Source organism: Sceloporus occidentalis, unplaced genomic scaffold (assembly GCF_023333645.1).
Source record: "Sceloporus occidentalis isolate IW3139 unplaced genomic scaffold, rSceOcc1.0.p SCAF_13, whole genome shotgun sequence".
Lineage (NCBI taxonomy): Eukaryota > Metazoa > Chordata > Lepidosauria > Squamata > Phrynosomatidae > Sceloporus > Sceloporus occidentalis.
In genome coordinates this window covers 1,661,070-1,801,173 of record NW_028316993.1, presented here as the reverse complement: position 1 = coordinate 1,801,173, position 140,104 = coordinate 1,661,070, and the positions used below count along the sequence as shown (strand labels likewise).

The 140,104-nt window shown below is 44.4% G+C and overlaps 8 protein-coding genes and 1 long non-coding RNA gene across 21 annotated transcripts in view; 5 read left to right on the top strand and 4 right to left on the bottom strand.

Moving 5' to 3' along the window:
- Positions 1-19,162, bottom strand: part of LOC149304526 (putative lipid scramblase CLPTM1) — a 21,117-nt gene extending 1,955 nt beyond the window's left edge. Inside the window, exons 1-12 of the mRNA XM_089478556.1 lie at positions 19,078-19,162; positions 14,296-14,414; positions 9,679-9,802; positions 9,092-9,250; positions 8,418-8,535; positions 7,185-7,270; positions 3,881-4,001; positions 2,830-3,074; positions 1,734-1,827; positions 1,014-1,204; positions 383-478; positions 14-149 (exon numbers count right to left, since the gene is read on the bottom strand). Coding sequence (XP_089334682.1) covers positions 14-149; positions 383-478; positions 1,014-1,204; positions 1,734-1,827; positions 2,830-3,074; positions 3,881-4,001; positions 7,185-7,270; positions 8,418-8,535; positions 9,092-9,250; positions 9,679-9,802; positions 14,296-14,414; positions 19,078-19,122 — 1,534 coding nt within the window. The 5' untranslated portion in view covers positions 19,123-19,162. The remainder of the gene's footprint in view (positions 1-13; positions 150-382; positions 479-1,013; positions 1,205-1,733; positions 1,828-2,829; positions 3,075-3,880; positions 4,002-7,184; positions 7,271-8,417; positions 8,536-9,091; positions 9,251-9,678; positions 9,803-14,295; positions 14,415-19,077) is intronic.
- A 5,703-nt stretch (positions 19,163-24,865) lies between these two features.
- On the bottom strand, positions 24,866-26,316 carry LOC149304525 (uncharacterized). Its single transcript, XM_089479075.1, has 6 exons — positions 26,247-26,316; positions 25,837-25,916; positions 25,654-25,714; positions 25,497-25,531; positions 25,153-25,210; positions 24,866-25,003 (listed from the first exon to the last, which is right to left on the bottom strand). Exons 1-6 carry the CDS (start codon positions 26,271-26,273, stop codon positions 24,866-24,868), a joined length of 399 nt encoding a protein of 132 aa, XP_089335201.1. The 5' UTR covers positions 26,274-26,316.
- Positions 26,317-30,613: 4,297 nt separating this feature from the next.
- LOC149304524 (uncharacterized) lies at positions 30,614-33,734 on the top strand. Its single transcript, XR_016271821.1, has 3 exons — positions 30,614-30,711; positions 31,009-31,119; positions 33,678-33,734. It is a non-coding gene; the product is annotated as an uncharacterized LOC149304524 (long non-coding RNA).
- Positions 33,735-35,424: 1,690 nt separating this feature from the next.
- LOC149304523 (transcription factor RelB-like) lies at positions 35,425-42,722 on the top strand. Of its 2 annotated transcripts, XM_089478943.1 has the most exons (9): positions 35,425-35,950; positions 36,610-36,767; positions 37,177-37,268; positions 37,772-37,903; positions 38,535-38,639; positions 39,057-39,272; positions 40,359-40,427; positions 40,554-40,631; positions 41,085-42,722. In XM_089478943.1, the coding sequence occupies exons 1-9, from the start codon at positions 35,522-35,524 to the stop codon at positions 41,447-41,449; spliced, it is 1,644 nt and encodes a 547-aa protein (XP_089335069.1). In that variant the 5' UTR covers positions 35,425-35,521; the 3' UTR covers positions 41,450-42,722. The 2 variants fall into 2 exon arrangements, with proteins under 2 accessions (XP_089335069.1, XP_089335068.1); XM_089478942.1 differs by lacking the exon at positions 37,772-37,903 and having other exon boundaries at positions 35,434-35,950.
- Positions 42,723-43,536: 814 nt separating this feature from the next.
- CLASRP (CLK4 associating serine/arginine rich protein) lies at positions 43,537-67,828 on the top strand. 2 transcript variants are annotated; one of them, XM_089479458.1, is made up of 22 exons: positions 43,544-43,660; positions 46,789-46,895; positions 47,419-47,533; positions 48,429-48,526; positions 48,639-48,740; positions 49,649-49,728; positions 51,014-51,098; positions 51,523-51,668; positions 52,564-52,660; positions 53,953-54,031; positions 54,288-54,361; positions 55,241-55,282; positions 55,886-56,107; positions 57,359-57,613; positions 58,275-58,457; positions 59,591-59,630; positions 65,180-65,240; positions 65,355-65,413; positions 66,195-66,241; positions 66,357-66,439; positions 66,986-67,010; positions 67,643-67,828. In XM_089479458.1, exons 3-22 carry the CDS (start codon positions 47,435-47,437, stop codon positions 67,683-67,685), a joined length of 1,920 nt encoding a protein of 639 aa, XP_089335584.1. In that variant the 5' UTR covers positions 43,544-43,660; positions 46,789-46,895; positions 47,419-47,434; the 3' UTR covers positions 67,686-67,828. The 2 variants fall into 2 exon arrangements, 1 of the variants encoding a protein (XP_089335584.1); XR_016271913.1 differs by lacking the exons at positions 66,357-66,439; positions 66,986-67,010; positions 67,643-67,828 and having other exon boundaries at positions 43,537-43,660; positions 59,591-59,634; positions 66,195-66,225.
- Positions 67,829-68,610: 782 nt separating this feature from the next.
- Positions 68,611-80,044, bottom strand: LOC149304520 (gem-associated protein 7-like). Of its 7 annotated transcripts, none has more exons than XM_089478667.1 (4): positions 79,863-80,044; positions 78,717-78,886; positions 76,606-76,685; positions 68,611-69,069 (listed from the first exon to the last, which is right to left on the bottom strand). In XM_089478667.1, exons 3-4 carry the CDS (start codon positions 76,624-76,626, stop codon positions 68,683-68,685), a joined length of 408 nt encoding a protein of 135 aa, XP_089334793.1. In that variant the 5' UTR covers positions 76,627-76,685; positions 78,717-78,886; positions 79,863-80,044; the 3' UTR covers positions 68,611-68,682. The 7 variants fall into 7 exon arrangements, with proteins under 7 accessions (XP_089334793.1, XP_089334794.1, XP_089334796.1 ...); XM_089478668.1 differs by lacking the exon at positions 79,863-80,044 and adding an exon at positions 79,670-79,759; XM_089478670.1 differs by lacking the exon at positions 76,606-76,685.
- On the top strand, positions 73,224-78,676 carry LOC149304521 (bone morphogenetic protein 2-like). The gene is made up of 3 exons (XM_089478663.1): positions 73,224-73,493; positions 74,946-75,280; positions 76,864-78,676. The coding sequence occupies exons 1-3, from the start codon at positions 73,378-73,380 to the stop codon at positions 77,754-77,756; spliced, it is 1,344 nt and encodes a 447-aa protein (XP_089334789.1). The 5' UTR covers positions 73,224-73,377; the 3' UTR covers positions 77,757-78,676.
- A 448-nt stretch (positions 80,045-80,492) lies between the features above and the next one.
- Positions 80,493-131,662, top strand: LOC149304518 (protein phosphatase 1 regulatory subunit 37-like). Of its 5 annotated transcripts, XR_016271870.1 has the most exons (14): positions 80,493-82,837; positions 103,900-103,997; positions 105,071-105,116; positions 107,705-107,805; positions 110,234-110,353; positions 111,955-112,105; positions 113,525-113,680; positions 114,884-114,996; positions 115,699-115,840; positions 115,971-116,137; positions 117,859-118,819; positions 120,610-121,688; positions 125,657-128,065; positions 130,819-131,662. XR_016271870.1 is itself a non-coding variant. In XM_089479044.1 (13 exons), exons 1-12 carry the CDS (start codon positions 82,069-82,071, stop codon positions 119,973-119,975), a joined length of 2,907 nt encoding a protein of 968 aa, XP_089335170.1. In that variant the 5' UTR covers positions 80,493-82,068; the 3' UTR covers positions 119,976-119,983; positions 120,610-120,698. The 5 variants fall into 5 exon arrangements, 2 of the variants coding, with proteins under 2 accessions (XP_089335170.1, XP_089335169.1); XR_016271872.1 differs by lacking the exon at positions 125,657-128,065; XR_016271871.1 differs by lacking the exon at positions 130,819-131,662 and having other exon boundaries at positions 125,590-125,665.
- On the bottom strand, positions 124,883-130,979 carry NKPD1 (NTPase KAP family P-loop domain containing 1). Its single transcript, XM_089479045.1, has 3 exons — positions 130,859-130,979; positions 128,024-128,155; positions 124,883-127,277 (listed from the first exon to the last, which is right to left on the bottom strand). Exons 1-3 carry the CDS (start codon positions 130,977-130,979, stop codon positions 125,614-125,616), a joined length of 1,917 nt encoding a protein of 638 aa, XP_089335171.1. The 3' UTR covers positions 124,883-125,613.
- Positions 131,663-140,104: the final 8,442 nt, after the last annotated feature.

The window sequence follows — 140,104 nt, the reverse complement described above, 5'->3', positions numbered from 1 at the left end:
TCCTGTTACTCACCAAAGGTCAGAAGGAATCCATAGAGCATGCTGAGAACCCAGGAATACCAGCCCTTGTGTTCCATGTAGAGGAGGCTGTACACAGCGTAACAACCTAGTAGTGGGAAGAGGATCCAGGAAAGATACCGGAAAGCCATCTGTAGGGGCAAACAGGCAATGGAGACAGGCTTGGAACCGTAAAACTGATGCAGTAAACTAGGATCATCTGGCTAGCTATCCAACCACAAGGCAAAGACAGGCATTTGTTGGGACTTTGACAGAAATAGAAATTTCTGCAAGTTATGATGGTGGAAGAGAACTCTTCCTTCGCCTGGTAAGATCTGGAAGTGATCCCTACTCACCTCCTTCCCCAAGCAGGCCCTAAACTTACATCATCGTAGACTTTGGTAGATGATTCTATGTATGTCGATTTGTCTTTGAACGTTAAACGTGGGAAAATCCCGGCTATTTTGTTCTCTCGATCCAGCTGTTAGAAAGAAGGAGGGAAGAGAAAAGGAAGGGGTTGATTTAGTGAAACAACACAGCAGGCTTGAAACAAGTGAGCTGAGCCAAAGGCTGGAAAGAGAGATGATGAAAAGATAGACCACAGCACACACACACTCAACACTGCTGAGAGGCAGAAACATAGCTGAAGCATGAGCTAGCATGAGCCACAGCTCTGGCACTGTGGGAAATAAAAGTTAACTGCTCCTTCTAACATGGTCATATGACAACCCAAATCGCTAGCTTTCTCTAAAACACCAGGTATTTTCATCCCCACATTTTTGTTTCTGGAAAGTGGGCCCCCAGAACCTCTCTGAAACTGTAGTTTGCATTCAGGATGAAAGAGGTTCCCTACTATGGAGAAGCAGGATGATGGGAAGTAAAACATGCCATACTCAACTGTCTCTTTTCAGCTTGATGCAACATTATCAGTCTTCTCAGTAACATTTTTTGATGGCAAAACAATGAAATGCAAAGGGGACATGGATGGTCTCTAAATTCCATTCCTTCCAGCTTACCCTGACATCCATAACTTTTGTGATCTTCCATAAGTCAATGAGGAGCCCAATGAAGACACTGACTTGCACCACAAAGTTAGTTTCGTTGTCCAAGATGTAGAGGAGGACTACAAGTGACTGAAACACTCCAAAGAATACTGATCGGACTGAGAGTCCCTCTAGAGATTGCCTGCTGTTCCAGAACTGAATATCTAGAAAGGAGAATGAGAAATCAAGGTACAAATGAAGAGGCCCACTTGGTACAAGGAGATTTTCCTGAAATTTCGCCAGCATCTGCGGCTGGTATCTTCAGAGAATGCTGGCACAGAAGTGAGTGGAGTATACAGTATATAATGTGTGACCCTTGGTAAAGAGGAAGTGATTTACATTTCCTTCCATCCAAAGGTTACACAGTGTATACATACCCCACTCAATTCCAGCATTCTCTGAAGATGCCAGCCACAGATGCTGGTGAAACATCAGGAAAAAACTCTTCTCGAACACAGCCACATCGCCCGAAAAACCCACAAAAAACTATGGATGCCAGTTGTGAAAGCATTCAACTTTACAGTAAATGTCATATTCTGTGTTTATATTTCTTACAATATTCTACACACTTTTGAAATATCTAGATCTAACCAGTCTACAAATGTTTGTCAAGAAACAGACAAATAAATAACCTATGGTGGCAGGAAAAAAGGAAGAGGAGAGAAAAAGAATTTCAGGTATCTTGGAACTTACCATTTTTGAAAGCGAGGAATTCAAAAATACTGTGTACAATGGAAACAATAATGGTCAAAGCCAGCAGGTATGGATTGGTTTCTAACAAAGCAACCTAATGGGAGAGGAAAAGATATAAGAGTGTAAGTGATGAACACCTCCAGAAATCCACAAAGCATTTCCTACTTTCTGATACCAAATGACCAGAAAATGAGCTGACTAATAGTGAATTATTACTTTTGGCAAATTTGACACACAACACTTATACTGACACTAACAGAACCCCTGTAGTTTGGCACAATGCAAATAACATCTGCTTTGTGTGAGAAGCCCAGTTTCAAATCTCACTTCAGCTATAAAACGAATGGTTGGACTCAGACAGACATGCCCCATCTCACAGGGCTCTCACAAGGATAAAAACTAAAACCTTATGAGTAAGCTACTACCTTAAATAGTCTTTGGAGTTTCCCTTACCCAAAATGCTTGGGACCTGAAGTGTTTATGATTTCAGATTTTGAACCATTTGCACATACATAAGGAGATACATACATAAGGACACCTTGGAGATGGTTCCCAAGTCTAAACGTGAAATCCATTTATGTTTCATATACATCTTATAAACATAACCTGAAGGTAATTTTAAACTTAATATTTTAAATATTTATGTGCAAGAAATAGTTTTTGTACACTGAACCATCAGAAGGTAAAGGTGCCAATATCTCAGCCAGCCACCCATGTGGACAATTTTGGAACATTTCAGATTCTGGAATTCCAGATTAAGGGAGACTCAATTTGCAGTATCTTACTCTTTGGAGGAGCAGAATGTGTGCATGCTCATGCTTATACACATGCCCTTAAGCTACCTATCAAACTATGGCAAGCCTGTACATGATAGGGTTTTTTTTTAAAAGGTAAGGAATACTCAGAGGTAGTTTTCCCAGTTCCTTCGTTTGAATATAGCCTACAGTACCTTCCACGACAGTCTCCCTTCCAAGTACTAAGCAGGGCTGACCCAACTGCACTTCAATTGCACTTTTGATGTAATATTAACGTGAGTCACCTTGAGTTATAACTCTGGAAGAAGAAGCTTTAAGGGCACCATCATCTCCCCACTCACCTTCACTGAGTCTTGCTCCTCATCTGACTGTTCATACAAATCCTCCCCCAGGAAGTTCCAGGGGGACTTGGTACTCTGGGCGGCATACAGCTGCCATCGCCACAGTGAGAGAGGGCAGAAAGAGAGGCGGAAGGGCAACCGCTCCACCGTCTCATTGATAGGAAAGTAGTCTTTCTGCAAGTTCCAGTAATCATTGAAGTACAAGATGGGGTAGTAGTCACCGCTCACCGCATCAAACTTCACATCTGCAACAACAGGTCAAGGGATGTACACAGTGCCCCTGGACTACTGAGACACAGTGGAGACCAGGAGGAAAAAGAAACTGCAGTTCAACACCCTGATCTCACACAGGACATTTCATCCTCTACTTACTGGCCTCCTCCTCACTTCAAACATGTTGGAGTGGGGGGGCAACACATGGCCAAACTGGAACCTGTTGCTTTCTTAGGGTAGATCAGCATATCAAAATGTGAATCTGCAATGTGAATTTTCACATTCATCATACAGATTACACAATTTGAGAATTTTTGACTTCTGAAAAAATGTTCACACTTGGGACTGAAATTTCAGTGCACGTGAAAAAGGTTCTACACTTAGTACGATTTGTCTTCTACCTTCACCTCCCCACTGTCTCTGCTCTTAAAGTAATGACTATACAGAAATAAAGTACATTTCTTTGTAAACATTAAATAAGTAAGTTAATAATCTGGATACAACTTCATAGATAATACCTAGCACAGTATCAGGAATCCATGACAGTCTCCCTTCCAAGTTTAGTAGAGTGGTGCTACCGAAGCAGCTCAACAAGGTAATTACTGAATGCAAAGGAATCTTATAGCACCCTTTGAGACTAACTGTGTGAAAGAAATTGTAGTATAAATTTTTGTAGACTTGGTATACTTCCTCAGATGCTAAGTCTACAAATGCTTATGCTACAACGTCTTTTGTACAAATAATCTCAAAAGTGCTACAAAATTTGTGTATGATATTCCATACTAACTTGGCTATGTCTCTGAATTCTACCGCCAAGATAATTACTGGTTGTTCTTACATTGGTCCAGAGGTGGAGGAACGCTGCCCTTGACCCACGGTGTGTGGTCATCCACTATATTGATGGTGAGGTTTGGGTGCCAGTGAGAGATGACTTCCACAGGGCCATAATCTTCAGCTCTCTGCAACAAAACACAAGGCCTGAGTCCTCTTTCTATGGCAGAGAAGGAGAAGAAGGGTGCTCAATTCAAGATTATTCTGGGAACCAGGAAGAAGAGTGACATTTCACTGTGTTATAAGGGAAGTGGGAGGTGGAGAGAAATAGATAGCAAGGGGTAGCTTTTGCTTTGCTGTTCCAATTCTCTGAAAGAGGGAAAATAAGTTCTTTTCAAATAAAGGGGCAGAAGATTGTCTGCGTAGTCTCTATGCCACATAAAAAGTCTTGCAAGGCTAGGACTCAGCATGAGGCCCTAATTCAACCAGAAAGATTTGTGGTTGAGCAGAGATGAACTTCTATAGCAGGGTTTCTCAACCAGGATTTCACAAAAGATCACTAAGAGTTCTACAAGAGATCATGACTAGAAAAAAAGCTGTAAATATAGTCATTTTAATGTAGGGATTCCCTTGCACCAGAAAATTATTTCAAGGGTCCTTTCAGGGTATAAAATTGAGAATGGCTGCTCTAGGCACAATACACAGACTCTCCAAGTCAAGAGAGTGAATTCATGATCCAATTACAGTTGGTGCAAAAACCTTGCAGAATTATCCAGCCAGGCAGAGGATGACGGAAAAGATTCAAGGGCAAATCCATTCTTCATGTGGAGACACAGCAGGCAGTCTCCTCTGGAAGCAGGTACCTTATCATCACTGCACTGATTTACAACTTGTGGCAAAGGCTCAAGTACCTTAGTGCGGGAATTTCTGCTCTACTTGTGGCTCAGAAACATTCACTGATGGGCAATTTAATACAGGTTTCTAAAAAAAAAAATACTGTTGAGTCTTCAGAAGCTTGCCACTTGCCATGATCTCTTGTGTGTAGTGTGGTTTATAAGTCTGATCATTTCTTACAAAGCACACAGGCCATGATTGTGTAAAACTGAACTGCAGTTGCAAGAGGTTTCCACATCAGAACCAGCAGTACCACTGCTGAACACACTTTATAGGGGAAGGGAAATCTGACCATCTCATATCAAAAAGGAATGGTTCCATTCCTGATCACCAGAGTGGCCTGGAATACATTTGGAGATGCCAAGAAAAATGCTCTCTAATTATAGCTCAACCAGAAGTTGCAGGCTTCCAGAAGAAGCCATCATGCATAACAACAGCCTCTGGCTAACCTTATGCAATATGCACTCACAGCATGACTCTTAGAAACAGCACAGCTGTGACTGGAAGGTCCTGGTGTTTACTACATTTGAAATGGCACAAGTGTGACTAAATGAATGTCTAGTTGCAACCGACTGTAGGGGGCAATGCTCATCTCTGTTTCTAAGCCAAAGAGCCAGCGTTGTCCGAGGAGTGCTCTAGTGGTCATGTGGTCAGCATGACTGCACTGAACGCTACTCCTTCCCACTGAGAAGTGGTACCTATCTCTCTACTTGCATTGGCATGCTTTCGAACTGCTAGGTTAGCAAAAGCTGGGACTAGTAATAGGATCTCTCATCATGTAGCACTCAGGCCTAGAACTGCCAACCTTGTGATCTTCCGATCATCAGAATTGGCGTCTTAACCACTAAGCCACTGCACACGTGTCACTAGCAAAGCTGAATTTAAATGCCAGTGGTAGGGGATGAGTTAAAAGGGCTGCCAAAATTTACAGCGGCATCTCTATGGATGAGATGTGACTTGAATATAAAGATTGGTCTCTCTCAAGCACAGACACTTTCACACTCATTCAACCATCCCTAACAGCGTAGCAGGGAGCCAGAAACAGCTCAGACTTTCTCTTTTTCCTAATAGCAGTGAAGTGCTGCATGGAATGCATTACTCTGAAGGGCACCAATACCATAACAATGGTAATGCTTACTCATTATCTGGGGGCTAAGGGGAGCATTGCTACTTACTGTATTCAGGGTTCTCCCCCCTTTTTAAAATCTAATTTAACCACCCCAATGATGTGATATTCTGTCATGCTACACATTCTTCTCTTTTCTGTGCTAGAAGATGTGTGAAAACAGGAGAGCAGCAGTAGACAGAGTCCTGTGCCTTTAAGCAGGACCCACATGCAAAGTAAAAATAGTAATGGGGTGAGAACCACACAGCCTTCCAGATCTGCCAGAAGTTTGCAATTAGTCACCGCAGTCAATGGTGAGGAATGCTGGGAACTGTAGTCCAATGCTATTTGGAGGGTCACATGATCCCCAGCCCAGGCACAGAACTGTGGTTTAATCCCCTTTTAATTTTTATATTAACCATTCTTTAAATTGGTTGTGAGTTGCCTTGAATCCACTGATTCCTCATTTATGGATTCAACCATCCATAGTTTGAATATATATATATATATAATTCCAAAAAGCAAACCTTGCTTTTGTTATTTTATATAAGGGTCACCATTTCTATGCCACCTTATTTAATGGGACTTGAGAATCTGAGGACTTTGGCATCCTAGTGGATACCAAGAGCCCACTGTAATATGTATATATATTTACACACACACACGCCTTTAAAAAATAGACAATCACTTCCAGGCATGTGAACAATAATTAGGTGAACAATGTTCATGGCCTACCCAGAAATGTCTCCTGGTCACTGTTGGTAATACGATGCTAGGTTGGATGGATTCTATCTAATTCTTATGTTCTGGAGTGATGTTAGGTTTTTTTTAAAGAAGTAATTTGCTGTATTTTAAATCCCATCTTCACCCCACAAAACCTTCCACTCAGAAACTGCCATCTCCAGATGTAGCTTTAGAAACAACTCTAGCTTTTTTTTACTATAATAGCTGAATAGATTCCTGCTCCCACCCTTTTTAATATTACCAACCCTTCAAATAGAAACAGCTTGTGGAATTCCCCACTACCCTCAACCCTGTCCTCAGCAGCCGTCTAAAAAAAAGACAAGTGGAAGGTTTCAGCATATTACAACGCAAGAAACTCAAAAGGAAATGATGGAAATGGTTTCGCAACATTAAGTAGAGCAATTGCTTGCCAATGTCAATTTATCAGAGGCTCTACTCTACCAGAGAGCCCTGGGCTGCCAACATTATGGCTGAGGGCTGAATTATGGAGAGTGTAAAGTGGGATGCTGTGCAGCCCCAGAAGCCCCAAAGGCCATTACTACTGTGAAGGGCACAACTGCAACCTTGGAGGCTAAGGAAAAGGAGCAGGAAACATACAAGAGAATACCCCACAAGAAGCAATTGTTACTTTTATCATTTCAGGATCCGCTTCTGTCTCCCCCGTAAGCAGATTCTTGGTTTTCTGGAAGCGTCTGCGCTTGTATTTATTTATCACTGCAATAAAGAAATGAAGGGGGGGGGGGATGGTTGGGGGTAAAGAAAAGGTAAGTAGATGTAAAAACTCTCCTGCAATAGGCAAAGTAAGACGTAATGCAACACCTAAATGACAGAATTCTAGAACTGCAAGCACATTATTATAATTCAGGTTTCAAGAGAATCTTTGTGGATGAGATAGCAAACCACTCCCTAAAAGACTAAGAAACAAGGAGGTGATGGAAAGTCCAGACTTGTTAGGCTTTTCAGTTTCCCAAAAATGTGCTATGCCACTGCACTGCTTGGTTTTTCATCACTCTCCATACCCCACAACTTTTTCTGCAGGAAAGCCAGGATGCCAAGCCCCAATCCTTTTTATCTCCAGAAATAAAGTCAAAACAGGCAAATGTATTTTATCTACCTAATTCTAAGCACAGGGGAGAGGTTCCTAGAGCAGAAATTGGGGGTACAGAACACACAGTGGTGGTTGCACTCAGTGTTTGAATTTCCACAAAATCAGGAAACTTGCAGAAAGACCCAGTCCTGAAAATGTCCATTCTTTTTTTCCACTCCTACAGAAGAGAACATTTTGCCTGCTGATAGTGATACCACCCTCTTTTGAAGGTTGCAATCACACACTGATTTGTTGAAAACTGTTGGCTTAAATACAAAGGAATACATCACTGTACAGTTCCCCAAAACTGGGTACTAGGAGAAATACTCATCCAAAAATGCAGTGGAAATGTACTGGGGGAGCTGCAATTGGTTAAAGATTCCCAAATGATGACTACCCCACATGGTTTGTTGCAGGGAAACTGCTTGTCCCAATATCACAATGCTCAATGCATGGAAACAGAGCTACAAGACAACAAATGCTTTCTTACAGAACTCAAGCCCCTACTGCTATTCCCATGACTTCCACTGCAGTGAGGAGCAAGAGGAAGAAAGTAGTGCTTGGAAAAGTTTCTTTTTGAAGTACCATTTCTAGCAGATTCTGGGCAAGGTAGTCCAAAAAGGAACTTTTCCAAGCTTGGAGGTAAAGAAAAAGGAAGTGATCATGGTTGAACTGTGTCAGGTGCTGAAATCTTCCTTCATTTACATTGACTGCAGCCTTTCAGCAAAAGGAAAAGAAACAATCTGGGTAGCAGGGGGAGGTGAGGAGGCTTACTTCGTGATGTGTGGACTGTGGCAAGTCGCCTGTATAGAGTCTTCTGTTTTGGATCGGGATGGAACCCGCTCTTTGTGAAGTACACGTGGATGTAAATGGAACCATTGTGTTGAACACTCTGAAATCACATAGGCATGAACACATTTGTAAGTCACAATATGGTCACTGGCATCACCAAAATTGTTAATACAACATCATTGTTGCAACACGTTGAGGACACAGAGCAGTTGAGGAAGCCATACCAGACACCTTCTGCTACTAGAAGGACTGCTATGACCCATTCTCATTCAGCTGCCTTGAAGTAATGCACCAAAGCTTCTTTTTGTTTCCAACTCCTCATTTGCTGCATCCTCCCACAAGGTTTTGCCCACCCAGTTATTTTAAAGCCAAGGAAAGAATATTCCTCCCCAAACAATCTTGGCTCACTCTTTTATTTTGTAAGGTCATCACAGTCTCCATACTTTCCAGATTGGTATCAGTAGTATCAACTGTCTAAGGATGCAGAAACTAGGCAAACAAAGATAAACAGGTACTCTGAAGGCCCATCTCCATTCACAGCATCATGGCCAGAAGTAGATTTAGAATCAACATAAGACATTTAGGGTGGAAGTCACTATTCTTTGTCTCCTCCCTATTATGAGAAATCAGGCCAATGATACTAGTTGCCCACATACCTCAGGGATATCTAATTCTGCATAGTGTTCATAGCACCCATCGGAATTCTGGCCACTGGTCCAGTCTCCATAGACAAGATCGCGCTGTTCCCAAAACAACGCTGAGGTAGCGTTGAAATCTGTAAAGTGCTCATGCTCTGATATATAGACATGAAGATCCTGTAGTGAAAGAGAAGAGCTTTATTCAAGGGAAGAAATCATGGTAGGTTGCCAGGAGGGTGGGAACAACATGTTGTTGTTGTGTGCCTCCAAGTCATTTTAGATTTATGGTGACCTTATCATTGGGTTTTCTTGGAAAGTTTCTTCAGAGGGAGTTTGCTCTGACCATCCTCTGAGGCTGAGAGTATGTGACTTGCCCAAAGTCACTCAGTGGGTTTTTATGCTGGAGCAGGGAATCGAACCTTGATCTCCAGGTTATAAAATTCCAATTTATGCTGGTGATAAATTTGGATCACTCAGATGCAGCACATTACTTTCATAAACCAGACCATATATTTATTTATAAATCTCCCAGGTAAGAACAATGGCTTGTGATATGCCTTTCACAACCCCTGGGTCCTTCTGACCCATTTTTCTGCCACACGTACCATTAAAGTGTCCTTAGGAAAAAGATTGCGGCTTGGTGCCCTGGGGGCTCCACCAGCTGTGGTTTGATCCTGTGGTGCCGGCCCACGACGGAACCAACTGCTGATGGCCCAGATGATAAAGATCCTAAAGGGTGACGGTAAAGAAAAGTAGATAATTAATTCCAAACATAGTTATCAACCAGTCCTTTCTTCCAGGGAAATTCCAAACTAACTCTGATCAAACAGGGAAGTCTCCAGAGAAATATATTTTAATTGGACTACATACACCTGCAGGAGTTTTGTTTGGGAACTAGTTTTGAACTCTGGCTTACTAACACCCTGTTATCTCCAATGTGAAGAGCAAAGGAGGAGCTAGCAGGGAACACGTCCCTCACCCTGTTGCACGCTGGGACTTTCCCCCGAGTCACTGGTGAGCACAGTAGTGGGGCTTTGAATCAGAGCAGACCTTGGAACACTTTTTGGACTATAGCTCCCCAAATTCTTATGTTGACATGGTTGCTGTCTAGAGAATTCTGGAGCTGTAATCCAATCCACTATTTCATGGTCTGGTTCAGAGGTCCTAACTGGGGCCTTCTATTAGGTGGACATCCACACTCAGTTGTGTTAGACTTGCCTCTTGTCACAGTAGTGCTGACAGCCTTCCCCTCAGTCCAACATTTTCTATGCTTATTGAGATTCTTCTTCTATGCAAGCATTCGTGAAGTTTGCTTTAGTGGCATGAAAGAAAAGTGTCTTAAGAGAAGAGCCCCTTATAGTCACTGATACTTTCCATGCAAGCATGAAACCAGCTTTCTCCATATTCTTGTTTGCATGGAGAACCTTTTCAGACATGCCACTTTCATGCAAGCCAACTGAAAAAAGGGATGGGAGGGAGTGTCATGCTTCCTCTTAGTTCTGACACTCATCCTGAGTTAATACTGTCTTTGCAATATCCTTTTGGGAGAGAGGAGAAATACCCACCAGCGGAACTGAAGGTGGACAACATCACAATTCTTAGGGTTTATCTCTGATAACACCGTTTTCATTTAATATAGGCAAACAAGATGCTGAACTCAAGACTCAGTGTGTTTCAACAGCCTTTTTTCAGATTTGTTTCTAGTGTGCTATAATATGCTGGAGGACAGAAAGACGTAAAACACAGTCACCATTGGGTGACCATGTTTCTGGATTCCTGAAAATGTAACTGCTGTAAGTTTAATCAAATCTTAATTGCATTTGGAGAGAATCAAGGAAGATAAGCTAATTAGCTCAGCAAGTCTTCTGCACTGTGGGAGATGCCTGCTGCTGAAGTCTGCTTGCGTGGGGAAATATGGAGCCCAAAGTCTTTGCATCCCATCCTTGCCCTAGTGCCCTGTGCTGTGAATATCATCACTGCTGGTACTGTAAAGATGAGACACATATTCTCCTCCTACATTAGCAGGCCAGCAGGTTTGAAATTATGGTTGAAGATAATCTGCCAACTGGGAAGAATGAAGCAGGCACTGTCAGCTTCCTCTGCTTCATGATTCATTGGTGAAATTCACAGACCTACAAGAGCTTAACGGCGCTGCTCACACTACAAATCTGATGAAAAATGCACATGGCTCGCTCTCTTTAGACAGTGACTGGTATCTTTTAATTTACATTTCACACACAAGAGGCAATGTCACCTTGATTCAAGGACACACACACATACACAGGTACATATGTAGAGGTTTTGCAATGCATTCACGCACACATATACACTTACTTAACCAACAAAACAGTTTAAAGCCAGACAATTAAACCACCTGTCCTTCACATTCGGGAAGCACCATGTGGTCTTGATAAGCAAGAACTGGGTGATCAGACAGGGTAGCTTTAAAGAAATGTGGTTCTCTTGTATGATCTTTTAAGATGCTGATCACTGACTGAGTTATTGTAAGGAGAAGGGCTTGTGTTGCCCATGCATAGATCTCCAAGAATGGCTTTCTTTTGGTTATCAACAAGACTAGCAATGCTTCACAGTAAGTGGGTAGTTACACTATTGCTCTGGCCTCTGAAGGAGAGAAGAGCAGGCAGCACCACTGTGCCTTGGTCCAGCAGCTGGTGAGAGGCCTTCCCTCCATGTTTCAACAGCTATTACTCTGGAGAGAAAACAGTCAGGCATAGCTCCATTGTGCCTAACCCAGTGGTTGGTAAGCGGTCCTTCCTCCATTCCAACTGCCAATGCTCTGGTCTCAGAAAGAGAGGAGTTGCCAGCATCTGCTGGACTTAATATCCTCCCTCACTTTCATGTCCTTTTCCTTATGGGTCCATTAAGATTGTAAGCCTGGGGGCATGAACTGTCAAATTATTTTTACATCAGGAGGGCTCTTGACTGAAGGGCAAGGTACAAATATTTTAAATATATAAATCATGCATCCCTCCAGATGCTGATGGACTCAACACCCATCAACCTTTAGTCAGCCTAGCCAATAACAGGGAATGCTGGGAACTGCAGTTCAGCTCCCATTCCTCCTCTAAAAGAATATAACATTTCAATCTGTTTTATGACTTCTGCTAACCCTCCCTACTTAAAATAGGCAACAATTATCTGGAAAAATCCTCAACTCAATAAAAGATAAATTATTAGCTTAACTTCAAGGTAATGCTTTAGATCCATCTGAGCCATGAGAAGGGGGCTCTTGCCAAATAAAGATTACAATGGTTTCTGCATGCTCATGATTTCTGAAATGCTTCCTCGCGGTGCTTGCCCAGTTTTAGGGGGTAGGACACTTCAGCACTGACCTTGTTCCAATCTGATTTGCTTTAATAAATTGAAATATTTTAACCGTACTAATCATCCAGACGTTTTGCCGCTTGGCTGGCATTGCAGGGGTGCCAAAACATTTTTGCTGATGTAGCTCTGGGAACCAATGCAGCTTCCCAAGCAAAAGCCACCATAAAGACTTGGGAAGTAGAAGTGCTGGTCTCTCTTTGCAATTGGGTCACCTTGATCTGCAGAAGCCGTTCTGATGTGTGAAAATGTGCCGACTCCCTTTAATTTTCTCAGGTGGGCTTGTTTTGTTTCGCAAGCATCAGTGTGGTGACCATGTCTAATGATGTTGTGGCTTTGTGCCTTCAAGTCATTTCCAACTTATGGGGATCCTATCATGGGCTTTTTTGGGGCAACATTTGTTCAAGGGTTTGCCATTGCCTTCCCCTCAGGCTGCGAGTATGTGACTTGGCCAAGGCCACCCAGTGGGTTTCATGGCCAAGCTGGGAATCGAACCCTGGTCTCCAGAGCTGTAGTCCAACGCTCAAACAACTACACCATACTTGGCACTGATAATGTATTTATATCAGCCTTCTGTAGCATCTCCCATTGTTGTGATTCACACACAGCAGAGAACAGAGATTTCTCTCTAAATTCATCACTAGCAATCCATAAACCAAACTACCAAGATTCCAAGCAACATTTAAAGAGTTGGCATTAATGTACACCCCACTCTGTCCTGGAAGATACTGCCAAAACTCTGGCAAGGAGTGTAATGAACTCTATTCACCTGAAGCAGCAATCTGATCTTCAGTTGCCAGGTAGTAAATTATTAATATAACGTACTTTGTCATACAGGTGCCTCTGACACAGGCCTACATTGGTCCTATAAACTTTCTGCTTTCAGAAGTGAATCCAAGGAGAGACAAGAAGCACCCTGATGCTCCTTTTATAAGACTATGGGGATTAATTCTCACAAAGAGCAGCTGGGGTAGTAAAGGTTTACTGGAATGCACTATTTCAAACTGCAAGTAGGCAAAAGGGATGTGTGTCTGAATGTCCCCCATGCAGAAGAACTTACTGCCACTGAAAATTACATGAGAAGAAGGCACTGTTATAATATTGTATGGCCTTCTCCCAGAGTCAGCCTTGAATTCTATGCCATGAGAAATGTGGGATAAAGTAAATGAAATAAAAATGTAGGGAGTGTTTTGCATATAGAGGTTGTAAGTCCCAGGAAGCAGTAAGAGAAAATGTACATCCACAGGATTTTACCCAAAAGGCCTTTGGGGCAAGACAGGAAGATAAAGCTAAGCTTTTATGAAAAATGAAATGAAATGTTACAACAAAGGTACTGCTTCACTTTAAAAGGTACACTCTTTGTGTTAGCCAATTTAAAGATGCTTTTAGAAGACTCTTCTCTAATTTTTGGGACTACAAAATGGTGAAATACAGAAACAGGAGGGAGGTGCATTATACCTTCTCACCTATTTTGGGCCTGTGAAGGGTGACTAGGAGCAACCGGCATGCTTGGAAGGGAGGGGGAATCTTAGATACAGTGGACACATCTACCCCTGAAAGCAACACAATGGAAGTAGGACTGCTGCAAGAATTATTAGAATCAAGTTTGCAATGTATTACGAACATGCTGAAACTTTTCAAAAATGCCAGTTACTGTTATTATTACTATTTTCAGATGTCTGATACGGGAGAGGATTATTGCAGCTTTCATAAAAGTCTGACAGCGTGACTCATGACAGGTAAATCCAGAATGAGATTATCTAAAAACAAACGGAAGCAGAGACCCACAAAACACACACCCTTCCATCAAGTTTCATATATATACAAATATACAGACACGAAGTACAAACTGGCAGTTCCATAAACATCTGAGATCTCACCTGAACAAGACTCCTTTGATGACCTGCCAGGCATTTGGAGCTGGCTGCTGGGGCTGGTTCTGTTGCTGGGTGTCCACAACCCCTTCTCCTCCGCCTGCAGTTCCATTACTAGTCACTTGCTTTAAAAATGAGGAGAAAAACAGGACAGGTTATCAGTAAGAGCCCATTTCAGATAAAGCCAGACAAACCTTCTGGCTATTTTAAAGGCACTTCTGGGTACAGCTATGACCACAAGAACTATTCAAGAAACCCAGATTTCAAATTCCAAACCTTTCATGAATTCACAAGCCACTATCACTCAGCTTTCATTCCCCAGCCCCTTCTATAACACCGTGACAAAACCACAAACCATTATACACCAAGAAAAGGCCCCCATCTAATATCATTCTACAGTTGAAAAACTTAATCCATGTTCTCAGTCATTACCCCAAAACAGCTCAGGAAGGTAAGGTCAAAAGCCAATTGCTACTCCTGACAATGGCTTTTATATAAGCAAGTAATGGTGACCATGCAGCCCTTCAATACTGTTGGGCTGCAGCTGCCAACATTCCTCACCACTAGCTATGCTTTCCAAGGCTGCTGGGAGCTGCAGTCAAATAATATCTGGAGCCCACATGATTTCCACCTCTGGTGTGTCCCTTCAAATTACCTTACGCAAAGAATACTCAGAGGTGGTTTCACCAGTCTCCTCTGCTGAAATATAGCCTACAACACCTGGCATTTCTTTGGCAGCCATCCTTCCAAGTACTAACCAGAGCTGATCCTGCTTTGCTTCTATGATCAGACAGGATCTGATGCCTTTAGGGATTTAGACTGTGGGTCCACCTCTGAGCTAAAGAGATATTCAAACAAGCAAGTCTCCTATGTACCCTCACCTCACCTGAATACTACAATTCATCACAGTACTTTATTTTTACAGCAGCTAATTCTTTACTCTGTAAGCAATGGTTGGCAGGCAGGACATTTATCATCCCATCTGAAAGCTGTTTGGTGGGAAATTAAGGCTCTGAGACTGGATTAAAATTTATTAATTTGGAACTATATTGCTTTTAAATCTAACGGCAGAGAAGGCATTAGATTCAGCATGTGAAAATCTAGATGGTGGAGAACAATAAAGGGGAAGTAGAATGGAGCACTCAGGTAATGCCACTGGGGAATCCCAAAGCACGAAAAATGACCTAGACTGGCATGCAGTTATTTAAGATATGGATAGCAAACAAACAAAAGGATTAAGTGGGAAATACGTGGCCAGCTTCCCAGCAATGGGTAGGAAAACAGGTGCGGAAGGGTGATTTCCTCCACCCACCTCATTGCTTCTAGCAGTTAAAACAGGCAATTCTCCAAACACTGTTGCGCTAAAATTGATAGCTATGGCAAATTTCTCAGAACTGTAAATGGAGACTTAGCCCAACTAGTGTATTTTAGAGCATTAAAGAATACAAAATCTCCACCCTCACGAAGTCCTGTGTTTGAAAGAGTTATTTTTCTGGGAGGGCTCTGAGGGAGAGGCAAGTCACAAACTCTAATTCATCCAGAGATACAACAGACAGCCTCCTCTGGTGCATCTCTGCATCAGGAGCAAGGAAATGATCCATCCTCACACAGTACTGAGATAGGACAGATTTATCCTCCCCAGCAGAAGGCAAATGGAAGTAGATCAAGGCAGAGCAAGGAACCATGCAAGAGATACAGCGGGAAGCATCCTCTATGGGTGAGGTTTCTGGGCTGATAGTGGATTTTAATTATGCTTTTTCTGTGCACAGCTCAAGAATAACTGACTTTGGGATAGATAACTACCTGCAGAGATAAGACAGGCTATCTGATCTAGACTGTGTAGCCGAGAAAGCAATATTGCCCTTTAGTATAAGCCACAGTTGGTGAGGCAGGCTGTGCACAAGATCCCCAGCATCCAGAGACAACTGACAAAGAGAGACATTACAAAGCCAGGTAGAATATTTTCCCTATGGAAACCAGAGACAGAGAACATGCAAGCGTGTATTATGAATTGAAATAACCAAAGAGGCAGATATAAAAGATACTATCCAGAAGCATATTTTAAAAAGGCTATTAGAAAAGTGACAGAATGGAGAGGCCCAAAGGGGAAATTTCATGTGGAGAGGTGGAAATAAAGCCGTTCCTTAGGACAGGGAGGCCAAAGTCCGATTCTTCAGACGGAGAAGAAAAAGGATTAGCAATTCCACAAGAACAAGAGCCCTGAAGACGCTGCTGCTGAAGAAAAGACCAGGCGATCCCTTTAACCTAAGATAGCAAGGACACAGTATAAAATGAGGTCTGTTATTTTAGGGGACAAGTTGCTACAGTGGTAATGTGGGAGACGGGAGAAACAGCAAGGACTAAACTTGGAAGGGAAAAAGGAAAGGAAAAGAGAAAGAAAATAGAAATGGAGCAGAGGGAGAAATGGAGAGTGACATACAAGTCAGATGATAATCAGAAGAATTACCGTAACTCCTTCTTTCTTTATAAAAGAGAAAAGCAGAAGCAGTTTGCTTGGGAGGCTGTTGAGAAGCTGGAACAGTGAAATGGGAACAGGAGGATGACCCTTGAGCAGGCACCTAAGAGTCAAAGATGGGCAACCTATGGCCTTTCAAAGACTGCACTGCAACTCCTATCAACCCTAGTCAGCACAGCCAATGGTGGAAAGAGTCAGAATCCACTAACATCTGTTGTTAGAATCCACATGTTGATCACCCCAGCGCTGAATGAAGATAGAGACAGAATTGCTAAGGAGTCAAGAAAGCAAGGCAGAAGCCAGGGGCAGAAGGTGGAGGGAAAGGTGTACCTAAAAGGACTGGGAGGCCGGATCAAGACTGGGTGCCACTCTGGAGAAGAAAGTGTGTTAGCCAGTGGTGCATAATAATGCAGGCAGCATGAGACCCAGAGTAGAGAGAAATCTGAGTTGCATATCTTTACTGCAAAGCCCATTCGCCAAAGAGCAGCACCTGGCTAAGCACCAAGCACCTTGGAGCACCTGATGCAGGGAACTCGCAAAGAGGACAACACTATCCTGGGTTGAAGCAGACCGTTGAACAGTATAGATAGACTTTATAGCTGTGTAGCAGAGATATTGGTGTGTGTTATACAGTGGCTAAAGGATCACACCATGATGGAAGGAGACCCAGGTTCAAATCCTCCAGTCCGCTGTCAATCTCCCTAAGGACCCTTGGGCTCAGTCTCTATCTTTCTGCCTAACTCACTGTGCAGAATTACTACAAGGATTCAAATGGGCAGAGGAGACCCAAGTGGGCCATCTCAAGCTCTTTGTTACGTTAAAGTAGAGGCATGACTAAAATAAATGTGTTTGGGTCATTTTTTCCTGGGGCAGCACATCTTGCCTCTCAGGATGCTTCTTGTTGTTCTAAGCTACCTTTGAGTCGGCCCCGACTCATGGCAACCCTGTGGATGAGAAAACCTTCAGTGTTTAGCTGTGTTGGCCATTTGGCAAATTCAAACTAAAATCCACCAAGCAGGGATACCTTTATTGGCCAACCAAAGTGCACAATATAAACACTGCAAGCTTTCGAAGCTTCACTGGCTTCTTCGTCTGGCAAAGGTGTTACAAATTAAACAGGAGGGGGGAAATTGAAGATGTTATGATGTTTGCTGTTACAGAATCCCCATCTAGGCTATGAATCTCACTGGGCAACCTTGGCCAAGTCACACTCTCTCAGCCTCAGAAGGCAATGGTGCAAACCTCCTCTGAACAAACCTTGCCAAGAAAACCCCAGGATGTGGCGACCTTAGGATGAGCCGAAGTCGGAAACAACTTGAAGGCACCCGATGGAAGGGAGATTTAGGTCTGGGGAATCCTTGCTTGTAAGTTTCGCCTCTGGAATCCCTTCTGCCATCCCAAGCACTTTCTCTCACTTTGCTTAAGCTATACAACAAAGTGGTCCCAAACACACTGCAGAAATAATCCAGTTTGAGGCTGCTTTAGCTGCCCTGGCTCAGTGCTAGGGAACCATGGGAATTGTAGTTTAATGTGGCAACAGAGTTCTCTCTGGCAGAGAAGGCTCAATGTCCCTCAAAACTACAGCTCCCATAATTCCCCATCATTGAGTCAGGGCAGACTGGATTATTCCTGCAGTGTGCCTTGGACCTTAGTTAAGTCTGTAATTGTACTAGGAGCTAAACCCGATTGATAGGGTCACAGTAGGGCTGCCTTAAGGCACACAAAGAACAAGGGAAGGCTGAGGTTGTGCCTAAGTGTAACTATTTGTACCTGAATGTAACTAAGCTACCCTTAGTTACACTTGTAACTAAACCCCACAGTCCCTTATAACTAAGGCCCATGACCTACAATGCCCTTAGAGTTGCCATGAGTCGGAAGGAGAGGAGGCTGAGTTACGCTTGTAAGTAAATGTAACTAAACTACTCTTAGTTAGGCGTGTATTCTTGCACTGAACCCTACAAGAGGGTCGCCTCAGGGCCACCTTCAGTCAGAAACGCCTTGAAGGCACACAAGGAATGAGGGAAGAGTGACCTAAATGTGACTCAACTACCCTTAGTTGGACTTGTAACTAAACCCCATGACCCTTGAAAGTAACTAAACTACCATTGTAACTAGGAGTAACGACTCCACCGTTTCCACTTGCAAAGGCCAGCCAGGGAGGAGGGAGGGCGAGGTGGGGACTGGGAGCAGGGAAGGAGGGAGGGTGGCTTGGCGAGGGGCCCTGGGCCCAGCGGGGAAGAGAGGCCCCAGAAGGGCTCCCCTTCCCTTCCAGGGCAGAGCCAGGGGAAGGAGGACAACCTCGGGACCCTCACCTGCTCAGGGCCGGACCCGGGACCCGCCGTCTCCGGCGCCGCCATCTTGCTGCGCCGTTGCCTCCTGCTGCAACTCTCGCGAGACTTCCGCCCCCCACCCGCTCTCTATCTCTTGCTCCTCCCCTCAAGTCTCGCCTCGGCCAGCGGACACGTGACCTCCACTCGGGGCCACGTGACCTCTCCCTCATAATGGCCCAGAGACTCTGGCATCTACCGTAATGCTCCGAAAAGCCGCGCCTCTGTAGAAAGAAAACAGGGAGCCCTCTTTCCTGGGGGGCTTTATTTATTGAGTGTCGGTCCCCCACATTTCTATCTATCTCTCTATCTCTCTAGCTCATTCTTATGCCGCCTTTCTCCCTAAAAGCCACCCAGGGCGGCTCACAAAAACACACACATTAAAAGCAATCAAAAAAACAACAACCCAGCTACCTACCTATCATCTTTCTATCTACCATCTATCTGTCAATCATCTATCTACCTATCTATCATCCATCTCTCATCTGTCAATCATCTATCTATCTATCTATCTGTCATCTATCGAATATCTATCTATTCTGTCATCTATCATCTATCTGTCAATCATCTACCTATCATCCATCTATCTCTCATCTATCTGTCATCTATCATCTTTCTATCTGTCAATCATCTATCATCTATCTATCTACGTATCTATCTATCTATCTGTCATCTATCTATCATCTATCTATCTGTCAATCATCTATCATCTATCTACCTATCTATCATCCAGCTATCATCCATCTATCATCTATCTATCTGTCATCTATCTATCATCTATCTATCTATCTGTCAATCATCTATCATCTATCTATCTATCTATCTATCTATCTATCATCCATCCATCATATATCTATCTATCTATCTATCTGTCATCTATCATCTATCTATCATCTATCTGTCAATCATGTATCTATCTCTCTATCTCATTCTTATGCCACCTTTCCCCCAAAAGCGACCCAAGGCGATTGACACACACACACGCCTCTTTCAAAACAATTAAAACAACAACCCAATTAAAAACAGTATCAAATTCAGATTACCAACATACAAGAGTTGAAACCCCTCGTCCACCCCATAGAAAAAAGCCAACAGCCTTTCATGATTTTAAAATGGTTTTTTCTTTTCTCCCCCTCCCTCTTTTTTTTGGGGGGAGGAGGAATTATTACAGTTCTCTCTGGAGAGGCATTCCCTTGGGTTAAAGAATTGTATTTCCCTCTCTTTTCACGCTCTTGATTGACAGGTAGATAGATGATAGATAGATGATAACTGCCTTTTCTTCTCAGCACCTACTGAGAAGAAAAGGCACTTAAGGCCTACAGCTGCAGGAGCACTTGGGGCTCCCTATTGGAAATGCAACGTATGCTGTTGCTAGGTAGGTTTTCTGAGATGGCTATCAATGGTTAAGGTGTATCTTTGCTTTGGGGCCGGATTGCTCAAGGAGACACTGCATGCTCCATTAACACATCCTTCTGCAACATGAGTTGAGAGCCAAAGGTCTGCCTTCATAGAAAGGTCTTTGCTTGCTGGCTGAAAGAAAGCAGATGGTGGAGCAACCAATCCTTCCATGGGAGAGATCTCCAGAAACTGGGAGCAAGAGGGTGGTGGGACCAAGAGAAAGCCCAGCCCCATAGATCTTAAAACCTGGGCATGCTCATATAGGGAGACACAGGCTTTACAGTTCTACTAAAATGGTGAGACAACTGTGTGTCCTTCAACTGCTGCCTTCATTTCACTGATGGCTCTGTTCCTGAACCCCAAAGCTGGGCGCGCTTCCTCTTCAATCAGCTGGCAGCATGTATTTTTACCTTGCCAAGGACACCTGGCTGAATAAATGTCCGAATGCCCTGCACGAAGTGGAGCTCCTTGCAAACTCAATGCTAGGATAAGTGAGGAAGCGCAACACAGATACCTTTGCCGTTTCAGGACTGTTCTAAGCCCTGAGATATCTGGACCATAACCTGAGACTTACAGACAATCCCTGGGTGATGTCATTAACTGTTATGCATTACATGCTCAATTTTATGGGATTGGGGTGTGTGGGGGTTGGTGGTTTCAACACTTTGGTTAGCTCTTATAAAGTTCGGATGAAAACCCCGAGCAGATTTATCTCCCCAGACCCTGGCCCTGGCTGGAACCCTGGATTGATGGGGAGAAGGCCCATCTCAGAGGAAGTCATGGGGAACCATTGTGCGGATGGGGAACAGAGATGGGAAAGTTTGCTGCTGGTGGTTAAGTACTGCTAAGTAGACTCATCTGTCTGCAAGGGAGTGTGTTCCACTATCAAACAACATTTACTGTCATCAAGTTCTTCCTAAGCTGGAATCTCTTCTCCTTTGGTTTGCATCCATTGCTCTGCGTCCTTCTTCTGGAGCAGCAGAGAACAAGCTTGGTCCATCCTCAATATGACTCCCCTCCCAATATTTAAACAGGGCTCTCATGTCACCCCTTAACCATCTATTCTCCAGGCTAAATATACCCTGCTCCCTAGAGAGCTTCATGGGTTCCAGACCCTTCACCATTTTGGTGGCCCTCCTTTGGACACATGGCTCCCATCTCTCAAACGGAGATCAAAACATAGTGTGGTTTTTTTATTTGCAGTTTTTCAACATCCATGGGGGTCCTGTGCCCCTAACTCTAGCGAATGTGGAGAGAGGAGTGTAGACTTAACTCTACGAAAGTTCATGCTGCTGCTTCAGGTCTCTTTGGAGGTATGCTGTTTAAATGATGCATGCATCCTAAGAATCCAGAAGTTGCACCAAAGCTGCACTGAAGTGCTTAGGAATGGAGTGTGGCTTTGGCGCAACCTCTGGACTCTTAGGACCCATGCATCATTTAAACAGCATACCTCCAAAGAGACCCCAAGCAGCTTTATTTTGGCAGTCTGTAACAGGCCATAGTCTCAGAAGTGCTACAAGATCTTTTTGCATCCTGATTTTGCAGGCTAACATGGCTATATCTTTCAATTCTACTCATGAGAGCAGTGGTTCTCAACCTTTGCTCCTTCAGGTGCTTTAGGCCTCTGTTCTCATATTTCCTAGCCAAGCTGGCTGGGGCTTCTGGGATCTGAAGTCCAAAACAAACGGAAGACCAAAGGTTGAGAACCACTGCCTTAAAGGAACCCAAGCAGTACAGATGAGGGATGCATAGAGCTCCTCCAGATGCTGTGCCATTGGTACCCTCCTAGTGAAGCCACAGAACGCCATGAGATAAAAACATGAGATCCCTTTCAGATCTCAGCCCAACCCTGTTCCTTTTAGTTTTCCTTCAGACCCAGCTCTCCTTTTTCAGAAGAGAAACATGCCAGACCAAGAATATCACAGAACCTGGTGCCCACACAAACTACAATTTCCAGGATTTCCAGCAACACTTTCAATGATAAATATACAATGATGCCAGTATAATAATCATAAAAGATACATCAATGCAGTAATACAATAAAAAATACAGAAAAACAATATGAATAAAATAATAATTTAAAAATACAATAGTAATGTTGCCTCCAGCCTCTTTCTGGTCTTATTGCAAGTGCCACTTTTGGGGGGGGTTTAGGTTATGGGTGCCAACCTCTATACAAAAAACATTTGGGGAGCTTGTTCCTTTGCAGGCCATCCTGATGGTAAAGTTTTCCAGACTGTCCTTTGGAGAGGGGGACTCGTCTCCTTTAAATTCTCCCTTCCAACCCCTATACTCCTTGCCCTGTGTTGCGACCACTCTTGACACGGTGGCATCCATCCCCTTCCCTAGCCAGAGGTGACTGGTTCTCTTCCCCTCCTTGCGTCCCCAACGCAAAGGGTCCCCAGGGCAGGACAGAGGGGAATATCCAGACAGGCCGAGGGCCCCTGCCTCTGCATCCTCCACTCTCCAGCACCAGAAATGGTTCCTGCAATCCAACCTCATAGTAGAAGGGGTGAGGACATGCCCACTTCAGACTGAGCCTTAGTATTGTTTGCTCATCGCCTTGCTTGTTATGAACGCCTCTGTGTATTTTGGGTAGGAGGATATGCAAAGAAAAAACCCATCTCCTGGAGTCAGTGCACACTGCTCCAAAATACAGTTGTCCCTCCAAATACGCGGCTTTGGAACTCGCGGCTCTGGTTATCTGCGACATTGCTGCCTCTCCCCAGTCCTTTCCAACCCTTCCCTCCTTCTTTTGCCCCCCAAGGCCACTCCACCCCTCGCCCACTTCCCCATACCTGCTAACTGGCAGAATACTTGACTGGGAGGGCCAGAGCCCAGGTTATGACACTGTTGTCTCCCAGCCAGGTTTCTATAAAGCATCTCCCCCACCATCCTTCTCCCTCCAACACTTTCTCACCCCCCCTCCCTTGCTCCCTCTCACTGCCTTGGTTGGAAAGGTAGAAGGATTGGGGGAGAGATGTTTCCCATCTCTGTCCCATTCCCAGGGGGACGGGATGAAAGGGGAAGCAAGCAGGCAGCCAGTGGCTATGCTGGAGCAGGCATGGCGTGCGTCCGGTGGGAAGGGAAGGCAGCATGGTGGCCGGTTGATGGGGCGCAGACGACAGGCCCTGGCGGCCCCCGCACCTTGGCTCACTTCCCCCGAAATGAGGGAAGGCCCCATCCCAGCTCCTGAGGCTACGCCAGGCCCTTTGGGGGGCAAAAGGAGGAGGGAAGGAGGGGGGACTTGAATATCCATTAATTTTCAATGCGTGGGGAGGGGGTGTCCCGGAACGGTTACCCTGCAAATTTGGAGGGACGACTATACATCTTTGCATATGATGGCCTCTTTCTCCTCCCCCAAACCCAGCAGAGAGTCCTTAGGGACTTGCAAGTGTTCTGGTGACTTCTCCACTAGAGGTTCCTCCGGAAACCTGCAAACCTGGAACTTCCCTTTGGGAATTATGGCATTTCTGGAAGCGATGGCCTTTCTGTCCCGAAGGGGGATTGTTTGCCTGGAAAAGAAGAGAGGAAGCAGTTGTTGGTTGTTTTGACTTGGCTGCCTTCACTTTTGAAGGCTGTAATATGCCAAGTGGACATTCTCCCAACTAATGATTCTATAACTCACCTAAGCAGAGCCACAGTGATTTGCAAAGATGGAGGATAGCATGCCCCATCTACTTTCGATGATTTCAATGACAGCGACTGTATCACTGCAGAGAAGAGACAACAGTTGTCATGTCACCACATTCTTAGCTTGACAGAAAAGCTTGTAGGGTTTGTATTCCTACACCTAGCTGCACCAAGCGGAATGGAAACCACTGACCATTTCATCCCCAGAAAGAAGGAAGAAACGCATCTTACTCTTTTGTCATGAAGTTCCCAGTTAAAATGTCCCCAGGGTTTTTGATCTGTTCCACCAGGAAATTCATCAAGATTAAACTGAAGTCTGGGATCCATTTCTCCAGCCTTTCAGCTTCCGGGATGTATATTGTGATGGTCGCAATCAATCTTATTGCGAATACCTGAGGAATGAAGGACATCCTGGGCTCAATAAGAGGAAACCTCTTGAGTCTTGAAGCCCATTAGGACAGGCCTTGTGAGGAGGAGATCTCTTTACCTTCATTTCAAGCTGTTTTAACTCCTCAACAGGGAAAGAGAAAGGTCCCCCACCAATCGTGCGAATCAAGTGGTGTATCACACGGTCCAAATCACACTGGGATGAAGCTAGGACTAGAAACATTAAATAAAGACATTCCCTGCCAAGAGAAATGGGAAAAAAGAGACATCACATCCTTACTGAGCTTTCAAACCCAGAAAGGGGAAAATCAGGATCCCAGGGCTGTGTTTGAGAGGAGGAGAAGAGGCAATCCACCTACCTAGCCTGTGATTCCAAGACATGCTCTACAAATATGTCCAGATGCTTCTCGGCCACAGTGTCTGCAAGAGTCACAGCCCTTTCACAGGGCAAAGTGTGAAACACTTGGCACAAACTGTGTAGACCGAATTTTGCCTGTCAGGGAAGAAACAAAGATGGGGGGGGATTAGGTGGCTATTAGGTCTATGGAAGAGGTGCCCTGGGGTCTCTAAGCGCACTGAGGAAGAAGTGGAAATAGGCAAGCTAGTGAGGTTTGGTCTTTTTCTGGGGAACCTCGTCCTTACCAGTATAGAAGGTGGGAGTTTGCAAGAGCTTGGAGGAGGGTGCTCTTCGTTCAGGGAGCTGTGGGAGAAGCAAAAGAAGGTGAGATTTTGAGTGGCAGCCATCGGATGTTTTATTATTTATTAATTATCTAATGAAAGGGAAGGGCAAGAGGGAGCCGTGAGTTGGTAGGGGTGGTTCCTCAACAGTCAGAGGAGAAGCAAGACAAACGTCCCTCTTTGCCCAATATGCTGTTGAATATGGGCAAGCACAGGTCACCTTTATGTGCCACTCACTCAGGGCCAACGCCAGCAATAGCATCTGAAATAATTGTACTTTCAGCCCCTCCCAGTTGAAAACAAATTACCTCTCTGAACTGGACCAAAAATCATCGTCGAAATCCTATAAATAATGGGGAGAGAAGTGAAAGAGTGTCCATAGGGTGCAAGGGGATGTCCTTTGCCCTGATCCTAATGACCTTTCCCAAAGAAATGGGAGAAGAGAGAGAGACCCTGTTGAATTACCTCTAAGATGATGGGTGCATTGGGATCGTATGTCACGTTCTCTGAGGATTCTGTCTGGATTCTGTGAAGAGAAAAAAGACAACAGAATAGAAATTCAGCCGGGGAAAAGGTAGGCATTCTCCTCTGGCAGCCATTCTGTTGCGGTTTTAAGCATGCAAAAAGTTTTCCAATACATATAGGTACCTCTCTGAGTGATTCAGATTCGTATTGGGCTGGTCCCTGTCTCTGATGCCTGTGAAATTGTCTTCCAATGGAAAAGAACCCTAGGAAAGGAAACATAAAATGCATTTGGACACCACTAAACACGGAGGGGCTGTCAGGACTCTCATATTTACTTAGGAGTTTATCAGACAAGTGGAATTCAAAGTATAATCTGATGGCAATCTGAATGCAATCATGGGGTTCAACGTTATTGCGTGATAGACTGCCACATGCAAATTCGGGCACCGGCATGCTATTTTCGGGCGATGGGGAGCCAGTTCGAATGCAATGCGTATTGCATGAAACTAGTGACTTTAAGTGAATGCGTTCTGGCCCCACTTTCTTTTCATTTGAATTTAAGAGAAATTCCTCCCGTTTCATAAACTCCTTACTGGGTCAGAGGAAGGCTGCTCCTCCATCGAAGAAGTCTGATTGTTGGCCAGATCAGCAGCAGCTGCCTCTGAAAATCTGAAATGGAAGGATTTTGATTAATAAAGCTTTGCAAAGAAGTCATTAATATATGTTGTGCAGAAAGGTATGGGGGAGAAATCACTTATTCTAATGGGCACAGATTTTCCCATTGCAGAAGAAGAAAAAAAGGAAGGAAGGAAGGAAGGAAGGAAGGAAGCTATATCATCCATGAATTAAACCAAACTTTCACTCTTCCAACCTTTTTGGTCTCTTATCACTGGCAAATCCCCCAGTTTCATCATCTGGGGCACAATTCTTAGGCTAAGTGTAATGCGCTTACACTTTGTAAACTGCTTAGTACATTGGTAAGATATTGTTATTACACTTCTCTTCTTTTTCCTTCATGCCAACCTCTGGAATGGCTGTGAAGACTTTGGGGGTAACATTTAGGCTTGCTTTTCTAAGAATAATATATTGATGCCTCAATAAAGATGTCGCCGGACCAGGCTTAAAACCTGGGCCCTTCTGTGCAAGGAGAAATCCCGCTCAGTCATTGGGCCCCAAACTTGGCTTCATCAGGTGGTTTGGACTTCAACTCCCAGAAGCCCTTTCCCTTGGGATCAAGAGCCAAGAACTCCAGGGAGCTAAAGTCCAAGCCATTTGGAGGAGCAAACTTTTAGGAATCACTGCACTCCATCCATCAATTTAGTTCCCGAAGATGGAAACCTCTCCAGCAGTAGCATCCCAGACTGAGAGCGACAAGTTGGCTGAGGCTTCTGCCAGTTGAAGTCCAAACACCCAGAGTTTGGGAGACACTGGCACAGAACAACAACAACAACATATTTTAAGGGCAACCAATGTGGCGTAGTGGTTTGAGCAATGGGCTAGGACCTTGGGGACTAGAGTCTGCATTTTAGGGCAAGTCACACTCTCTCAGCCATAAGTCAGAAAGGACGTGAAGGCACAAAACCACAACAACTAAAGAGGGAGGGAGGAAATGGAGACTTACGAGTTATAAGACCCTTGTTCCTGCTTGCTTTTTGGAGAAGGCCCTGGTTGCTCCTTGTTTGTAGGAGCAGGCCCTAAATCGAGACTTTCGTGTTTTCTGGTGTGCTTCCTTCTGCTAAAGAGCTTTTGCCACCATTTCCTCTTCTTCTAGAACAAGGAAAGAGAAATTAGTCCCCCAGAGACCTTGGGGTGGCAAGGCACACAACCCCCATTCCCAGTTCTGGGTGCCACAATTTAAAAAGGATGTTGAGAAACTGGAGCCATGTGTCCAAAGGAGGGCGAATGGTGAAAGGTTTGGAAACCATGAAGCCCTATGAGGCACGCCTTAGGGAGCTGGGGATGTTTAGCCTGGAGATGAGAAGGTTAAGAGGGGATATGATAGCCCTGTTTAAATACTTGAAGGGATGTCATACTGAGGAGGGAGCAAGCTTGTTTTCTGCTGATCCAGAGAACAGGACCTGGAGCAATGGATGCAAGCTCCAGGAAAAGAGATTCCAGCTCAACATTCAGAGGAACCTCCTGACAGTCAGGGCTGTTTGACAGTGGAACACACTCCTTCCTCAGAGTGGAGTCTCCTTCCTTAGAGGTATTCAAAGAGAGGCTGGATGGCCATCTGTCAATGGAGATGCTTTGATTGAGAGTTCCTGCATGGCAGAATGGGGTTGGACTGGATAGCCCTTGGGGTCTCTTCCAACTCTATGAACCTATGATTCTATGCTCTGGGATGCATTGTCCACCTAAAAGGCCTGGAGGTCGGCAGGCTAGTGGCCTTTCCACAAAAGAAAACTGGTGCCTTACTTCTAGTCATGCAAAGGGGGAACATTGGCCCGGCAGGAGAGCAGGGCTGTTGACCTTCAAGGTTGCCATATTACTTACTGGCTCAGAAGGAGGGTGCTCTTCTGCAATGGGCTCAGAAGAGCCATGTTCATCTCCTCCTCTCTCTGGGTGGCTAAAATTGGGGGAAGAAGAGAGGAAGTGAGACTATGAAAAGAAGGAAAGAAGAAAGGGAGGGATGGAGGGAGGAAGGAAGGAAAGAAGAAAGGAAGGAAATGGAGCTTACATTTTAGGAGACCCTGGGGAGTCTCTGGAGTGGCTCTTGTCCTTCTTCCTGAACCGCTGCCAAGGAGAGCGAAAAATGAGACCCAAAGAACAAAAACACCCCCAGCTTGACCGCTTCTCCTCCTCCTCCTCCTGAGCCTCACTCACTTTGGGACAACCCCAAGTAGTGTGAGGCATGGTGCCAGCAAGAAGCAAGGTGAGTGATGATGAGAAGGACCCCTTCCAAACCGCCTGACCTCTGACCTCTGGACTCTGGCCTAGGTCCTGTAAGCCAGGCCAGACAGTTATGGAACTACCTGGGGTCTCTAGGGAGAAGATGTAAACATCCAGATGGAATCCAGAGCAAGAAATGGAACCTTCTGGAAGTAAAATTCTCAGGCAGGCAGGTTCTGTTTTGGCAGGAAAAACACAGAGTTCAGTGGATGAGGATGATGGAGGTGATGGTGGTGATGGTAATGATGCTGAGGAGGAGGAAGAGGAGAGTGTTGATGGTGACGATGATGAAGATGGTGATGATGATGATGGTAGAGATGATGGTGTGAATCCTGTTGGTTAGCTCCAACAACAGCAAATCTACTGAGTCAGTGGGATGTCCATAGGTGTCGACTCACCACCCAACCATGGATTTCATAGGGCTCCTCGGGAGTGACCAAAGGGATTCAGACTTGGACGTTGAAGTGGTTGTATCCCCACACACTGGCTAAAGTCTTTCTGCAAACCCAAAAGTTGGAAATAAAAGATTTTTGACCCTAAAAGAAGACTTTTTCTAGAGACCCGAATTATGGCCATGTTTGGTGGCCACTGTGGAGTGTCTGGGCTTTCCCCTTGTGTGGCATCCCCTGGAAAGCCCAGGGGATGCACCCCCTCCCAGGATAGCAATGTCTACCGAGAATAGGATGTGATGGCCTCACTGGCAAACCACGAGGTCATGACTCACCTTCTGGTTGACAATGCTTTATCCATAATTGGATAAGCCCATGTTGATTCGGCTGAGACAGTGTACACATCCTGTTCCCTTTGCTAATTAGAATTCTCCTGAACACACATTGGTCCCTAATTCCGCAAATTGCCTTCTGATGTACTATGAGATAATAAAACCTAATGTAACCCTGATGTGAATAAAGAGGGCTGGCCAAGACCTGGCCAGCGGAAGAAGTTTTGCACCCCCATTCCTGTCTATGCGTCTCTCTGCCGCGACACCCTTGAACTGGTGCTTGCTTGAAGTGATGGCCCTTCTCTCTTTTTCTCGCACTGCAGCCTCCATCCTGAGTTGTTGCTTCCTGTTGACTGGAGGGACCAAAAGAGGGACTGTCCGTGCCACATTGGACCCATCACAGCCAATAGATAGAAGGACAGAATGTCACCCTCAGAGGGGTCCCAAATGCCACCGTTTTCTGCTGCTGGTTCTGAGACAAATCCGCACCTCATCCTTATCTATTACCTCCCTCCGTTCAAAGGCCACATGGAGGGAGAGGGCTACACCGAGAGATACAGGAAAAGAGATTAAAGTTAAACATTAGGATGAACTTTACGGTTAAAGCTGTTCAACAGTGGAATACACTCTCTCAATGAAGAGTGTTGGAGTCTCTTTCTTTGGAGGCTTTTAAACAGAGGCGGGATGGCCATCTGCAGGGAGTGCTTTGATTGTGAGTTCCTGCATGGCAGAATAGGGTTGGACTGGATAACCCTTGTAGTCCTTTCCAATTCCATGGCTCTATAAAACAAACCAGAAAGGTAAATCAGCATTATTATCCCCATATTGCAGAGCAAGAGAACATGGCTTTGCTTTGGGGTTCATGGCTGGACTCGCAGCTTGTGGTCTCTTCCAACTCTATGAGTCTATGGTTCCTGGTTATATGAGAAATGCAAAGGAGAAATGCATAATTGTTTTCCTTTCTGGATTTGATCACTCTTCTCTCTGTTGCCCTCACCCCATGCGCTCTCTTTGGCCCACTAAAGTGTTGGTGATCTGTTGATCGAAACCACATGTCCGATCCCCTTGGCAGATAATGTTTTCCCCCCCCCTCCCAATGCCAAAAGCAGCAAGTGGGTTGTGCTTTCCGGTCTCTCTCCCTCTCTCTCTCTTTCTTTCTTTCTTTCTCCCTCCCTCTCTCCTGATTCTTTTCCTAGAACTGGGCATCGTTCCCACCCAGTCTCCCCATCTCTTTCCTCTTCCAAGAAGTCAGCCAGGAAATGTGAAAGCCGAAAGCTGAACCGACTGGAGGGGGGGAAAAATCAAATCAAATATAGCAACAGCTGCAGCAGGAACAGAAGGTGAAGGATGATGCAAAAGGAAGAAATCGTGCAACTTGACTCTTGCTTTTAGTGTGGGCAAGTTGGAGAAGAAGGCACAAAGCAAGATGGAAGGGAAAAATCTGGGTGAGCTAACAAAACTTTTTGTGGATTTGCCCACACACCTTTAAGCTTCTTTGGTCCAAAACACACTGCAGAAATAATCCACTTTGAGGCCTGAATCATGGGAAATGCAGTTTATTGTGGCACCAGACAGAGAAGCCTCAATGTCTCACAAAACACTTGCCAGGATTCCCCAGCATTGAGCCACAGCAGTTAAAGTAATCTCAAACTGGATTATTACTGCAGTGTGCTTTGAACCCTTACTATACATAATCAGGTGGCACTAAAGCAAAGGAACTGATCTGCTTTCTCCTCTTGCAGGATCCAGGCAGCAGCACCACAAGGCTTTCTCCTCCTCCTGTGTGACTCATTAAAAGCAGCCTTTCACAAGTGATGCCTGTTTAGTGGACCAGGCCTCCAACATCCATCCAGGTATGATATGATGGGAGATGTGGTCCAACGCAGTGTATGTACTGGGTGCCTTCAAGTGATTTCCGATTTACGGTGACTCTACTGTGGGGTTTTCTTGGGAATATTTGTTCAGTGGAGTTGTTTGTGGGTTTTGGGGGCTATGTGGCCATGTTCTGGAAGCATTTATTCCTGACGTTTCGCATGCGTCTGTGGCTGCATGTCAGGAATAAATGCTTCCAGAACACGGCCACATAGCCCCCAAACCCCACAAACAACTATAGATGCTGGCCATGAAATCCTTCAACTTCACATTGTTCAGAGAAGGGTTGTCATTGCCTTCCCCTGAGGCTGAGAGTATGTGACTTGCAACCGCAGTGGGTTTCATGGCCAACTTGGGAATCGAACCCTGGTCTCTAGTGTCATCATAGGTGCAAAACGCACTGCAGAAATAATCCAGTTTGAGACTGCTTTAACTGCCTTGGCTCAGTGCTAGGCAATCCTAGCAGTTTATTGTGACTCTCTGTCACAGAAAGCTAAATCTCTCGCAGCACTACAGTTCCCAGAATTCCCTAGTACTGAGCCTTGGCAGTTAAAGCAGCCTCAAACTGGATTGTTTCTGCAGTGTGTCTTGGGCCATATAGTCCAATGTAGGACGTTCAAGGAAAATATAGGACATGGCCAAATAAAAGCTGGGGGGAAAACCCCACTCCTATAAATACAAATCCCTGCTTCTAAGTCATGGTCAACATTGGAGGCCATTAAAATATAGGACATGGCTAGATAAAAGCTGGGGGAATTAAAACCCCATTCATCTAAGTGCAAATCCCTGCTTCTAAGTCATGCTCAAAATTAGAGGACTTTTTGGAAACCTTCCTGGATCAGAAGGCTGAAATGGAGGGCGTGTCCGGGAAAAGGAGGACAGGCCAATCAGGGGTTGTGTGTATTGAACCCTGAAGCCACGCCCCTTTGCTGCCAGCCCGGGGGGGTTTCCCGTTCCATTCAGGATGACCTCATCACCAGCTTCAGCCAATCAGGGCGTGAGGGCGGGCAGAATAGGGGAATTCCAAAGCAGAGGAGGGCTCCTCCTGGAGATCAAGGGAGGAGGGGAAGAAAGCTGGGCTTTAGGGCTGGCCCAGGGGGCGAGGGGGGCCTGGCCAGCCGGCCATGAGTAGCCCTTGCCTCCAGCCACCATCATCACCACCACCACCACCATCATCATCATCAGCCCAGCTGGAGAGAGGGATGCTGGCTCCCCCTCTAGGTAGGAGGCAGCTGGGCGGGGAGAGGGAGGGGCTACTGGCCCAGCAGGGCTAATGGTTGCCTCTTTGGGCTCAGTTGGGGGGGGGTCAGAAGAAGGCCCACTCAGGCCTTGGGGCATACTGGGACAGAGCCTGAGTTGAAGGCAAAGAAGAAGTCCTGTGTCACTTTGCAGGGCTGGGTTGAGAGAGTGTGGCTTGCCCCAGGTCACTTGGTGGGTTTTTATGCTCAATGGGGGGGCGGTGGGATAGGTCTTGGTCTCCAGAGCCCCCCCTCCCGGCCCAGCGTTCAAACCACTGAGCCACCAGGGCTCTTGAAAGCTGAGAGAGTGTGACTTGCCCAGGGTCATCTAGTTGAGCATCAAAGCCCACCGGGTGACCGTGGGCAAGTCACACTCTCTCAGCCTTAGAGAGAGCTGGCATGGCATAGTGGTTTGAGAAGTAAACTAGGACTCTCTGCAGACTAGGGTCTGATTCCACCACCATGCCGGTCCAGAGCTCTAGTCCAATGCTCAAATCTATGCCACTGAGGCTGAGAGAGTGTGACTTGCCCCAGGTCACTTGGTGGGTTTGTATGTTCAGTGGGGGTATATGTCCTGGTTTCCAGATCCCTTTGTCCAACGCTCAAACTGCTATGCCACATTGGCTCTCTCTAAGGCTCGAGAGAATGGGACTTGCCCCAGGTCACCTGGTGGGTTTTTATGCTCAGTGGTGTGTGTGTGTGAGGCCCCTGTCTCCAGAGCCCCCTAGGCCAACGCTCTCAAACCACTATGCCACACTGGCTCTCTGAGAGAGTGTGACTTGCCCAAAGTCACCCAGTCGAGCATCAAAACCCGTTGGGTGGCCATGGACAAGTCACATTCTCTCAGCCTTAGAGGAAGCCAGTGAGCATTGGACTAGGCGACTCTGGACTGGGTTGGTGGAGGAATCAGACCCTACTCTCCAGAGACTCCTATGTTTAACACTCATACCACTATGCCACACTGGCTCTCTCTCTTTCTCAGAGAGTTTGACTTGCCCCAGGTCACCTGGTGGGTTTGTATGCTCAACTGGGTGACTTTGGGCAAGTCACACTCTCTCAGCCTCAGGGGAAGGCAATGGCAGACCTCCTCTGAACAAATCTTTCCAAGAAAACCCCATGAGAGGCTCACCTTACGGTCGCCATAAACTGGAAATGACTTAACAACACACACACTCCACAGACAAAATCCAATGCTCAAACCACTACACCTCATCCTTTCCATATCTGTTGTTTCCCCCTCTTTTTAAATGTTTGGTGGTAGAGTACAGAGTCTCAGCATCTGTGCGTTTATCCCTTCCCAGGTGCTGCCTTTCCAGCTTCAAGTTTGTCCGTGATGCAGCCAAATGGAAACACTTCTGGTAAGGCTGGTTAGCACTCCATTCACAAGTAACCTTCCAAACTCTTCTTACCGAAAATGTTAAAACAAAACAAAACAGTGAAAGTTATCAGTTATCGGTAGTTACTTTTGCAGAGATTAGTTTTTCTGCAGTTATCGGTGAAAGAGAAAATAAAAGGGAAAGGCTAGGAGGTAATCTTGACGGAGATTCAGGGGTTGTGTGTTTGCTGTGAATAGAATGGCTTCTTTCTGTCTAGGAAGGAATTAGCTGGAACACATACTTTGAGAATGCAAACAAAGACCAGCTTATAAAGGCTTGTAAGGAACAGGAGGGGACTACTGTCCATTAATACCAACCAACATAAAAAGTGTGTGTGTGTATAGAGAGTGCTAGTGTGGTGTAGTGGTTTGAGTGTAGGACTAGAGCTGCATCCACACTGTAAAAATAATCCATCTTGACATCACTTTTAACTGCCATGGTTCAATGCTATGGAATACTAGGATTTGTAGTTTGGTGCAATAGGTCAGAGAGCGCTGGGATCACAACAAACTACAAACTCCAGAAATCCATACCATTGAGCCACAGTTGTCAAAGAGGTGTCAAACTGGATTATTTTTGCACTGTGGATTCAGCCTAGGACTCTGGAGATCAAGATTTGATCCCCACCATGGAAGCCCACTGGGTGACTTTGGGTAAGTCACACCCTTTCAACCCCAGAAAATCCCATGATATGTGCACCTTAGGGTCACCATAAGTTGGAAATGGCTCGAAGGTCACAGCAAATGGTCATAGCAAATGTAAAATGATATGCTGTTTTATGTAAAAATGTAGAATATGCTGTGTCTTGGTTTTAAAGAACTTTTCTTTCTTTTTCTTTTGCAGAAGAACTAGGTAAGCAATCCGGGGCTTGGGGTACGCTGTCAGCATCGGGTAAGGAGTAACTCTTGACATAGATGAGGGTGGTACATGTGTCTGGCTTGGTCCACATGTAACAACCAGACCTTGGTTTGCTAATGGGACTCTGAGACCTTCATATAAATGGGGCATGCATGAAGTCACTCAAGCAAGCAGGCGTGGAATAAAGGAAGTTGGTGAAGTTCTGTCTATGCAAATCAACTTGAAAAACGATTCTTGTGTGGTGCTTGGAAAAAAAGATTGTAAAAAATTAAAGAAGTAGCATACATTTTTGACTCGGAGGAGGGTCAAACCAGCTTTTTCTGACTGGGGGGGGGGGGGGGTTTCCAGTTTGATTTTGGACTCCACATCCCATCGTAAGGAGGATGGGAGTTGAAGTCCAAAACATCTAGCGGTTTACCGGTGTAAGGCCAGCTGGTTCACATTCTCTCCGGTGGGTTAGTCGAACATACTTATGCTCAGTGTTCTCAATGATAATTGTCAGATCTTCTTGGTTTTCTTATTTTACAAAGGCTTTGGGAAAGGTTTTTAACTTGAGAAAGCACAGAAATTGTTAAAGATATTGCCTTCTTGGTGGTAGACCTCTTTTTAATTGTGTTTTAAACAGTCCTGTCTTGCTGTAGTTATTTTTAAGCATCTTCTGTGAGCTACCTTAAGTCCAATTTGGGAGAAAGGCATCATATCAATAAAAGAAATTAATAAAATAAAACCCAAACCCCAACAGATACCAAGGGTCCATTGTACCAGTACCTGAAGTATCACCTGAAGACTCACCTCTCTTTTGCTTTCCAGAAATTATTGAAGAACTGATCAAGGAAGATGGCTTCGCTGTGCCACGTCCTGCCAGGGGCTGTCTTCCCGAAGCAGCCAGGCTGATCTCCAGAGGCCCCAACATGGTCTCACCAACTGGGATGCAGAGACTGGTTGAACCTGCAGGAATGAACTTATTGCACCTCAGCCCGGAGTCTTTTGCCTCTTCTTGCCCGCCCTCTTCTTGCTTTCCTCAAGATCGTTCAGCATCCCAGCTCTCCCAGAACCTCAATAACTTGACACTGAGGTCTGAGCTGATTCCAAGAGGACCGTCTCTCACTTTACAGCTTGGGAGCGGATGCTTGGATAGCCCTTGGCCTCCTGCTGCCAGGCATCCGGTGATGCCCCAAGACCAGCTGGACAAAAACTTTCTGGAGCCACTCAAGCTTGTGATCACAGAGCAGCCCAAGCAGAGAGGGATGCGCTTCCGTTACCAGTGTGAAGGCAGGTCAGCGGGAAGCATCTTGGGCGAATGCAGCACTGAAACAAACAAAACCCTCCCGACTATTGAGGTGAGTGGTAACTTTCAAGGGAAGGGAATCATTTCTGGCCCTCCCCACATACCCTCCAGCTCCAGAAAAGAGATTCCAGTCAGAGCTGTTTGACAGTGGAACACACTCCCTTGGAGCATGGTGGCATCTCCTTCTTGAGGTTTTTAAACCAAGGCTGGATGACCATCTGTCGGGGATGCTTTGTGTTCCTGCATGGCAGAGGGGTTGGATTGGATGGCCCTTGAAGTCTTTTCCAAGTCTATGATTCTGTTATTCTAGGAAATGTACCCATTTGGCAGGGAGACTCCCATTTAAATGGGACTGTCACCCCACTTTTTAAGCTGCTTTTTAAGTCCGTGTCCCCCTCTCCACTTTCCCCCTTTGTCCTTGGTTTACTTCAGTTGCTTCAAACCAAATTCAAAGTGCAAAAGCAGCGTAGGCTCCATTTACTCAGCAGGGAGGAGAAGAGGAACTGTAGTCCTGCCCTTCCCAGTAGACTCAGGCAGAAGCAAACTCCTGCATCCTCTTTTAGTTTGTATGTTCTTCATTATTTATAACTTTTGTCCTCTTGATCACACTCTGATGTTGCTTGGGCACAGTGTCTGACTTTTTGTCTGTGAAATGTTGGGAGGAATGGCAACAGCTGCATGAATGCCTCTCACTTTTCCTTGTTCTTCCAGCTCCAGAACTTTGCAGGGATCTCAGAAGTGAAAGTGACAGCATGCTTGGTATGGAAAGATTGGCCTTACCGAATCCACCCGCACAGCCTGGTGGGGAAAGACTGCCAGAACGGTCTCTGCGAAGTGACCCTAAAGCCTTGTGTCAACCCCAAACACAGGTAATGTTTTACCTTCCTTGGATTCTGTGCCAAGAGATTATGACTTCCTTTGCAGGTGCCTTTTCTTGGGAGAGTAGAAAGGGCCTTTCCCTCCCAGCTTCAATAGAATCCTGGGATTTGTAGTTTCACAAGGTATTTAGAATTATGGAGCACTAAGTTCTAGTGCCTCCCCAACTACAACCCCAGGATTCCATAGGATTCAGTCATGGTAGTTAAAGTGGTATCCTAATGTTATAATTGTATTGTGTGAAAGGGCCCTGGGTTGGCAAGGATAGCCAGAAACTCTGATTGTTAGATGGATGAATTATCTGTTTTGGTGTAAAGCAGTTTTGTTTGTTCCTGTGGAGCCAAAAGGTTTCCTTCTCTGGCATTCCCTGAAACCTTGAACTGTCCTCTGATTCCTTATTAGTTTTAACAACCTTGGAATCCAGTGTGTGAAGAAGAAGGACATAGAAGAATCCATAGAGAAAAAGCTGCAGCTTGGAATTGACCCATTCAAAGGTGAGTGGGGAGAGGCCTCCAAGGGTCCATGGCCAGGTTTTGAGAGCCTAGGCTGGGTGTAAGGGATGTGGGTTCTGGTAGTCACCATTTACTCTTGATAGGATGGGCCACTACAGCGGGAGTGGGGCCATTTCCCATCCTGTACAACCCTCTGCCCTGGTAGATTACATAGCTGTTTCTGGTTCTGGGCATCAGCTAAAATATGGCTGTTTTTGCCATGGTTTTTTTTTTTTTTTTAATTTTGAGGGAGTTATAGTTTTGCGTGATAACGTGGAGCAAGGGCAGCCAAACTGCCATATGTTTGTAGCAGTTTGGCTTTTGCCTCATCTTAGGGTGCCTCTGCACTGTAGAAATAAAGCAGTTTGACACCATTTTAACTGCCATGACTCTACCCTATAGATTGTGTGTGTGTCTGCAAGGATGGAAGCATTGTTCTTTTCTGTGAGTCAAAAGCGTTTACGTTTGTACTTCATTTCCAAATTCTTTTTCTGCTCTTGCTATAGCCGGCTCATTAAAAAACCACCAGGAGGTTGACATGAACGTGGTCAGGATTTGCTTCCAAGCTTCCTACCAGGATGGCACAGGAAAGACATGCCAGCTCAACCCTGTCCTCTCAGAGCCCATCTTTGACAAGAGTAGGTAATAGGGAAATCTAGAAGGAAAGGACGAGTGATTTCTGGTAGTGGAATCCCAGATCAGAGGAGGATGCCAAGGGGACACCCAGGAAAGGAAACAAAGAAAGACCTGAAAAGATCAGAGATCTAGTGCTGGGAATTGGGTCTATCTAGTCCTCCTTTTTAAGGGCGAGGCTCTGAGGACTTACTCACTGCACAATTATAGCACTATGATTCTGCTTTAACCACTATGGCTGCATCCTGTGAAATCTTGGGATTTATAGTTTGGCATAAGAGAGCCATTGTGGTGTAGTGGTTTGAGGGTTGGCCAGGACTCTGTGGGACCAGTTTTAGGCGAGTTGAATCGTCTTTCCTCCACTGGAAGCCATGAGAAGCTCCCTTTGAACAAGCCTTGCCAAGAAAACCCCATAATAGGGTTGCCTTAGGGTCACCATAGATCAGAAATGATTTGAAGGCACACAACAACAATGGGCCACTAGAGCTTTCCTATTGTGCACTTAGAGCCCTATGATTCTACTTTAACTGCCATGACTGCATCCGTTGGAGTCCTAAGATTTGTAGTTTGGTGAGGCATGAAAACTCTCTGCCTGAAAGAGGTCCAGATTCTAACACTGGGTTTTGGTGCCCACAGAATCCACAAACACTTCAGAGCTGAAAATCTACCGGATGAATAAAGAGTATGGGACCTGCACGGGTGGAGAGGAGCTTTATTTGTTATGTGACAAGGTCCAGAAAGGTAACTGCTGATCTATAAGGCCCTACGTGCCTTGGGCTTGAGAGACTTCCAGAAGTGTCAGTTGTAGAGAAAGAAATACTTCAGACATAACAACCTTCAGATTGTGATGGGTGCCTTGATGCCACTAATGCTGGCACAACTCCCTCCCTTTGAGGTGACAATGAGATGCCCAGCCATGTGACTGATGCTGGGTGCTTAATTTTGACCTCAGAGAGAATGACTTGCACCAGAGGTGGCAATTGGTACAGTGGGCTACCTGTGTAGAGATTGCCCTGGAGTGCCCAGGTTATGGGGAAATTCAGGGCAGCTTCAAGGCCAAAATACTCTGGGGGCATCTTGGAGTATTCTGGCCAGTGTGGAACAGCCCTTAGCTTTCCATGCACTTTCCTCACTGTCACTTCCCTGCTACTCTCACAGAAGATATCTCCATCATCTTCCGGAAGGACACATGGGAGGGCAAAGCAGACTTTTCACAAGCCGACGTTCACCGGCAGATTGCCATTGTCTTCAAGACACCGCCGTATCAGCACTTGGACATCACAGAACCTGTGGAGGTGGAAGTGTACTTGCGGCGCCTGACAGACAGTGTCTCCAGCGAGCCTTTTAGTTTCACCTACCAGCCCAGAGACAACGGTATGTGAGGAACACTGGAAGCTGCTTCATACTAACTCTCTCTGCTTGCCCACCTAGACCTGTATTGTCTACTCTGACTGGTAGTGGTTTAAGACAGGACAGAAAGAAATGGACACTGCCCATAGGTTCACAATAAAATTATATTACGTGTTGAATCTCCGTTATCTAGAATATTGAAATTGAAATATTCCAGGACTTTTTTTTTCATGGGCGGCTGAGAGAGTGACACCTTTGCTTTCTCATGGATCAATGTACACACACTTTGGCCTGTTACAGACTGCCAAAATAAAGCTGCTTTGGGTCTCTTTGGAGGTATGCTGTTTAAATGATGCATGCATCCTAAGAATCCGGAAGCTGCACCAAAGCTGCACTCGGGTGCTTAGGAATGGAGTGTGGCTTTGGTGCGACCTCCGGACTCTTTGGACCCATGCATCATTAAAATAGCATACCTCCAAAGAGACCCAAAGCAGCTTTATTTTGGCAGTCTGTAACAGGCCTTTGTTTCATGCACAAAATTATTTTAAATATTGTATACAATTACCTTCAGGCCATGTATGTGAGATGTATAGGAAACATCAATGAAATTTCTGTTCAGACTTTGGTCTCATCTCCAAGCTATCTCTTTATGTGCATATATGCAAATACAGGTATTCTGAAATTCCAAATACTTCTGGTCCCAAGCATTTCTGATAAGGGAGACTCACGCTGTATAGAGAACAAGGGGATAATGAGCCAACATTATTTAGTGGTTTGAGTTTTGGATTAAGATTCTGGGAGGCCAGTGCTCAAATCCCTGCCTGGCCATGAAAACCCACTGGGTGACTTTGGGCCAGTCACAAATCCAGCTTCAGATGAAAGCAATAGCAAAATCCCCTCTGAAGAAATCTTGCCAAGAAAATCTTGTGATAAGTTTGCCTTAGAGTCGCCGTAAGTAAAAAAATGACTTGAAGGCACACAACAGCAATAACAGGTTACAAATAGCATTTTGAATTGTGCCCAGAAACAGACTGGCAGCCAGTTGCTCTAAAGGGCTGTGTGTTCCTAGTAATACAACAACAATAATAAGATGTCTCCATCTTTCTACAGATACATACCGGGTCAACAAAAAGAGGAAGCAAGGCATGCCTGATGTCCTGGAGGAGCTGTCTGGCCCAGGTTTTTGTACATTTGAATGAAAGTGCAACCCATTTGGTTTGCGCCAATAGTCATGGATTACAGATTCAGTTTATATAACCTTCTCCTTGTATCCAAGGGCTGATAAAATTCTCTTTACTTTGCCAGATCCTCATGGAATTGAAGCCAAGAGGAAAAAAAAGAAGCCTGCATACATGGACCACTTCAACTTGACTCCATCTGCAGGTCAGTGAGTCACAAAAGCCTATATTTTTCAGGTGACCAAGGCCAGCCTAACTGTTAGGCAGAGTGAGATGGACATCTCAGGATGCAGATTTTGAAGTGTCACAAAAAGGGTGACAAGTTTCTTGTTATTTAGTTCCAAGATGTGGAGGTGATGGTGGGACCCCATGTTCTAAAATAAGTTGGCTAGCTTTGGGTACTGTGCACTTTGGTGTGTGTATGTATGTGTTTTTCTGTTTGTGTGCCATTTGCTATTTCTACAGTGTAGATGCACCCTTTGTGTTCTTTGTTATGAGGTGTGGGCTTTCCTACTGTTCTGAGAACCATTTTCAAAATGGAACCGCAGGAGGGCAAAGAAGGGATGCCAACAGGGAAAACAGCTTTGTGGCATATGCAGGGCTCTGTGGCTGTTCCCAGCAGCCCTGAGTCAAGGCAGTTTCTTTCCTCTTGCTGCAGCTGGCTCCATGCCCAACCCCGAAGACCAGAATTTCTTGACCAGCTTGGAACGCATCTCTGTGCCGGACCTGTTTGAGGACTACAGCCTGGTCCAAGACTTCTCCTACAGTGGGCCCAGCCTGAGTGACGTTGTGCTACCGTCAACCATGGACTTCCCCGAAGGGCCGGAGCACGAGTTCCTGTTGGATGCTTATTCCGTCCATTCAGGTGTGTCTGCCCTCTTCCCGCTCTCTGGAGAATGTGAGCCGGAGGGCACTGCCAGCCTGGTGGGCAGCAGCATGTTTCCCAGCCAGTACAAAGAGGCTGAGGCACAGCTGGAAATGGAAACCAAGCTCAAGGCGGCAGACAGTGCAGAAACGTTGTGAAGGAAGCGTGCATCCCAGGCTCTGAGGGTCTATCTCTCAGTCGTGAAGAATACCTGTGAACCCCACGATAACACAGATAGGGGCATCCTCCCTGCTTGAAATGGGGGGAAATATGTTCTTTGGCATGAAGAATGCTTAAAGGATGGATTTCCTTCTGGGAGGCAGCTGAGATGGGAAAATGGAAGGGAAAAAATGCACTAATAGCTAATGGCAGCTGAGGCAGCAGTCTCAGGATTTGGCCCAAGGCATCCGCATTTCCTCCCAGTGTTATTTGCTCAGTTTTCAGGCTGGGAAAGGACTGATTTGTTCTAATGTGTGCATAATGCAGACATCAGTGTCCGGGGAAATATCTTCTGGTGGCATCATGGCAGAACCACCAGCCACTTTCCTCACATGTGATGGTTTAGGCCAAACTTTGAATGTTTAGTCTCTGCTCATGAATGTCTTTGCAAGGTGAGCTAGTGGGTAGAGATCTGTGTTTGCAGAGCAACTCAGATACCCATCATCCCAATACAGACAGGTGGCTCTGTATTGACAATGAATTGAATTTATGAAGGCAAAAGGTAAATGAAGCTGCCTTATACTGAGTCTCGGCTCTGAGGCGGAGTGTTATCTTGCCTCGAAAGAGTCATATTTTTTAAAGTGCTGCTACTACAACATCCCTTTTTAAAGAAGTTGCCAAGGGAAGGAATCAGGGGCTATCTCACACTAAACATTTAGAGCGCTACGATTCCACTTTAATTGCTGTGGTTCCATACTATGGAATCGTGGGGTTTGTAGTTCGGTGAAATACTAGAGCCATCTGGCTGGGAATTCTCAGTACTCTTTTCTACACTGCAAATAGGCCAAAATAAAGCTGCTTCGGGTCACTTTGGAGGTATGCTGTTTAAATGATGCATGTGTCCTAAGAGTACGGAAGCCATGCCAAAGCCATGCTCCGGTCCTAAGGACTGGACCCTGGGATGGAGAGAATATCTGCACTTGGAAAAGAAGTGCACCTTCTGGCCTCTTAAGATGTTTGTGTCATTTAAACAGCATGCCTCCAAAGTGACCCAAAGCAGCTTTATTTTGGCCTGTCTGTACAGACCCATAGGCTGTTGTTATGGCACTTGAAATGGAATCATAGCCCCATAACTATGTACAGGTTCAGTCTCTTTTATCTGGGGGCTGAAATGCAAACTATTCCAAAAGACTAAAACATTTCTCATGGGTGGCTGAGATAATAATGACACTTTCTTGATGGTTCAGTGTACCCAAACTTTTGTTTCATGCACAAGATTAATAAATATATATATATTGTATACAATTGCCTCCAGTCTATGTGTATAAATGAAACATGTGTTTTAGACTTGAGTCCCATTTCTACACACTGCAGAAATAACCCGGTTTGGCACCGCTTTACGTATCATGGCTCAAGGCTATGGAATTCTGGGAGTAGGAGTTTGTTGTGGGGTCCACTGGGCCCCACAACAAACTCCAACTCCCAGAATTCCATAGCCTTGAGCCATGATACGTAAAGCGGTGCCAAACCGGGTTATTTCTGCAGTGTGGATGCAGCCTTCTTAGACCAGGAATACTCAGAGGTCGTTTTGCCTCTGGAATGCATAGCCTCCAGGGCCTGGTGTTGGTTGGCGGTCTCCCATCCAATTGCTAACCAGGGCTGACCCTGCTTAGCTTCCAAGATCAGACTGGATCCGGTGCCTTTAGGGGAGTGGGTTGGAAAGAACTATCATCCCTGTTTCCATTCTGCCCCATTCCATTGCAAATGAATGGTCCCTGATCCTGATACACACTGGAACTAGCTAAGCATCTGTCAATTGGGATTGGCTGGGTCTCCTCTGCGCATGCGCCAAAAGTTTTTGCTGCGCTGCGTTGCGCTTCCACAACTCACCGCTAGAGGCCCCCTCGCTGCTCAGACAATTACAGGTGACAGATTCCTTGGATTAAAGGAGGAGGCCGGTAGTGATTGGTTGGTGCGCGGGCGGTCACGTGGACACCTCGGACCAATAGGATCACACGCACACGTCAGCCCGGGCCTGGCGGTCTCTCTCTCTCTCTCCGCCTCGCGTTCCTAAACTCTATGCTCTGTCCGTCGCTTCCGCTTCCGGTCCAGGGGGCTGCGGCTTGAAGGGAGGAGGGCGAGGCTTGAGCGTCCTCTCAGGCTGCATAGAGGCGGGTCGGTCGCCGAAGGAAGCGGAGGAGGAGAGGAAGGTGAATGGAGGGCGGCAGGAGAGCCGGGGAGGGTGGATCGCCTGAGGATGGCTGGGCATCTGCGTTGAGAGAGAGAGTGTGTGTGTGTCTATCTCTGTGTGTATATATGTATATGTATATGTACGTATATATATATATATATATGTATTAATAGCTCTGTGTATGTTTGTGTATAAAGCTATATTAATACCTCTGTGTGTAAGTATAACTATGTATATAGCTCTGTGGATGTATATGTGTGTGTGTGCGTGTGTGTATATATATATATATATATATATATATATAAAAACACTGTATTAATAGCTCTATGCATGTGTGTGTATATGTCTATATATATATATATGTACATATAATGTATAAATATGTATATAGCTCTGTGTATGTGTGTATATGTATATAAAATATATGTGTGTGTATGTGTATAAATATGTGTATATATATATATATATATATATATATATAATAAACTGTATTAATAGCTCTATGTGTGTGTGTGTGTATATGTAGCTCTATGTGTGTGTATACAGTGTGCCTGTGTCATACGCAGGCGCCTTTGACGCAGCTTTCAGCTTATGCTGAAAGACGCACAACGGGAAAACAGTGGCATGCACCCCATGCACAAGCCCCATTGCTTTTCAATGGGGTTCGAGCATATGTGCGATTTGCCTTACGCAGAGGGGTCCAGAATGGATCCCCACATAAGGCAAGGATGCATTGTATGTGTATATATACTGTATTAATAACCTCTCTCTTTGTGTGTGTGTGTGTGTATATATGATAGTGTATGTATATGTCAGGGTTGGTTGGTTAGTTTAAACCAGGTTGCTACAAACCATGATCGAAATGGTTTCTACAAACCATGATTTAAGTCAAATGACTACAAAAAAGCTACTCTTAAACATTGATTTTTATACACACAGAGAGAGTGATACATAGCTGTGCATATATCAGGGTTGGGTGGTTTAAACCAGGTTGCTGCAAACCATGATTCTAACCTGTTTGGGTTAAACCATGGTTTAAGCCAAGTGGGGATGGGAGAGAAGGAGAGGCGATTCAGACCATGAAGGAGCAGCCGTTCTTAGTTCATTAGAGGAAAAGAAATGAAGGTACGATGGTGGATGGCAGGCAGCCTCCTTTTCCTTCACCTGGGAGCCCAGAGAGGCCATATATATGCTAATGGTTTCAGTTGCCATTTTCCCCTTCCCTTCCATAGTCTGCAGCCATTGCTTGGATTTGACAGCTGCCAAGGATGAGAAAAGACCCCAGAAAGGGACATGCATAATCCACACTTACATGCAGACGTGTCTCTAGCAGGATGATGACTGTTACATGTAATAATCCCACTAATTGTATGTTTCCCTGGTTAACACTGCCATAGTTATTTCTATGCAGTATTACAGTACTCAAAATGTTGTGTTTAACAATGACAGCATTAACTGGCTCTGTTCTGCAAACTCTTTCAAGAGCATTGTTTTGTGGGAAGTGATTTCATTCCCTCCTCTTCCTTCGCTGCTTCTCCAATTCTAGTTCCAGAGTCAATGGTTTACTTTTTTGGACTTCCTTGCGTGGGATGTGATATTTCTGTTCTTATTTCTTCCTCCCTTTCATTAGATACGGCCAAAACACACTGCAGAAGTAATCCAGTTTGAGTCTGAGGCCGCTTTAATTGCCCTGGCTCAGTGCTAGGGAATTCTGGGAACTGTAGTTTTGTGAGACATTGAGCCTTCTCCGTTAGAAAGCTCTAGTACCACAACACACTACAGTTCCCAAAATCCCCTAACACTGAGCCAGGTCAGTTAAAATGGTCTCAAGACAGAATGTTAATGCAGTTTGTTTTGGCCCTTACTCACCCTTTGCTAGGGCCTTTCCATGGCAGCCTGTGGTCCACCTTCTAGTGGGATAGCCATGGTAGTTAATAGCAAAAACCCCTAAAGAGTTCTGTTGCATTTTGGAGGATTTACAAACCTGTAAATAAACCTGGGACAAAGACAATTTCCTTACTTTAAAAGGAGTCTGAACTGGTGATAAGGAAGCCGCGTTCCTTCAGACCTGCAGTTTCATTTTGTCAGCAAAAACCAGAAGGTACCCATGACTCTGTTAATGCTGACTGTGTGTTTCCATGCTCATTTTGCTTGCAGATAGCAAGACGGTTTTTGCAAGCATTCTGGTTCACCTACTGAGCTTACTTAGACAATCCAGTCTAAGCAAAGCTCTAATACAGTAACCTCCCTGTCCCTCCTTGCAGTTTGAGATGAGAAATTCAGCAAGATGGAGACCGAGTACAGATTCTCTCCTGGTAAAAATCCCAGGCAGCCTCATATTTTATGGTGTGAACGTTGGAGATTGTACAGTGCCTTCTTCCGCTGCAGTGGTTCGTTGGTGGAGGACGTTAAGCACATGAATCATCCAGATTAAAAAGAAATGGCTTAAGAATAATCTAAAAATAAAAGATGTGTGATTTCCATGTTGAAAGCTTGCTTGGATAAAAAGGGGCTTGTAGTGCTTTTGAAATAAGGATTTCAAAAAACGAAACGGGGCTCTTCTATGTTTTTGCCATGCTATGCCTCCCTATGGCTTAGATGTGAAAAATGTGGTAGCGGCAGCAATGGACTGGGTTGGCAGTGGTCCGCTTTCTCGGAGAGGGTAGTTGGGGCTCCCCTTTCCCGTTATAGGGAAAGCTAATTGCTGCCTAGCCTATGGCAAATATTTTGAAGGAGGGAGTTCATAGAATAACTCTGCAAAGGTAAGGATTCCTTGTCGTTTTTCCTCCTCTTGGATGAATTAGGTAGGCTAATTTTTTTTAATAAGAGAAGAGCATTCCTTAATTACGTTGGCATATAGAAGCTCCAAAATGATGTTTTTGGATTAATGGGGCATCTGCTTCCATAACAACGCTGATGCTTTCGGATAGGAAAGGATTTTTTGAAACCTAAATGTTGTCCCTCCCTAATTTACAAATACATCTGCACCCAAACATCTGCTTTTACCTTTATAAAAATGTGGTATTATATATATGGTGGCAGAATATTGCCATGTCCAGATCAGGAGGAAGGAGATGCCAGTTGGCCTCCTCACCTTTCAGATTAAAGGTTGTATGCTTAACCCATCCTCATTTCACTTCTTTTTAGGGTACAGCTTTCATGACAAAGCAGAGAAGGTCTTCGATGTCTTCATGGGCTGTGCTTGGTGAAAACAAGATCATTCTTTTTTGAAACCTCCTACGTTTCTGCTCTCAGTGAGTATTGGTTACATGTGCCTGGACTTGCAACTGCTGTTTTGTGTCAAACAGTCATTGGCTTCTCAATGAGTGTCCTTCCCTCCCCAACCATTTTATTTCTGCATGGGTCTCATAATCTTGTTGGAAGAGGGCAAGCACAAAATGCCTTGCACAAGTAGCATCCTCTTAAAACAGTTGATTCTGCTATATCTTTAACTTTGCATGTTTTAAAATTTATATTTGTAATTTGGCTTTCCTGCTGATTTGAGGAAATTATATAGAAACTCATGCAGTAGCCTAGTAGGGTAATGAGGGTACACAAGGGTCTATTAGTTCCTGTGACACAACAGTGTATCCTGGGCACAAGCTTTGATAATGGTTGGTCTCTTTGCTACTCCTTCAGGTAAGTGCTTAGTGAAGTCCCTAACATTGCCAGTAACCAGAGTTCTGTGGGAATGCATTCTCTCTGTGTGGGAGAGAAGTCAGTTTTGACTTTTTCCTCTTGTGCCTATGCGTGTGTTTCTCTTCTGCTCCTGAACAGCTTGGAGAAGGGCAGGATGTGGCACGAAGCCAGAAAGCATGAGCGGAAGCTCCGTGGGATGATGGTGGATTACAAGAAGCGAGCCGAACGTCGACGAGAATATTATGAAAAGATAGTGAGTGCTTTCCTTGTGAACTGTGATCTGGAGAAGAGCTGACAATGTCTTATGCCTGTCTTATGCTAATTGAGGCTTTTTGCTTCAGTGTTTTAACTTTGGTTTCACCCTTGACTCCCCACACAGCCGCAACCAACAGGATGGGAGAGGACTCTGTTTCTTTAACATCAATCAGTCACCCAGAACTCTTTCTGCTTGTCCTAAGAGAAAAAGAAACGTATCTCCCCACCTCATGGGGAAATCTGAAAATGCTATTATCACATTACCATACTGACTTGTAAATAAGGCGACCTGGGATTTTGGGGTCAACGTTTGGACATAAACTTGTAGACTTCAAGTATATATGGTTGCTTAATCTTATCCCATGTCTGGAAAGACTCCTACAGTTTGGCTACCACTACAAGAAAAGTCTTGCCTGGTAGCTCCTATCTACCTCCAGTTGTGGGACTCATAGAAGGGCCATTGCAGATCTTAATTCAGAGGCTGGGTTCTTTGGATAAAAGTGGCATTGTGTATTGGGGATGGCTGTAACGTAAAAGAAAAGAGTGTCAGTGGAAGTCCTTCCATGTAGATGAGCTCATTCCATTGAGGGTGTGACTTTGTAGTTCTCTTCCTTTTTATCTGCCTCTGCCCCCCAATTCTGAGAATGTGGGAGATACTCAGAAGGAGTAGCTTTTGCAATAAACCACTTTACTGGGGCTTAACAGGGGATCGGCGTTGCTATGAATTTGTAGGTTTGTATACAAAAAGGTTCCAAGCATTTCTAGGTAGTGTTGGTGAGGATGTTCTGATACTCTTGAGCGTCACTGCCAAAAAGTGTGGATAATACTGCCTTAGAGAGATCTGTTGTCTGACTTGATATAAAACAGCTGCATCTGTCATACTTCACTTCCAGAAAAAGGATCCAGCCCAATTCTTGCAGGTCCATGGCCGTGCGTGCAAGGTCCATCTAGATTCTGCTGTGGCTCTTGCGGCTGAAAGCCCTGTGAATATGTAAGTAGTTTTCTGCTCTGTGCTGGCAAATTGAAAAACAAGCCTGATAGAAGTGAGGAGGAATTGCATATGTGTGGTATATTCTCACCTCGCTCCTCACTGTTTCTTGCAGGATGCCATGGCAGGGGGATACCAACAACATGATTGACCGCTTTGATGTACGAGCTCACCTGGACTACATCCCCATGTATACTCCTCCACTGCTGAACCCAATGTAAGGTTTTCTTTTATATTTCGATCTTGAGATGTTCAATTTCTGATTTCTTTTGCAAAGTAAAATGATTAACTGGAGGCTGAAAACCAGGAAGTGAGCTTTAACAACTAGGCTTGACTAATGACAAACTCTCCCCCAATATGTATTTTGCCTGGGAGTGATACACTGCTGTGTATTAAATGAAATTGTAGGGTCCATTTTCTTGGGTTAGGTGAGGTCCAAGGTGCCCTGCAGATTTGCACAATCAGTGTCGCTGTCATTAAATTACTGTGCAGGATTACTAGTGTACTTCTGGTGAAATTAGGCTAGTATAATATTGTATAGAGAACCAATGTGGTATAGTGGTTAGAGTCTCAGACTATGACTCTGGAGACCTGGGTTAAATTCCCTGCTTGGCCATGGAAACCCACTGGATGACATTGGGCAAGTCGCACTCTCTCAGCCTCCACTTCGCATAGAGAAATTTCGCCATTGGCGTAGTGAGCACTGTAGTAGATGGACTTGAATCTTTCTTGGCCTGCTTTCTGTGTTCCTTTACATTATGCTTTGGAAAGTAAGGGAAGACTCAGAACAGCTTGTTGAATGAAGAACAACTTTTCACATCTGAAAGGTTTTAAAACTCCCCACAAAAAACTGGGTAAGCAGGTAGACCTAGTCTTAGAAGCTTAGAATTAGAGTTTTTCTGTAAGAGAAAACAGTGGAAAGAATCATGGGTTTGTGGTTGAGGAAGAAGTGGTGGAAAACATGATCACAGAGAAAGAAGAGATGGAAAGACATTTATCTCCTGAATGCTGGAGCTTTGTTTTTGGTAACTTTGTGCATGCTTTTTGGAGAACATTTCATGCCCATGAGTACTAAAAATAAAAACAGGGAGTTTTAAAACTAATTGTCACCCCTTACATTCACAGCTCCCCAGAACAGGAATCTGATGAAAGGAAGTGCAACTATGAAAGGTATAGAGGTTTGGTGCAAAACGACTTTGCTGGCAGTAAGTTCCCATTCATTTTTCTTGTGCTGGTGTAGAGTGCAGAGAGCCTGCTCAGGGAAGAGTGGATCTTCTGGGTTTAGCATGGAAGTTATCTGTCAGGAGTTGCATATGCTTTTGTCCTGCCACAATGTAGTAATAGTGGTTGTAATAATGTAATAGTGATTGTATGTTTTAGGAATGTTTTAAAACTGAGCTGAGGTGCTGAGATAAGTCAGGAAAGAAAGCAAATGCATTCATGGTCATTTGTAAGAAAGCATCTGGCTGTAATGAGAAAGATAAAGGGGTGGTGTGGGAAAGGAAAGAGAAATATATTTATTAATTTTAACAAATAAGAATTAAGCCCACCTGAAGTTTGAATTTTGTGTAATTTAATTATGTGGTTATAACGTTCTGACAATGAACATCACCAGACTGGATCCATCGTTTCTTAATAAAGGCTTCTGAATTTTTACTATTGAGACTGAGTTTCTGAACTTTGATGTCCTGCTGGACTTGACATCATCACTGCACCTTTGGTCAAGCAGGCAAAATTTTTACATCCAAGTCCCCAACTCCCAACCCCACTTTCTTTACCTGTTAACCAGAGGTTAACAGTTCAACTGAATTTGCTCTCTTGTCAGCTTCACAGAGGCAAGCTTGAGGGTAGGAATGTAAGGAGACAGACAGTGTCAGACTGTTCCTGTGATTGGGAGATCATTGCCCTGTGCCTTTTCCCCGGATTAAAAAAATCAAGGAAGGGCTTAGAATTTAATGCCCTCAAATGCTGAAGCAATCGACCCCTTTGGCGGGAATAGGGAATAACCCATGGAAGCAAGACCATATTCAATCCATTTCAAGGTGGGTGGACAAACCAGACAAAATACCATCGAGAGCAACAGTTCCCCAAAAACAGAGTCAGTGTCTGAACTCAGAATTTTCTTTTTTTAAAAAATCTCCCACAATCCTGTGCCAGCATGGCAATTGGCCATGCTGGTTGGAAGAGGTTAGGGTTATGGGAGTAACAGTCAAAAGAAGGTTTTCCCCCAGGATCTGGTCATTATATCAGTAGGAATTGGAATGAAGGTTGGTAAAATGAGTACGCATCTTGTTGGGGGTAATTGGCTTACAGATTGTAAACCACTTAGAGAATGCTGAGTTTACCATGAAGCAGTATAGAAATGTAAATGCTATTGAAGACAACAGTGAGGAGTGGGAGATGTTGCTGTATTTTTCCTTGTAGTTGCTTATATTATGCTAAAACAAGCTTTCAAAGTTCTGACGACTTTTGTCTCCACCTGTTTCATAGTCTCAGAAGAGCAGTGCCTCTATCAGATCTACATCGATGAGCTGTATGGGGGCCTCCAAAAACCAAATGAGGATGAAAAAAAGAAGTGAGTGTTCTGAATGGGGCAGACTTTGGGATCAGTCAAGCAGGACTGAGTGGCCTTGGAAACAGAATGCATGGTCCAAATGGCCAGGGGGACCCATGTTTTTAAAAGAGGAGGAATAGTGGCCATGTCACCTTTGGCTGATGGAAGTTGTATTCGAACCCATCTGGGGGATGAGATTAAAACAATGTGAAAACTGTCCCTAGAACCAATGATCTTTCCTTCTAGATGTTTAGATAGGGCTACAAGAGATGGAAATTTTAAAATCAGTTTCAGTTTGTTTTACCTGGTGGTGGAGATGAAAACCTCAGAAGAGTGAGTCTCTGTCATTTATACAAGCAACTATCCGTCAGATAGGATAGTCTCCTGAAGATACCAACCAGCATGTCATTAATGATTAGTTGTTGTTGTTGTTTTTCTCCACCAGGCTAGCAGAGAAAAAAGCCTCGATTGGTTACACATATGAGGACAGCACAGTGGCTGAGCTTGAGAACCCATCTGAGAAACGACCTGAGGAGGAAGACTCTGAGGAAGATAGCAACACAGATGAGGATGAAGTCATTCCTGATATTGGTACGCCTTCAAGAAACCACTGCTGTCTGGCATTGGGCTTTTATGAAGTCATGGGTGTGACAGCAGATCTTAGTTTGGTGTACCATTTCTGGCTCTATAGTCTGCTGAGTGCAATGCAAAGGATAGGAATGGTGGGCCCTGGAAATGTTCAGGGGGTGGGGAAAGGACATGGCCAGCTTCCTTGGGTTGTGAGCCCTTTCCACCAAGTAAGGAATTACCTGCTGCTCTTGCTGCTGTTTTTTTCTCCCCAGTCATTTTTTTGCCATTCTGATCTGTGATAGCTGTTCTTTTGTCACTGAAGATGCAATTCTGAAGTACACTCCTCTTGAATCCAGTATGGTTTACCTCTGAATAAATACATATAGGATTGCTTGTGAATCTCCTTGGCTAATGGCTCTTCTGTCACTACCACCTTCCTGCTTCCATTTTGTACCTTATTTATACCCATGGTTGCCCTATACTGGCTAGGGTTGATAGAAATCTTATTCTGTCACTCCTGGGAGGCACCAAGTTGCATAATGTTGGTTGATTGGGTGAAATGTGCTGAAAAAATATGGAATAGGAACTTAAATCACACTGCTCCCACAAAGTTGGGTTGTTGGGGGTTTTTTTGCCACTATATTTGCACAGAATGGGAGAATTGCACTTTTATGAGGTGTGATTCTCTTCTAAACCAACCTCCTCTATACCTTTAAGCAGTTTTGCCTTGTACTTCTCAGGAAAAAGTGGAATTGGTTTTGAAATCTGGAAGCGACCTAGAAATACTGATTTTTGCTAGGATGAGTCAATGTGGCAAGTATGTGGTGGTGAAAGAAGATGTTGCCTTGGACCCTCCAGATTTGTTCATCCCTGTTTAGGGATGCTGATCAATTGGTGCCTCTTGTATTACTGGCAGATGTTGAGGTCGACGTAGATGAGTTGAACCAGGAACAAGTAGCTGACCTGAACAAGCAGGCAACCACCTATGGAATGGCCGAGGGAGACTTTGTCCGGTAAGGTGTCTGTGTTGTCAGGGTTGTCAAGCTACTTAAGCTCAGCCTTCTCTTCTGCACCTTGGCACATTTTTGTGGTGAGCAGCTTGGGTGGTAGATTATGTTTCCTAGCATGCAGGCAGGTATTTTTGTGGTTATCAGTTTAACAAAACATGCCTGCAGCTGTCCAAGATAAGAGTGGAAACGCTTGAAAGGTTGACCCACTTTGCCTGCAATAGGAGCTGATCAAAATTATGAACACTTCTATAGAGAAGTGGGTAGTGGAGAGATTTTTTTCCCACCCTCCCTGTTTCAGAATAGTAGATTTTGGGAGTCATCCAATGAAGCTGAATGGTAGGAGATTAGGAAAGACCAAAGAAAGTACTTCACATGGCACATAGTTAGACTGTGGAATTTGCTGGCACAAGATAGAGCAATGGTCACCAATTTAGATGGCTTTGAAAGGGGATTAGTGAAATGCACAGAGGATAAGACTGTCAATGGGTACTAGTCAGGAGGGTTATGTATTATCTCGAGTATCAAGCCGATATGTCTCCGAATACCAGTTACTTGGAAACGCAAATGGGAGTGTGTTGTGGCCATCATAGTCCTGCTTGTAGGCTTCCCAGGCTGATCTAATTGGTCAGTGTGTAGGAACAGCATGCTCAATTAGAGGCTTGCTTTGGTTCGTAATGGCACTTATGCCTTTGTGGTGTCAGTCAAGATGACTAAACAGAACCTCTGTGATGGATAGAATTAGACTGGATATAGGTATGCTTTCTGTATAGGTGTCCCACTGGATTTTTGGATTACAACTCCCATCGGCATGTCCATTGTTCAGTAATGATGGGGAGCTTTTGACCTAGGGCATCTTAGGCAGGGGGCATAGTCTTCCTAGAAGAATTTGGTTGGGGAATCTGGGTACTATTGTAGTGCAAACAAATGCAGCTTTCTAAACTCTACATTTGGCTGGCACAAGAGGTGGACTTGGATGAGTAAGGTGTTTAAGTGAGCAAGCCTTTTTGCACAGAGTTGAAATATTACCACCAGGCAGCCAAGGTAAATATTCTGTGATTGAGACTTTTACATTTGCTCATTCACATGTTAGTTTTGTCTTGCATTGCTACTAACAGCATGGCTAATAGTAAAATTGAAATTATAACTTCAAAAAAATTAAAGACACAACTAAAACTACACCAGTAGAAAGAAACAGCCCCCTTCAACTATGATGAAACTTAAATACCAGAGACCTGTCCTAATAACATTTTACCTGTACCCCTTCCCTTAACCCTTGCTTTCCTTTCCTCTAAAAGGATGTTGCGGAAGGACAAAGAGGAGGCAGAAGCTATTAAACATGCCAAAGCCTTGGAGGAAGAAAAAGCCATGTACTCGGTAAGAAATGTTTGGGGGCTGTGCCATACTCTTTTTCATTTTCGAAGGGTTTATCTCATTTACTCAGTGCATTTATGACTAGCTGTACCAAGAGGCTCCAGTTAGCTTATAGGATTTGGGGAGTGGAGAGATGAGTCTCAGGATCTAGGTGGAATAGTCTCTCTTAGGACTAGGAAGACTCAGGTGAGGAAACTTCTAGGGCCTCTGTGTTAAAATTGTGATCTCTCTTATATCCTTGGTTTGCTTTCTTTTCCAGGGTCGCCGCTCTCGGCGACAGAGGAGGGAATTCCGAGAAAAACGCTTAAAAGGAAGGAAAATCAGTCCTCCGAGGTAAGCCCTTTCATGATATTGGACTCACCTGGCTGTTATTAGGCCAGACGTTTTTTTATTTTCCCTGCTGCAAGAGGAGTTGGGGTGCATCTGAGACTAATCCTTCTCTACTGATGGAGGAGGAGGACATCTTGGAGGACCCCCACTTCCTGGTGGAGCTGCTGGAGACATCTTCCCTTTGTTCTTAGTTATCTTTTCATTAAGAGCTAATAAATTCTGCATGTGCAAAGAAATTGCAATGCCTTGGATTTTCTGGATCAGCTATCTTCAGCAAGTGACCTGCAAGCTGACTTGATTCACCTTCTGCTCTTCTTCATCTCTCTTTTGTGTTTATAGTTCCACACCATCCTCTTCTCACAGTGGATGCCTTGTCTTCCACTGCTGGGTTCTTCATATCCTTATAAGTGCCTGCAGGAACACACAAATAAGGAGTTGTGATGGTTAGGGTTGTGGTATACCAGCCCACCAATACATAGCATTGGTGACTGTGGCTCCTGGCATGATAGAGAAGGCTAAATAGCTAAATCCCATAATCATTTTACTCTTCAATTTCGGTGCCTTAGATGTCAACCTGGTTGTATTTTGCTCAGTATGCCATCAGCTTCTTTATGTGCAATGAGAGGCAGAAGAGTTCAGTAGGATTTTGGAGTGCTTAAGTGGGATTTACATGGTGGTTTCACCTCCCATTCCTTGAAAATCTTGGGGGATTAATGCCTAGAGATGTTTGACTAGAGGCAGTTAGATTAAGAGCACTTAGTACTCCTTGAATTGTACTTATAAGATTGTGTTCACTCATAAGCTTTTGCAATGCTTCCTTGGGATGTCATTCTAGAATTACAGTAATGCCAATTTTGTCCTCATTACCTTCTGTCATTACAGCTATGCTCGGAGAGACAGTCCCACCTACGATCCCTACAAACGGTGAGTGAATATAGCTGTTACTCCTTTGTGTTTCTTTAGACCAATCCTGTGGGGTGGTACAGATTTTCATTGGTATTCAATGAAATATAGGTGCTTGTCAAATGCATATATATGTGTATGTATGCGTTTATGCCCAGGCAAACACCTTTAAAAAAAACACACACACACAAGGACTTCTGATCACTTCCTGTTGCAGAAAAAGTCCTCTTCTGGCCCTAAAAAGGGCCAAGGGAGACAAAAAATTGTGGCAATATGGCCCTTGCATGGCATTTGGGTGCAAAAAATGACTTTTCTTTTTGGGGGGGGCTGCAAGGGGAGTTTAATGTAGCCCCCTAGCCTTCCACAATTTCCTACCTGCTACCTATTCCGATTGTTGCAAAGAATATGCACCGAGGCAGGTATTGGTCTGATCTAGAAAAATACTTATATTCATAAGCAATTAGGTCTTCCCTTCTAGATCACTTAACAACGAAGTTGTAACAGTTGCCAGCTGTTCAGCCTTGCTTTGTAAATTGCAAACATGTCACTGTTTTTTTAATAACCATTAATAGCCATGCTACACTGAAGGCTGACAAGTAGTGATGCTCTTCCTTTGTCCCTCAGCTCACCCTCTGAATCCACGTCGGAGTCCCGTTCTCGCTCTCGCTCGCCTTCCCCGGGTCACGAGGAGAAGATCACTTTCATCACCAGTTTTGGGGGCAGTGATGAGGAAGCAGCAGCCTCTCAAGCTGGAGGAGCCCCCAGGAAGGCCGCCTCCCTTGGCAAGGCACGCTCCGGCCAAGTGCAGCAGGGCAGCGCTGCGGCAGGTCATAGCGCCTCCTCCCGGTCGGTAATTTTCGCGCCTGCCTCGCTTTCCCAAACCTTAAAGCAGAGACCATCCGGGGGTCAAAAGGTTGATTTCTTACTTTTCCGCCATCCTCCCTGAATGCTCAGACCTGACTGTATTGGGGAACTGCACATCCATTGGCCACTGTTGTTGGCCAATCCCCAGCCAACTGGAACTTCCATTGCTGAGTCCGGTTAGGAAAAACCAGGGAAACATGAATTTCCCTTTTCCTGTGGAATTCTGGGAAAGTGAGGGTCTGTGCAGTGTCAAGGTGGGTGGGGTCAACCAGGGAATGGACTGTGCCAATGGAGCCGGCCTGTCTTGCTCATTATCCAATGAAAGCAGCTAGTGTGTAGCTTCATTGTGAAGGAAGCTAGAAGGTCAGAGGACCTGTAAAACTATGTTGAATTTAATGGGCCCTTTCCCCCCATGGCCTGGGATGCTGGTTTACTGCAAGTTGAAATATAAAACTATGTACTGGTCTAATACAAATCCTGCATAGGACAATTGTTATGATATTATTTTGGCTGCCTTTTTAAGACCAAATTGTCACATGGTGTGCTTATGTTGTATAAACCCAAAATATAAAATCACTGATACTGTGGTAAAGCAGACACCACAGCTGTCAAAACGAATAGTGATAAAACAGTCTTTTAAAGATGTCTTCTCTTGTTCTGTTCAAGAGCTTGGAGCAAATAACAGATGCCCTCACAGTTTAGCCATTGTGTAGCTTTTTGGGTGAACCTGTTCCTGTGCTCAGGTTTTTTTTTACTTCTTTAGAACAGGCAACCCTTTTACTTTGGAATAAGCTTTCCTTGGTAATTGAGCAGATTTTTTTTAAATGTGCATTCTCCTAAAGGAATTTGGTCTGCTCAAGTATTGAATAAATGTGATTCACTTGGTCCTGGACTGAAGCAATTAGCAGTGAGATCTTGCCATAAACCAGTGCCCCTCTTGCCTTCTGCGCTGGACTGTGTCTGACATTGGCCTTCCTGCCTCCACTTTGGGGCTTGATGAAGACTGAAGATGGAGGGGGGGATGTGAATGGGACTTATCTGAGTTCCCTGAAACTCCACAGCTGTGGCTGCTAACTTAGAAACCCTTCCCTACCTACGGAACCATCAGTTGGGCTGGGTCTTGGCCACCTTGGGATATCCTTATGTGTGTTCTCAGCCCCCTTTCCCCTGTACTTTCTAGACATTGTGGCCTCTGTGTGAATAGCCAACATTGTGTCTTTCCTCTTTTTGCAGACGACGCTCCACCTCGTCTTCATCCTCCACGTCATCGACCTCTTCGTCTTCTAGCTCACGGTCCAGTTCACGGTCCCACCGGGCCAGTGGGTACCACAGAGCCAGCCGTTATGGCCACTCACGCAGCCACAGGTACTCCCGTTCCCGTAGCAGGACCAGGCGGTACTCAGCAGGAGGCTCGCGGGATGGCCACCGTCACTCCAGGTCACATTCAACAGAAAGGGGCTGGCGATATGGCTCCCGCCGGAGGTCTAGGTAAGTGGACTGGATGGAATTAATACTCATTATTTGTTGCCTGACTGAAAAATTGGTTACTCAATATCTTGGAGACCTGGATAGAAGGAATAACAGAGTTGAGAATTTTTATGCCTAGTTTTGCCCAGTAATCATACATCCTGATCTGTTTTGGATTATTATTTTGAGTAGGAATGCACATGAATTTTTTGTATGAAAACCGCATTTTTCTGGATAACTCCACATTTTTGTGTAATATTCGCTCCAGTTTCCAGGAAAACACTTTTTTTTTAACCAATTGGCATTTTTTGCACAAATACCATTTTTTTTTTAAAAAACATGGTTTCTGCAAAAGAGCACATTTGCAAAAGTAACATCAATGTTGCACAAAAAGTGTTTTTGGAAACACTGAGTTTCTTTGTGCAAAAAACACCCACATATATTTTCTGCACAGAATGATTGTCTGAAACACTTTTGAGGCTACAAGTACAAGGCAAAAACTGAGCAGACCTGCTGTTTCTTCCCATAGCAGGGAGAAAATGGCAAAATTATTGCTCCTTGCATATAAGAGCTAAATAGTTGAAGATGACAGTGGAGGTTTTAGTTGTAAAGCAGTCATCCTGATTCTTGCTATGGGGGCATCAGTGGAAGTAAATTGACATAAAAAGGCACTCTTTCTCAGGAGCCATTCCCGGTCTGGAGAACGTTATCGGTGGAGCAGTGGCAGAGGAGGGAGGCACTGGAGCAGCAGCCGCAGCAGTCGGAGCGATAGCGAATTGCGAAGCCGTAGTCGGTCAGCATCTCCAGCGAGAGAGAAACAGCTGAGGCCTGCGGCTTCCCCTGCTGTAGGGGAAAAACTGAAAAAGTGAGCTTGTGATGGATACCTCCTCTGTTGTTCCACTGCTTTTATAATGAAGTGGACCCCTCTTCCATTCCAGAGTGGTAGAGAATTGTGGATTGTAGAGAGCTGGACCTCTACCACCAGTTTTTGGAGTATTTGGCTGTGTCCACAGTGGCAAGAATACTCTTATGAGCAGCCTGGAGTATTCTTACCCAGGAGCATCCTCCTGTTACTTGAACCAGTGGTGGTACATCTGCTTGTAAGGTTTCTCCTTTCTGAGGCTGAACACAAGGTGTCCACCCTTGGACACATGGCTGGTCATCTTGTTCTGACCTCAGAGGGTTTGACTTAAAGCATTGATGAGCGATACAGTGGGATATTTATTATAAACAATCCCCTACTATCCCTCTGGAAGAATTGGAGGAAAAGGTATTTTAAAAAAAACTACTTCAAGAGGGTATACAGCGGCTTTGGTGCTGATTTGGTGCTGGACAAACTGCATTGGAACTTGGGAATGGGCCCTGCGTTATCAGGACTCCTTGATGTGAGGAAAGGAGGAGGCTGTAGTATTTGGCTTGTGTGAACACCTCCCTTGTCATGGCCAAACACTGACAGTTGTCCAGTGATGGGAAGAAGTTAACCTGCATTGGCTAACTTGTATATTTTTTGCATCCACTTTGCACTTTGAGGTTGGAAAAAGAGAGGAGGGGGTGGGTTTGACTCTTTCTCTGTCACAGTTCTCATTGCTATTTAGTGGGTAGATGGGTCATGATGGGGCACTTTGGTTTTCTTTGTTTGCTTCTGCACTATATAACCCTTGGGAGCCTGTCTTCTGTCGGCCTTGGCAGGCAGTACAGCTTTCTCAGTATGTCCAGTAAAAGGGATTTGATTTGATTGCCAGCTGAGGGATAAGTCTGGATAGAAATTATCTGGGGACTCATTTCTGCCATTGGCTGTAAGCGGTGCTGGACTCTGAGTGAAAGGACTGGGGTACTTCTCTGCTCTAGACCATTGCTTCATCATTTACCATTGCAGTCAATGTGTGTCAGTGTCTGCTTCTTGGAGAGGCCTGGAACTATACCCAGTTCTGTCATTAGGCAGGCATCTGCTTTGCTGTTAGTGTTTTATTGTGACTTTTCTTCCCTCTTTCTTTCCAGGGCTGAAACTCCTGGTGGTAAAGAGACAGGAGCTGCCAAAGTCAGTAAGAATTTAAACCTCACCTTTTAATTCCCATCTGTGCAGAAAAAGACTCGGGGGAGCAATAGTGATGCATAAAAGAGTGTTTTTGTTTTTAGAGTTTGGATGACTGTACTTGCTTACTTCAGATGAAGGATGGAAATATAGTCAGGCTGCTGATGGAACCACCTGCTGATGGTTCTTCTAAACTTGAAAACCACCTTTAAATCTGGTCTTTACATGGTATTGGGGGATTGGATTTCAAGAGAAAACAGTGTTAATGTTGGGCTGTAACTGCAGGATTGCTAAAGGGTGGTGGCGTTTTGTACATTGGAAGAAATTTCTCTTAAGCAAGCCTAAAACCCAAGGCAAAAGTTGCTCATTTAGATCTTTTCTGATATAATTCTTTACTAATTTTCTCCTTAGGAATTAATTTTAACAAAGTTCTTGCTGCTGTGAAAATTTTGCCCCCAGATGGCTGAAAGTGCCCTCTGGGAGTTTGAGGAGATGTTTTCACCTCCCCTTTCAAGACCATATTAAGCCCAGGAAAGACCTTTTTGAACAATAGGGGGGTTTTCTGGTCACTTCCTTTTGTTAAGAGGGCCCTGAAAGCATAGTGAAATTGCCTCTAAAAATATTGGGAGGCATTTGACTACAAAAAAATGGAGTTTAAAAAAACAATTGGCATGGGATGTAGCACTCCAAGGACTCATGGAGGTATCACACAGCCCTCTCTCTCGCAGACTCCCACTCTTGCTTTGATCAGAGGTGGTGAGCATTTGAATGTGGGATTTTCCACATGAAAACCATGGGCTTTGCCACACTTGTGGCCTTACTCAGGAGTGAACTGTTGTGAAAAAGCCTCTAAAGCATTCTTGTGGAAGAGATGAGTGGTGTCATTTTCTGCTCTTGATACCAACCTGTGCTGTTGTAAGGGCTTGCCCATCAGTGAATTCATCTCTATCACTTCATTCAGTAGTTATCAAGAAGATTTCTTCTAAAAACAATTCACTACTTCCAGCAAATCCAATAAGAACCACTGTGCCTGACTAAAAACCATCCTTGAAAAGGAAGATTTTAGCCATCTTCCAGACAGGCCGTCCAGAGGCAGGGGGAGATTCCAAACCATGGGTGCAGTCTGTGAAAAGGCTCACTGCCTAAACATATTTTGAGAGATACTGAGACACGTAGGAGGGTTCATATAGAAGAAAGTAGTTATTTGGCTCTGCTTGTGCCCAGGCTTAAAAGGCAATCGCCAGAAGTTTAAATCAAGTCAGTTGGAAAAGTATTAGAAGCCCTTGGAATTATCTGAATAAGAATGTATGGTGTTTTCACTATTTGCAGCCTCCTGAACAGTTTGGCTGCTATGTTCTAGCCCAGTAGTAGTTTCTGACCACTTTCCCAAGACTCCCCTATGTAGAGTGCGTTGCTCCACTCTGACTCTTTGCATGTGCCCTCATGGCTCTAGGACCAGGTTAAACTGACAAGTTAAACTGTGCAGTTCTGAGCCATAGTCAACTCCTGGTTAGCCAGTGTCAAAGCCATGTCCTGGAAATAGCATGCCTGTTTTCTCATGGGGAGTTTGATCCTGTTTTGTACTTAATGAGCTTTTATTCCCAATTCAGCTCTACTGACCATGGGTTCATCTCTCTTGCCTGGATAAAGGTTCCTATTGGTTTACTCACACCCCCAGACCATTGCTGCCTTGGAACTGCACGGCTTTTCTGGAATGAAGCAATAGTTGGGGGATTTTCTTATATTAATGACATGGACTGCAAATCCCCAAATATCTTCTCCGAGTGAATTGCTTGGGAGAAAGAGAGAACTTGGTGGGATATCATAGGCCAGTGGCCATGTTGCTGGACAAAAAGCTTCAATGCCACCTTCTTGAAGCTTATCTGGGAAAGGACATCATGCCTCTAAGTCTCAGTCTAGCAAGCTGTTCCATAGGAATAGTATGTACCAACAGCCACTGAGAAGTCCTGCAGAACCAACAGGGACATGTTGTCCCTGCCATGAGTCATCCACTAAGTCTGTTCAGTCCTACACAGTATCTATATGGAGAACACTTGGCTGTTCTAATGCAGTGGCTTTGATTTTCCATAAGTTGTCCTGGAGTAATGATTCCCTTACCTCTTATTTCAGTATCCAAGGGAGGGATTGAAAGAGATAAGATCAAGAGATTGTAACAAAACATTCTGTAAGCAGGACTGTTTCCTTACTTTAAATCTTTGGGTGGGAATTGTCTGTAGGAGAGAAGTGAAACACCATGGAATTCCTTGACTGAATTCTGATGAGAGTTGCAATGTCAGAACCACAACTCTTAAATATCATTTTTGGGATTTTGGATTACTAACAGTTCTCTTTTTGTGAACAAGGGAACCCTCACAGGTCTTAGCTATAGTTCAAACCATGACACAGCTGCAGGGTGTTTGGAGTTGTGCTGTGTTTCTGGTTACCTGCATTTGCTACAAATGTAGAGTTGGCCTGCTTGCTTCTGTGAAGTCTAGCAGAACTTTTCTTTTTTGTATTTGTTCAAGTCTAAAAACCATAACAGGCTCATGTAAGGTTAAAAAAATAATCAGCAAACAGTAAACAGGAACAGTGAGTGCAATCAAAACCACAGATTCATGATCTACAGCGATCACTTTATCCAAGTAAACGCTGTGCACGGAGGTGTTTCCAAAACACTGACTTGCTTTGGCCAGGGCTAATGCAGAAGTAGCCAATTTCCAGCGGATCTTGTCAGATTGCCAGTAAAAGCGAGCAGCTTTTTTGGTGAGTTGGGCTGAAAGCGTTCAGTTCTTCAACGACTCAGGGTGGAAAAATATTACACCTCGCCATTTTAGGACATCAGAACAAACAGTCCAACAAATCCACACTTCTCTCGTTCTCTCTACAAATATATCACAACCCACTCTGAGACAATCTTCTCCAGATTGGTGCCTTGCAGATCCATTGGACCATAGCTCCCATCATCCTAGCAGCATTGCCAGTGGACATGCTGGATAAACTGGTGGCAGCTGTTACCCAACAGACCTGGAGGGCACTGAGTTTAGGAGGGTTGTTTCAAGGCAGATCACTTAACTTACTAACTCATTTCATTTACATTACACTTTTCTCCCAGGTCTGGGAGTCAAGTGGTTCATGATATGAGTAAAAAAAGATATAACTGAAAGCACGTTATTATATCATGGCCATGATCCTGTATGGCTTATTTTAGTGTCGAAGTGCTGCATGCAGAGCATCTGTTGACTCACAACCTCCCTTGACTGTCTGTTGAGCCACTGCAGCCCTCTGGCCAGCTATTTTGTGGCTGATGGAAAGGAGGAATTGAAGTGTCTGGCTATGTCTCTGTAGACAGATGCAAAATTATTGCATCATCTACTGAGACCTCCAGAAGACTCTGGCTCTTCTGGATGATGTAAGCATTCTGTGTCTGCCTATGAGGACATAGCTATATGAGTCTCTGATGCACTCCCCGTTCTTCCTCAGCCACAGATTGGCTGTAGTGGGACTGCAGTGGCTAAATGGTAAGTCTAGGGAACAGTTGGATAATTGCAAAAGGTGGAAGGAATCATAGAGTTGGAAGAGACCACAAGGGCCATCCAGTCCAATCCCCTGCCGTGCAGGAAATCCAAATCAAAGCATCCCCGACAGATGGCCATCCAGCCTCTGCTTAAAGATCTCCAGGGAGGGAGACTCCACTACACTCCGAGGGAGTTTGTTCCACTGTGGAACAGCCCTTACTGTCAGGAAGTTCCTCCTAATGTTGAGGTGGAATCTCTTTTCCTGCAGCTTACATCCATTGCTCCGGTCCTGTTCTCTGGAGCAGCAGAAAACAAGCTTGCTCCCTCCTCAATATGACATCCCTTCAAATATTTAAACAGGGCTATCATATCACCTCTTAAGTACCAACTTCTGCAGAAACCAAAAGGAAAAAAAAAAAGACATACACAGGCATAATGTGAACTTACGCCTGTGTGTACTGCTATCAGGATGTCTGCCTTTTTCTCTTAACTTTCCTTCTTCAGATCCTGTTCATTTAAATTGGGATTGCCCAGACACTTAGGCCTCTTAATGGTTAGATATATTTTGAGGTACTTTGCTACATGCCCCAGCTTTACTCTAGAAAAATAGGGGCAGTTGGACAGAAGGATTTCCATCATTTGAAAGCCCACATCCCGGAAAGTGTTAGCAGAAAGAGCCTGGAAAAGTTCCTTTTAAAAGAAAATAAGGCTTCCAGACTCCCACAGCCAGCAAGGCTTGTGGTTTGAAAAAGGAACTTTTCCAAGTTATAGGTTCATTCTAAGGCCATCTTTGCAGCTGTTTATCTTGACATGGGCTCTTGGTCAGGAGCGGATATCTCATTTGACACTGAGCAAAGGCAGAAAATGTATGGTGAGTCAGAGGGCTGGAGAAATATTCCAAGTTTCTAAGGTTAAAGCATCAAGAGTTTTGGAATCCTGCCCTGATTGAGTCTGAAAATGCCTCGAATTCTTCAGTGAAGCACAGATGTTTAGAAGCTGATGAAACCAAGCGCCTGAGATGTTTCCAGACCTCGCTTAGGCCTGTTTTAAGTGCATCTTTGGTACATGTTTTCACAAGCATATTTTGTGTTCCCTGTGGAGGTTTTCATTTCAGGCGTTCAGAAGAGAGTCTGACCTGATAATGTCTGACATTCTCTTAATTTCTTTTGTATCTGGTTTTTTTAGCTCCATTTCAGCAATCATGACTACCAGAACCTTAAAATAAAATATTGAGATTCCCAATGGAATCAGCACTTGTGTGTACAAAAAACCTTCATGAGGATTAATCCAGCTCCATAGCTAAACTGAAGAGTTACTAGTTGGAGATTTTTATTGGTCACCTTGCTTGCAATATGATCATTTTTGGAACTGGGGGAAGGAGACATCGTGGCTTGACAGAGGGAAAGTGAACTTTATAAAAAATGGTTGTCTGGTGGAGATGATTTTATTCTAGGCAAGAAGCTACTTATCAAACTGGTTCCATATGGAAGGCTGGAGTGGTCTTCAGATGTTTGGGTTATTTGCCTCTCCTTCATACCAAGGCTGCTCAATGCTCAACCTGGTTTGACACTGCTTGGCTTTGCTGCCAAGTTCTTGTTCTCTCATCAGCCTTCCATGCAAGCCTCCTTTAGAAAACAAAACAAAACACCTGCCACTGAAATAAGGGCTTGGTTGTGATTATTACAGGCAAAAGAACCATAGACCCCAATGGATTCCTCATTAATTGTAGGCATCAAGAAGGTAGACTTCATGACTGAAGGGGTGACTGACCCCTTTGAGGAAAGATGTGGCTCCTGAGCCTTCTGGAACTTGAAACCTTCTGGATTCCTTCTGGCATGGGGAGGCTTGTTTAGGTGGTAGCAACCTTGCTGTCCTCCCTTCCAGTGTTGGATCAATATGTATATGAGTCATCTCATTTGTGTGTTTTGTCTTTCTCAAGGCCTGATTTCCTTCACACGCACCTGGCCACATCCCAGTTTGATGAGATCCAGCCAAGAGGCAGAATTTCTTAACATTGTTCTGTTTCCCTTCTGCTTATAGCCAAAACTGACCCCACAAGAGAAACTGAAGCTGCGCATGCAAAAGGCACTTAACAGGCAGTGTAAGCATCCTTGGGGTGGTGGGGAAAGAGGGATTCAGAGCAAGGGTCTCCTTTTTCCTTCTCCCTTTCTGTGTTCTGTCACACTTGGTTCATCTCACCGCTCTGCCTCTTCAGTTAAAGCAGATAAAAAAGCCGCCCAGGAGAAGATGATGCAGCAGGAACATGAGAGACAGGTAACTGGCAGGGATGGAATTCTGCAGTTGGAAAGGTGTATTCTGCAAGTACAGTGAGCTCTTAGTATCCGTTGAGGTTTGGCGAATATCCTATATGGATATGAAAATCCATGAAATGCTAAAGTCCTATTATGTAACATGAGGCAGTAAAATGGTGTCTCTTACATAAAATGGCAAAATCAAATTAAACTTGAATCTGTGGATATGGAGAGCCGACTTTATAATAAACTGGCATGCAGCTGGAATGCAAATTGCAGTGGCTAGTAATGGGAGACCAAGGGAGTGAGCGGTTGGGCAACTGAAGCAAGAATTAGACAGTCTGGTCTGGTTGTGTTTGTACTTTCTTCTCTCTTGGTGACCTATTGGAGACGTTATGTCTCATTATGATGAAAATACAATGTGAAGTAGGCACATGAAGCATATGTGGGGCTGTGCTTGGATCGTGATCATGTTTCCTGCAGTGATCAATCAGATACCTTTGAGAAGCCCACAAGCAGGATATGAGTGCAAGTGTCCACTGAGGACCAGGAACTGAAAGATCTTCTAGCCTCTGCTGTTTTATTGATGAAAATATATTATTACCAAGCAATCTGCAGTCCAGGAATTCAGATCTGCGTAATTTTATTTGCAGAACTGCTACATTCTCACTGCAGAATGTACTCTTGCTGCAGAATGCTAAGCTTTTTGCTTCAAACTGGGAATAACTGGTCATTGTTGGTATTTCCTGTCATGTTTGGCAGTTGTCCTTCTGCTGACCAGTGCACCTTTTCCTCTCTTCCAGGAGCGAGAAGATGAGTTGCGTGCCATGGCTCGGAAGATCCGGATGAAGTAATGCCTCTTGTGGTTTTCTTCTACCCTCGACGTCGAGTGGTGGGAAATGCAGCGAGGGGGGGAATGAGCCAGTGGTCATCTTTTGCTGACCTGCAATCTTTTCTCTTTACAGAGAGCGCGAGCGTCGGGAGAAGGAGCGGGAGGAATGGGAACGACAGTACAGCCGCCAGAGCCGCTCTCCTTCCCCACGTTACAGTGAGTGCCTAGTGCCGAGAAAGGGTATTGTGTGGTGTACAGAGCATAGGAGAAATAGTGGTGGCAGCAATCCCGCACAGGCAGAACTGTGATAATCTCACCCTTTCCCTCTTGCAGGACTCACTGTCCTTCTGGAGGGGCCTCTCTTCCAGTAGAGATGGAGTTCAGAAAACCTTCTCGCTGTGTCTTTGTAGGGAGAGGGTTGCATGCAGGCTTCAGGCCAAATAATTCCATGATCTCTAACCTCCCCACCAGCCAGCCCAAATACTGTACCTCCAGTTCCCTCTGCAACCCCTCTCAAAATGGCATCAGGAAGTGATAATGGCTCACTTACTGTTGCTATTTGGAGAGAAATTGCAGAGAGAAATAAAGGTATTTGGGATAGTACAGATCAAGTGAGGGGAGTCTTTTTGCATAGTGTTCAGCATGAGTGTGGGGGATGTCTGTGTGTTTTGGGTGCAAAATAGGCAGATATGAATTGGATGGGATGTACTCTGGAGATGGATTTTAAAGTTTTTAAAATACGTTCCCCCATTTGTCTTGCAGGTCGAGAATATAGCTCTTCAAGGAGGTAAAAATGCTTTTTAAAAATCCATTCAATTTGTCTGAAGCAGGTAGGCCTAGCAGACCTGTTACCAAATAACTGTTCTGCATCAGAGAAGTGTGGATGGATGTTCTCAGTTGACTTTCTTTTGAGTCAGTTGAGGTATTAAGCCAGCCTATTCTTTCTGGGAGTTACGGGAATTGCACCTCTACAGCACATTTGAGAAGGATAAGGTTGGCGAAGTTTCCATTAAGCACTGTTTCCCAGTGCAGATGCTGCTAAAGAAACCTCTAGTGAGATAGAAGAGGAAGAGGAAATGGGCAGGCTGGGTGAGATAGATGAGGAAAGGGTTTTTGGGTGGGCAGGCTTAAAAAGTTCTCTAAATTGTTCTTTTCAAAAGCTTATTTGTCAGAGGTTTCAATAACTGAGATACACCTGTAGTAGGGGTATTCCCCATTTTTATCCTAACAACCTTACAAGTTACTGTAGATGCAAAAGAAGACATTGCCTGTGGCTACACTTGAGGCATGGTCACTCAGTAGTGTCTTGCTACATTGCAGGGCTTTTCTAAGTGCTTATTAACTAAGGAACTGCTTAAGTGTGATAGAAAAATGCAGCCATTTCTCTTGTAATTTGACCTGTCCTTCCGCCCTTTCTAGGCATTCACGGTCCCGATCTCGGAGCCCTCACTATCGTCACTAGGGGTCATTCCTGGTGCATTGTTGTGTTGGCAACCCTCTTCCCATTTCATCTGGCCCCTTGTAACCATGCTGTGTAATAATGCTGTATATTGCTGGTTTTGATTTTAGGTTGTCAAAAAAATAAAATAAAAAAACCTTAAAAAAAGCACCCCCAAAGTGGCCTTCTGACTGTGTGTACTCACAATATTATCTTTCCAAAAACCCATTAGCATGGACTTTTAAGCGCAAATGTGTCTTCCTGTTCTCTCAAGGCTGTGTGGAATTATTTTGGGGGGAAAGGTAAGGTGGAGAGAGACTTTTGCAATGACTTACGATGTGCAAGTGAAGACAGAACGCTTTCTTCTTCACTTGTACTGTGAGAAGTCTGTGTTTCATGCCTCTTGCTATTGATGGTTTTTACTGTGTAGTGGAAGATTTTTCTGTCACATTTTGTGTGTGTGACAGAAGATTGCTATGAAAGTATAAAAGAATAAATGTCATGGTCATCCCTATAAAACCGATAGAAGGCAGATCAAAGAATGAAAAACGCCCCATGGCCCATCTTTAACATAAATAATTTGCTGCCATAAAACAACCAGTACTTTGGATAGTTTCTTGAGAAATTTATGGGAGAGTAGCTTGAAAGTGATCATTGACAACTGGATACAGTCTTTCTGGCCAGGGAGATTTCCTTGCATGGAATTATAAGACTTGTGGTCATACCTGGTGGCCCACGCATTCAGTGGTGACAGAATGGAAACTGTTGGGGATGATGGATGAGCAAAGTGGCTGAAATCCTAAACTGTACACCGTGACATGACTCCACTTGTTACCATCTCCTCCCTTGTAATTGACAGGAGGGAGGCAAGTGAATCATACAGAGATGCAGCAGGCAGCCTTGAAAAGGGTTATTTCCACATACCACACTCGAGCCTGCTTTCTGCAGCTCTCAAAGGACCAAATGCATGTTTATTACAAATGCTTTTAATATTAAAAAGGAAGCTGGGATGGGGTAGCTTTCAAAGCTCAAAAGAGTACGCTATGATGTCTGAGCAGCGGAGAAGGGCTTCCCTCTGTGTCCCCAGTGGCGTTTGTAGTTCTGAAACTTGGAAGTTCAGGATGTCAATGTCTGATGCTCCAAACAAGGCAGTGACGCTCACCCTCTCATACATGGTGAAGCTGACAGGCCGTCCAGTCATAGCCAAGAGGCTGCGCAGGTAGCGTTCCCGCAAAGCCACTCGGCTTTGCTGCTCCAGTTCCAGGTCTGCCTTGTTCCCACAGCCCATGGAGGAGAGGCTGGCAGGACCAAGTGCTTGGAAACGAAGAGAGTTTGGATCGAAGCCACGGCTTCCATCAGGTCCTCGGGGCAGGCGAGTAACGGCAACTGGGATCTTCATTTTGCAGCTCTGGTGATAAAAAGAGACAGATGTCGCTTTACTTTTCATCAAATCTCAGATGTTTTAAGGTACTGTTCAGAAAAGATGCCACCTTCTGATGCTACATAAAGTAAAATTCGCAGCAGGATAAAAAGTACTAAACCAGCTTCATCGAATTTTTTTAAAAATCCCATCGACTTCAGCAATCCGTTATCTTTTAACAGTTGTGTTACAGCTCAGACCACCAAGAGTCCACAAGTTTCCTACACAAGCAGCTTGATTTGGGAGGATGAAGCAAAAGCAGCAACATATGAGCCAATATGGCAACATTTTGGACTTCTGTTCTTTACTGAGGATTTGAACCATGTAAAGCAGTACTCTTGCCTGCTACCAAGGCAAAGGTCTAGGGACAAGAGAAGGGTTAACACAGGCTTGTAGGACCTGTAAACAGGAAGTGTTGCTGTGCGAGGACAGCCTATTTTCCCCTTCGGACAGTGGCGGCACCAACTTGACGCTCCCTCGCTGTGCCAACATCCCCTATGGCCGGCAGCCAAGTCGAGGGTCAGCGGCAAAGAGGATGTTTTCCACAGTGAGCTGAAGAAATTGCTGGCCGTAGCCAAGGGTAACTCCAGCACAGAAAAGAAAGCAAGTGGGGCTGGCTCATGGCAGGAATGGGACACAAACTTAGTAGCTTTGCCTATACTGTATACTTATGAACGTGTTTCAGTTAATACTGATCTAATGGTCAAGGGTAGGAATTTTAATTTGCAGACCGTGCAGCTAGAGAAGCCTAATACTTTCTCAAAACTGGAACGCTCCGACATGTTTCCAGAAGGGAAAACCATGACAGACAGAATACATTTGTGTCTTAAAGTGCAAACTTCAATATAAGCCCAGTTAGCGGGCCAGGATGTACTAATGTGAGAAATAAATTCAAATAAGCGTGTTGGCAAACCCAGCCATGCAGGAGACTGTCGGCTATATCCCTGTATGATTCATGCCTCCAGTTCTGGTCTTTTCCCCAAGTATAGTTCTCCCTTACCTCTGCAATAGTTGTGGCTGGAACAGTCATTCCAAGTGGGAAAAAATCAGTAGAATGATTCTTCTTAAGATGAAGTTGCCTACTATACATCTATGTTAACTAGTGGTCTGGGCTTGCATCCTTTCAACCAGGAAGCAGCCCAACAGACACTTGCAGAGATGGAACATGTTACTAACTTTGCTTGGGTGCAAGTTTAAAAAATAACACTCATAGCTGTGTGCAAGAGCCAGCTTTGCTTCATGCTGCCTTCTAGTTGTGGTTGTACTGCATTCCTGAGCATGGCTATCCTTGCTGAGGGTCTGCTTTGAACTGCAGTCCAAGCACACCTGATTCTTCTTGACTTGGTCTAGCGGCAAGTTCGATCATGCCAGTCCAGCACCCTACAATTATAATAGATTTGGTCTATTCATTGAAGTACCAACATACTTCACACTGAGTTTTCATTCTGAATACCACAAGGTTCTCCCTGTAGTACAAAAGGCACAATAGATGCTCTGGAAGCAAGTGTTAGTAAGGTTCCTGTGTACAGTTTCTTGGCCAAGTAGGTGTACTCCCAGGCCTTTCCCAGTTGGGAAGTTTGGAAAGGGCACAATCCTACTCAGAGATTCTGGCAGCTTGATTGGTAACAAAAACACAGTTATTCCATTTTTTTTACACCAAATGGGCAAAAGGCACTACAGTGCCTTCCAGCTGAAGAGATGTAATGGGCCTATGAAGCCGGGGTGTGACTTGTTTTGCCCTTGAGTAGTTTGTGATTTATGGTGACCCTACCGCCGTATCACCAAATCTTTGTAAGATTTCTTCAGAGGGGGGCTTTGCCATTGCTTTCCTCTGAGATAGTTATGACTTGTTTAATCTCACCCAGTGGGTTTTCCAGATTCTTAGTGTAGCACTTAACCCACAATACCACACTGGCTCTTGCTGTGTTGGGGGTGGACAGCAAAATGGGGCTACTGCCTCTCCTTCAGGAATTCTAGCCCCCAATGGAAATTTCCCTTCAGTCCCCCAATTTCTAGCATTGCAGTGAGAGACACACTGGAAATCATTTACACCTAGAACTCATATTTGATGTGTTCACATTCCTTTTGTAACTTTGCCTGCCCCCTTTCCTTTAGATGCCTAAGCTGTACAAGCATCCCTCCATATTTGCGGTTTTGATTTTTGTGGATTTGACTATTTGCAGTTGTGATTAATATGTTCCCTCTAGGAATCTCTAGCTCCTCCAGCACAACTCTGCCGGAAGTTGACCATAGAGTTGTGCTGGAGAACCTAGACGTTCTTAGAGAAAACACTTCTCTAGTCATTTGTAGGTCCTCCAGCATGATTCTATGACCAACTTCTGACAGATGTTGACCACAGAGTTGCTCTGGAGGACTTGGAGATTCCTAGAGAGGTGTTCTCTTAGGTAAAAAGAATAATTTTATTTAATTGTGGTTTTTCCACATTCACGGAAGTTCTTTGCTCATAATCCCAGCGAATGTGGAGGGATCGCTGTATTTCTAAATGCTCAATGGAAGCTTTAAGAGTGCTAGAAATTTGGAGAATGAAGGAAAACTTCAGTAGGGGGGAAATTATTATTTTTGGGGGGGTATTTTGTCCCTTCTCCCCCAGTCACATCGCTGCCTGGGAGGAACAAGTGAATTTTTAGCCTTGGCAGCCAGAGTTAACATAACCTGCTAGTTGCCTGGGAGTAAACTGTTTTTCAGCTCCTGTTTTGCCACCAACTCAGCTTCTGGGCGGAAATGCCACAGGTTTAAGCCTCAGTGGAGATTACCTTCTCCCCGCCGCCCTGCCTTCCATCCCGCTGATCGGGCCACATTCCTGCGCGGTGTGTTTGTTCCTAAAGCCTGGACGATGACCACAAAGTTTCCTCTGCAGCCCTGTTTATTATGTGCTCTTTCCATAGACGGCTCATTCCCGACGCGTGCTGTCTGGCGCTGGAGGAAGCACCGGCCCCCAGAAGGCTGCTCCAGCTGGGCTGATAAGGACTTGGCCCAGACCTGGTGCCCTCTTGGACATGACACCAGCGGGGAGGGAGGAACTGTTTTTTCCGGAAAGACTTGCCTTTGCTAAGGCATAAGATTCTGTATGAATGTGGCCTGGGAGGAGTCACACACAGTGCTGTGGAGATGGAAGGAGTAAAGGCTTTACACATAAAAGCCAGCTTTGACTTTGCAGGCACATAAATATTCCCAGCAGACAGATTTGTGCCAACAAAAGTTCTGTTAAACAAGCCCCATGCTGAGGACTTAAGCCAATCTATTGAGAAGTATTTTTGGTCAATGGGATCTTCTTTTTGGGGTGGGTGGGTGCCTTTAAGGTTAGACGTTGATCAATAGGTTATAAGCGATAGAGTCAGAAGGGGATGTTATGGGGGGAGGGGAAAATTAGGGTATTCCCCCCCCCCCTAAATAAACATTCTGCCCTCCCAAATGCAATTTTACTTCCAACCCCAAATGTCTAAAACCGCACTAATTTAAAACTGCAGTCCAATATTTTCAAAGACAGTTTAGGCATCCAAAGAAAAGCGGCAGGCAAAGCGATCCAAGGGAATGTGAACCTACAAAAAGCTCTGGGTGTGGACAGTTTTCGGTGTCTCTAGAAATTTAGGGACTAAATGAAATTTTCATTTATTGGGGCAGTGTTCCTATTTGAGATTCAATGCATTCATCTTGGGGTTGCGGGGGGAGGAAGGTGAATCCTTATTTGGGTGGGCAATAGCCTCATTTTTCTCTTTTGCCTTTTGGTAGGGCAGAATTTTCATTTGGGAGGGAGCACTGCATATGTTTGAGGATTGTTGAGAGGGCACCAGAACAGAGTCACATCTAGGTATGACTGCCTACAAGAGCTGAGCCTTCTGGGTAGATCAAGGGCCTTGTGGCTGACCAAGTGAAGACTGTGGGAAGACGTATCCACCGCATACACTTTGCCCTGTGCCCCATAGTTAATGGGGTGGCATTTCTAGTGGCTCCCATTCTCCACCTGGGGACCCTGTCCTCTTGCTTTCCTGGCAGGACCTAAGCCCCAAAGGGCCACTGTGCTGCTCTAGTGAGTGAAGAGGCAACAACTCACAACAACTTGTTTGTTCTGGCTCAGTCCCCTTGCCTGGTTGACATCACATCCTGAAAGCAGCGAGAACGGCATCTCCACAGGCAGGGCGGGCTGAGCCCGGACACTCTGGCGAAGAGCTAGGAGCCGGTGTCTCTCATTTGCTAAGCGAGGAAGGAAAGAGGACAGAGAGTGCCAAGGTGAACTGGGTATGCCCATAAGGCAGCGAGGGCTCTCGCTTGGCATGGATGACCCAGAAAACACAGCCCAGCTGGGAGAGGCTTGAAGGTGAAGGCGGCAAGGAAAGGCCACTGGATCTGAAGGGAAAAACATGGATTCTCGCCAACAACCTCTACTTTTGCAAGTAAGTACCTCTATGAGGGAGCAAGGGAAATACACACATGTGCGGGCAGCGCCACGCTGTCAACGACAGCACAAAGGGCGACACTTTGCTTTTGCAAGGTGCTTTTTGCAAGGTGTTTTCCTAAGATTACAGGAGCATCCTTATCACTGGGTGGACCCCTTTTCAGCTGCCTTGCCTACCCTGTGTATGTATACACACGTTAATCATTACTTACTATCCAGGGGAGGACTTGTAGTTTGCAGAATGTGCAGGAACCAGAGGTGGCATCTGGGGCTTGGAGAATGGGGTGGTTCAATCGCCTCCAGCACTGAAGGATCAGCATGGTGGCCCCTTGTATTAAACTTGGCCTACCAGAGAAGCTCCACCCAGTTCAGTCCAAACCAGTTCACAACGCCACGTTGCAGGCGAGGCTACAGGAACTATGCTAAAATCCTATTCTTACTGTGGTTTGTCTCTTCCCCCTTTCCCAACACCACTCAGATACCAGTAGTTATTTCATGGGTGTGAGTGAAAAACAAGGAATATAGATTATTGACAAGGCTATGAAAGCCATACCCCTGCCCCTCAAGATGGAACTAGAAACAGCATCCTCCTCCCATTCTGCTTGCTTTTTTGGAAGGCCTCAGGATGCATTGTACTTATGTGCAGGATTGAGGAAGTCCTCTGTGCCTCCATTTGTCCACCTGCAAAACAGGGTTGATATCATAAAGGTACTGGGAGGGTGAATAACACAGGAGATGAAAAGTTTAGGTGTGAAATCTTGATATATGAACAAAGATCCAGGGAAAATAGGGATGTCAAAGTGTCAACAGAAACTATGCAATCTCACTGTATACCAGGTACATGTTTGCAAAGAATCCCCTCACAGAGAGAAATCCAGCTTAAAAATGACAGGGATGGAAATGCTCCCGCCGCAACGCAACACTCCACATAAAAGATGGGATGTCTAACTTGTCACAACACATTTTCAACACTGAAACCACTTTGCAAAGCTAGAGAAGTACTGTGGTGAAGCAAATTTCTTGGGATCCCCTGGGGTTTCACCCCTGTCTTTCCAAAGTAACCTTTGAGGTGAATGAAATGCTCAGTAATAACCTCTGCCAGCAACTTCTTTTGGCTGGATCTTTAACAGGTCTGGAAGGGATGTTTTAAAAGGCACTCAGCCTGAGGTGAAAGGCGAGTGCAACATGGTTAAATGAACAGCTCTGAGTGAAACTGACATTAAGTGTAACTGCTTTGACTGTCTACAGGGGGTGCTATCTTTCTGCTGAGTGTTAAAAAAGACAACCTGGCTCCTCACCTGTAACAGATGTATTTGTATGGTTATATATTCTTGTATGTTTTGTTTATGGGTGGGTAACTGGGGAACTAACAAGGGGAAGAGTTGAACAATTTTAGCCATATGCCTCAGTAACCAACTTTGCTTTCCCCCTCTTTTTCTAACTTCCCCAGTTCCACAATGGTTTCTGGTAACTTGACGGTTCTGTCGACGCTACTTATATCTCTTGCCTTCTGGGGAACCGAAGCCCCCCAGGGGCCGTCGCCTGGAACCGACAAGCATGACTCTAAGCAGGTGCCAATCCAGGCCCTCCACACCATCCTCTTAAGACGCCTGGGCTTGCAAAGGCGCCCAGAACCAAAGCCAGGCCTCATGGTTCCCCAGTACCTGCTGGATTTGTACCAGTTCTACTTGGGAAAGGCTCCTCCCTCCCTGCAAGAAACGGAGCTTCTGTTCCTGGAGGAACAGGCAGGAAGAGCCAACACTGTGCGCACGTTTCATCATGTCGGTGAGGCCATCCCTTTGAACACCATGCTTGGGACCTCAGGGTTTTGCAGACGGGGTGTGGGTCTGTTTGAAAAGGGCAGCAGAACTCGGAGGGGCAGAGTGGGGTCAACAATGGGGAAAGAACACCTGAACACAAGTATGGGCACAAAAAGCAGACAAAGAACCACGTTTGGTTCAAGCTGTCTGCATTGCCTAAAGTAGAAGAACCACAGTGCAGCAGCGGGAGGAGAATATAATTTGCATGCAGACGGTCTAGGGACAGTACCTAGGCGTGTGTGTTTTCCTTCAAGTCACCTATCGCTTTATGGCAACCTCATGAATTTCATAGTTTTCTTAGGCAAGGAATATGCAGAGGTGGTTTTGCCCATTCTGAGATATAGCCTACAGCATCTGGTATTTGCTGGCGATGTCCCATCCAACTGCTAAACAAGGCAGGCTGTGTTTAGTTTCCAAGATTAAACAGGATCTAGTGCCTTTAGGGTATTTACCTTTAGGGTAAAACAATACAACCTAGGATTCCATAGGACAAAACCATGCCAGTTAAAGTAGTATCAACCTGTTATAACTCTGCAGTGTGGACACACAGCTGCTTCGCCTGTTCCAAGACAGACCTATCCAACGTCAGAAAGTTAATCACATTTCATTTCAGGAGGAAAGACCTCGGCTGCACTGCCACCTACAGAGCATGGAAGATAACTGTGCATCGCTTAGACTGGCATCCCCCAACCTAGTGCCCTCCAGATGTTTTGGACCACAGTTCCCAAGATCCCAAGTAGCTGGCCACACTTGTTGAGGGTCATGGGCATTTAGGTTCAGAGCATGTGGATGGCACTATGTTGGGGAAGGGTAGGACAGGAGGCGTTTGTTGAAAGCAGTCAGCTAAGATTATTACCCCTACAATGTGTCAGCAATGAAGCCACTTCAGAGAACACAGCATAGTAGTTAAGTTTATGTTTTAAATAAAGTCTAAGAATAAAATTATAAATGCAAGCTCCATACTAGTAAAATAAATTAACACACATTTTAAAAATACTATGATGTTGCTCTGTGGTTTGTCTACTTAATGAATTAGTGCAGAACCTCTGCAGACCTCCATAACTAATTCAAATGACCAAAGAGATGGGGAATGGGGTTTGGAACCAGCCTTAGTTGTGCTTATAGTATGTTCACTGAAGCCTACTGCCATATTACTCAATTCCTTTCATCTAATACATTTATGGAAGTTCTGGCCTTGTTAGTATTTGGATGGAAGAGCAGATCCACTGAAACCCACAGGTCTTAAAATTATTCATGACTATTCAAAGTATGACTAAGATTGGATCTAACCTTGAATGCTGAAGTTGGCATTCTTCAATAGAAGTCAAAAAGGTTAAATTTCCATTTCAAGGCAAACAGAAGTTCCATTGCTGGGGGAGAAACACAAGCAAAGGTTACTGCCTTCATGGCAACCTCACAAATTTCAGACTCATCTGGGAAACAGGAACTAGACTAGAGGGGTCCTTGGTTGGATCCGGCCAGTTAGTTCTGAAATACTGACACTCAGACTCCAATTCCCTTTTAACTTCTATTCTGCTCCATTTCTAGAGGATCTGGATTACAACCCTGAAGTTGTAGGAAATTCATTTTACTTCTTATTCAACCTCACCTTGCTGCCTGCAGAGGAGGAGCTGACTGCCCTGGAGCTGCGTCTCTACCACACGGAGAAGGGAAGCAAGGGCTTCCACATCAACATCTACCACGCAATGGATGCCTCATTCACTTCCAGAAACAAAAGCAGACTCTTGGCCCACAAATTCTTGGCTCCCACGCAGTCCAAGTGGGAGAGCTTTGATGTTACTGCTGCCTTCAAGAGGGTCAAGGGCCAGAAGCTTCGCCTTGGGTTTCTTGTTGAGGTGCAGCATCCAAACAACAGCCATAACCTCCGACAGCAAGACATCCCCCTTCGCACACGACGGTCTCCTGGACAGAAGAAAGCTCAGTGGGCTCTGGAGAGGCCTTTGCTAGTCACCTATAGCCATGACCAAAGAGGACAGCCTCTGACACATGGAAAAAGACACCGAAGAAGCCAGCCAAATGGACTAACCCAGAAAGGGGGCAGAAAACCTTTAAAGGTTCCAGCCTCCAGGAGCAAACACAAGAGCCTGAAGCCAAAGACCAAAACCAGCACCAAGTGCAGAAGGCACCGCCTCTTTGTAGATTTCAAGGAGGTTGGATGGAACGACTGGATAGTTGCCCCAAGCGGCTACCATGCATTCTACTGCTCCGGGGAATGCCGCTTCCCACTGGCCGATCATATGAATTCCTCCAGCCACGCTGTGGTGCAGACCATGTTGAATTCGGTGAACTCCAAAGTACCCAAGCCATGCTGTGTCCCCACAGACCTCAGCCCCATTGCCATGCTCTACCTAGATCAACATGACATGGTGGTCCTTAAGACCTACCAGGATATGGTGGTGGAAGGCTGCGGGTGCCGGTAGGAAGGATGGCGCAGGGACACTCCTTCTGCCAGTATTAAAAACATGAGGGCACTCAGTGAAAGGTAGGGACAGCAGACTCAGGACTGTCACAAGTACTTCTTTCACACAATGCATAATGAATATTAGGAAGTCACCTCAAGAGGTGGGGACCACCGAAACATTAGCTAGCTTAGCTGTGAGACACACTGGGGGAGGGGGGTCCTCATTGTACACAGGCAATATGCCTCTCAGTATAAGATATGACACCGAGTAATAAGCGAATATTTCTATGATGCCCTTCCAAAGAGTATCCAAAGGCATCCAAAGGTATCCTATGATGCTCTTCCAAAGAGTATCCAAAGGTATCCTAGCTGGCTGCAACTGGAAGTAGATGGACCTTGGTGTGATCCAGCGACCAATTCTTTCATTTTTACGAAGCCATATGAACAAATGTTAGCCTTCCCTGCAAACCCTGTATTGACAAATAATTTCATTTGTGACGAACTTTAGTTGAACAATAAACAAACAACTCATCCAGCCTATTAAAGCAAGCATATATCAGTCCGGATTCAAACTAGGGAAGAGAACTGTTGTCACCAACGGATTTCTGACAGCAATAAAAATCATTCCTGTGTAGAGATGGGCAAAATGCAGCCACCTGGATGTTGTTGTGCCACAACCCACATTATTATTATACTTTATTTATATAGTGCTGTAGATTTACACAGCAAAGTCATACCATCAATGTCCACTCCCCAATGACAACTGGAGGGCTGCACTTTCCCTGGCTTTGCTTCAAAGGTTATTTAAAACAACTTTACCCTTCCTTCTGTAATATCCACACATGGGAGGAACACACCTGCAGACAGCTCTTTATCATTCCCTTCTCTCTTGAAAATTATAGTCATGGAAGAACCCAGAGTTGCCTTCTGCTCTATTTCCTGAACGCTATGCTCCATTTGTATGGCAAAATGTACTTACTTGGTCATGTAAAGTGAAAATATGCGCCACAAAGTTGCCTGTCTGCTTATGGTGACCCCTTGAATGCCGAGGTTTTCTCTCAGACAAGAAAGGCTCAGAGGCGATTTGTGATCCAGTCCTGCCTCTGAATATAGCCTACAGCACTTGCTACTCCTTGGCAGCCTCCCTTCCTGGAAAATAAGACACTGTCTTATATTTAGTTTTCATCGCTATGGCTTATTTTCATAGAATCCTAGAGTTGGAAGAGACCCCCAAAAGGGCCCTGATCCATTCCAACCCCATCCTGCCATGCAGGAAATCCCAATCAAAGCATCCTCTCTGACAGATGTCCATCCAGCCTCTGTTTAAAGACCTCCAAGGAAGGAGACTCCATTACACTCCGAGGAAGGAGTTTCTTTCAGGGCATGGCTTATTTTCGGGGCATGGCTTATATGGCGCGGACGCTTAGAAACCCCGCTATGGCTTATTTCATGGGTATGTCTTGTTTTGGGGAAACGGGGCAATACTAACCAGGCCGGCTTCCAAGACCGGATGGGTTTGGTGCGATGAGGAAAACGTGCCTTTAGTGACCCTGTGAAACAGGATGCATTGGGCGCAAGAAAGCAGACTGCAATCTGTTGTTGTGGTTTGCGAAGTCCAAGGCTTTCATGGCCGGTATCTATAGTTTTGTGTGGGCTTTTTGGGGTGTCGTGCGGCCATCAAAGATGCCGGCGAAACGTCAGAAACAAACTCTTCTAGAACATGGCCGCATGACACCCCAAAAAGCCCACACAAAACAATTGTTGTGGTTGTAATGTCAGCTGTAATTGACTTTGCTGGCATAGGCCACCAGGTATTCACTATCAAGTGTTAGGATGGGAAAGGGAGAGACTAACACAAAAGAGCCCCACCATAAACTACAACTCCCAGAATTCCATAGCCTTGAGCCAGGATGCTGAAAAGTGGTGCCAAACCTGGGTTATTCCTCCATCCTTAGCCTCCTCCCTTAGAAACAACAGCATTTGCCTTCTCTGTCATGGAAGTTTCCTCTCGCTCCCATGGAACCCTGGGATTGTAGTTTTAGGACCGGTGGTGCCTCGCCGAACTACAAATCCCAGGATTCCACGGGGACTTTAAAGTGGTTGATTCAAAAAGAAGACACAATACCCTTTTCTCTTTCCCCTCCTCCTCGTCGTCGTTTTGCCTCGAATCTGCGTAGGCCTAGCTGCTGGAGCCAACTCCGGTCGCCATGGCAACCTCTGCACCCTTCGGGTCAAAAGCCGGGGCTTCCATGTGCGCAAACAAAATGGTGGCCCTTCCAACCCGGAAGCAAAGCCTGCGTCTCATTGGTATTTTTTATTATCCTCTCTAGGAATTGATACTCTATGACCACCCGCTCAGCCCTGAAGCGGAGGCAGCGCATGCGCAGACGGATCGCTCCCCCCCTCCTCGTCGGAGAGGGATGAAAGGGAACCGCGTGAGTCTTACGTCAGGATCAGGCGGCTCTCTTGCGTTCCTGTAGCACTTTCTTCCAATCAGCACATTCGATACCAAAAAGTATAACAAGAATTTATTTATTTCTTCGTTTCCCCTTAAAAAACCCCATGTTTCCCACTGCTAACTCCTTCGCTCTGGTTGTGAGCCGGCAACTGATTTTTTTTTACCTCGTTCTTTCTCCCAGCGGTGTCGAAAGTGCGGAACTGAAACAAGAATTGCGTGTAGAGAGGCAGAGAGAGAAAAAAAGCCTTGGATGGAAGCGAGAGGGAGGGCTAGAGCGGAGGAGGAGGAGGAGGAGGAGGAGGAGAGAGCCATCTAGTCTGTCCCCTCCATCCGCCGATTCGCCAATCCAGCGGGGCCACGTGACCGCCTTGGCGGGGGACCGCGAGGGGCGGGTGTTTATTCACCGAAGCGGAAAGGCCTCTGAGGGAATTAAGGAGGCGGGGTCCGTAGCGGAGGCGCTGAGGAAAGTGCGGAAAGTGCCGACGCGGATCGCAAGGCCGCTGGCGCACTCTGAGGCGAAAGAAGAAGACGGCGAGCAAGAAGGAAAAGGAGGAGGAGGAGGAGAGGCGGCGGCGGCGGCGGCTCCGTCTGAAGGGACCTTGGCTGGAGGCGGGCCTCGTCCCGCAACGGCCGCTGCCCGAGTCTGCGGCCCTTCCTTCCCTCCCTTCCTCCCCTCTCATAGTCCTTCCCTTCCTTCCCTTCTGTGGCGCCTGAGGGAAGAAGGTCCCTGGTTCCCTCGGACTGGCCTCTCCGGCCCCAGATCGCCTTTCGTGCCCCCTCCCCTCCCCTCCCCAAAAGGGCCCCTAATTCCCCTCTTAACTGCCCTTTCCATCCATCCCCAAATGGCCTTGATCTCTCTTTTCTGACACCTCCCAAATAAGGGTTCCTGGTTCCCTTCTAGCAGCCCTTTCCGTCTCCAAATCGTCTTCCATCCGCCTTCCACCTCCAAAGAAGGGGTTCCTAGTTCCCTTCTAGCTGCCCTTTCCACCCCCCCTTTTCCCCCTCCTCCAAAAAGCCATGACAGGCCCCTTCCCTTTGGCATCCGTGGGTGCATCCATTTAACCATCCCTTCCTCCTCTCCCACAGAGAAGAAAGACCCTTCATTTCAGGACAGCTTCGTTTTGCCCGCCTGCTTCCATCCCTCTATCCCTTCCCTCCCTCCAAAGACACAAACAGGGAGCGCTTAGGGGTTTGTCCCTCTCCTCCGACCCATCTTTCCTGGCCAAGAGCCAGCCCCACCTGCCTTGCAGGTATTACTTCCACCCCATTTCCCTCCCTGTCGACTCAGATGTGTGCATCCAGCCTTGAAAAGGGACCATCGGAGGAGTTGTTGTCTCCAGTACGTTTTTATTCCCTTCCTCTGCCGGCCGTTGCTTTTTAAAACGGTCCCTGGGCCATGATCTCCCCTTGTCCAAACTGGGCTGCTTCTCATCAAGATGGTCCCGGCTTTTAAAAGGAGGTTTTTATTTCCCCTCCCTTTCCCATAAGCAGCTATAAACCCCCCATTTTACTTCCCTGCCCATAAATCTTCCTTTATACTTTCTATCTTATGCTTGGAGTACTCCTTATTCTCCAAACTGAGGAACTGACCCCATTGGAAGTCCCCTCACTCCTCTGTTTCGCTCACCTAGCCATATATATCCTCCGATCCCAAACAAGTTGTGACCCTTCCTTCCGCTGCCTCCATCCTTCTTCCTTCATGGTCCATACAGGAACCTTCATTGGACCACCAAGAGCCTGTTCTCCTTTCATTTTTGCCGGGGGAGGACAGGCCTGGGACGTTGGGAAGCCTTTTCTTTCCAGGTGAGGGGAGCCAGAGAAGGACTGGAGTGAGGGGTGTGTCCCACCCCCAAATAATGTCTCTGGAGGGCGCATGAGAAGGGAAGAAGGAGCTGCACCCCTGACAGACACCAGCCCTACTCGCCTAGCCATGGAGTGTGTGCAGGTTACTCCTGTGCAACAACAACAACAACAAGGGAAAGCTGCTGAGGGGGACCATCTTTTGTTGTTACTTCCGCCGCCTCCTGTGCAAAAGAAAGAGGAGGCCACGCTGCAGGGCTCTGAGTCCTGGGCTGCCTCCCGAGGGGACAGTGGCCAAGCTGACATGCAGCTTCCAGATGCTTCAGACTCTTTGGGACATCCTAAAAATGCAGACAGCCTTCCCTCCCAGCACAGCCCTGCCACCCTGAGGATTCCTCCTGGCAGCGAGACGGCGGACTGTTGTACTAAATGTTCGTTGAAAGCGGATTTGAAAGAGACCGTGAGCTGCGATGGAGCGCAAGAGCTGTTGAAGGAGACTTTGAGCCACCCGCTACAGAAAGAGCCACTGGAGAGCGAGGGGTCTTGTAGTAACCCTCCTTCGGTGGCAGAGTCCATTGCGACTGTCCAAGAATGCCTTAGGGACGGGGAAAAGCCTTCTCAGCAGAACAACCATTTGCCGGAAAAATCGGATCCCCTTTCTCAGAACTGTTGTATAAGTTTAGAAGGAACAAGTGCAGACAGTCCAGAGGATGACCAAGCCAGCCAAGGTTCTCCGCCGGCTGAAGATGGGAAACTCAAACCTGGGGCAAAACATGTCACGTTTCCTTCTGACGAAGACATTGTCTCTGGTGCCGTGGAGCCCAAAGATCCGTGGCGGCATGGTAAGCAAGCATCAACTCCAGTGAAGGCGCCTCTCCTTTCTGTGGGTTTGGATTACACTAGTTTAGGGCTGCTGACCTTCGCCACAGGCTTGGTTCTTTCTTTGTAGTGTGAGACCTGAATTTGCATTTGACTTTCTTAGTCACTTATCCTCTTAAACTCTGTTAGAGCTTGCTACTATCAAGCGATAAAAACACAGAGTGACCAGATCCTGTTAGATAAACACACAGAGGCTTTTTTTAACCCCCAAAGCAAACATAAGTGTAGGCAATAAAGAAACAACCAATTAATAGGCAAGGAAATCGCTTATGAACAGTGTAGTCCTTTAATTGTCAGTGTAATTTCTATAATGAGGTAACTTTGTGGATCTCCCGTTGCAAAATATTGCACAGTATAGGTAACCTCAATAGAGAAGACTCTGCTTGGTATATCATTGAATCATACAGTTGGAAGAGACCCCAGGCACCATCAAGTCCAACCCCCTTCCATGCTGGAACACATATTCAAAGCACGGCTAAGTGGAGATTTCCACTCAAGTCTCCCAAAGCCCTTTTAAACAAAACAAAATCCTTTACAACTTCCATGGGCTCTACAAACCTAGTTCTGGGATTTCTTACACTTATCATGTGAGTCCTTGGGAAAGTAGATGCTCTCTGTTTTGCAAGTGTTATGTTCTGAAGTATGGTGAACAATTTTAGGCTGCATCAATAGAAGTATAGTGTCTAGATCAAGGGAAGTCATAGTGCCCCTCTATTCTGCTCTGGTCAGGCCCCACCTGGAATATTGCATCCAGTTCTGGGCGCCACAATTCAAAAAGGATGTGGAGAAACTGGAGCCATGTGTCCAAAGGAGGGCAACTAAAATGGTGAAGGGTCTGGAAACCATGAAGCCTTATGAGGAAAGACTTAGGGAGCTGGGGATGTTTGGCCTGGAGAAGAGAAGGTTAAGAGGTGATATGATAGCCCTGTTTAAATATTTGAAGGGATGTCATATTGAGGAGGAAGAAAGCTTGTTTTCTGCTGCTCCAGAGAACAGGACACAATGGAGCAATGGATGCAAGTTCCAGGAAAAGAGATTCCAGCTCAACATTAGGAGGAACTTCCTGACAGTGAGGGCTGTTCGACAGTGGAACACACTCCCTCGAAGTGTAGTGGAGTCTCCTTCCTTGGAGGTCTTTAAGCAGAGGCTGGATGGCCATCTGTCAGTGGGGATGCTTTGACTGAGAGTTCCTGCATGGCAGAAGGGGGTTGGACTGGATCAGGGCCCTTGGAGTCTCTGACTCTATGATTCTATTAACTGTTTTGCAGAGGGACATGGTGTTCAAAAGTTTTCAAAACTTGTTTTTCGTTTGGGTGTTTTGTATCAGCTTTTAGGGGTGGTGTTTTTGGTCTGCGTAGTCATCCTTGAGGCAGGAACACTTAATCCCTCTTACACTCAGGCTTGACTTTTCTTTTCAGTTGCAAAACTAGCTCAGGTAATATAGTCTGCACATATATGCCCAATATTTTAGAGACTTTCCGTGCTGGGAGCCGGGCTGATCTCCAGAGAAGAAAAATAAAACTGGTATGCCTAGCAATGCTTTGAACTTGTGCAATGTATTTTTTTCCAGTTTGATTGAGTCTTTTGTCTTGGTGTTTGGAAGATCGCTTTGAATGTACTGATGCGTGTTCAGCATCAAGGAATATATCAAGGACTTGTGTACACATATTTTGTTTCAGAACTCCAGGATCGAGTGGTTGCAGAACATGTGTTGAATTGAAATTGAATCATTAGTCATAGACCCATAGAAGTCAACAAGTTTAATGTTGCAATTGCATGACTTCAGTGGATCTGTTTAAAGTATCATTACATCTGAATCCAGCTCTACAGTTATAGTGCCAGTGTTAAGTTCCACTACAGTTACCTACGTCTACAAGACCAACATATTTTGGTTATATGAGCTCATGAGAAGATGGAAGTTCATTTTGGAAAATGTTGTGATTGTGTCAGAAATAACATCAATTGAGAAATGGCTTATTTGGGCTTATTTCTTGCTGTATAGATTGTCATTCTTTCAAATTATGACGTAATTGGTTTTCAAGCCCATTTTTGAAACAGGCGAGGCTTGAACATTCCTGTCTATGAGGAAAAGCCGCTTGTCTCCCTAAATAAGCTTGTCTGCTGGCAGTGATGGGTACATCATTGAGAAAGGAATGTGTTGTTGCGCTGGTTCAAAGTCCTGGTGTAACAGGTGAGGCCACAGATTTGAGTGCTGTCACAAACCACTTGCATCCCGCACAAGTCAGTGGTGGCAGCTAGTGTCTGTGGCCTTGTATGAGAAACTCTATATTAGACTGTATCCTGGTTTCTTTGAGGTTGTTGACGAAATCCACTCATTTCTACTGTGTCTTCATGCATATGTAATATCTTTATGTGCATTTCACAACTCCTGCAGAAGTGTGTTGTGCAGTAATTTGTTGGGCATGTTCTGTTACATCCGTCAGTTATACTCTGGAAATACAGTGAGAAAGCCTTCTTGTGCACAAAGACTGTTGATGTAACAAGTCCGAAGGCTGAATATCAGGGAAAGTGTGTGTGTTTATTGCCTAGTGTGGGTAACACACAGCATTACTTCTGTAGAAGAGCAATAAAAAGCCAACATGGTTTACTGGCTTGAGTTTTGGACTAGGACTGTGGGAGACCAGGGTTCAAATCTCTTCTCAGCCATGGAAACCGACTGGGTGGCCTGAGGCTGATCAGACTGTCCAGGTTTCCATAAATGAGAGTCAGCTTGAAGGCACATAATAGCAATAAGACCCACAGATAAGAAAACCAGCAGACAGTGCACTAGAATTTGTTTGTAAGAGCCGCTGCAGGATCCAAGTGACACCCACTAATTTTCTTACAATGACTGGTACAAAGGGCAACCTTTTATTGGGGGACTATTTCATTATGGTGGTAGAAAATTTACTCCACGATACCATTATTTAGTGCTAGATCTTGCTCTAAAAACAAATTAAAGCAGATGTCTTCCTTTGAAGCCTATGCCCATTTCCCAATTTTGGGGGTTCACGATATGTTATTTCCAGTTGGCAATAAAAGCAGTTGTATTTTTGGGACATAGAAATTACGTTGATTTCATTTATTGCAATAATGGTAGTCTGCCAGCTATAAACGATAAGTGTTGTGACTCAATTGAACATGTGTTTTCTGACACGGGGTGTTTGGATACTATGCAATACCCTCCATTCTGCACCCAGTCCTGGGACTTTTTACTTCTAAGATACATTGGCATTTCCATGGGGTCAGAAGATCCTTAGAAGTCCCTCAGTACAAGTTCTTTTTTTTTAATCCATGTGAATAAGGTTCAGTTCCTCTTTCAAGTTCATAAATGCCCTTGCCAGTCACATGATTCTAGGCTCCATACATGCAGCATTTGTGTTCAGCCTTCTCTCAGCCTGATGGCATTTCAGAATACCATGTGAAAAATACTTTGCCCATTTTGTTCAGTGTGGGAATTGGGTACTAAGCTCTCCAAAGGATTCTGCATTGCCTTGCTGAAAGCCAGAATAGTATTCTTTTTGGGAGGATGAACACAATGTGCATAATCTGTTACTGTAAAAAGCTTTTTATTCCACACTTCCCTTAACACTGTGAAGGTGGCCATACTAGTTTCAGGTAGCTTTAACTGACCTGACTTTTGTATGGTTTGTGTTGATTTGATTTTACTTCAAAATAGCCAATGCAGGAGTGAAAGGAGAAAAGATCATTAAGATACAGGTTTATCATTTGTTACCTAATAAATCCAGAGTTTCTTCCTCAGGGGCCAACTATTAAAACAAGAATCATGCACATACCATTAGTAACTCAGTGTGAAGGCAAGTGCAAAACCCCATAGCAGATGTGTGACTTCAGATCGTCTGTCAACTTATGCTGACCCCATTAATTTCCTAGGGTTTTCTTGGGCAAGGAAGTCTCAGAGGTGGTTTTGCCCATTCCTTCCTCTGAAATGTAGCCTGCAGCACCCAGTATTCCTTGGTTGGCTCCTATCCAAGTACTGACCAGGACTGACTCTGCTTAGCTTCCAAGATCAGATGGAAACTGCTCAATTTAGATGTTTAGGGGCCTTCAAAATAACCTGGGGAATGGCGTCAGAGTTGGAGGGAGTAGACCACATCCTTTGTGTGTAATGGTTCCCACCTTCAGTCTCTGAAACCTCCAGGTGAGAGTGGATCTTTGGAGTTTCAGGGAGGAGTCCACCGATTTGTACAGACCAGAGTTTCTCAAGCAGGGTTCCACGAAAGCCTAGGGTTCTGCGAGAGGTTGCCAGGGGTTGCCTGAGAGATGGTGGCTGAAGACAAACAAACATTACTTTTTAAAGCTGTACACAAAATCTCTTATACAAGTAAACCGCTCGGATTCCCAGTGATTGGGCGGTATATAAATAAATCCTATTATTATTATTATTATTATTATTATCATCATCATCATCATCATCTTGAGACCTGAACATTATTTCAAGGGTTCTCTCCAGAGCAACAAGTTTGAGAAAGGCTGGTATATACAATACTATGGTAGATGAACCCATTGTTGGACTTAGTGTAGGGCAGCTTCCAGTGTTGCTGTGCTAAATATGAAGCAGTCGCCCGTATATTCAGTTAGCAAATTTGAGAAAGACATCAATAAAGTAAAATCCTATTTATGCAAAAACCCATGATGTTGTGAGGATGAAATACATAATAAAATTACAACTTCCATCAAACAAAACCCATCTTAGATACGTTAATAACTTGTCAGCCACACTACTTAGCTAACCAAAAATACTCATAGACAGGCATAGTCTTGACACTGACATACAACAGATGGAAAATTAATATTGTTGAATACCTGTGAAACTGAAATTCTAAGGATTGCAAATAACAGTACAAAAGTTATTAGTCCACAAGCCTCTTCCTAGCCTTCCTTCCTGCAGATAGCAATGTTAATTGTATGTGTTACATCTACATCCTCAAAAATGAAATGTACATTAGAGTGGGGAAGAACCTGCTCTTTCCAGCCTGGAGAGCAGAGCAGTGAGGGGCATGGGCTCTTGGAGATGTCTCATCTACAGGTTTGCAATGAGTCAAGGTTGACTTGAGGGCAGTTAACAACAAGGACAGTAGTAAAAGATTAGTAAGGGTAGCATAGACCAGAGTGGAAGAAGCCAGAGAGCCAGGTCATGTCCCCAAAAGTAAATATCAGTGTACTGTGGACCCAAATGGCCCCAGTTCCAAGTGCTGACTCAACAAGGAGTTCAGGTCAACCTTCCCCACTTTGGTGCTTTCTGGGTGTTTTGGACTCCAGCTCTCCTCAATCTCAGCTGGTATGATAGGTAGTCAAGAGTCCTGGGAGCTGAAGTCCAAAGCATCAGTAAGACACCAAGATGGAAGGATGCACGAGGTAGATTTAATCAAACTTCTCTCAACCTCAGAGATCCCCTTGCCACAGCTGCATGCAGGTGTTGCATATCTGACTGGGTTGTTGTCAGTTTATTAGATACTGAAATACTTTGAACATCTTAATGCACTAGTACTGTATTCATTACCAGTATTTCTGTGGCCTTGGTATTTCTTTTGGGACATGACCTGGCTCTCTGGCTTCTTCCACTCTGGTCCATGCTACCCTTTCTTCTTGTGACACTGAGGAATGAGAGAAAGGAGCGAAACAGGAGCAGGACTAGTCAGCTGTCCCTGGCAAACTGACTTGCAAAGATGAGCTGTGGCACTAAGTCATATGCATGTAAAACGATTTGAGGAAAAAGCCAACCTGTCTTCAAGATGCGTTCTCACCATTTCCTATTATAAGACAAACCTTCTGCTCACACTCCCACACCATCTAGCTTCTTCCAGCGTAATGGCAGAGAGGGATTGTGTTTTATGGGAGTGATGGGTGACATGAAGAAGGAGGAAGAAGGAGTCATTGTGTTTTCAGCTTGCCTTTCTTGGCCAAGGCAAAGTGTATCCAGAAGAAGTTCATGAGTCATTTTCAGCTTGGCTCGCCAGTGGTGCATGCTACCCATGCAGACTGCTTTGTGCCCTGAGACACCTGCAGTAACACCAAGGTATTCCCCTCTCCTTGTGGTTCTGTCACTGTCCAGTGTACATGCAGGAATAGAGGCTGAGTTTTCCTATACTACTCTTTTGTTCAGCCTGTGTTTTTACTTGGAGAGTTTTAGAATGTGGCTAGCAGAAGCACATTATAAATTCCCTATAGGCAATCGCTAAATAAGACTCTTTCCTCTTTCTTCCTTGGACAAGTATCATCAGTTTAAAGTTCTCAGATTTCTTGGATGTTTCAGAGGCTGATTTCTTTACCCAGGCATTCTCATAGATATCTCCATAAACAATGTACTTTTCTTCTGCTTCTTCCACTTGTATCTGCGGTGTGTCTTGCCCACATTGTTCTGGTTCCTGTTTTTCTTGACACCTGTCAGGCCCTGTTATCAAGATAATCCTGACATGTCTGAGCTGAGAAATGTCTTTTTTGCACCACAGCTGCCTAAAAGGAATCTTAAGTCTGAAACATAGCTTGTTGTATATGAGAGAGAGAGCGGGAGGGAGAGGACAGATACAGTTTTTCCCCCTCAGTATTAATGCTTTACTGTGTCAGTTGCTGATTTTTGTTACTGGTGCATACATGGCACCATATTGTAGTCAAGTTATTCTACAAATCACTAGGCTGTACAGCTTGGGACCCGCCAAACCAAAATGCTCACATAGACTGTGTGGCCTTCTAGGTTGTTTAATAGTCTCCAGCCCTCCTGTACAGCCCTCCTCAGGGAGCAGAAGGAGACTGTCCCAGGAGGTACTCACTGTGTGCATGGTGGATTGTGTCAAGGCAGGTCAGTTGGGTCACATGCTGCGCAGGTCTGGACAAATAAAGCATTAATTCACCAGCATTACTTGCTGTATGACTGCTTTGGTGACAGGGTCTGAATCAGACTGCTAAGGGCAAGAAAGGATAGGTGATGATGATTCCACCATTGGTGATACATCCATCTGTCTGCTAGTGGGCTTCAAGCCTTATAGACAAATGACCTCTGTTGTAACTCCAGACTATTATATGAACACTTCCTGCTCAAATTTTGCTGCTGTGTGCCTTCAAGTTTTTCTAACTTATGGCAACCCTAAGGCAAACCTATCATGGGATTTTCTTGGCAAGATTTGTCCACCCCCTGAGGCTGAAAGCATGTGACTTGCCCTTCCCCTGAGGCTGAGAACATGTGACTTGTCAAAGGTCACCCGGTGGGTTTCATAACTCAGTAGGGATCCTCCGGAGTCATAGCCCAACACTGAAACCACTATGCCATGTTGGCTCATTCCAATTTTATTATGATACATCTTTCTCCTTGCCTTTTGGGATGACCAGCTGTCAAGTGAGAGCCATTGTGGCATAGTGGGTTTGAGTGTTGCACTGAGACTGTGGAAACCAGGATTCAAATTCCTTTTTGGCCATGGAAACCCATTGGGTGACCTTGGGCAAGTCACACTCTCTTAGCCTCACATAGAGGCAAAGGCAACCCCTCTCTGAACAAATCCTGCTAAGAAAACCCATGATAAGTTCACCTTAGGGATAGTACTTTTACATAGATGGAGAAAAGATCAGTCATTCCTACAGATGCACTGTCTAAAACTCCCCAAGTTTGTTAATGTTTCTTCCATCTGAACTTGTTAAATTCACTTAATAGAAAAGTATCCTTTTATTCTATAGCACAGAACCATTACTTGATAATAGCACTGGGGTAAGGGGCATAGCTACCTGTATGTACTGATAATATTACAACAACTTTGGCATGGTATGTTAAGGATTGATTTTTGTAGACAAATTCTTCTTTTTATTCCCATGTCTTCCACCATGAAATTGTCATTGTGTCACTGACACCAACCTCTTTTAGGCTCTTCACAGCCAATAGTTTGTGAGCAAAGAGATCTTGCAGCATCTCTGAGACTAACTGAAAGAGACAAGTTGGCAGCATGAGCTTTCATGGACTTGAGCCTACTTTTTCAGATGCACCTGGTAGCAGTACTGGATCCAGTCGATTGTAAGTGACTGCTTGTTCTACAGCACCTCTTTTTGCTCCTGCAAGGATCTAGTGCTCTGTTTCCTGAAAGTGAATGCCTTTTTCTCCTTCTGCACCTGACCCTGCAGGTCCTTGTTGTTCTCCAGGCACTTTGCCCAAAGCAAGAATGTTTGCTTATCTGTCAGGTGCTGTCTCTAGCATTGGCCTGCTGGGGAAACTGCTTACCTTTGATAAGCAGAGTCTGTAAAAGGACATGATTTTTTGGTCAAATGGGAGATGGTTATTTGGATGACGGTTTGTTTCTTCCTGTTGAGACTAAGCTCGCGTAGTTTGCCTAGCCTTTAAGCAAGGGAAAGAGAAGAAAGTGGGCCTTTTTGCAAAAGCGATTTGGTAGTCCAAACTGGTCCAACTGGTTAGGAAGCATTTGGGGCTGGGCTAGCTGGCATCATGGCAGCACCAGGATTTCCTTGTCTGCCTCTCACAATTGCTGTAACTGTTTTCTTTGCCGAACAAGCAGGATTTAAATTATTCTCCCCCAAAGTGGGAGTCATGCTGCCCTTCAGATGTTGTTTGGCTGAAACTCACAGCATTTTCCCCATTGCGTATGTTGGCTAGGGCTCTTGGGACTTCCCCCAATGTCTGGAGGGCCATGCGATTCCTGTTGCTGTTTGAATCCCTACCCACAACATGGGAACCAGTTTTACCTTGTTTTTATAGTGGGCTGTTCCTCTTCTCCCATCTTTGTCTCTTGTCTCAACCTATTTTTTTTAAAAAAGGTTCCTCAACCCAAGTAAATATGACACACCTTCGGTTAAGACACTATAACCTTCTTGGAGCTACCAATCCATTGGTTGTATTTCAGTGACTCCAGGATGTTTCCAGTGCAGTGGAGATATTTGGACAAGCCAGGGCCTAAAAGCCATGTCACTGGATAAGACATGGGCCTGGGGGTTTTCCAGAAGAGGTGGGAAGATGAGATAGAGGTGAATTGGAAGAAGGTGAGTAAGGCAGATCTACCCAGCATATTGGCTGTAGTGCCAAAAGCAACTGTATTCAAGGACTCAACAATCTCCTTCCTTCCAACGTTGGGAGCCTGAGGCGAATAGAAGGATTGTTTTAGGTTGCAGTTGGTTTGCAAGTCACAGGTTCTAGCACTAGCTAAGATAAAGCATGATTCATACCATTCCCTTTCAACCTCAAGAATCAAAATGTGGCCTTCAGGATTTGCTACCAAGCAGCTAGTTTTGCTTGTGCATAATGAGGCCTAATTTGAAGCCTGGCTTTGGAATATGGAAACCTACACCCCCAAATGCACACTCTCCCAATTAGTCCCTTCCTCTGCTTGGTGGCTATGTGAGAGTCTTCTCTGTTTTGGTGCGCATAACAGTGGTTTTGTTCACTGTCTTGGCGCGAGTTGAAGCCTTCTGCCTTCCAAACCTCAGCTGAGTCATGTCTGGTCATGACGGTTAATGCTTTCCCTGGGATGCCTTGTGTAAGCAAGCAGTTCCCAACTTGCTCTCCTCCGAGGAGCTGCGGAGTCTGTGCAGAACCAACTCTGTAAAAGTTTTTGCTGTTTTGTTTTTGTTCTTTCTGGGGGGAAAAAGTTTTGGAAAGCCCTGTTCATTGTTGATTAGATCCAGAACTTGGCAGGTTATAAACTTGCTGGAGCTCCCTGCTCTCCCATTAATCTTAATGGTTGAACAGTTGTGACTTTCAGAGTTTGATTTTTTTAAAAATGTTGTTTTTAAAGTTTTGTTACAGCAATTCTGCAGTCTGTCTGACTCAAAGGCGTGGGATGCCTGCAGCATTTATTTGGATAGATAAATTATCTAATCAGACTCTTAATCAATTAAGAGCATGTTCATAGTGGTTGAGGATGATGGAGGTTGTAGTCCAACACATCAGGGGAGCACCATGTTGTGGCAAGCAGAATTAGAAGTCTTCCCTGAATTAGCAGAGCAGCAGATTTAAAGTGCATGTTTAAAATACTGTGATGACACTTGAAGAGAAGTCCAAATCCTAGAGAAAGCAACCACCATCTTAGCATTTTCTAAAATGATGTTTGTTGTTTATGTACATGTGCATCGCCTAAAAATGTGAAAAAATATGGGCAGCTATGTTAGATCAGACCAAAGGCTTATCTAGTCCAGCATTCTGTTCACATAGTGGCCTGCCAGTTGCCCAGGGAATACCTGCCAGCAGGTCATGAGGACAGCAACACAGTCCCCCCATCTTGCATTCCCCAGTAATTGATCTATTATGTGCCTTTGAGCTGAGTTATGGTGACCTTATCCTAGAGTTTTCTTAGCAAGATTTGTTCAGAGGAGGTTTAATATTGCTTTCATCTCATAGGAGTGGGACTGGCCCAAGACCACCAATTCTGTGGCTAAACAGGGGGTTTGAACTCTGGTCTTATGGTGTCCCAGTCCAACACTCATACCTTGTCTGATACTGGAGGTGGCATACATCCATCCTGCCTAGAAGACATGGATAGCCACATTTAAAGCCCAGGATTTCCTCTACCCCATCTAGGATTCGCCCCTTTTCACTCGCTGCCCCTCATTCCTGGAACTTTCTTCCTCCGCGAGCAAGAGCCATCACTTCTTTAACCAGCTTCAAAATGGAGTTGAAGACCATTCTGTTCAGGGCAGCGTTCCCAGGCATTGCATAATTGTCACTTGCTATTTGATGTTCTTTTCTTGCCTTTTTTATTGAATCATTTCCTGTATTGCTATGTATTTTATATGTATTACCCTACTAGAGAGGCCCCTTCCCCACCACCTCTCCTTTCCCCTTTTGTGTCGTGTCTTTTTAGATTAGAGGGCAGGGAACCGTCCAATTAAAAAGATTGTATGTACAGCGCTGTGTAAATTTACAGCGCTTTATAAATAAAGGTTAATAATAATAATAATAATAATAATAATAATAATAATAATAATAATAAATCCATCCAGGTAGGCAGCTGTCACTACACTTTGTGGCAGTGAATTCCACAAGTGTAACAACATGCTGGGTGAAGAAGTACCTGTACTTCCTTTTGCCTGTCTCTGCTCTTGCTTCGAAACTACTGGTTTTTCCTGTATGCATAGTCAATAAATTAGTTGACTAAGGTTTCTGCCATTGACTGACAGCCTGAAATTATTTATTTGTTATGTTTGTAACCCACCCTTCCTCTCAGGAGCTGAATATGGCAGTTGAGCTTTGTTATAACCCTGTCAGCGAAGTGGACGGTGAAGTGACTTGCCCAGGGGCTGCACTCTCCCTGGGCCCTTGGGCACTAAATACTGAAAGTGCCCAACTCCAGCTGCCAAGCACAACCTGATTGCTGGCAAGCAGTGCTTGCTTGCCAAACACACTCCTTGGCTTTCTTTCCAGTTTTGTACAGAAATTAGACATGTACATTCCTAAGTCAATTCCATATTTCATCTATCGTACGACTCCTGTATCCATGAGGGATGTGATCCAAGACCTATAGTGGAAAGCCAAAATTGTGGATAATGGCGAACCTTATATTTCCAGTGGAAATTGACCATAGAACCACTCTGAAGGACCTCCACCGCAACTCTGTGCTAATCTTCCACCATAAATTGACCATAGAATAATGGTGGAATATCACCAGATGTCTAGAAAGACCTTTTTTGCTGGATGTGCACAAGTGAAACCGTGGTTACTGGTCCTGCAGATATGGAGAGGGTTGTACAGTTGTTCTGTTACTTTTTGAAACCACAGTTATTTCCATCAAGCACTATTAGCTTACTAGCAAATGGTAGAAAGGTTCTTATTGCGTACCTTCCAGTTGTTGCTGGCCCGTGGCAACCCTATCATAGGGTTTTCTTCATGGGATTTGTTTAGAGAGGGTTTGCTTTTGCCTCCCTCTGAGACCGAGAGTGTAATATGCCCAAGGCCACCCACTGGCTGGATCAACTTACACTCTTACGAATGCTTTTTTCGGGCAGCAGCCCTGTGCTTCTCATAGTGTGGAGTTCTTTGTTGAGATCACATTTGACCAATTGACAGAGCATAAAACTTCGCTAATGTATTTATTCTGGTGGTCTAGGTGGGATGAAAGCTGCTTTTTCTTTCCTGGCTGCACACTTGTAGTTGGACAGCTCCCTGTACAACCTCACCTCCCTGCCTTAGATTGGCCATGGGGATGTACCTTAGTGGAGCCTATGTGGTTTAATGGTTTGAATGTTGGACCGAGACTTTGAAGAAGCAAGGTTCAAAGCCCCACTCCCTGAATGACATTGGGCAAGTCACACTCTCTCACCCTCAGAAGAAACCAGTGGTGAATCGCTTCTGAACAAATCTTCCCAAGAAAACCCCATGACGGACTTGCCTTAGGGTTGCCATAAGTCAGGAACAACAACAATGATGTACTCAAGTGCCATCGATCTGTCACTTTGCTGTTGGGAAAGAAGGAAAGCCTTCCCTTCTCCTGTGCAAAAGCTGTTCCTTCTTCTCCAGCTATACAGGGCAAATGTTTTACATAAAGAGACACGTGGATAGCTCCTTGCACAATTCCTGAAAAAGTACTGGAGGTTACACCAATATAATTTACCAACAGGATTTTGGTCTTTGAGTATAGAGTTCTTCCTGGGATTGACTTTCCTTCTCCCATTTTCCCATCAGTACTCAGAAGATGGGATCCTTCCTCTCACTCTTGGTGTAAGTGCTTCCATTTTCTCTCATTCTCTCAAGCGCTCTTCAACATTTTGGGTCAGACCTGTGGGCCTTCTCAGTGGCTGGTGCTTTTGTTTGCTCTCATGGTTTTGTTTGCTTGTGAAAGGCAAATCTTGGCAGACTCTTCATAGCAGAGAACTCAGAAGGAGTTAATGTCTGGGTCGTGACTCTTGGCTGAAATCCCAGATGGAAAATCAGTTGGCTTTGTACAGGAACAAACAATATTTTTTACCCAAGCGGGAGAGCTGAAAATGGTAAAGAGCCAAGTTTGTGGGTTAGGGCCCAGGGGCTGTAAGTCGCAAAGCTCTGTAGATCAAGCGGGACTGCAGACAAAGGCAGTGGCTGGTTTTGCTTGCAGCTTTTCTTTGTTGCCTGGCCCTTCAGCATTTGTAGTGTCATCAGCTTTTGTGGAAAGGGCTACCTAATGAACAGCACTTCTCACAGATTCTGGTATAAACTGCCTTTCATTCTTCCTTCTGTTATGCAGTTGCTGCTAAAGGCTGGCATGTACTCACATGATCAAGATTAAATTCTGCTACCCTAGTTCCATCCTGAATGCAGCCGATCTCTTCTGATTTTGGAAGCTATGCAAGATTGTGCCTGTTTGCTATTCACACGGGATACCAGCATACGGTGCCAGAGTGGGAACCAGGAAAGAATCCTACCTGAAATGCTGGAATGCCATTGTTGCCAGTCCAAGCTGACAGGTCCTGGGCAAGATACACCAATGGTCTAGCTCAGTATAAGGCACCTTCCTACCCCCCCCCCCCCCCAAATAAATGTGTGTTTCTGCTGACTGGTGTTGTTAAAACTGGATTTTTTTCTTCTTCTACAGAGAATCCTGTTTGGGAGTATGTGACTTGCCCATTGTCACTCAAGGGGTTTCTATAGCCAAGCGGGGATTTGAACCCTAGTTTCTAGAGTCCTAGTCCAATACTCAAAACTACTACACCATGCTGACAGTCATTGTTCTTAATTCTCTAGTGACCTTATATTGCAGCAATAATGTTACCTATATGAGTTTTATCTTAACTGTTTTAATTTTGCAAACCTGCTTGAGCTATCCCCTTTTAGGGAAAAAGTAAGATGAATATATCATCATCATCATCATCCATCATCCATCATCGTTGTCGTCATATTCACAGACCACAATGTAGTTAACACATCGGCTTTAACAGTCAAACTTCTTATTTTTACAAAACACACTAAACATCTGATGCTTAGATTCAAAACAAGAAGAAACCATCTGTTGCCACTGCATGGCTGTCCTAATGACAGTTGGAAGCCTTTCTCTTCTAACAAAATTAGGGTAGCTAATAGTTTGAGGAACAGGCTGGAAGTGTACAGCTGATGGAGCCAATGTGTGTGAATATTGGTTGGCAGTGGCTGAGCCTATTCAGCACGAGGAGGAGAAAATAGTATGGGATTTTTGCAATGGGATTCTCCATATGGAAACTGTGGAGAAAACAGTCAGGCGTATCAGAAAAGCTTTCTTGTGCCAGTAGTTCAGAAAAAAACAACGCTGTGCTGTTCCTAATCTTTAACAAGTCTTCACTGTCACCATTGGTCTGAGGTGGGTTTGCAGTAGACCTTCACAGAGATCTTCACAAATCTCACAGTGGCAGGGGTTGAAGTTCGCACTACAACTGCCTGTTTGCTAAATTATTCTTTCCACCGATAAATAATAAAGGTGGATTTCCTAGTCCTTTTGAAGTATTTGCTTTCTGTGGGATTGTGGTTGCAGCATCCTGGACATGATTCCCCCCCCCCCCCCTCAAACACACATCCCATATTTTAAACCTGACTACCTCTTTTGGATATTTTGTACATTTTCTAATGGTGCCTGCTAAAAAAAAAAGCCCTGTTCCCAAACCCTGCCCCTTTTCAGACATAAAAGGAAATATTGCACAGGTTTACACAGGAGAGGGGGAGAGAAATATCCCCTTTTGCTCTCAACCTCAGTGCAAGCTTTGTGTGCTGAGCTGCTCTGGGCTTGCTGCCAGGTGCAGACGGCTACAGTAAGCGGATCTATCCTCTTCCGCCTCCCCCTCCTTTTTGCAGCCATCCCATCGGCTACTGGATGTTACTGGAACCAAATGGAAGTGAGCCTGGCCTCTCCATAACTGTGGAGCCAGTATACTGAATGGTTCCCTCCTCTGTTTGAATATTCTTTAAGGCCTTCAGAAATGTGTAGTTAGTTAAGAGCTTTTTCCTTTTCTTTTTAGCATTTATTAGCTATCTTTCCAAACGTACATTGCAATTGTCATGGGGACATTTGTGGCTTTCCTTCAGGTTTTTTACAAACTTTACCTATTAGCACTTGTTCCCAATGCAGGACTACAAACTTTAACTGGAAGAATGGTCAAATAATGTTTTGCTTTGTTGGCAATGGCACATATTAATAAGTAGGGCTTGTGTCCTTTAAAAGAAAAGTTTGGTTATAGGGTCTTAACTGTTCAGTAATGAGTGAATGAAGAAGAAATAAAAAGTGCTCTGTCCTCCCAGCACTGAGAATATATGTATTGTATCATGTGCCTTCAGTGACACTAAGACAAACCTATCATAGGGGTTTCTTGGCAAGATGTATTCAGAGGAGGTTTGTCACTGCCTTTCTCTGAGACAGAGAGAGTCTGGCTTGACCAGTATCACGGCTGAGCAGGAATTTGAACTTAGGCCCTTCACAGTCTAACACTAAAACATCCTGTTTCTTCAGTTGTAAGTAGCAGTTATGGCTTTTTCCTTCAAAACTTCAAAATATTGAAGGAAACATAAAGTATTAAAGTTTTGTTACCATCTAGATAGCCTTGCTGAAACGAAAAGCCAGATGGTTTCATTAGTGAAGACTGCAGTTATGTGAATGTGTATTTGGGAGGACATCCCACTAAATTCTTGTTCTTCCTTGAGCAGAGCTAGGTTCAGGTTGCTTATGCTCCTGAACCAGCTGGCCATCCCTATTCAAAACTCCTTTGCTGTCAATTGCTTGTGCCAGAGTTTTGGGGAGGTTCCTTTCCAAGACTGCTACTCCCACAATCCCCTAGCCACCATGTCCAGCAACCATGTTGGCTGTGGGATTCTGGGAGTTTTAGTCCAAGCTCTGTCTGTGCTTTCTTGGGATAGATGGTCCAGACTTTCTCTGGCCAATCATTGAACCCAGAATGCAGCAGGAGACACATATCCTTCTTGTCTGGCCTCCCCACCCACTGCTGCCATAGCTGTGCTATCTTACTTGGGCAAACATGCCTCTCCCTCTCCACCCAGGTGTGAAACATCTGACCCTGACAAAACAAGTGAGCAGCACTTGAGGTGAAGAAAGCTCTGCCCAAGCCTCTTTTATGGTTGCTGCGTAGACCAAGGGTCTACATTGCTAGATCAGATTTTACCATTTGTGGCTCCATCCTACAGAATCATGTAGAGCTCTGTAACAAAGACCTCTAAGACCCAAACTATGAATGGGAGGATATTTGCAGCATGGACTCACAGTAGTTAAAATGGTTTTATGGCTACCATATCATTATAATGTAAAGGCACTCTCTCACCAGAACTCATTCGGGAAAGAAACAACAGCAGTGCTGTTGCTGCTTGCTGCCTGTGTGCAGTTTTGCTTAGAGAACTTCAGTGCATATACAGTTGGCCCTCCACATTTGCAGCGTTGACTTTTGCGGATTTGACTTTTTACGGTTTTGATTAACATGTTCTCTCTAGGAATCTCTGAGTCCTCCAGTGCAATTCTGTTGGAAGTTGACCGTAGAGTTGTGCTGGAGAACCTAGAAGTCCCTAGAGAAAACACTTCGCTAGGCATTTGTAGGTCCTCCAGCATGATTCTATGATCAACTTCTGGAAGATGTTTACTATAGAGTTGCACTGGAGGACCTGGAGATTCCTAGAGAAGGGTTCTTTTAGGTAAAAACAATGGTGGGTTTTGTTTATTTGCAGTTTTTCCACATTCATGGGGTCCTTCACCCCTAACCCCAGCAAATGTGGAGGGACCACTGTATCTGTGACCTCAGCTTCCAAGAAAACAAAAGGTATGGATATTGGACGTATAAAGCATGTTCAGGTAATTTAAAAAAAATGGTGCAGATCTAGTTTTATGTATTGAATGGCTGTGGGGTGACTTTTGTGAAGCTGCTTCCATTTCGTTTTAGTGCTTCAGTTCTCCAGATGTAAAATGAGTATGTGGGAACCAAATTTACACTTTCCTGTGGGCAGATGGTTAGAACTTTAGACTGTGACTCTGGAGACAACGGTTTGAATTTGCACTCGGCCATGGAAACCCATTTTGGCAAGTCATACTCTCTGGCCTCGAGGGAGAGCAATGGCAAAGTGCCTCTGAACAAATCTTGCCAAGAAAACCCTGTGGTAGGTTCACTTCAGGGTTGCCATAAGTCAGAAATGATGGTACACAGCAATGAACATGGGCAACCAGAGCACTTGGGAATGGTTAATAGTGTTGAGTCAGGTCACATCAGTAGCAATTTATGGATTTGTGCATACATTGAGTTAGGGAAGTCCAGAAACACCGTGAAGAGAGGACAGGACAGTGGTGTCAGCACTTAAGTTTGCTAGCCCTGGGTAAGTAAATATTTCCTGGAAAGGTGTGTTGAGTAAGAAGAGGGATCTGTTTTTTTCCAGATTACTGGAGCAAACGCCATCTGCTCATCTGCAACTTCTGAGCTTTGTTCTAAAGCCGGAAGTCTCCTAAGATGTACTTCACAGGGCATTTTACTCCTTATGTGTCAGTATACTTGGCGGAGGGGGAAATCTCTTCTTAAGCTGACAAAAAGGACTGGAAATGTAGAGACTCCAGGGAGTAAAAATATCTAGCTAAGTTGGGACCCAGTGAGTCAGCATTAAAGAAGATAACTGCCCACATACTTCAGACTTCTCTCGACTGAACAGAATTGCGAGGGGTGGGTGGAAGTGTGATATGTACATGTAGTGGTGAGCAACTGTGGCAGATCCAAGTCCAGATTTTCACTCCCAGAAAATGCTGGTGGCCTCATGGCCTTCAAACAAATAAAACCAGAAAGGACCTGGCTGGAAATCAAATTCTGGTTTTGAAAGATCAGTATTTTGCAAAGTGTTAAACAGTACAGCCCAGAAGCCACTGGGGTAAGAATTCTACCCTAGTGAAATTTTCCTCCGTCCCCAAATTTCCACCATTACAAAGACGGAGGAAGTGAAAATCATTCACACCTAGATTTTTACATGTGTTATGTTTGCATTCACTTGGTATGCCCTTTTGATTTGGATGCCCAAACGCTATTTCTAAACCCTCAACTGGATTTTTAAGTGACTTCCATGACACAAATTTGGAGACTGAAGGAAAATTTGATGGGAGGGGACAGCACCCTATTTTTGCCTTCTCGGGAATTAACACCCAGCATTTCACTCATTTTTTTTGGCCCAGAAGGTCTGGGGAATCTGGAGGGGCTGAGGGCTACAAAATAGCCCTCAGTGTTGTGGCCTCCAAGGCTGCTCTTTGCTCACCCTTGACATATATATAAGTGATACCTAAACTCTAAAATAATACAAAAGCTTTCTTTGGGTGGATCTTGGCGCACTGAAAGTTATATCTGAGCTACTTGGGCCCGCCTTTGTTTTTGCAGAAGGTGATTTTTGAAATGCTGCAGCTAAGGGTTGCACACAGCTAGAGTGGTCCAGATGCAGTTAGTGGCCAGATTTGTCTGCCACTAAGACTTGCTTAGAAGAAGGACTTGCAGCAGGTACTGCTTTCAGGGTCCAGAGTAAAGCTACACTTGCCAAAATTTCCTCGCCAGTACACCGCTGGAAGGCCCAGGCCAGTCATTATTGCTCCACTGTTCTGTGTCAGCTGGAGAAATGTTCCTGTACATTTCCTGTTCCAGTCTTCAGGAAAAACCTGGCTCTTTTCCACGTTCAGCTGTATTGCTGTGCGAATCAAAAAAATGAGTTTTTCTCACACTGCCAACAGCCAGACTTTGCATGGAGTCTCTGCTCAGTGGAATGCCTTTGCAAACCAGTAGGCTGAGTTTATCCTGTGTTTGCTGGCTAGAGGATGGGAGACAGCATCCCAGGGAAACAGAAATGACCAGGGGAAGGTCCATCGAGGTCTAATATTCCACATTCTCTAAGTCTCTGTGCTTTATTTTCAGATGGCAAAAGCTATTTTGCCTTGTCTGTCTGCTTAACACTATTGGGGTATGCTCATTTGTAGGCTTTCCTTTAATCCTTTTCATTTGGGCTGTAATAAATAACCTTCAAATCTCATTCAACCTTAATACAGTGCACTGAAATAGATAATACATTGTAAGTTTGGAGTCCGGCATTTCTTGGAAAGATGTTCAGATTCTTGCTGCAAAACACGCTACACTTATTTGGAAAAAAAAAAGTGAAGTGGAATGAACGAATCCTTTTTTCTTCTTCTTGTATGCGAATGCCTGGCTTGTGCATCAAAACAAAACGGAAGTGAGGAGCAGCTGCAGCCGCTTGGAAATTTCTAGGCTTTCCCAATAATTACATGAGTGGCAGAATTATCCTTTCCCAACCTGAGCCTAAAGTGGGGGTGGAAGGATTGTTCTGCTCTGCTAATCCAGGCCAGATTACAACCTTGTAATTGGATCCTTGTACAACAGGCTCACTTCTGCGATGCAAAGCTGGTTGTTCGCTCAAGAGCAGCTCCTGGAGCAGAGTTGCCTTCTGTCTGCTCAGGTGTTTGTGTGTTTAATGACTTTTCTCTGTATGCCAGCGCTAGGGCTTCATACTTAAACCACAAGGCTGACGCTGCTTAATCCTGGGTTTCTGAGAATGTTTATGCAGAAAGATGCTCCAAAGACAGCTTTTAAGGCCGGCCAAGGGCTTTTGCCTTAAGAATAGACCCATAATTGCCATCTGCCCAAGAAATGGCTTCCTTTTGTAAAGAAGAGAATGTCAACAGAGGTGAGAGAGCAGACAGACCTCTTCCTATGGTAACATGAGCAGTTTGTGCGGAAATTCCCCATGACATTCCTTTATTGTTGTGTGCTTAAGAGTCTTCCAACCTATGGTGACCCTAAGGCAAATGTATCCCAGGTTTTCCTTGCAAAATCTATTCTGAGGCTGAGAGAGTGTGACTTGTCTGAGGTTGCCCAGTGGGTTTCCATGGCCAACCAGGGATTCAAAGCAGATTTCCTAGAGTTGTGGCCCAATGCTCAGGCTACTACATTCCTTACTGTTCCTTCTATCCCCCTAAAAAGTCTACATCAAAATGCCAGTTTTGCCGCATGAAGAGGCTAGTTCTTTGAGTTGTAAAAAACAATCCCACTTGTCTAATTTCTCTGGTTTAGCAACAGGTATTCTACTTCTCTTAATCTTTCGGTAAGGCAAGAAGAACATTTTTTTCTGATTTGGAATAGAACCTGATAAGTTTGGGATAGTACACTTCCACCATCCAAAGTCCTCAGTCCTCTTTCAAACCCTCATATGCATAACAAAAACAGCCTGTGGGATCTTAGTCTTAGCCAGAATCCCCATCTGTAAGTGATAAATACTGACCCCATGTTTCATAAGTCTTGTAAGAAATTCTGAAGCGTTGAGATGCAGCTCTGAACACCTGAAATGATGTGCACTTTGTGAATGCTAAGGGTGGAGATATTGCTGCTGCTGCTGCTGCTGCTTCTTACATAGGAGTGTTTCAGCAGTGAGAGAATCCAGCGGCTTGCATTGAATTGGCTGCATTGTGCACCTAGCCCTGATTTGGCAATGTGGGCCTCAAGTACCCAATTCCCTGCCTCAGTGAACAACTCTTTGTGGCTCCTGTGAGATTTCTGGCAAACCACCCTGTTATGTAACATCTGCTAACACCAGCAAAAACCTAGCCTTCCTGACAGGGCTGGAAACATCCTAGAAACCGAAGGCTGGCACTAGAGGTTTGGAAATGGTTGGGATTTTTTAAAAAAGAAGCTATCACTCTGGGTATAAGATAAAAGTGAAAAGTGAGGTATTTAATTTCCATAACACCAGCCTTGCATTTGTATCCCATGGCTGGGCAAAGTTACCTTTTGGACTACTACTCCCAGAATTCCCCAGCCTGCTGGCTGGGAGATATTTAGAGTGATATTCTGAAAGGTAACCTTTTTTTTTTTTTTTTGCTGTACTATATTTGTAGGCATTTAAACTTCACCTCCTGATGTTCTTGCCTCTTTTTGCCTTCTTCCTTTTTTCCATAAGCTCTGAGGGATTCTCAGTCTTGCACATCAGTTACAGTCCTGCACTTTTGGAAGGTGCCAGAATGTGTATTTGTATTTGCGCGTGCGCCATATGCTGTGTAGCTCGCAAATTAATTTCCATTCATTAATGTGATCCCTCTTTCCTCTCCTCTTTCAGCTCAGAATGTGACTGTGGAAGAAATTCTTACTGCCTACAAGCAGGCCTGTCAGAAATTAAACTGCAAGCAGATACCCAAGCTACTGAAGCAGATCCAGGTACGTGCATTCCCTTCAGTGTACAGGACAAACATTGATCAGATCTGGCTGTGAAAGCAAGAGGTGGGTTTTCAGAAACACAGCTGAAAGCTGGTTGCAGCTGGAACTGAAGGCAGTAATGATAAAGGCTGGCCCAAAGGCCATGGTCTTGTCTTGGGAGTGTATCACAGGCCTTCCCAAGGAGTTGTTTTGGATGGATCTCGCCAATTAGGAACAAATGAAGCTGTCTTGTATTGTGTCAAAGCACTGCTCCATCTAGCTTGATCTTGTCCTTGCTGACAGGCAACACAGCTTACCTGTTGCTTTCAGATCTTCCCAGACATATCTGGAAATGCCCCCCCAATTGAATCTAGGATGTTTTGCACATATGCCACATGCTTTTCCATGTACTCACTGTAGCTGGAACAAAGACAAAGAACAGGTCCTCCCAAACAGCTGAAGAGGCCCACTTGTCTTAGATGCAGACTCTCAAGCTGTGGCTGAAAAAAAATCAGTGCTAAATGAAAATATTGTGTTCCTTTTCCATGACCCCCAAAAGGCTTATATTTTGGCAGGTAGGGGTTCTGGTGGCAGGGAACTAAACTCACTAGCACTCGTGTTGGGTTATGAGGTCTCATATTTGTTGCCCTAGAATGCCTTCTTCAGAGCTATGGATGTTGCTTCATTACAGTTGTTTTGGAAAAGTGGCAGTAAGTTTTTGTACCCCACCTCCAGCCCCAAAATAACAACCATCCATTTGGTCAGTTGGGAACTTATAGTTCAGCACTGACAGAAAGTGGAATCATATCTCAGATTAGTTTCTAAAATCTAAGACTGGACCTAGGAATAATCTACCCCAATACCAAGGAAGGGGAGTTTGCCAAGTTTGGGGTCTTTCTTTAACTGGACTTTGACATAATCCCGGATCTGAAGCACTTCTGGGCTGATTCTTGAAGGAATCGTCTGGATCAGAGTGAGAGCTAGCACTTGGTATGTTTGGGAGATATGTATATTCCTCTCGTGCTCTCCTTATTCCCCAGTCAGAAACCATTCTTTGTATACTGACATCCTTACTCTGTTCTGCTCTGTTACAGGAATTTAAGGACCTAACACCCAGGATAGATTGCCTCGATCTGAAAGGTATGGCTTGAGCTTCCTGTTGATCAAGTGGAAATTATAATTTCTTGCTACTGGGGGTATGATCCTCACAATGTATTTGTCAGGGATTTTTTCCATTTACTTGTATTTGAAAGTAGTCACCTTTGGGAACGAAGAGCTATGAAGAAGGTGAGAATGATCTGTGTTGCTAATTCTGGGGCCATGTAAGACATAATACACAAATTGGTGAATCTGGAAGTCTTGTTTTGGCTGGTAAACTCATGAAATGTTTGCTCCAAAGCTGGCACAGACATCTGCTGCTCTGCCAGTATTCCTCTGCCCTCCTCCCATCTTTTCATTCATACTCAATATCCTTTTTCTTGGTCCCGGATATAATTTTTTTAGAATAAGCTTGCATATGTTTGGAAAGGGGCCAGATTGTGTAACCATGCTGGCACATGTGAATGAACAAACAAACATTGCACACGTAGATGCAGTCTTTCCAACGTGAGGCAAACACACATGTGTGCTAACACACACACAATCTTGATTGGAGCTACATGGGATCATTTAACTTAGAGAAGAGAAGACTGAGAGGTGACATGATAGCCATCTTTAAATATTGGAAGCGATGTCATGTAGAAAATGAAGTGAGCTGTTTGTTGCTGCTGTTTCAAAATACTAACCAGTGGATTCGAAGAACAAGAAAAGAGATTCCATGTAAGCATTAGAAAATATTATTTTATTGTGAAAGCAATTTGACAGTTGAATAGATTGCATCAGAGGGTGGTGGACCCTCCATCTTTAAGCCGAAGTTGGATGAGATTCTTTCAGGTGTACTTCAGTTATATATTCCTGCATAGCAAGGGGTTGGACGAAATGGTCCTTGTTGTCCCTTCCAACTCTTTGAATTCTATGGTTCTATGATTTGTACCTACTGTCCTGCTCTTTCACCTGATTTCATAACTGCAGACGCTATCCTTACAAACACATCAATGTACATCCTGTTTGTGCTACAGAGGCAGGTTGCTGATTTCAGGGTGCGTTTGTGTACCAAGTTTGCCTATAAAATCTCAGTTGCCAAAGAGAGGCTGGGTCCAGTGGGCAGGGCAGAAAAATTGTCAGAGCCTCAGGCCTGGGAGGATGGGGACTTCATCAGAGCAGAAAAGCAGAAGGTTGCACATGACAGCTGAGCAGATGGTATGTGATGGGGCAGGAGGAGAACCAGCAGCCGCTTCAGGTTATCTGGCTCTGTGACAGAAGTGAAAGCCAGGCCTCTAAACATATCCATTGTACAGTTAGAAATCTGTGCTGTGGTGCAGAAAAAATGGATTTGAGTTTCCTTTTCTTGTACATTTACAAAACAAGTTCTTAGTTCTCAAGAAAAAAGTATTTTTTCCAGGCTCTGTGTGAGAGAGTTTTGAAAAGGGATGGATAGGGCCTGTTGAAAGATATGGGAAGTGTTCGAGCTGATCTTGGTCATTCCTAGAACTTGCTTTTGGTTATTGCAAGTTCAAGAAGTTGCATCGGATGTCCCTGGGAGCCACAGGAACGAATTGTCCAAATTTTTTTGTGTGTACCCAGGTTGTTTTTGGCACATTCCCTTGCTCCCGATTTGCATGTGATAAGCTTTTTTTGAAAACCTGGGCTTTCCTGTACTCTATTAATAATTTGAAAACTATATTTTCCTTTTGTTCTTTTAAGGCAGAACCAAACTATGCATCAAAACCAATTCCTTGGTCTGAAAAGTAATGAAAAGCACCTGTGAGCCAGAAATACCCAATTCTCAGAGACTGCAGGATGCATCTATGAGCCATGCCACTGCTCAGGACTCTCTGTTCCCTCTTATTCATGATGTGAACTCACAAATGAACACAGCGTGAGGTGCAGGCAGATCATTAAGTACCTAGGAATCTGCCTGCATGAAACTGCTTGTGCAGTTAGTTGAGAGTTTGGAAAAGTTTGGGGTTTTTTTGTACTATAGTTCCCATAATCGCTCATCCGGCATCTCTGTTTTGCATCCAGACCCTTGGGCACAGACTTAGTCAATACCTTCTTTCACAGACCTCACCAACTTTGTGGCTTTCCACATATTTTGGACTGTGTGTCATGTAATCACTGACCAGTGGTCATGCTGGCTGGAGCTGATACGAGGTTTGTAGTTCAAAATACATAAGAAGCACCAGGCCTCCCTTTCTAAAAGTAAAAATTGGAAGGGGTTGGGATGAGTTGTGTCACCAGTCTTAAAACCACACTTCAGCATAGAAATTTAGAAAATCATCTATACATTGGTTCTAAATTATACAGAATCCGTTTCCCTTAAAAAGGGAATTTTTAAAATTTCAAAGGCCCGCCTGAATAAACAAAAGCATTCCTGTGGAAACGGTAGGTTGGAGAGAAATGCTTCTCTAGAAGACCTCAAAACACAGGCAGTTTGTATTGGAGAATATGGTCCTTCAAGCAACCTGGATCTGATCACTGGGAGCAACTGATATTTATTCTCTTGCTTTCTCTCTTCTCCCTGCATCCCAAATTGTGACTTCTTTGATATCTGTAAATTGTGCCCCATGATAAAATCTTATGAACAGCAGAACCTTTCAAATCTAACACTGTGTTTGTTTCATTTCCAGGGGAGAAGTTGGATTACAAGGCTTGTGAGGCCCTGGAAGAGATATTTAAGCGCCTCCAGTTCAAAATAGTAGATTTGGAGCAAACGAACCTAGATGAAGATGTATGTAACATATGTAAATGTATAAGAAATGTTTATTCATTCCCCCTCCCCCCAATGTCCTTCTGAAGAGTTAACTGGGCAGAATCCTGCAATTCTACAGCCTACAAAATGTACTGTGGATATAAAGAATTAGATTTGCCAGGCTGAATATGAAACAGGGTTGTTGCTTTAGAATTTAGCAGATCCACAGATCAAGAAGGCTTATTGTGAAGTTTCATCATGCAGAACTACATCATCACTACTTTCTCAGTTTCCAACCCACTTTTTAGCTCCCGGTTGTAACACAGCAATTTACTTATGGAAAGAAGGGCTTGGGAGGGGACAAAAAAGCATCTAGCTCTATTCTTGTTGTTGGGCACATAGTAATAACATCATCCTCTGATGGAACTTTACAGTAAATCTTCCTAATTGAGGATCTGTTAATATCTGTTAAGTGATATTATGTATTCAGCCTGTTAACTCTAATGAGAAACCTCAGTCTAACCTAACACTTTGTTGTGGTCACTGTGCCCACCCTTGCACCTTCTGGTGGGAGGGCACAGATGAAGAAGGTGGGTAATGACATTTTGGGAAGTTATCACCACCTTGAACTTGCTTTGAATGCCACTTGAACATCTTTCATGTAGAAAACACAGCAGAGTTAGACTCATTTTATGTAAATGCCATTCATGTAGAAAAGTAATGTATCAGAGGAAGACTGTGCTACCAGCTGTGCTTATTTTTTATTTCCATGGAACTTTACAGTGGGATTGCCCACCTAAAGTCCATAGTTATCCAGTTCAGTATTTCACTTCAGGATTTCCAGCACCACAAAGTTCTAGCGTCTCATTTGTAGCAGCACAGAAAAATCTGGTTGTCTCTTCAAACAAATACAACATGCTGATTTGGGACATTTCTCCCAACAGGTTCATTGATGACATAGACCAAGTCCTACAAAATAAATCATTTGTGGTTGAAATCTGGAGCAAGGCTGCTCTGAGTTGTCGCTTTGGCTTGCCATACTGGTTTTTCAGGGCCATAACTAGTCATTCCATTGCCTGGGGCCATCTCCCAATTCTGTTTTCTCCCCACCTTTTCTAAATCTGGCAGTGCATAAATGGAATGAAGAAATAATCTAAGTTATTTCATTGTAATAGTTTCTGTTAAACAGTAATATTAACTGCTAGACAATTGAGAACTGACTTAATAAAATAGAGGTAACTCGGCTCTAGAGTTAATCTGTGTATCTGTGAATCATTTCACTATCAAATTGGAATATTTTAAATTTAAAATTAGGCAAATATTTTAATGGAAACACGAATCATGAAGCTGTTACATCATTATATAAGTATGTGCATATGCATACATAAGGAAACTAGTAAAAACAAACTCTGCTCTAAAAGTCAACACAGACATCTGGAACATTGTGTATAATTGATATAAACTTAAATGTATAAAACATCCTTCTCAATAAGAATAGGAGCAATAATGATTGTGTCCCTTTTAATAGACGAAGACCTCCACTATTTGCAGATACTTAGGGTGCAGACTGTTCTTCTTCAGAAATGTATGCACATGTGTGCTGGCCAGTTACAGCTACGTGTGCAGCATTACATATCCCCACATATCTCCTCCCCCCCCACACTTTTACTCCTTGACAGAATATACTGTACTGTATTAGTCTGCAGAAAAAGGTCCATAAGCAGTTGTGAGGGCAGCTTTCTGGCTGGTGTGCTGCAGTTTTGTGTGTGCTTCTCTGGGGCCACTTACAATACACAGTTATAGCAGTATGATTCCACTTTAATGCCATGGCTGCATCCTTTGGGTTGTATGATGAGGTAGTAGAGCTCTTGCCGTTAATTCTAAGTACCACTCCCTAAATTACAAATCTCAGGAATCCATAGAGTGGGACCATGGCAGTTAAAGTGGAATTTGGGTGCTATAACTGTGTGGTGTGAAGGGGCCCTGGAATTAAACCTCACTGAACACAACAGGAATTGTTTCCAAGGGCACATACACAGAGTTTGGGCTGTATGCTTTGAGAAGCTGAGATCTGCTTTTGGTGAATTGCACTGAAAATGGCATCTTAACATCACAAAGAGAATTTGTGTGTAATCTCATTTTAACCTAAGAGGCATTACTGTGTCACACAGTCATTCTCATTTTGCACCCCAGTCTGGGTTGCACCCAAAGCAAGTGTTTTGTGTTTCACCAATATAGTTCTGTGTGAAGTCAAAGGCTTTCATGGCCAGCACCCATAGTTTTTTGTGGGTTTTTCATGCTATGTCACTGTGTTCTGGAAGAGTTTATTCCTGATGTTTCGCCAGCATCTGTGGCTGGCATCTTCACAACACGGCCACATAACCTGAAAAACCCACAAAAAACAATGTTGTTCTGTCGTGATACTGATGTTTCTCCCTCCTTCTTCCCCCTCTCTTGTCTTTGCCAGGGTGCCTCAGCGCTGTTCGATATGATTGAATACTATGAGTCAGCCACACACCTCAACATCTCCTTTAACAAACACATTGGCACTCGGGGTTGGCAAGCTGCTGCACACATGATGAGGAAGGTTTGTATTGGAATGTCCTCCCCCCAAACTTTAATTGCATTGCTTTCAGACAGCATAGAAGAAAAAGAATTGACGCTGAATCTGCATCTTCCATGCACAGCTCAAGCTTTATTGTCAAACTACAACCCACAGTGCCAGTCAGTGCCATAAAAGGCATTAGATTTCCCCTCTCTGCAGTTTTTTTTTTTGGCGGGGGTAGTGGTGATGGGGGAAAAGCTCTTTGTTTTAAGGCAGAGAATTGGCAAGTTCTCCACAATTTCATGGGCCTGGTGAGCAGCAGATCTAACCACCCCCACTGAGCCCAGTGAGAGGAATGCAGACTCATTTGCGCCGCTCTGTCTGGTGCTTGTTGCAGACATCAGGACCCCAATGGGACCCAGCTCTCTTGCAGGGAGGATAAACCTCTTTGCTGTTCTCTGCCCATTCAGGAACTTGATAATCTCCTGCGTTAACAAGCTTATTGCTCTTGCTGTTTCTGGCTGCTGGTAGAACATTTTTCCCTGCCACCAGTGGAAAGCTAGATCCAGCTGAGAGGAATCGTGGGTCAGGAGCTAATCCTGCAACTGCTGTTCTTTCTTTGTTTCTTTCTGTAGCACCCATTTGGATCAGTGTGACAGTGCTTAGGAATAGTGGTGAGGCAGTAGTGGTTGAGGTGTATCCATCTCAATGAACAACAATGCAGCCTGGCTTGATTGTTCTTTCATTACTTTTTGTGGATCTGAAGACTTGAGATTTGAGATGAAGTTTGGTCTTGTGTGCTTTCAAATAGTTTCTGACTTATGGCGGCTCTATCACGAGGTTTTCTTGGCAAGATTTGTTCCAAGGAGGGTTGTCTTCCTCCAAGGCTGAAAGGGCATGACTTGCCCAAGGCCATTCAGTGGGTTTTCATGGCTGAGCAGGGATTCTAACCATGGTCTCCCAGAGTTCTAGTCACATTTTCAAACCACTACACCACACTAGCTCACAAATGTCTCTGTATATAAAACAACCTTCAACTGAGTGAAAATATTGGACCTGATACTGTCAACCCTGACTGACAGCACTTCTGTAGAGTCTCTGGTAGGAGTCTTCTGTGGGTTTGCTCTCTGAGGTCCTTGCCTAGGCATTTGGCCTAGGGTGCCTGCCTGCAGAGCAGATACCCACTATTGAACTCCACCAACACCACTTGGGGAACTAACGTCTGGGGCAACCACACATTGCCTATCTTTCCTTTAAGATCTTCCTAATGATTCGATGAGAGCCAGTGTGGTGTAGTGGCTTGAGTGTTGGACCAGTACTCTGGGAGACCAGGGTTCAAATAACAGCTCAGCCAGGGAAACCCACTGGGGAGCTTTGGCGTGTTCTCTCAGCCTAAGAAAAAAAGCAGTGGCAAACCCTCTCTAAACAAATCTTGCGAAGAAAACCTTATGAGACAGTTGCTATAAGTAGAGTCAACTTAAAGGTACAGAAGAATAGCAATCGCAACTAATCACTCAATAACATGACAGCATGGTTCAAAACATGGTTTGGCAAAAGACACTTTGGACTCAGTTGTCTCGAGCTGAAAAACATTGTTCTAAACACGTAGACACTCTTTTCCTGACTCTTGCTTTTTCTTACAGACAAACTGTCTCCAATACTTGGATGCCCGCAACACGCCACTCCTGGATCATTCTGCACCATTTGTGGCACGTGCTTTACGTATCAGCAACAGCCTGGCTGTGCTGCATCTGGAGAATGCAAGCCTCTCAGGGCGTCCCCTCATGTTGCTAGGTGAATAGTGCGAGTTGTCCTTTCTTTCTCAATGTGCCAGATCGTCTCTCTTTTCTCTTCCTCTCTTTATTTTTAGCTGTTGTTATCCTAATGGTGAACACAGTTGACTTGTTTCTGTGAAGGTGGCTTCTGTCCTTTTGAGCAGCATACACGCACATGGTTAATATGCTTGCCTCTTTGTCCACACAAGGGGCTAACCCCACCGCTGTGGGGAGAAAAAATGGCACAAGCCCATTTTTAACCTCTTTTCTTTTAAGCTACCATCCAGCTTCCTGAAATCATCAGATGAGGCTAGGTGCTTCCTCCTATTTGGCAAACTAGAACCCTATTATGGTTTTGAATCTTTACCTCTGCCCTCCGCTCCAATATTTATCTAACTTACACCCTACTCTTATTAGTGAATTCTAGTGGTATTCTGTGTGAAGGACTTCTCAGGTCCTTAGATATCAAGGGGACTTTGCTGCCCTAAACTTAGAAGGTAACATACAGCTGTTCTGATCTGTAGTTGTTTTTGTTTATAGTGTGGGTACTTACCAGCTGAACTACTTGATGGGAACCCTGTTCAGCCTCTTCATGAGTTTGTTCTTTCAAGTGTTAGGCTAGGGTTGACTGTTAATGCTGAACTCTGGCGAGAGGTCTTTTGTGCCTCCTAAAATTTGTGAGAAGTACCAAGAGTGGCTGTATCATAATGCAACACTAGTGGCTAAGTTTTTGCATTCTTGCTGAGGGCATTAATAATAAATTGGAGCCAGCCTCAGGAACTTTAAAATGCAGACCTGTAGCAATAATGAATGAAGTTTGAAAGAGAGTCTCCTTCAGTTACAGTTGCTGTGTCCTGGGAGCTCACAGAGGACTGCCAGGCTCTATTTGACCTTGTGATTTTTGTTTGATTGTTTGTTTCAAACTTCTGTAAATGAGCAGAATGGAAGATTTAGTACTTAACTAGTGTATAAGTCTTGTTCATCTCCCTCCTCTTAGTTCTCCAGTGTGTCTGTCTAGGGAAGGCATGAGCAACTGTGGGAGGCTAGGAGCCCTGCAGGAGACCTTGGGGAGCTGGATCCTCTACCTCTAAAAAAACATAATGATTGTATGTCCCAAAATATTTCCCATTTCTGGCAGGCTTGTAACTTATTCCTACTGCCTCTTGTTTCTTCTGGGAATGGATGGATGAATGGAGAGATAGGAAAAGATGAGAATTTTGGTGGGGGCTTGTTCTGTTTCTTCCCTAGGTCCATACCTCATCCAATCCCCAGTGGGACTGGTCTGCCAAATAACTATTCCAAGCTCTACTATGGAGGCAGGGCCACTAAAAAATTGGGCAGGCAGATGACTGGTGGTCACCAGAGAGACAAGACAAAAGCAGGACATCTCACATACTGATTTTGTTGTTCCTTCTGTTTCCTCTTTTTTCTGTTTAAGCAACGGCTCTGAAAATGAACATGAACTTACGGGAGCTTTACTTGGCTGACAACAAGCTGAACAGCCTTCAGGACTCAGCTCAGCTCGGCAACCTCTTGAAATTCAACTGTTACATTCAGATCCTGGACCTGAGGAACAACCACATTCTGGACTCAGGTGAGAGATTCCTGTGGCAGCTATGGTATTTTCCCACATGAATTTGGCTTTGTTTTCACATCTGCTGGGAAGACCTTCTTTGTGTTCCTCCAGCCTCACAGGTACACTTTGTGGAAACATTAATCTTTCTCTCTGCCCCCCGCTCCAATATTATCAGCAGCTGGGAAGTGGAGTTGAGTGGGGGCACTGTGAGCTACATGCAGTCCGTAGGCTGCACTTAACACACCCCTGAAATTTCTCTGTGAAATTTCTCCATCAAATTCTGTGTCAAAAAGGGTCTACTTCTGTGACTTTAACCCATTTATGCAAAGTAAGGTGGCTTGGTTATATTTGTGTATTTTGACAGTTCATTTTAGTGTTGTCAGCCATGGGAAATATAAAGGAAGGTGCCATAGTCTGAAACAAAATTATTTTAGAACTAGAATAACTTTTCAGGTAGTTTTTTTAGCCCCCTGAAATTTTCTCTCTGGTTTGTTGTTGCAGCTATTGAAGTCATATTAAGTAGGTTGCAGGCAGCTAGTTCTCATTGCAGTATGCTCATTTTCAATTATTAACATATTTTCATTTTAGTTGTGTCAAAGGGGTCATGAACAAGAAGTTGCTGTAATCTGGAAGAATAAGGTTGTTCACTAGTTAATCAATGAACTCATTAAATTTTAAATAAAGATGTGTTTATTGAAATTTCAGTATCAGTGCTAGTAAAGTAATTGAAAGATGCATAAGATGGAATCAAATTAGTGTCCTCAGCTTTTCCTTAGAAACAACAACAACTCTATAGTTATAAACAGAAGAATCAGTATAATGCAGGGAGTTTACAGTGCTCAGTTCCTTGAAACAAACATTTGTAGAATGTACTGGCACTGTGTTTTAAATTTGTATTCTTTTCTTTTTAAAAAAATATTAATAAATACTTAGCACAGTGTGTTAAATTTCCTGGATGCAAAGTAAAAGTTTATAGATGATGGGGCAGAAGTGGATCAGATGAGACAATATCTGCACCATTGTGATCAGAGCTTGGAAAAGTAACTTTCCAGGACTTGGTTGTAGTGACTAGTGTGTTTATGTGAGACTGTGCTGATGTCAGAGCTAAACAGGTGCTGGGACTGTCGGGAGGATGAAAAGCTGTTGACTGAGACCCACCCTCACTCCCTCTTTCCAGTTCTCTTCTGTCTTTGCTTGACTGTTTTGTTGTTTGGGTCACAGGGTTGGCATACATCTGCGAGGGACTGAAGGAGCAGCGGAAAGGCCTTGTCACACTGGTGTTGTGGAACAATCAGCTGACTCACACTGGCATGGCCTACATGGGGATGACACTGGTGAGTCATTCTCTGACATGAAAGGCAGATGCTGTGCTGAATTCTACTGGCCTCTGTTATCAAAACACAGAAACTTGCATTACACTGAGTTAGATCATTAGGCTTTATAGATCAGGACTGTCTATTCTGACTGGCAGCCGGTTTCCAGAATGTCAAGCAGAGGTCATTCTGATCATGCTGTCTTGTCCTTTTAACTGGAAATGCCTGAGATTGAACTTGAGACCTATATGCAAAGAAGAAGTTTCACCACTAAGCTGTGACTTTCCCTTTTTTTTAATGCTCCCCTTTGGTTTTGGAACCCTGTTTCCGCTTAGCAAGCTTGTATTAATGTACAAATTTACGGACTTTTGAATTATAAGGTCTAGTGATGACCTCTTTCTTTATATGGGTCTTAAACAGAATGCTTATTTTTGTGAACAGATCTTAGCCATGGTCTTGTGTTGCCCTGCTTGCTAGACTTTGTTGAGTCTGCCCTATGTTGTGCCCTGGCCTGCCCACAGGATATGGATAGGACTGCCTGCTGGATTGAGGTTAAATTTCATCTTCCTACCAGTTTTGATATAATTCACTGGGCTTGTGGCTTACTTGAGATGGCCAGACATCCGCGCAAAAGAGCCATACATTGGGAAAGCATTTAATTTTTTGAGCAGTGCTTGAACCCAGAACCCAGAAACCTATAACATTCCCTGTTTGTATCTTCAGCCTCATACCCAGAGCCTAGAGACCCTGAACTTGGGGCACAACCCCATTGGCAATGAAGGTGTCCGCAACCTGAAGAATGGGCTCATCGGCAACCGCTCAGTGCTTAGGTTGGGCTTGGCTTCAACCAAGCTGACCTGTGAGGGTAAGCCATTCCTTGCCACATCTCTGAGTCACATGGCTCTCTGCTACCCAGTCCTCAGTGGTGGAGATGCTACCACAAGAAAAGTTTGTCTCTTGGGTGTGGGGCTCACTGGGTGTCCTATGTTGTCCAGGGGCTGTGGCGGTGGCAGAATTCATTGCGGAGAGTCCTCGTCTGCTTCGACTGGACCTACGGGAGAATGAGATCAAGACAGGGGGACTTATGGCCTTGTCTTTGGCCCTGAAGGTCAATCACTCATTGCTGCGGCTGGATCTCGACAGGGAGCCAAAGAAGGAATCGGTATGTCCCTGTTTTTGCAAGCTTGCATGTCATGTGTCTTCCATCTTGTGCTTTTATTGCAGACTGGGGGAAGGATGGTTGTGAAACTTTGGCTGTGCAGCAGAAGTTAAAATACTGTAACCCATCCAACCACAGCCTACAAAATCACCCAGTTCACCTTTCACCTTAAAGTGAAGGGGTAGCAGAAAGAGCTTGTCCCATTGTCAAGGAACAAAGAGTGACATTTGGTGATCTGGAGCCACCTATGGCTGGACTCCCACCCAGTTTGGAGACAGAAGCAGCACAGAGTGCCCTGCATGAATGGTAGGATTATCCCGAGTCCCTTCAGTTTAGAAATATATTTAAAGGAATTTCTCTCTTTTCTTGAGTAAAATGAAAAGAGGCCCTCTCTTTAGTGGAATTTCGTTTTTGTGATACATAATCTCAAGTACCTAGCCTGTCTATGAAATAGAGCTTTCAGCATCCTGTGAGCCCTGTCCCAGCTCCTTAGCTCAATTCTACTCCCAGAGAGGAGCATGCTGTGTTTGAACCCTTCAAGATCCCTGGAGATGTCTGTCCTGAATCAGCTATGGAGAACCTGCGCACCAAGTCTCTTGCCCTCTTGGCTTTGCACAAAACAAGACCTTGTGTTTTCCATTCTGAGCCAAGCGGAGGAGAGAATTAGTTTGTATACAATAGCAAAAGCAGACATTTCATGTTCTGGATGCAGTGGGACATCCAGAGCATGAAAAACAGACTGGAGTCTTGGATGAATTGCCCAAACATCCCCTGTTAATAGTTATTTAAGGCTGTTTCTGCAGAAACATTAACTGGAATTGCCTTTTGTTCTCAGGTTTAGTTCTGTCCTGTTTTCCTCTTCTCCCATATAACACTGAGCTCTACAAACCTTTCCATAAATGAAAATTCATGCACTCAAGAGCTGATGTCAACTGATAGATTCAGCCTTGGTTTGCAGCCTTCTTGTGCTCTTCCTTGTTACAAACCAGCCATATTGACTTCCAGGTCCCCACCTCAGCCCTGGTTGCAGTATACTCTAGCTTCAGCAGAGTATTGCTGTTGGACTGTGTTTCCTTGAATGGCACATTCAAAAGCTTCCTATATTGCAAGGGAGTAATTCAATTCCATCTGAGGTGCAGAAAGCATTGTCAGAACCACTTGATACCTGCTGTCTCAAATTTCCTTTTCAAAAGGTTGTTTTCCTTGATGTAGCAATGGTGTCACTCTCAAGAGTGAGTGCAGAAGCAACTGACTGGTAACTATGCTGCCTTTCTTAAATAAATTTCCCAGGGAGCGATTGAGGCTCAGTTAAGTAAGCAGGCTGTTTACCTTTTGCCTCCACATCTGTGGATCTTTGGGACAAAGAGACTTGGGATCTGTCTGTGTATTACATTTTTAAGCTGCTCACTAGAGATGTCTGGGTGGTGTACAGAATATAAAACCCAACAATGTTGGCAGAAGGTAATGATTCAGCGCAGCAGAAAAGGAGAGTTGCTCAAGCTGTAGTGAGCAGCTTGTTGCCATTTCCACAAAAACTGACCAGAACCTCTATGCTATGCCACATCTGTATTCAGACTGGCAAGACTGAAAAATGTCAAAACTCGCATTTTCACACCCCCAGATTCTGGGACAGAACAGATTTCCTTTAAATGAACTATGCACCTCTTGTCCTTGTGCAGCTGTGCCATGTTGTGTGATTTGGCCATTTGCCTCATCTTTTGCAGGTGAAGAGCTTTATTGAGACACAGAAAGCCCTCCTGACAGAGATCCAAAATGGCTGCAAGCGCAACTTTGTTTTAGCCAAAGAGAAGGAAGAGAAGGAGCAAAAACTCCAGCAGTCTGCCTCCATGCCAGAAATCACGGTTACAGAGCCCCTTGAAGAAGGACCGGTGGAAGATGAGGGGCAAAATGGGAACCCAGCATCCACCCCAGAAGAAGGGGAGGAAGTTCGGGAGGCATTAACGCCCCAAGAAAATGGGGCAGCAGATGAGAGAGTTGGAGGAAGCAACGATGAGTCGTCCGATTCAGATTCGGACACTGATGAAGAGGAGGAGGACAAATTAGAGATGAAGGATCTCTCTAAGTCGCAGAAGCACAGCAACCTGGATCATGTTGCTGAGTCGCACAAGCTACCTTCCCCTGAAAAGACTAAGGATGTCCTTAGCTCTGAAAATGCACTTCCCCCTTTGAACACTGCAGGGGAAATCAAATGTGAATCTAGAGGGGTAGTAGCAAGCTTGCCTCCAACGCCACCCACTCCTCCTGGCAGTGAGAGGCGGATAGCGGTCTCCAGTCCTGGGCGAGGCCACAAAATTTTTGTTGTGACTCGTGTGGAGAGTCTGCCTGAGAAGAAGGATGAGAACCACACACAGGCAAAGAACTCTGTTGCTCTCCAGGGAGTTCCCCCAAAGCAGACTAACCCCCCGGCCCAACCTCAGGCAGCAAAGACTGAAGACTCAGATAGACAAGGCAGTGAGCCTGCATCTGAGTTGCGGGCCAGCTCTGAAACATCTCCTTCCACCCCAAGTTCTGATTCAGGGGTGGAAAAGATGGACTCTGGGCCATGTGAGAGGACGTCTCACCACACTCTGTTGCCTAATGGACTAAAGATGGAGTTTGTCCATGCACTACCAGATGCATCCTTAAGGCGTGAGGGCAAAATTGCCAATTGTGCTGTAGAACATGGTAAGAGTATATCTAAATCTTTGCATTACAAAAGAGGAGATTATTTATATGTCTATTTATACTAAATGTAGGTAGACTCTATCTATCTGCCTGTCTATCTATCTATCTATCTATCTATCTATCTATCTATCTATCTATCTATGCATGCAATTAACCAATTACACACACACCACTATTATGTTATATTATATTACATTATTGATTATTTAAAATAATTCTGTATTGCCTCCCAGCCCACAGTATAATTTACCTGGGAAGAAACCCTTGAAATATTTTAATTCAGACATAAACATTAGGATCCCAAAGCTTAGTAAACAGCATTTAAAAAAGTATTATTTTCCAACTATGATCTCTCACAAAACCCCTAGTGATCTCCCTGAACCCTAGAATTCCACATAGCCCTGGTTGAGAAACCTTGATATAATTTACAATGTATGTAATTTATAATTTTATAAATATATATGGGAGTGATAACTACCATGGTGTAGTGGTTTGAGTGTTGGATTAGGACTCTGGGAGACCACGATTTGAATCTCCACTGGGCCATAGACACGCAGTAGGTTACTTTCTATGCTGCACTTTCCCAGCCTCAGAGGAAGGCAAGGGCAAACCCCCTCTGAACAAATCTTGCAAAGAAAACCCTATGATAGCTCCACCTTTAGGTTCCAGCCATTCTCACTTCCTCGTGGACACGTTGTCTGACCTGGTGTTACTTTGTGGATGGGATGGCTGAACTACATGTGGAGTTTCCCTCTGAAAACAAACCATACCCAAGCACTCCATGTGAATGTCTGAAGAATGTATGTATAGATAGAATGTTATGTATAGAAAGAAAAGAGAACGTAGAGTCAATGCTGGGAGTAAGCAGATTACTTTCCCCAAGTCTTTTGGACTGCTGCTCCCATAAGCTTCAACCAGCAGTGCCAGTGATGAGAAACTTATGGGGATTGCCATCCAAAACCTCTGGAGGGCACCAGATTGTCTATCCCATCGTACCCTGCAAACACTCTTGGAATATGTGAGTGGTTCATTGGGTGGCTGACTCTCAGACTCTCCACTCTGCCTTTTTTCAGAGCTGAACTGTTCCAAGAATGAGAAGGAGCTGGAGGAATTACTTTTGGAAGCGAGCCTAGAGATGGGGCAGGAACCAATGTGACACTTTAGGTAAGGTACTTACAAATGGGCAGAGGGAGAATCTGTCAGCTAGAGGAGGGATCCAACAAGTGCTCAAACTACTTCTAAGGGCACAGACAATTATCCTTGGGATAGCTTCACTGAGGAAGGCCTGATCCAATTGCCACTTCCTAAAAGCACAAGTTAACCTTAGTGATTTCACTGGGTGTTCCGCTTTTTTGTATATACGCTTTAAGCTTGGGGGCTAGAGTCTGGTGGCTGAAGTTGGCTTTTGGAGAATCCCACATGCTTTGCTTATTGAAATCTGTGTTTCCATTTCTCATCATTTTCCAAACACATCGAGTAGTTATTGTGGGAGAAGGCCTACTTTGGGTTATGTGAAATGCTTGAGAGATGGAGCGGGAAATACTCATTTACCATGTGAGAAGTGAGGGCAGTGAAAATGTGAAGTTTAGGAGATGCTATATTTTCAGAGTGGGCAGAATATAAATGAGAATAGCTACATACATGATGTACTTGGGAAGATTGTATTATAGGCATTGTACAGATGTATAGGTAATTAGCCATTTGGTACAAAGCAGATGGCTTACCAAACAGTTCCCTTTATAGCGGTGGTCCTCTGAACTCTTTGTTTCCCTTTCCTCCTTTTCTTTCAGTTCTGGACCCTTCTATGTCAAATGGGTTCGGTTTGGGAAGAGCCTATCTAGCTTTACTCCCCCCTGCACCATGTGATTCTGAGGAAAAAAACCTGACTCTGCACTACAGAGGCAATACAACCCCCCTTCCAGAACTTCATTCCCAATTATGCCCCTCTCTCACCTTCACATTCTTGATGTCTTCCCTCTGAGAAGAGAGGCTGTGCAGCAAGGCTGATCAGGATGCAAAAGAAGTGAGAAGAAAAGTCCTTCCTTGAATACAAGGAGTGAACTCGTGATGCCTCCTCTGCTTTCCGTTCCTCTCTCCAAAACTCTAGCCAAGGCACTTGGCAGTATGTTCCTTCTTGCTGGGATGTCCCTTCCAAAGGTAGTCACAAGGGAACTTAACTCCCAGACTTTGGTTCAATGGGCAGGAATCCTCTTTCCAGTCTAACTGGGAGTTACTTTTTTTGCTTTTTTCAAAAAAAAGAACAAAACCCCAAGAGGCGAACAGGGCCTGCGTTCTTGTTGTCTGTGCATTAGACTTGCAACAGTCTCCTGGAAAACAGGACACTTAAAGAGAGAAGGGCAACTCTCCTGCATCAAGATGGAAAAACATTACTGTTTTTGCAGCCCTCCCCGTGGAGAAATGTCTCTCGACCAGGCAAAGACTACTGAGGCTGCTGATCCACAGCACAGACTACTATTTATTTTCATTTTCATTCCCTCTTCTTAGTTGCACCTCCTTGTTTGTTCGTCTTTGATTTGGTGTCTATTTATAATGGAACGGAAACAGTTTTCCTTTGAATCTGCGATACCTTCAGACTGACTGGGTCTCCCTTCTAGTTTTCAGAGTCAGCCCCGTGTGGAAAATTTGCTTCACTTTGCAAAAAAATAATAATGGGAGGGAGGCTGTGGGTGTTTTGGGGGTTTCTGATGGGGAAACAGAGAGGGCAGCAGAAGGAGTGGGGTGTGAGTGGGAAGGTGTTGTGCATCGATGGATGACTTTTGCCCATGAGTGAGCTGCTGTGGTTTGAGCCACTCTGACATCTCTTCATTTTCAGTGGACACAAAAGAAGAGAAGAGAAAAGAAAAAAAAGGTAAACTTCTTGCACTTCCAAGGAAGATATTTCTCCTTCCCTCCCAAAGCCATACCTTGACAAACTTTTGGACAGTGGGGGAGGAAGTGTCTATGGGGTATTCTTCTGTTTCAAATACAGTAAAACTGATGGTAAAGCTTCAGTAAGCTGTCCTGGTGAGAGAGGGCAAGGTTGTTTTGGTCTTTGTCCCCCACCCTTGTGATAAAACTGACTTGAGAAACTTGAGGATGCTGCTGATTTGTGAGTAGTTCCATCTGCCCACCGTCCCTGAACTTAACACTTCTCTTCAGGTTGCAGAGTACCTATAGTTATACCAACGGTGAGTGAGAATGTAGCTCCAGTAACAGGAAGCCAACTCTCCTCTCACCAGGGCTCTTCACTCTTCAAATTTACTATTGTCCTAGAACCAGACTGAATTCCCTCACTAACAAAACTGCTTCCCCTTCCTTTGGGAATCAGGGGCAAGGGGGTAGGTGGGAAGGAAAAGAACATTGCAGCCTCAATTTAAAGCATGAACCTTTCTTCCAGTTGTGTTCCTTATGGAGAGAAGCTCCACGTTTGGTGCATCTTCTGGTAGGGAGCTCCTCCTCAGAGGTTCTGTTTTGGTCAGCCTGGTACTTGGAAGACTGAGCTTCTGCCAAAAAATGTATGCGATGTTCTGGGGTGGGATGGGGGAATCCTTTAATTTCTCAGGGAAGGGCCTTTTGCAGCAACCCCATCTCCTTGGCGTGTAGCGCTCTTGGCCTCAAGAGATAAGCCAAAATACCTAGGACTGTGAGTAGAGATGATGGGGCTCACCTGCATGGTCTCCCCGACTCCCCAACCTGCCTGTTGCTGTGATGCATCCAGGCTCAGAGGTCCCAGAAGTTGTTATAGAAAGCTTGCAAAGTCTGATGCAGATGGCCTCTTGGATAGTAGCAGAGGCTAAAATCTTTTCCCCAAAATTGTGTGGAGGGAAACTTTCTCACCAGGGAGAGATCAAGGGTGGGAGGGTGAACCGCCTTCTTTCTCACATGGTTAAGGTCTGCTGTAGCGGAAGGGACTCAAAAGAAGTGACCATTCCTTTGGTTTTAGACCTTGGCGACCAGAAGCACAGGTGCTCTTTGGTTTGTTGAAATCCCCTTCTTTTTCTTCCCCCCAAACACCCTGTCACTATGGCCCAATCCAAACTCTTAGTAGGTCCATGACTGACTACTCTGCCCCTCTCCACTGAAGCAAAATTTAAGGTACAAATCTTATCATTGAAGCAAAAATGAGGAGGACTCTCTCTTTTTCTCCACAGACAGAGGAAAAGGCCTCCCCCTTGCAAAAAAGTAGGGGGTGTTGGCTGTTGGGTAGATGTAGAATCTAAAAGCTTTTTACTTTATTATTATTATTTTTTCTTAAGTGCAATAAAATCTTTTATCAGGGAGCTAGAGAGGACACTTTCGCTGCATGGAGTTTTCAGGCTGGAGAGGCAGAAACACAACTGTGTGCCCTTCATCTGCTTGTCCATGAGTCTCTCTTATACACACACACACACACAGACACACAAAGTTGAGATACACAGACACCCTTATACAAGGAATTTCTGCTGCGTGAACACTACATTTACAGAAAAGATGGCGCCAGTTTGATTTTGTGTTCTTTTTTCTTTCTTTTTTTTAGAGCTAATGTTTGTCATTCCTTTCTGTTGTGTGTGGAGTTTTATTTTTGTTGAAAAACTGTCTTCTATTAAATGAAAAGCTGCATTCATCAAGTGGCTTATCTTCATTTCTTTTGGGGGGCTGGGCTGAAGTCATGGACAATATTCTTTGTCAGACAGAAAAAAGACATGTTATATCATATGCATCAGGAGGATGTCAAATAATAGACTGAATTGAAATGCAGACTAGGAGCCCATCCACATTATATAAGATTAGCCTTGTGACCCCACTTTTAACTGCCATAGTTCCATGCTATGAAATCCTGGGATTTGTAGTTCCACAGGATACTTAAAATTCCCAGTCTTGAGAAATCTAGTGCCTTTGCTGTTTGCCTTCCAGTCAGTTCTGACTTATGGTGACCCCAAGGCAAACCGATCATGAAATCTTTCTTGGCAAGATTTGTTCAGAAGAAGTTTGCAAATGCCAGCTTCTGAAAATCTGACCTGCCACACTCAAGTCAGGATTTGAACCCTGGTCTCCAGAGTTGTCATCCAATGCTCAAACCACTGCACCATGCTGGGGCTCTACAGCTTCCCCAAGCTACAAACCCCAGGATCCCATTGCACTTAGCTATGACAGTTGAAGTAGAATCATAGTGCTATTATTGTATAAAGTGAATGGGGCCCTGAACATACCAGGACTCTGATATGGGCCTCTTTCACTGTCCACAATGTCACCATGTTGACACCAAATTAACTGTCATGGTTGCATGACACTGAGAAAATTAATTTCCTTTCCAACTGCAATGAATGCTCATGAGAGTATGTGTGTGTGTGTCAGATGGTCCCATACTGCCTGCCATAGAAAAAGTCCTGGCACTATTACATCCTGTGGTGTAGGGTGCTCCAAAAGCTTTGTGTTGTGAGTTCATTTCCATGGCTTCTTCCCCAAAAAGTTTATTCAGGCTCTTCTGTGAATTTGGTGGGTTCTGCGAAAGGTTGTCTTGTCTTTCAGAGTGTTCTTTAAATGCTCTTTCTCCTATGGATCCTGGAAGCCTGGGGCTCACACAGCAGGCAATTGGAAAATACTGTGGTGCTCCCTATTTTACCAGATGCAAGTTTGTCACAATTGTTCAGAAGGAAGAGTTTCCTCTTAAGAGTCTTTAAAATGGAAACAATTATTTAGGAATCCACTGGGTGGCATGAGTTACCCTCCTTTGTGGAAAGCTTTATGGTCACTCATAGGATCACAGAGATGCCTAGATCTCAAGGGAAACTACTTTTCGGTTTACCCCTACTCCAGAAATTGGGAACATTATTTTTCTTGAGTACAACTCTCATAGCAATGTTTGCTAGGGATTTCTGGGAGCTATAGTACAAAAAAATTTCCCCCAGCTCTCCTTTAGAGTTAATCACATTGGAAGATGCAAAGAACTAGACAGTTCAGCACATCCTCATATTTCTAAGGTTTCAATAGCTGTTCTCCACAAGTATAGTTTTTGCAGCCATAAGGGTGAGAAATGTTCCTTCAAGACCCAAAGATTTCCAGTAGTGTCACATTTTCCGGTTTTATGCATTTGTAAAATACTGTACACATATCCCTGGTCAGCTGTCACAGAATTAAGAACATGAAAGCATAAGAGCAGCCGTATTACATCTGACAAGAAGCCTATCCATTATGTTTATACTATCTGTCAATTAATACTGACTTTTCTGCCATTTCCCTGGCTTCACTTTTGCCTTTCTCCTTCAAATCTCAACACAAAACTAAAATTGGCAATAGTGCACATTAGATTCCTTTTTTGGCCTCTCATTCTCTCTCACACACATATTCATAGCATTCATAAATTACACGCAAAACACAAAAGAGGTTCAAATGCGCCATTTAACATGAAACGTGAAAATGCCCCACATCTATTCTCATCCATTCCTTGGTGCAAATTGTTGCGTGTTCCCCATCAAAAGGAAATGTTTGACAGACTTCCCCCAGAATTCAGATAACCTTCCCCACATTGCTTTGCTATGAAACCCTTGGCTAATTCCCAGAAGATTTGGGGAAGTGTTCTAGGGTGCATGCTCAGTTCACAAGGGCACTGACTCGTATGGCATCTTGCGCTTCCCTATCTCCCTTGCTGAACTGAGAAATTGCCCTAGAAGATAGCCAACACATTTCTGCAGCTTCATATAGGGTAGCACAAATATACTTTTGAAATTGTTTGTCCCCCATTACTGAATTCATGTTACTAACTGATCAACTGTTTTGGGCAACCTTCACAGAAACACAGTTCGAAATTGACCATCTTAATCCGTTCTGTCTGACTCCTCTGCTTCCTCTTTGGCACAGTACTTTTCCAGGGACGCCAGCGACCGCAAGTGCCCCATCTGGTGCCTGATGGAGTGGTCCAAGTTGACTGTGTACTTGAGGTACTTCTCCCCTTCCTCCACCAGGAAAGGAAAGTCGCACGAAAGGAATTTCTCAAAGAGTTCTGGGTCACCGTCCAAAGCCATGATTTTCTCAAGGTCCTTGTATTTGGAGAAGAGCTCCTTGCAATTTTCGGTGAAGACTTGCCACATTGATGCCTTGTGATAGTCATGTGTTGGTTTGCTCTGCATCCTATCCTCCATGCACTGTAGGATCCAACTCAAGCGGCAGGGCCATTGGTTGGACAGGACCACCCAACCTGCCACCGACCGAGGACAGATTGTGTGCCTCAGAAGATGTTGTTGGGTCATCAGCCTGATGGTAATAGGGATAGTATTGACGATCCTCCTCATCTGGACGATGCTATCAGGGATATACCTGTAAAGGCAATCGTATTCATTGTGCAGGCAATGGAAAGCTTCATGGATGTACTGCACAGCCTGAGCATCAATCTGATGCTGGTCCACCTCAATGGATGCTTCCATGTCTGTCAAGGCTGCCGCTTCTTTTCCTTTGGCCTTTCTGACTCCCTGTTCTACATTTCTTGTGATGATCCTGTACATCAGGTCTTCCCGAGTCTGGAAAGCCTCATGCAAGAACTGCATTTTGGATCGGATGCTGATCTCTGGGATGGAAAAAGGCAGCGTCACAGTGCGATTGAGGTAGAGGTAGCCGTTGTCGGCCATGCCCTTCATGCAGCCAGCTTGCTCTAAGCATGAGACGATGACGCACGGGTCCACCACCAGGATGAAGATGAAGGGAGCATTGGTGTCCGAAAGGAGTGTGTTGATGGCATTGAGAACCCCAATCACCCTTTCTGGGTAGCACATGTCCAAGCTGGTGATCTCAAAGACGATCCTCAGCCGCCGCCTCTCAAAGATCTCCATGTAATACACAAAGTTGGTGAGGATTTCAATCTCTCTCTTCACTGCACTCATGAAGCCCAGGTGGCTGGTGAATTTCTCATCGCTGGTCATGCTCTCAATCTTCCTCTTCTGGCTAATGATCAGGTGCTTGATCACGGGAGCAATGGCCAGGACAGCCCCTGAGCCAGAAACAGCAGCGATGGTGCTGCCAAGGATCTTCAAGACACTGCCGTCTCTTATCCCCGGCACAAGGAAAGCCGTGGCAGTCAGGCCTGCGCCAGCTATCAAAACAACTGCAAGACCTCCGGCGGTACAACAGACTTTCTTTTTGACCTTCCACTCATTTTGGCTGAACCCAGAAGCAAATCGTGGCCTGCTCCCCACTACATGGTAGAAGCTGAGAGGAAGAGGCCCAAAATGGTGGCGGATATGGTCGCACAGAGTGGTGACCAGCCCAGCCCAAAGCTTGTCGCTGCCGGCATACTGCCAGGCGCTGAATCTTATGAAGAGGAAATCAATGTTCTTTCTCCTGAGGTGGACCTCTGTGATGACCGGTTCATAGAAGACCAGGTACCAGAGGAGTGTGAGATAGTCCCAACCTTCTGCTCGCCGAGGCCTCTGGTGGGTCTTTCTATACTCATTCTCTTCTCTCCGGACTGATTCTTTATGCATACATCCTGGGTTAAAACAAAAAGGAGTAACGTTAATATGGGTAAAAAAAGAAAAAGAGTAATGTCAATATCTTGGGTAAAGAAAAAAGAAATAACATCAATATGCCAACTTCACAATGCTCAGAAGAGGAAGATTACGTAAGGACAGGAAGAATTTTGGAAATTATGCAAAAAAATGTTCCCAAATGTGTTTGTCAAGGGCTGAAAGGCAACCTGATATGATGAGACTTCTATGAGTCTATGATTCACAGTTCAGGACCTGTGCTATGCAAAATTTGCACATTTAATTTCTCACTGCTCACAAATGGAGGATCAGCAGGTGGCTTAGTTAAGGTTTGGGGGACCTAGCGATATTTGCAGTTTTTCCACTTTTGCTGGGCCCTGTGTCTTTAACCCCCACAAATGTGGAGGGCTGACTGTACAGCAGATGGTCCCCTGAGCTGTTCAGTTCCACACCTGGGATGCAAGATCTAGGTCATCCCTTAAAAAGTCAAGAAATGAAAACAATGCACCGTTAAAAGATCTTTCCTTGTAAACAATCAATATGCCAAAACCTGTCAAAATGAAGTTTTCTCCTGCTGATAGAAAGGCAGAAAGGAGGGTGCCAGTTGGGTTTCCCTAGGGCTGGACAGCTACCAAGGTGCATCCACGTTTTGCATTGCAGTTTCCCTGCCCACTCTCTGTGGAATATAAATGTGCCACCATTTGGATCCCCTTACTGACCCAGCTGATCCCTTCCGGTCGAGACTGACCTGCGATCTGATCAAGCAATGAATGGAGTCGCGTTCCACAGGGTGAGTAGAAGCCCACGGTGACTGGGGTGGAAGTGTGGCACAGGGTCTTGGAGAGGCTGCAGCAGTAAATGTCATCCTCTGTCAAGATATCTGAGGAGAGGAAAACACTTTGGTAACCATGAACTTTAGTCGTGATGGGGGAAATACATAACTAGGTGACATGGTAGAAGTGCCCTCCAGGTACATTGAATTGCAACTCTTATCACATCCAGCCATATATAAGAAAGAGGTTTATACATTTTTAAAATCAAGTGTAAAACTTTTATTCTTTTGTGAGAACTGATGCTGCTGAAGGTAAAAATTAGGTCACAGTCTTGAGATGGGAGAGGAATATATACATATATATCCCTTCCAACTTTTCATAGATGAAAATGGGCCAAGCAACATCAGAATGTGGCCAAGATGGCAAAAATTATTAATGAGGGAGAACACACAAGCTACAAGTATCTGCAGCAATTTGTTTTTGCCTGAGCTTACTGGGAAGGGCAAGATTCTGCACATCCTCTCCTTCCACTTAAGTTAATGGAGTGCAAACCACTTTGGCACTTTGAACTCAGTTTGCAGCAATTGAAGTAAAGCTGAGGGCGAAGGGGGGAAAATAAAAGGAGGAGAGAGAAACTGGGACATTTCAAAAGCAGCTGAAAAAGTGGGACAACAGAGGATTAATCGGGACTACCTGCCAAATCTGGACAATTGGAAGGCATATAACACCAGAGAATACCACCAGTCACTCTGTTAATATTCAAGGGCTGAAGTGAGCCTCAAAGGAAGGGGAAAGTCCCTGGATCATTAAATATTTTTGACACAGCGCTGTTTCTTCTTGCAGCAAAAGAGTGTGAACAATAATGTAATAATTAGGTTGGGAGCATGTAGGTGGAGTTGAGCATTCATCTGCAAGCAAACAATGACTGGCAGCAGGAGAGCGTAGGAAGTCGGCAGCTGATTTCCAGATCAAAACCCAGGACCAGCATAAATTGAAGTTGTGTATCATCGCAGTAAGAATCTAGTTTGCACATGCAAAGCCACATTCTCCTAAGGCTTTCGTGTCATTTGTTAGCATAAGCATGAACTGTGGGTTGAGAGACCTTTGTTTGGCTAATAGCTAAAAATATAGTACACACATGTGCTTCCAGATGGATAGTTTGTCTAGTGTAAAATAAATGCATAATGCAATTTTTTAATAGCGCTATGAAACAATCTTATCTGGAAAAACAATATGTTAGTACTATATTTTAGTTATTAGCCAACAGCGAGTATAAAGTCAACCCCACGTTCTCCAAAATGAGTCCAGCATTTGAGATAACAGACCTCCATCTAGTAATTCATCCCTGAGTTTCTTTCTTAAATAACATAAAGGACTATGACAGTAATCAAAACAAAAATTTAGTTTGTAACTCGATGGCAATTACTAGAACGTAACTGCTTCCACCGCGTTACAGCAAAAACGACATCGTCTTATGGAAGCTTAGAGATGAAACATGTTTATTATGGCATAGACTTTCATTATAAATTGCCAGTAGCAAAGGATATGAGAAAAGGAAAAGCTCTGCCACAAAGGATTAACATAAAGTGCCAGGCCTTTCTAATGAATAAAAGAACAATATTCAAACCAGTTTCAGAAGGAGACATTAATTAGGTTCCCAACTACAGAAAGTGTTTACAAGATGTAATAAAATGTTATACTTAACAGTTAATCGTCCCTTAAGAAATTATTATTATCATTTACATTTCAAGCGGTGGATAGAAAACCCACTCAGAGTTAACTCTTTTTCCAAGGTATCCGTTGTTCTTTGAAGGCACACAACAACAACAACAACAAATATTCAACACAGCTAGAATATTTTCCAATTTTGCTTGTTTTTCGTAGTTGTTATTAATAGTATTATTATTATTATCATTTATTTATATTTGTTGTTGTTGACTGTCACCTTACAGCTTGTTGGGGGCAATTGCCATATATACCCAACTATAAGTCTACCTCATGTATACATTGATTGATTGATTGATATGACCTATGGATAAGTCGAGGGTAAAACTTGGGGACATGTAATAAAGGATCTAAAGGATGAAGGAAAGGAAAGCAATGCCAAAGAACGTACAAAATTCCAGCAGGCATAACTATTTGTGCTCAGACTAAAGGCTGGATGGATGAGAAAGTAAAGGGGGATCAGTGCTTCCAGGGCAGTTTAAACTCTTGCCTTTCACCATATATAATGTTAAAATACAGTACTTACACTGACCCATAGATAAGTCGACTCAATTTTTTCGGTCTTTTTTTAAACCTAAATTTCTAGATTTATACATGAGTATATGCAGTATCTGACACTTTGCAAACCGCTTAGTACATCGGTAAGCAGTATAGAAATGTAAAATGTACTTGCTATTGTTAAGCCAAGATGACGAAGCTGACGTACTTTGGCCACGTTATGAGAAGTCACAACTCACTGAAAAAGCCAATAATGCTAGGAAAGGTGGAGAGATATAGAAAGAGAGGAAGGCTGCATGCTAGATGGATGAGTATGAGCTTGCAAGACCTGGACAGAGCAGTGGAGGGCAGAGGGTCTTGGAGATGTCTCATCCACAGGGTCGCCTTGAGTCAGGATCAACTTGAAGACAGTTAACAAGAACAACAGAAGGTATTAGGAAAGTAAGGCTGCTCACAAAGCTAATTTTAACATCAATTTGTTAAAATCCTGATGTATCTGAAAGGCTTGGATGTGAAAGATGATTTTTCCTTTCTCTTGTTCATCCAGATATACTGTAGTTGCATTGGGTGCGTGTGACCAGTCTTACCTCTCCTGCGGTGGCATTCTGCACTTGCCATGTGGGCCCTCTCTCCTGAGCAGAGGCAATGCGCTTCATGATGTTCCTCGCAGTGATGCAGCCGTGTGATCTCCTCATCGGAGGAACTCATCAGCACTGGAGCTGGGCCACCTCCGACCACAGTTCCCAGGGAGACGGGACCCTACAACACAACAAAAAACAAGCAAACACGCACCGTATTCCTCGACATTACCTTTCACAGTTGACAGCTCAACTTCCACCCCACCCAGAGTTGCATTTCAAGCCTTCTGTGAGCATCCCATCGCGTCCCCTTCCTCAGTCTTTTGTTTTGAGAAAAACCATGCTGTCAGAGAGCCAAAGCAAATAGCACAACGCAAAGTACCTTTTCCCTCCAAGCGACAAGGACAGGAAACCTCCCCGGCCGGGCCAAGTTCTACTCGAGGTTAAAATGAAAACATTGCAAACCCAAGAGGTGTGGCAAATTCAAACGAGTTTTAAATCTGGCTCTGCATACCGACAGGAGTAATTAGCAGGACAAATATTTCAACCCTGTTGAGAAATATAATTGGCTCCATGGCAGATCGAATGGGTGTTGCCTGGATCTTTTAAGAGCTGGGGATATTACAAAAGCGGACTCAATATGACAAAAGTGCTCCTTTTGGATTAGCTCAACCCATCTGTCTAAGCCATTGGATCACACCAACAGTGGCTAAAATGCCGCCCCAACACCATACTTGTTTGACAGGAACAGTCCCAATTAATCTTTTGCTGTCTCACTTTTCCATATGTTTTTTAAAATGTCCCATTATCTTACTCCACCCCTTACTTTCCCCTTTTGTCCTCAGCTTACTTTAACGGCTGCAAACTGAATTCAAACAGAGTTTGTATTGCATCAGTGAGAAGAGGGTTGGAATCTCACCTTTCCCAGTCGGCTCAGGCAAAAGCAAACTGCTGCAGCGTCGCCTACCTTGTGTGTTCTTCCTCATTCATGACTTTTGTTGCTCGGCCACACTTGTCATGTGTGAAATACTAGCGGGCATGCAACTACACCATGCCCACCATAAAAAAAACCTTACAACTCCCAGGATTCCATAGCATTGAGCCATGGCAGTTAAAACAGTGTGAAACTGCATCATTCCTGCAGTGCAGATCAGACCATGGTTAGTGGCAAGCAACAGCTGTGGCAACATAATGTTAGTGAATGTACTGTGAAGGACAGGGTTATAACTTCTGCAGGATAGCTCTACTGAAAGGAGTTACTACCAATTCTGTTGATTATTGATTAAAATTACTCATCTCTTGTCGCACTACACAAATATAGTACTATATTACATTTCAGTTTCCACAATAACAGCTTAAGGAATCCTGGGGTTTGTATTTTAGTGAGTGACTAGAGCACTCTGCCTGAGAATTTGCTGTTGTTGTTGTTGTTGTTGTTGTGTGCCTTCAAATCATTTGTGGCTTAGGGGAAACCCCATGATAGGATTGCCTTAGGGTTGCTATGTGTCGGAAATGACTTGAAGGTGCACAACAACAATAAAACCTAAGTCAAAACTGTCAAGGGGTTTCTTCAGAGAGGGTTTGCCATTGCCATCCTTTGAGGCTGAGACAGTGTGACTTGCCCAAGGTTACCCAGTGGGTTTATTCCTTCCTAAACCTACCAATCCCAGGATTCCACGGTATGTTGCCATGACAATTGGAATGGAAGACAGCACCGCAAATACATAGTGTGATTGGAGCCCTGAAGTTTGCAGTTTAGTGAAGCACTTCTCTGGATGAGACTTTCCCATACACTTCCCTAAACTGTAAATACACATGGATTGGTCGTAAAACAGGGCAACTGGATGGTACCCAATGTGACTTCCTATGGTTAATGGTGATTTGATCCCTGGTTTCCTGGAGTCCTTGTCCAACACTCAAACCAGTATACTATACTGCCTCTCTTTACTCTTTTGTATAGGAGAAACCTTTACCCACTAGATGTTTTGGGCATCTGGATGTTCCAGGCAGCCAAGTCAATGTGGAAAGTTGTATTTCGGCCCTCTGTATCCATGGATTCTTTATCTATGGATTCAAGCATCTACAGCTTGAAAATATTTTAAAATATATATAAATTCCCAGTAGCAAACCTTGACATCATTTTACTATCCATTGTATTTAATGGGACCTGAGCAGCCACAGATTTTGCTATCCAGGGTATGCAACCAAACCCCAGCGGATACCAAGAGCCCACTAAACATCTGGAGAGCAAGACTTTCCTGATCATTGCACTTGAAAATAGGTGTCCTTTGTTCCCGTTGTCATAAAGCTGTGAACAGTGACAACCAACAGAGTAAAAAACACGAGTGTGATGAAGACGAACCTGCAGTCAACACCCCAAAACAAGTCAGAAACACATGGCATGCTTGAGCGAGAACTAGGCATGATGTACCTGGGTTGCAGGGAAGGATATGATAGTATACTGCATATAGTGTGGCAATGTCAGCCCAAGCCTTGTCTACTTAAGGCCAAGTCTGCAAACTTCTGGAGTTCTGGTCCTCCCTTTCCCCGCAAACGGGGGTCTCTTCTTCCTAGGATTGGCTTCCTTTCCAGGCCTTGGAGTCTTATGGGATTTTGCTGAGATCTGTTTATTCACAAATGCATATAGTGCTTTTCAGAAAGAGAAAAGGGCAACATATAGAAATAAGCAAAGTCTAAGAACAACAACAACAGGGCTGGAACAATGTGATCCCCTAGATATGGCTGAATGGCAACTCCATACCCTCCAAACATCCAAATTAACCCCTTGTCATCCCGTTTTTTCCATCTCCTCCCACTTTCCCCCAACATCTGTATAATGTTGGAGGATTCAAAGATATAGCCATGTTAGTCTGTAGAATCAGTATTGTAGAGAGATCTTGCAGCAGCTTTGGAACTAAATGAAAGAAAGAAGTTGGCAGCATGCGCTTTCGTAGGCCTACATCCAACATTATACAGATGAAAGCTGTTTGAACAGAGGTAGTGTACCTTGTGGCCCATTTGTGTATTACTGAACTCTAAGTCCCATCAGCCCTAGGCAGAATAGATCATTGTAAAAAACTGTGAGAGCTATTTCATGTTTGTTTGTTTGTTTTAGGCATGGAAATGACTCAACTCCTCTCTATTATGCAGTGAAAAAGCCTGTGAAAAGAATCACACGCTTGTGATGAGTAAGCCTTGTGGTCAGGTCATATGTTTGTGGATTGTCTCAGCTCAGGTGAGGCAATGTTGCATTGCCATAAGGACTACCTTGCTGCTGGATCAGATCAAGAGCTATTTAATCCAGCATTTCGGTCTGGTGGATACCAGCGACACAATGTGTAGGAACATGGTGTGTGACGATGACACACCGTTTGTCCCAGATATCCAGAACTCCAAGGTACACTACCTTTGAACAGCGAGGCTCAGTTTAGCCATCCAGACTATTAGCTGCTATTAAAAGTTCTCCATTAATTTGATTTAACATTTTCAAGGCTGAAGCTGAGCATGGAAACACTACAGACTATAGTTTCCAGAATCATGGTGATTATGGGAGTTGTAGTCCCAACCTCTGATTGTATTAATTTGAATGCAATTCTCCCTTTTGCTCCAGTGTTTTCTTTAACCAAAGCTCCTCAACTTTTTGTCTCCTTCCTTCCTTCCTTCCTTCCTTCCTTCCTTCCTTCCTTTCATTAATTTTATTGACTTATCCATGCAAAACAAAATATAACCACAACCATATTTATTGTGTGCGGGGCTTGGAAAAACTACTTCTTAAAAGTAACACATTCCTGTTATTCATCACAGAGTCTGAAAAGTAACTGATTGTCATGATTACACTATTAGAGAAGTAACTAGTTACCCTGCTTTTTTGGTTCCTGTTCCCATCTATTACCTGTTTTTATTTGCCCTTTTTAAAAAAATGTAGTTCCCACCATTACTTCAGAACGAAAATTTAAAATTTGTAAGAGAAAGGCATAGATAATACAAAGGGTAGGGTTGCCAACTGACTAGGAAAAATGGCACGGCCTGTTATTTTGCCTTTAGCAGCAGCACCTTGATCTACCTCCAGTAGCAGCTTTTAACAAAGGGATAAAACGAAGCTTCTCTGACCGACTTTTGCAGCTCAAACTGCTCCTGGATTTGTATAAACCCAAATTGGGCAACCCAGGATTAGCAGCTGTTTACACATCTGTGTATCCTACTTTGCAGGGACAGGGAGCCGCTTTTACTGGCAGGGCTCTCATGACTTTTAACAAGCTCGGGTGGAAATGCAACTAGTAACATCTGAGCATTTCAGCGCTATTAGTGGCTTGGCCATTAGATTTCCGCCCTGCTTGCCGCCCATTAATGCACACCGCTTCTGACCAGGATCACAAAGTATGGCAGTCCTAGTATAAGTATTTCCACCCACAGAATGGGATAATAGCCAGTGGTTAAGCTGGCACTTGAAAAACAAATGCAGGGAGGAAAAGAAGTCTGCAAACTCTTCCAATGTCCTGATTTGGCAGTCCAAATTCATCCTCTTTTGAACCGCTTTTCCAGTTGCCTTTAAAATGTCCTGGTTCCCCTCTCCTCCCCCCACTTTCCTCCTTTTTGTACAGTGGTCCTAACCGCAAAGGAGGACAAGCTATCACAAAATGTAGGGCATCACAAAATAAAAGCTAAATATAAATCCATGCTTCTTAGTCATGCTCAAAATAGAGGTCCTAACCACAAAGGAGGACAAGATATCAGAAATAGTAGGACGTTGCAGAATAAAAACTTTGGCATTCCTCCTGGACAGAAGGCTGAAAAGTAGCCATGTCCTTGGAAAGGAGGGCCTCTGGTCACCCTTCTGTACAACGAACATCTCCTTCCTGAAACCGAATTCAAAGTGTAAAAGTAGTTTGTCCTCAAATAACTCAATGGAGGAAGAGAAGGGGTGGAGGTGGAATTTTTCGCTTCCCAGTAGGCTCAGGCAAAAGCAAACTGCTACAACTTAAACAGCGTACCTAACTTGTGTGTTGTTCCTCACTAATAACTTTTGCCATCTTGACCACTGTCTGATGTTGCTTGGCCACATGTGTGCATTTTGAGAAATGCTGGAGGGTATGGGCCATAGTCACTCAATAAACCTCTCCAAACAGATGCAGTCAACCTCTGAATACAAGTTGCGAAACTTGCAAGGAGAATGTCTCTTGCCTTCATGATCTCCTTGTGGACCTGGTTCAGTCACTTAAGCACTGAGGCCTTTTTCCATGTTTTCTTAGGCAGGAAAGTTTTTGCTGGTAGCCCTTAGGCTTTGGAACGCCCTGCAAAAAGATTTTAGGATGCTACCATACCTATTCCCATCTACACCGCAGAAGTAATCCAGGTTGACACCACTTTAACTGCCATAACTCAGTGCTATAGAATTCAGGGAATTGTAGTTTGGTGAGATATTTAGCCTTCTCTCTCTGGTGCCAAAACAAACTACAATTCCCAGAATTGCACAGCATTGAGCCACGGCAGTTAAATCGACGTCAACTTGGATTATTAATGCAGTGTGGATGCAGTCTTATGAAATGTTTGCTTGGTTCAGTTTGTGTCTGCTGCTTCTTCCTTGTTTCCACCAGCAGCTTGGTTTGTTCATTAAGTATTGTTTCTTCCAAAATTTACTGTAATCCATTTTGTGGATTTAGAACGACAAGACAAATAAAACCCTTTAAATGAAATAAGTGGGAAAATAATGTTGCTGGCCACTGCTGGAAACAGGATCCAGGCTTTAGCAGAGTCTTGGTCTGACCCAGCCGGTAATTTTCATACGATAGACTGTTATACGGAAGCTGAGACAGTTTATGGAAATGGAAATGGATGCAAAGTCACAATGATGGAAGCGCTAACAGCTCAGCAAAACAATACTCGGAAAACCAAGGAGCCAGGGAGCCTGGAAGAGCTGAGCTTGTGACTAAGGTTAGAGGAGGCAGCTTTGTTTTGACAGCCAGCAAGTGATACCAAGATATTCACAACCATCTATTATGATTATTGATTAGGAAGGAATTTCCTGCTATTATATACCCGACCTGCCCTGCTAGTGAGCGCAGCTGGAAAGCGGCATTAAAATACTGTAGATCCAAACATAAAATAGCAGTGTATTTAAATACCTGACGCTACAAGGATGGACAAAGCCTTGCTCCGTTACTCATGTAAGCCTATTGCGCCTCTAAACAGAGGCAGATAATGCAACATGGGATTGTCAGTGCTGGAAAAGCTCCAGTCTGAATCCTATTGTTAGTGTGAAGGCAAAGGCTTTCACAGTTGGCATCCATAGTTTTTTGTGGGCATGCTCCAAAGATGCCAGCCACATAGCCCAAAAAATCCACAAAGACATTTGTTGTTAATCTCAATTTTAGGAAGAAGGATGATGCTGTATAGCTGTATAGCTGATGCTAGGTGAAATTAGCACTATTTACTTGGAAGGCTCTGCAAATATCTGGCCAAACCACCTCATTCCCTGGCACCTGGCCCAGCATTTTTACAAACCAAGGAAGGAATCGCCTAGCCTGTCTTGTTTGACATAGGAGAGACGCTTCCAAAATATGCAAACATGCAGAGGTAACATAGATAATGCACTTCTATTTGTAAACCAAAAAACAAAGGCAGGGTATGCCTTGCCATGGAGCCTGGAAAGGTTCCTTTTGGGGACAACAGCTCTCATCATCCTCCAGCTGGCATGGCCTCTGGGATTCTGGGAGTAATAGTCCACAGAAGACAACATTTTTGCAAGCTCTGGCCAGCATGTCATTTAGTTGTTGCTGGTTGACCCCATTGGTTTCATTTTTATAGTGATACTCATTTTTATAGTGATGATGCATACTAGCTGTGCTCTATTAGGACATTGAGAAACTGGAGCGTGTCCAAAGGAGGGCGACAAAAATGGTGAAGGGTCTGGAAACCATAAAGCCCTATGAGGAACGACTTAGGGAGCTGGGGATGTTTAGCCTGGAGAAGAGAAGGTTAAGAGGTGATATGATAGCCCTGTTTAAATATTTGAAAGGATGTCATATTGAGGAGGGAGCAAGCTTGTTTTCTGCTGCTCCAGAGAACAGGACCTGGAGCAATGGATGCAAGCTGCAGAAAAAGAGATTCCACCCCAACATTAGGAAGAACTTCCAAGGGCTGTTCGAATGTGGAACACACTCCTTCCTCGGAGTGTAGTGGAGTCTCCCTCCTTAGAGGTCTTCAAACAGAGGCTGGATGGCCATCTGTCGGGGATGCTTTGATTGAGATTTCCAGCATGGCAGAAGAAGGGGGTTGGACTGGATGGCCCTAGTGGTCTCTTCCAACTCTACGATTCTATGATTCTATGATTCTATGATTCTATTACTCTTTAAAATTCCTGTAAGACATCCAGAGCACTTTGGTAATAGGAAACCTACAAATCATTCATATGAATAAATTCAGGCTTGGGCCTAAATACTCTAAAGGCATCTGACCCACTTGATCTTGGAAGCTAAGCAGGGTCAGTCCTGGCTAGTACTTGGATAGGAAGCTGCTATATTTCAGAGGCCATATTTCAGAGGAAGGAGCTGGCAAACAAAATTCATGGGGTTGCCATAAAGTCGACAAGCAACTTGAGGCACAGACACGCACATCATCCATTCTCTGCTTATTCCTAATCTCTCTGCTGATTCAACCTCATTTTCTCTTTCTCCGTTCCTTTATCCAAACAGATCAGTATAAAATAAACCTGTTCACAACTCTCAGTATTTCCCCAATAATAATAATAATAATAATAATAATAATAATAATAATAATAATACCAGTAATAATAGATTTATTTCTGTCCCACCTTTCCATAAGGATCAAGAATCCTTCTCACTATGAAATGCTCCTTCCACCCCCAAATTTCTAGCACTTAACAGTCACTTAACACTTCAGCTGAGCATTTAGAAATGCACCCAAAGAAAAAGGCCAGGCAAAGTGACCAAGGGAATGTGACACACAGCAAATAGAGGAGTTCTAGGTGCGGACGGATTTCCATGCCTCACTTTCTGCAGTGCTAGAAATGTGTGGACTACAGAAAAATTTCATTGGGAGGCAGAAATCTTATTGAAAGAAGCACGGTCTTAATTTTGCCCCCCCACCCATAGCTACACCCTGATACCCAAAGAGCAATATGGTTGGAGAACACTGCCCCATCATTCTGTGTATGATTTCCGCGTTCCCTCTTTTATGCCTTTCCTCGCCAATTTAAGGAGCGGCACTTTGCAGAATAGCTTCTTGATGTGGGCAGCCTATGCAAGGTGTCATTTTGCCAACAGCAACTCCTTCCGTTGGTGAGGAAGGAGATTAAAGCAAATGAGAAGATAATACAGATAGTCACTTACAAAGCCATCACTTTGAATGGCCATGGCCACATCTTCTGGGATGCTGGGATTTGTAGTTTGGAGAGGGCTATTTAGAATTCTTGGACAGAGAGCTCTGCTAACTCACCAAATGACAAACCCCAGGATTCCATAAGAAGCAGCCAAGGCAGCTAAAGTGGAATCAGAGAGCAATAATTCTGTAGTGTGAAAGGGACTCTGGCCAGAACAGTGAGGACTTGCCAAGATGGCCAAACAGCTAGTTTACCATTGGCGGCCCAAGACATTTTGCTGTTAGACCTCTGAGTCAAATGGTGTGCTAACACTCAGTGGCAACCTATCTACATATCTGTCTGTCTATCATCTGTCTGACTATCAGTCCATCTAATCTAATCTATCTGTCTGTCTATCTATCATTACTTTTTTGGAACTACAACTCCCTGAATCCCCCAGCCATCATAACCATTGACCATGCTGGCTATAGTTTCTGTGACTTTTTTGGACTTCAGGTTGCGGATTCCTGTAGCCACTGGTTGTCACGGCGAAGAGATTCTGGGAGCTGCAGTTCCAAAATCCCCAATGTTTGCAAGTTTCGATTCTGAAGGATATGTGTAGCTTAAGCGCTAGTGTACCCAGGTCCTTGCAAATCCCCATTTTACAGACCTAAGCCCCGAAAGGCGAACAGACTTACCGCAGGTCACATATGTGACCTTTTGAAGAGAGCTGAGTCAAGATTTTTCAGAGGTTAAATTCCTTCTCTATCCCACTGCAGCAGGAAGCAGTTCTCCAGCCACCAGCGAACCTGGTTTCTCTGTCCCCAAAGCGTTTTCAGCTCTGGGAGGGACCCAAGGTGCTCGATTCCCCTCGGCTTCACTCCTTTTACTGTACAAGGAGGCAGTTGGGGAACATTCCTGCTTCATGGCCTCCACCC

Coding starts and splice junctions, on each gene's coding strand:
- LOC149304518 (XM_089479043.1), top strand. CDS start 82,069: ATGAGAAGGGAAGAAGGAGCTGCACCCCTGACAGACACCAGCCCTACT. Junction 110,354..111,954: donor CTGCACACATGATGAGGAAG/GTTTGTATTGGA, acceptor TTTTTCTTACAG/ACAAACTGTCTCCAATACTT. Junction 114,997..115,698: donor CCTACATGGGGATGACACTG/GTGAGTCATTCT, acceptor TTGTATCTTCAG/CCTCATACCCAGAGCCTAGA.
- LOC149304525 (XM_089479075.1), bottom strand. CDS start 26,273: ATGGAGGAGCAGCCTTCCTCTGACCCA. Junction 25,715..25,836: donor AATCTGAATCACTCAGAGAG/GTACCTATATGT, acceptor TTCTCTTCACAG/AATCCAGACAGAATCCTCAG. Junction 25,532..25,653: donor ATGCACCCATCATCTTAGAG/GTAATTCAACAG, acceptor CATTATTTATAG/GATTTCGACGATGATTTTTG.
- LOC149304523 (XM_089478943.1), top strand. CDS start 35,522: ATGGTCTCACCAACTGGGATGCAGAGACTGGTTGAACCTGCAGGAATG. Junction 37,904..38,534: donor AGAGCCCATCTTTGACAAGA/GTAGGTAATAGG, acceptor TGGTGCCCACAG/AATCCACAAACACTTCAGAG. Junction 40,428..40,553: donor GGAGGAGCTGTCTGGCCCAG/GTTTTTGTACAT, acceptor TTACTTTGCCAG/ATCCTCATGGAATTGAAGCC.
- LOC149304520 (XM_089478665.1), bottom strand. CDS start 79,717: ATGCTGTTGTTTCTAAGGGAGGAGGCTAAGGATGGAGGAATAACCCAG. Junction 69,070..79,669: donor AGGATGGAGGAATAACCCAG/GTTTGGCACCAC, acceptor TTTTATCACCAG/AGCTGCAAAATGAAGATCCC.
- NKPD1 (XM_089479045.1), bottom strand. CDS start 130,979: ATGAGTTCCTCCGATGAGGAGATCACACGGCTGCATCACTGCGAGGAA. Junction 128,156..130,858: donor AGAATGCCACCGCAGGAGAG/GTAAGACTGGTC, acceptor TCCTCTCCTCAG/ATATCTTGACAGAGGATGAC. Junction 127,278..128,023: donor ATTGCTTGATCAGATCGCAG/GTCAGTCTCGAC, acceptor GTTTTAACCCAG/GATGTATGCATAAAGAATCA.
- LOC149304521 (XM_089478663.1), top strand. CDS start 73,378: ATGACCCAGAAAACACAGCCCAGCTGGGAGAGGCTTGAAGGTGAAGGC. Junction 73,494..74,945: donor AACAACCTCTACTTTTGCAA/GTAAGTACCTCT, acceptor TAACTTCCCCAG/TTCCACAATGGTTTCTGGTA. Junction 75,281..76,863: donor GCGCACGTTTCATCATGTCG/GTGAGGCCATCC, acceptor CTCCATTTCTAG/AGGATCTGGATTACAACCCT.
- CLASRP (XM_089479458.1), top strand. CDS start 47,435: ATGTGGCACGAAGCCAGAAAGCATGAGCGGAAGCTCCGTGGGATGATG. Junction 48,527..48,638: donor GCTGAAAGCCCTGTGAATAT/GTAAGTAGTTTT, acceptor TGTTTCTTGCAG/GATGCCATGGCAGGGGGATA. Junction 48,741..49,648: donor CCTCCACTGCTGAACCCAAT/GTAAGGTTTTCT, acceptor TTACATTCACAG/CTCCCCAGAACAGGAATCTG.